The sequence below is a fragment of the Podarcis bocagei genome (genome assembly GCF_964188305.1).
Source record: "Podarcis bocagei genome assembly, chromosome: 13".
Classification (NCBI taxonomy): domain Eukaryota; kingdom Metazoa; phylum Chordata; class Lepidosauria; order Squamata; family Lacertidae; genus Podarcis; species Podarcis bocagei.
In genome coordinates, this window is record NC_138138.1 from 57,305,815 (window position 1) to 57,446,416 (window position 140,602).

The 140,602-nt window shown below is 50.2% G+C and overlaps 2 protein-coding genes, 2 long non-coding RNA genes and 4 pseudogenes across 13 annotated transcripts; 4 read left to right on the forward strand and 4 right to left on the reverse strand.

Moving 5' to 3' along the window:
- Nucleotides 1–7,156: 7,156 nt before the first annotated feature.
- LOC308572042 (E3 ubiquitin-protein ligase TRIM56 pseudogene) lies at nucleotides 7,157–56,506 on the forward strand (annotated as a pseudogene). 2 transcript variants are annotated; one of them, XR_014013407.1, is made up of 3 exons: nucleotides 7,157–7,297; nucleotides 8,748–12,482; nucleotides 55,712–56,506. The product of XR_014013407.1 is annotated as an E3 ubiquitin-protein ligase TRIM56 pseudogene (transcript). The 2 variants fall into 2 exon arrangements; XR_014013408.1 differs by lacking the exon at nucleotides 55,712–56,506 and having other exon boundaries at nucleotides 8,748–12,742.
- LOC308572039 (E3 ubiquitin-protein ligase TRIM56 pseudogene) lies at nucleotides 19,178–23,342 on the reverse strand (annotated as a pseudogene). The gene is made up of 2 exons (XR_014013409.1): nucleotides 23,216–23,342; nucleotides 19,178–21,780 (listed from the first exon to the last, which is right to left on the reverse strand). The product of XR_014013409.1 is annotated as an E3 ubiquitin-protein ligase TRIM56 pseudogene (transcript).
- On the forward strand, nucleotides 50,588–56,506 carry LOC308572040 (E3 ubiquitin-protein ligase TRIM56 pseudogene; annotated as a pseudogene). 3 transcript variants are annotated; one of them, XR_014013413.1, is made up of 3 exons: nucleotides 50,588–50,680; nucleotides 52,093–55,183; nucleotides 55,236–56,506. The product of XR_014013413.1 is annotated as an E3 ubiquitin-protein ligase TRIM56 pseudogene (transcript). The 3 variants fall into 3 exon arrangements; XR_014013412.1 differs by having other exon boundaries at nucleotides 52,093–56,506; XR_014013414.1 differs by having other exon boundaries at nucleotides 50,604–50,680; nucleotides 52,108–56,506.
- Nucleotides 56,507–63,326: 6,820 nt separating this feature from the next.
- Nucleotides 63,327–67,219, reverse strand: LOC308572043 (E3 ubiquitin-protein ligase TRIM56 pseudogene; annotated as a pseudogene). Its single transcript, XR_014013415.1, has 2 exons — nucleotides 67,091–67,219; nucleotides 63,327–65,670 (listed from the first exon to the last, which is right to left on the reverse strand). The product of XR_014013415.1 is annotated as an E3 ubiquitin-protein ligase TRIM56 pseudogene (transcript).
- Nucleotides 67,220–73,187: 5,968 nt separating this feature from the next.
- Nucleotides 73,188–78,594, reverse strand: LOC308572044 (E3 ubiquitin-protein ligase TRIM56-like; the record flags this gene model as incomplete). Of its 2 annotated transcripts, XM_081167853.1 has the most annotated exons (3): nucleotides 78,456–78,594; nucleotides 74,945–76,950; nucleotides 73,188–73,406 (listed from the first exon to the last, which is right to left on the reverse strand). In XM_081167853.1, exons 2-3 carry the CDS (start codon nucleotides 76,917–76,919, stop codon nucleotides 73,393–73,395), a joined length of 1,989 nt encoding a protein of 662 aa, XP_081023979.1. In that variant the 5' UTR covers nucleotides 76,920–76,950; nucleotides 78,456–78,594. The 2 variants fall into 2 exon arrangements, with proteins under 2 accessions (XP_081023979.1, XP_081023978.1); XM_081167852.1 differs by lacking the exon at nucleotides 73,188–73,406 and having other exon boundaries at nucleotides 74,715–76,950.
- A 10,458-nt stretch (nucleotides 78,595–89,052) lies between these two features.
- On the reverse strand, nucleotides 89,053–122,881 carry LOC308572652 (uncharacterized protein). The gene is made up of 18 exons (XM_081168911.1): nucleotides 122,616–122,881; nucleotides 108,483–108,608; nucleotides 99,408–99,526; nucleotides 98,531–98,589; nucleotides 98,184–98,314; nucleotides 97,351–97,410; nucleotides 96,974–97,151; nucleotides 96,616–96,824; nucleotides 95,950–96,075; nucleotides 95,017–95,135; nucleotides 94,443–94,501; nucleotides 94,102–94,232; nucleotides 92,803–92,859; nucleotides 92,302–92,479; nucleotides 91,768–91,941; nucleotides 91,484–91,605; nucleotides 90,706–90,803; nucleotides 89,053–90,100 (listed from the first exon to the last, which is right to left on the reverse strand). The coding sequence occupies exons 1-18, from the start codon at nucleotides 122,647–122,649 to the stop codon at nucleotides 90,065–90,067; spliced, it is 2,016 nt and encodes a 671-aa protein (XP_081025037.1). The 5' UTR covers nucleotides 122,650–122,881; the 3' UTR covers nucleotides 89,053–90,064.
- LOC308572682 lies at nucleotides 91,871–131,444 on the forward strand. 2 transcript variants are annotated; one of them, XR_014001834.1, is made up of 2 exons: nucleotides 91,871–91,983; nucleotides 129,359–131,444. It is a non-coding gene; the product is annotated as an uncharacterized lncRNA (long non-coding RNA). The 2 variants fall into 2 exon arrangements; XR_014001835.1 differs by lacking the exon at nucleotides 91,871–91,983 and adding an exon at nucleotides 127,976–128,535.
- Nucleotides 117,929–118,459, forward strand: LOC308571583. The gene is made up of 2 exons (XR_014001537.1): nucleotides 117,929–117,997; nucleotides 118,262–118,459. It is a non-coding gene; the product is annotated as an uncharacterized lncRNA (long non-coding RNA).
- Nucleotides 131,445–140,602: the final 9,158 nt, after the last annotated feature.

Below are 140,602 nucleotides of genomic sequence, written 5' to 3' on the forward strand. Positions count from 1 at the left end.
ATCATAGAATCATAGAGTTGGAAGAGACCACAAGGGCCATCGAGTCCAACCCCCTGCCAAGCAGGAAACACCCTCAGAGCACTCCTGACATATGGTTGTCAAGCCTCTGCTTAAAGACCTCCAAAGTAGGAGACTCCACCACACTCCTTGGCAGCAAATTCCACTGTCGAACAGCTCTTACTGTCAGGAAGTTCTTCCTAATGTTTAGGTGGAATCTTCTTTCTTGTAGTTTGGATCCATTGCTCCGTGTCCGCTTCTCTGGAGCAGCAGAAAACAACCTTTCTCCCTCCTCTATGTGACATCCTTTTATATATTTGAACATGGCTATCATATCACCCCTTAACCTCCTCTTCTCCAGGCTAAACATGCCCAGCTCCCTTAGCCGTTCCTCATAAGGCATCGTTTCCAGGCCTTTGACCATTTTGGTTGCCCTCCTCTGGACACGTTCCAGTTTGTCAGTGTCCTTCTTGAATTGTGGTGCCCAGAACTGGACACAGTACTCCAGGTGTGGTCTGACCAGAGCAGAATACAGTGGCACTATTACTTCCCTTGATCTAGATGCTATACTCCTATTGATGCAGCCCAGAATTGCATTGGCTTTTTTAGCTGCCGCGTCACACTGTTGGCTCATGTCAAGTTTGTGGTCAACCAAGACTCCTAGATCCTTTTCACATGTACTGCTCTCAAGCCAGGTGTCACCCATCTTGTATTTGTGCCTCTCATTTTTTTTGCCCAAGTGCAATACTTTACATTTCTCCCTGTTAAAATTCATTTTGTTTGTTTTTGCCCAGTTCTCTAATCTGTCAAGGTCGTTTTGAAGTGTGATCCTGTCCTCTGGGGTGTTAGCCACCCCTCCCAGTTTGGTGTCATCTGCAAATTTGATCAGGATGCCCTTGAGTCCATCATCCAAGTCGTTGATAAAGATGTTAAATAAGACCGGGCCCAAGACAGAACCCTGTGGCACCCCACTAGTCACTCTTCTCCAGGATGAAGAGGAACCATTGATGAGCACCCTTTGGGTTCGGTCAGTCAGCCAGTTACAAATCCACTGAGTGGTAGCAGAGTCAAGACCGCATTTTACCAGCTTCTTTACAAGAATATCATGGGGCACCTTGTCAAATGCCTTGCTGAAATCAAGGTAGGCTATATCCACTGAGTTCCCTTCATCTACCAGGCTTGTAATTCTGTCAAAAAACGAGATCAGGTTAGTCTGACATGACTTATTTTTCAGAAATCCATGCTGACTATTGGTGATCACAGCATTCCTTTCTAGGTGCTCACAGACTGTTTGCTTAATGATCTGCTCCAGAATCTTCCCTGCTATTGATGTCAGACTGACTGGGCGGTAATTATTTGGGTCCTCTCTTTTCCCCTTTTTGAAAATAGGGACAACATTTGCCCTCCTCCAGTCTGCCGGGACTTCGCCTGTTCTCCAGGATTTCTCGAAGATGACTGCCAGTGGTTCTGAGATCACAGTGGTTCTGAGGATATCATTCACTATTGGTGCCTCCTCCGTGAGAGGTCCGGGGGGGGGGGGCAGCACCAGAACAGGCCTTTTCGGCAATCTCCATTTGTGGAATGCTTTGTGTTTTTGTTTTTATGTTGTGATTTTAGGTTGTGAACTTCCCTGAGATCTACAGGTGTAGGGTTCGTATACTACTACTACTACTACTACTACTACTACTACTAATACTACTGTGGTACCTCGGGTTAAGTACTTAATTCATTCTGGAGGTCCGTTCTTAACCTGAAACTGTTCTTAACCTGAAGGACCACTTTAGCTAATGGGGCCTCCTGCTGCTGCCAGAGCACGATTTCTGTTCTCATCCTAAAGCAAAGTTCTTACCCCGAGGTATTATTTCTGCGTTAGCAGAGTCTGTAACCTGCAGCGTATGTAACCCGAGGTACCACTGTACTACTAATAGTTGATTTGCAATTTAAATACGGTGCCCAGAGAAAAATTTATAACTCCACTTCTGGTTCTTGGATTGATCCTTCCAGGAAATGATAGTTGACCTCTTAGCCGATAAATACCTAAAAATTACACATCAGGCAGCCAGATTTGCTTTGGCAGCTAAGAAGATTTGCTCCAGTTAGGTTAATGCATTGTGATTTTAATTTTGACACCAAATTATAGACTTCCAGCATCCTGTCCTCACAGTGGCCAGACAGGTGAAACTTTCCTGTTTCCACCTATTGGTATTCAGAAGCATCGCTGCCTCCAACTTATTATTATTACTCCAAATCTGGAGGCAGAGCAAAGCCGTCCTGTCTAGTGTTAACGGAGAAATCTGAGGGCTCCCTTGGACAAAAAACAAGGACCCCAGCCAGGAATCCCAGAGCAAAACAGCAGCCAGTAGGCTTGGTCTTGATTGAAGACTGTCGCCACAGGACTCCCACCTGCCACCAGGTGGAACAAGATGGAAGCCCCGAACAAAAGAGAACCCAAACTTTTATTAGCTGCTGATCCCCATGTTACCCCCCCCAAAACTATAACAACAACAACAACAACAACAATTTATTTATACCATGCCCATCTGGCTGGGTTTCCCTAGCCACTCAGGGCGGCTTCCAACAAAGATTAAAAATACATTAAAATGTCACATATTAAAAACTTCCATGAACAGGGCTGCCTTCAGATGTCTTCTAAATGTTAGGTGGTTATTTGCTGGCACACGCGCTAAACCCTGTCTGTGGTGCCTACCCCTTTTCCCAAATGATAACACAAGAGACCAGAGTATGGGTTCAAATTGGTCACAACTTTATTGAGCTTCAGAAGTGGGAAACTTGGCACAGGCCTTGGCAGGTAACCCTCTCAGCCCGCCTGGCTGAGGATATGCAAGCAGATGAGGTCCAGTGAGAGGGGACTGCAAAGCGCAAACTTACACAGCATGCCCTTCCACTGACCTTGTCCAGGGAGTTTGACCTACATGCCGCCTCTCTAGGATCAGGGACTCCCGGTTTGCCCTTTAACGGGCCCTGCACGTGCTGCCGCATGGGGAGGGAGCATGAATGCATCCCCCCCCCAACTTGATGTTAGACTAAAGGCTACCTTGCCAAGGCCTAGAACCGCCACTTGAGGCCCTAAGGGGCCTCGCCGCCAAGTCCCACAACTGAGGACCAATCAAACCCCGCAATCTATCCGGTCCCCAAGGGCTCGTCGCAAGTCGTGGAGCCAGACGTCATTGCCCAGTGGGGTCAGGTGCACCCCGTCCCCCCAGAAGAGGTCAACTCTATCTGATGTGATGGTGGGATGTGGGATAGAGAACCCACAAATTTGGCGAATGGTGTTGCGCATGGTCCTGTTAATTTTGCTCACCGCATAATGGAGGCGAGAGGGATTGGAAGCCCCCCTGCAGTGAAGACGGGGTAGGAGATTGGACCAGCTGATGGTCATTAATGGGTACAAGGCATGCAGGCTTTTTAGATCTGCCCTTGCAGCAAGGATAAGGGCAATGCCTTTTTGCTCCACTAGATCGTTCTCCCCTGCATGCATAATCAAGACCCTTGGAGGGCCACGGGCCGCGGTTGCACTACGCAGCATGGGCATCAAGCTCCGCCAACGCATGCCGCGCTGAGCCATTCAATAAATGTGTATAAAGGTTATGGCCACGATTTTGAGACCGTGCATAATCTGCCACCCAATGGACAATGCTGTGGCCTATCACCTAGATCTTCATGGTGGGCAAACCTGTAAGACAATTAAACTGCAAGTGATAAGGAGGAGGAGCCGGGACAAATGTAGCTTTTGTAGGCTGCCGAACGCCAGGGCCCCAGTGTCTTGATGTGTGCGGGGTCCCAACCCTGTATCGCCACTGAAGTGGCAGCCCCGATACGGAAGGAGTGCCCGGAATATTCCTGGGGACTAACAGCACAAGCAGATAAGGCTTTGCGTAAAACCGCTGTGAATTGTGATCGCGTCAACAGGCGCGTGTTTGAGTGAATGAAGAAAGGGCCCTTGCACTGGGGCCGAACAATGAAGAAGCGGCGTGTGTCGCGATATGGGCAGGGAACCGTCTGTTCCGTCGAGGGCAGCGCAAGCGTGACCCCTTTCCACAATTGGTCAGTTTTGGAGGACCAAATCTTGACATTCAACGTATCTGCAGAGAACTTGATGTCGTTGTCTGCCAACCCTGATTGCAGGGGCCCAGCCAAACACTCCCCAATGCGCATGGCACCAAAAAAGGCTAGGGAGAATGCTGCCCGAAAGAGACAAGTTTCAAAATTTGACGAGCAGATCTCTGGTAGTTTTTTTCCAAATTAGATAAAGTATATCTATGGTGATAGGCTTCCTGCCATCCTGACGTGGGGGAATGACATGCTGCCACCCAGCCAGCAACTTCTTGACATGGAAGCTGTCACAGGGGTCTGGCCAGTGACGGAATTTACAAAAGAAAGAAATAGCCGCCTTGTAAAGCATTAAAGTTTTTATGGCAAGGCCCTTGTGCTTTAGGAACACCAAGAACTGAAGCACCTCCTCCTCGGATGCGTGACATGTTGCAGAGCCACGAAAGTGCCCAAAGGCATCCCAGGCCCTGGAATAAGAACGTCCAGTGGAGGGTGCTATTGCTGCCAATACTCCCTGGTTTACTTCTCGCTTCCAATCTCCCACAGATCGTCTGGGAAGGCGTCCGGGGACTGGGCTGCTTCTGGTGCCAGTTCGCGGAAACGCTCCATCTGGAAACGAGACAGGGCATCAGCGATGTTATTGATAAGGCCAGGTATGAAGCGGGCAGTGAAAGAAATATTGTGCCGCAGGCACTCCAGCACAAAGAGGCGCAGGGCCCTTATGACCCTCTGGGACTTTGCTGACTGCCTAGCTATAACTCTTACCACCGCTTGATTGTTGGACCAGAAACAGACCCTGGAATTCGAGAAGAGGGTTCCCCAGATGCAAATGGCAACTAGAATAGGAAAGAACTCCAGAAAGGTTAAAGCCCGAGTAATGCCTGCTGTGTGCCAAGAAGATGGCCATGGCTGGGCACACCAATGTCTACTGAAGAACACGCCAAAGCCAAAGCGGCCAGAAGCACCAGAATGAACCTGGAATTCCACCCCAGGGTTAAGGCTCTTCTGCCAAAATGAAACCCCATTATAATCCTGCAGGAATGGAAGCCAAACCCTCAGATCGCCCTTTATCTGCTTTGTCACCCTGATGTGATGGTGGGGGGCTACCCACCCCCGGCCATGAGCCGAGCCAGATGGGCACAAAAGGCACGGCCTGGCACCACTACTCTACATGCAAAATTAAGATAACCCAATAGGGATTGCACCTGGCAAAGGGTGGTCTTTTGAACCCCAAGCATTGCCTCCAGAAACACTTTCAAGGATTCCAGCTTGGTCTGTGGGAGGCGCGATGACTGCCGAATTGTGTCCAATTCATTAACCAAGTAGGAAAGGATAGTCGAAGGGCCCTCGGTCTTGTCAGCAGCCAGAGGTATGCCAAAGTCAGCTGCAAGGCACATCAATGTAGTTAGGGATAGAGCGCAGTCAGGGGAGTCTGGGGCTGCCATAATAAGAAAGTCATCTAAATAATTGGTCATGAAAGGGGAACCAGATGTGGATTTGAAGGCCCATGCAATGAATGTGCTGAAGGTTTCAAAGGCCACGCAGGCCACAGAGCAGCCCATGGGCATAGCCTTGTCTAAATACCAGCTATCCCTGAATTTAAGTCCTAGAAACCAAAAATCTTCAGGATGAACCGGGAGCAGCCGGAAGGCTGAGTCAATGTCGCATTTTGCCATTGATCCTGGAAGGAAGAACAGCAAAAGAGGCCTGAGCCAAGGGGTCATCCTCTTTTCTCTTGGCCTTAGGCCCACCCCCAGCCAGAGATCTGATGGTCAAATTTTGAAATCTTTCAGGCAGCATTCTCCCTAGCCTTTTTTGGTGCCATGCACATTGGGGAGTGTTTGGCTGGGCCCCTGCAATCAGGGTTGGCAGACACCGAAATCAAGTTCTCTGGGCATATGTAGAATGTCAAGATTCGGTCCTCAAAAACTGACCAATTGCGGAAAGGGGTCACGATCGCGCTGTCCCCAACGGAACAGGTGGGCCCCTGCCCATATCGCGACACGCGCCACGCGCCACTTTGTCAGGATCCAGCCACAGTGCAAGGGCCCTTTCTTCATTCATTCAAACACGCGCCCGTTGACACGATCACAATTCACAGCGGTCTTACACAAAGCCTTATCGGCTTGTGGTGTTAGTCCACAGGAATATTCCGGGCACTGCTTCCATATCGGGGCTGCCACTTCAGTGGCAATACAGGGTTGGGACCCCGCACACATCAAGACATTGGGGCGCTGGCGTTCAGCAGCCTACAAAAGGTTACCTGCCAAGGCCTGTGCCAAGTTTCCCATTTCTGAAATTCAATAAAGTTGTGGCCAATTTGAACCCATACTCTGGTCTCTTGTCTTATAATTTGGGAAAAGGGGTAGGCACCATAGACAGGGTTTAGCGCGTGTGCCCGCAAACAACTACCTAACATTTAGAAGGCATCTGAAGGCAGCCCTATTCAGGGAAGTTTTTAATGTGTGACATTTTAATGTATTTTTCATCTTTGTTGGAAGCCGCCCAGAGTGGCTGGGGAAACCCAGCCTGATGGGCGGGGTACAAATAATATATTATTATTATTATTATTATTATTATTATTATTATTATTATTATTATTATTATTATTGTCAGGGGGTAACATGGGGATTAGCAGCTAATGAAAGTTTGGGTTCCCTTTTGTATGGGGCTTCCATCTTGTTCCTCCTGGTGGCAGGTGGGAGTCCTGTCCCGACAGTCTTCAATCAAGACCAAGCCGACTGGCTGCTGTTTTGCTCTGGGATTCCTGGCTGGGGTCCTTGTTTTTTCCCCAAGGGAGCCCTCAGAGTTCTCCTTTAACAGAATTGCCACCCCCGAGCCCCCCCGCCATCCCGTTGTCGCAACCTTCCAGTCCCGTGGCACCTTGCGCAGAGGTGCCCAAACGTTTTTTCAAAGAAAGCCAGATTTCATGAAGTGCACATGCGTGAGGGCCGACCAAAGCTTTCTATACGATTTTACCCCAATGTTGTTGAACTCTTTGTTGATTCAAGTTGAGCTTTTTTGGGGGGGGTTACCCCAGTAAATAAACTAGGCGCCAGATTAAACCTTTGGACTTTGAACATACCTGCCCTTGCGGAATCCTCCGCCCCCTGTGAGCGTCAAATTCGCTTTCACTTCCGCGCGGTGACACTTCCAGCCCCACATCTCGGGGGCGACCTCCCGGGGGAGGGCAAGCGGAGAGCACCCCCAGCCCAGCTGCTGCTCCGAGGTAGGGGCTCCTTCGCGGGCAGGCGGGCAAGCTGCCAGCCAGTCGGGAGTCGCCCCCCAGATATGGGGTTCGGGGGCAAACTTTCACATGGAGACTTTCGGAGGGTTAGGGTACGCCGGGGTGGGTCGGGGGGCGGTCCTTCTCTCCCTGGATCCCGGGGAAGGGGAGGTCACGCTGGTCGCAAGGGCCTCGATGAGAGCTGGGCAAGGGTGCCCCTGCCGGTGCCAGGAGTCTCCTGGGAACCCAGAAGTCCTGCCCCCTAACCCCCACTCCCGTTGGACGTGTTGTAAAAACCAGGGGTCACCTGTGAGGCTCAACCCACGGAGAGTGGCGCTTTCAACCCCGTGTGTGGGTTTTCCCCGTGTTTGTGGCTGTGCGCTCCTGTACGCGCCTTCCTACCTAGCGCACTTACGGACGTGCGCTTATTGTACAGAGCCTCGGCTTCCTTACATCAGGCGCAAGGGCTCCTTCTCCTGCCTCCCGGGGACACCCCGATCCAGGGAGCCTCCTCTCACCCCAGCCTCCTAGCGGGAGGAAAGGGGGGAGCCCCAGCAGGGCTCTCCAGGTGTTGCTGGACTCCCGCTCCCTCCCTGGAGAACACTGGCCTTGCAGGGAATTGAAAAGTCCAGCCATATCTGGTTTTTGCAGAACTTTTGTCCCGAGAGGACTGTGCAAAGTCAGGGAGGAGGGAGGGTGTCCTTGACTCCGAGCCACAATACAGACTCCGCTGTGCCTTAGTGAACGGTCATTCACTAAGACGTGATCCAGATCCAGAAACCCAGTAGAAACTGCTCCTACTGTCAGAAAGTTATTCCTGATGTTTACGCTGCAATTTCATTTCTTGTAACTGAACTCAGGCTTGCTTCATTTCCCATGTGGCAGCCCTTGAGATCTTTGAAGATAGCTACCATCTCTCCTCTCAGTCTCCTCTTTTCCATGTCCCTCAACCGCTTCTCATCAGGCTTGGTTTCCAGACCTTTGATCATCTTGGCAGCCCTTCTCTGCATACCTTCCAGCTTGTCAATACAGTTGTACCTCGGGTTACAGACGCTTCAGGTTACGCACTCCGCTAACCCAGAAATAGCACCTTGGGTTAAGAACTTTGCTTCAGGATGAGAACAGAAATTGTGCTCTCGTGGCACAGCAGCAGTGGGAGGCCCCATTAGCTAAAGTGGTGCTTCAGGTTAAGAACAGACCTCCAGAACGATTTAAGTATTTAACCCGAGGTACCACTGTATCCTCCTTAAATTGTGCTGCCCTGGACTTCTGATGATGCCGCCTAAAATCACATTAGTCTTTTTTTTGCTGCTGCATCACAGCGTTGACTCATATTGTGGTTTACTAAAACCCCTGGATCCTTTTCACAGTGCGCTCTCTCTCTCTCTCTCTCTCTCTCTCTCTCTCTCTCTCCCTCCCTCCCTCCCTCCCTCCCTCTCCCTCTCCCTTCAAGGCAACCTCCCTGCAGCAGGGACCACCCCACCATGGCTGCCAAGGCCCCGTCCCTCTCCGAAGCCCTCACCAGCGGCTTCCTGACCTGCACCATCTGCCTGGAGCGCCTCCGCCGCCCCAAGATCCTGCCCTGCCTGCACAGCTACTGCCAGGAGTGCCTGCGGAAGTTGGCAGGAGGCCGGAAGGAGCTTCAGTGCCCCGAGTGCCGTGAGCGGGTGGCCCTCCCAGAGGGGGGCGTGGGTGCTCTCCGGACCAACTTCTTCATCAACGGCCTGCTGGACCTTGTCCACCCCACGGGGGAGGCAGAGCTCACCTGCAGCCTCTGCCCGCTCATCGGCCAGGAGACCAGCCGGCCGGCCGTCTCCCGCTGCCTGGACTGCGCCGACGACATGTGCCGGGACTGCGCCCGCGGGCACCGCTGCTCCCGCCTCACCCACCTCCACCGCGTGGTGGCCATGGAGGACTACCTCTCCGGGGAGCACGACGAGGAGATCCGGCAGCGCCAGGCGCTGCAGTGCAAGGAGCACACAGGCGAGGAGCTGCGCTTCTTCTGCACGCCTTGTGCCGTCGTCCTCTGCCGGGAGTGCCGGCTGGGGGCCCACCTCCAGCACCCTTGCCTGCCCCTGGCTGAGGCGGCCCAGGCCCGCCGGCCGGTCATCGTGGAGCTCCTGGCTGGGGTGGAGGAGACGGTGCAGGTCATCCGGGCGGGGAGGGCCAGCCTGGAGAGGGAGGCTGCGCAGCTGCAGGGGCGCGAGGCTAGCATCCGGGATGCGGTGGAGCAGGCGTGCTCGCGGGCGGTGCAGCGGCTGCTGGCGCAGCAGGAGGAGGTCCTGGCCCAGCTGGTGGACTACGTGAAGGAGCGGCAGAAGGCCTGCCAGGCCCTCTGCTCCGATCTGGAGTTCCAAGAGCAGGTGGCCTCCAGCACCGTGGCCTTTGCCCAGAAGGTGCTGAGTCTGGGGAGGGAGGTGGAGATCGTCTCCCTGGAGCAGGTCATCTGTGAGCGTCTCAGGCATCTGCAGGGCTTCTCCTGGGAGCCGCTGGCCACCCGCCTGCCCTGCCTGGAGGTCAACGCTGAGATTGAGGGCAGCAGCCCCCGCCTGTTCCACCTGGAGTTCCGGGAGGAGAGCCCCACTGGAGTGCCGGAGGGCCCCAAGGAGGAGGCCACAAAAGGGGCCAAGAAGAAGACCCACCTGCCCTGCCTGGAGGTCAACGCTGAGATCCCCACTGGAGTGCCGGAGGGCCCCAAGGAGGAGGCCACAAATGGGGCCAAGAAGAAGACCCACCTGCCAGAGGGCCCCCAGGAGGCGGCCACAAAAGGGGCAAAGAAAGAGACCCACCTGCTCTGCTTGGAGGTCAACGCTGAGATCCCCACTGGAGTGCCGGAGGGCCACAAGGAGGAGGCCACAAAAGGGGCCAAGAAGAAGAGGAGGAAGCAACAGCAGCAAGTGCCGCCTGCCAAGGAGGGATTCCACATGACCACCCTCATCCTCAGGGGCTGCCAGCAAGCCGTAGCCCCTGTGCCTCCTCCCAAGGTCCCACGAACCCCCTTTCTGACACCCAAGCCGTCCTTCTCGTGTAGCTTCTGCGTCAAGATCCCCAGCGACCAGAAGTGCCCCCTGGTCACAGGGCTCTGCCCCTTTGGCTCTGGAGAGCTTCTTGTGGCCGACAATCAAAACCAGAATCTGAAGCGCTTCTCCCTGCAGGGGGAGTTCAAGGGCACTGTCCCTGTCCCCAGTGGCGTGGCCCCGGTCAGCTTGGCCACCGTGGGCAGCAAGGTGGCCTTCACGGCCGGCTCCTGCCTCTACCTCCTGAATGGTGAGGGTGACCTGGTGTGGCAGAAGGCCCTGGGGCAGGGGCAGGCCAGCCATGCCGTGGTGGGGCTGGGGGGAGACCGTATGGCAGTGTGTGTGGCTGGGCAGTTGGAGGTGTACGACCTGGAGGGGCAGCTGCTGGAGAAGATTGTGCCTGAGGACAGTGCAGAGAGGTGCCTCGTCTTCCTGGCCAACCACAAGGACGGCTTTGTAGGCTCCGACTGGTACCACCGCAGCGTGGTCCTGTTCACCAGGACGGGGCAGCTGGTGGCCGAGTGCTCTGAGGAGCAGCTGGGCGAGTGCCAGCCGGGGGGCGTTTGTGCCGATGCCACGGGCATCATTTACGTGGTCTTGCGGCAGCTGAACAAGGTGGTGGCCTTCTCCCCCAGTGGGAAGAAGTTGGGGGCGTTCCTCACTGCCAAGAACAGCATCGACCGACCGCGGGTGGCCACAGTGCCTAGGAAGCGGCTCTTTGCCGTGGCTCTGAGCAATGGCACCATCCACATCTTCCGGATCAGGTATCAGGGCAAGTGAGACCGAGAAAGGGCAAGGGAGGGGGGTTAAAAGCTGTATGTCCCAGAGTTAAGGACCCAAGGCAGACTGGAGTGCCCAAGGTGAGCAATGGTGTGTGTAGGAGAGTAAAAGCAGCAGTTCCTCCCGCCTGCCCTCCTGTCTGGATTGGGTCGGCTCCCAGAGTTGTGCTTTACTTACCTGGGGTTGTTGTTCCCAAGGGCGGCCACCAGAGGGCAATGTGGAAATGATAGAACCTGGCATAGATCGTCTAACTGCCAAAGTTTACGTTCCTTTTGTTCTCTCGGGTAAATCAGGGCACGACAAAGTCCAGAGGATGTGAGGGACGATAATGTTGCTTTTTTTCACCAAATATCGAAAAGGCTGCAACGGCAAGCAGCAGCAAAGACCTGCATACTCTTATATTTAGACCAGCTTGCGGTCAGGATGCTCGTAAATGGGACGGTTTGTTTGTATACCAAAAAATTGCCCTTTTCCCTTATGGGGTATCCAAGAGCCCATACAGAGTCCTTACGTAGGTTCCCTATTGGTAGGAGAAGATAACAGAGGCCAAGCAGAGAATATTGAGAAGCAAAGCAGCTAGTAAGCTTGATCTTTATTGATCTGTTGCAACAGGGTGTTCCGCTCACACGCAGGAAAGGAGGAGGAACCCAGAACAATGGCGTGCAAGGCCTTATATAGACTTTTGAAATTGCCACCCTGTAGATCAAGACCACCCCCAGAAACACCATTCATACATCACAGAAGGGGTGTAGCTCAAGACCACCAGCCCCAGACACATCATACCTACATCACAGAAAGGGCGGTCTACAACAGAAATCTGAGTGCGTTGTTTACCTCCTGTCTGCCAGGTTACCTGCTAATGCTCACTTGATTGGATACCCTGGGGAGCCTGGCCAATCTTTTGTAATGATAAATACTTAGTTCCTTAGCCAGGTCACAGGCTCACACCCTATTCATATCTTAAGTGTGCCCTTGAGAAAGGATTTGTGAGGAAAGAAACAATGGGGAGGTTTCCCACTTTGACCTTGCAGAGAAATCATTTGCTCAGTTTGGGAATCAAAATGGTTTCAGGTCGGTCTTCCTGTGCTGATCTATGTACGTGCTTGGTTGGTACACTTATGAACATTTAACATATACCTAAGACCTCAAAGTTCCTATCACAATACTTCAACAGGTATAGAACTTGTTTACTTGTTTAGTCAGGATGTGGCTTTATCTCTTGAGTCAATGTGTGAAAGCATAGAAGTAAAGGTAAAGGGACCCCTGACCATTAGGTCCAGTCGTGGCCGACTCTGGGGTTGCAGCGCTCATCTCGCTTTATTGGTGGTTTAACCCTCAGCGCCACCCGTGTCCCCAAAAGCATAGAAAGCATGGTCCAAATAAGGAGAAAGGTAAACAGGAGGGGTGGTCCTCGAAATCAGAGTGATGGGAGATGTCGACAAAGGCGGGATTTTAGTAGGGAAATTAGGTGGTCATGATGGGCTGTAAACCTTGCAGTACCCAGCCAGTGGGGAGACGAGGGAGGGAACCTGCGCTTCAGGTATAGGGAATATAAGCTTATGCTTTGTCAATTTTGGGTGTGCCTGCTTTGGACACCCGCTCTTGCAAGGACGTATTGTATTCAATAAACTCCCTGCTTTTTCACCAATTTTATCAGATTAAGGGATTAAGGGTTTTAGGAGCCACTTTTTAAAAACTTCTGACAGAGGAGGACCCCTCTGACAAGATGGTGGGCACCATAACCTTTCCAAAGTGCCTTTTCTGCTCTCAGGAGGAAACTCAGGTCTTGGCCAGGTGTTTTGCAAAAGGGTGGCAGAATCCATTACGCAGGAGGGCTCTCGGATTTGGTCTGCTGGTGTGGCCAGCTTCCAGCTGCTAAATGAGGCATAACACAACACAACAGAGTGTGTGTAATTGGAGCACGCATCTGAGAGTGTGGGGCAGGATATTAAGCCTGAACGTTATATTCATTTGCACCCCAAGGAGACCATCACTGAGTGGGGATCCCATCTGTGCCTTCCGGAACAATCTGACAGAAGAACATTATTTGTAAACTCTGTTGTGATCACCATCCCTCTCTCATTTTTCTATAAATATCATTCAATAATAAAACAAATGTGTATATTTGCATCTTTGCAAGAGAGGATAATTGTATATGAGCTGAAATAAGGAGTCTGGATAAAAAAACTTCCTGCAGTTCTGATATTTTTGTCCTGGGATGCTTTCAGGTGGGAACTTAATATGTAAAAGGGCCACAGAAACATCCTGTATGAGAAGCATAAACTCCACAGCGAACAGTTGCCTGGGGAAACCCCCCCCCCCATTTTTGAACATGCAGAAACTCCACTGGGAGCAGCCAGAGAGTCTGGGAGCAGGAGCTCAACTGTTCAGAAATGGGGCAGAATCTCTCCATACAGCATATTGGAAACAACAATGAGCGGATATTTGTTTCATTCATTTGGCACCCCAAAGCAATTTACAATATATTATAACAACTAAATGAATTGCAAATATGGAAACTCTTCTTATATATATGAGAACAACTTCAAACAACAATGCCTAAAATCAGTCGGATTCCAATGCTGATACTGGCTGGAATAAGATTGCAGAATCATTGGAAAGGACCCTGCGAGTCATCTGACAAACCCCCAGCAGTTTCATTTCCTTCTCACCTTTGATGATTTCAGTTCCACCTCTGTGGAACACTCACACGGACCATGCATGTGTTTTTGTGTGTATTCTCACACACATAAATATATACATATGTGCAATTCGGGATCTCTCTCTATGCAGGTGGTGATGATGGCAGAATCCTAGAATCGTAGATTTGGAGAGGACCCCAAAGGCCACCCAGCCCAGGCCCCTGCAATGCAGGAATCGTAGCCAGGATCCTGGAGGAGACTGCGGCCCCTGAAAGAAATATTCTGCTGCAACACAAGTGGGAGTCTTTAAGCCCCGCTCCCAGGAGACTCTGGGCTGCTGTTGCTTTGATACAGCCTGAGGAGAAGGCTTTTGACGCTCCTAGTGTTGCAGGAATTTATGTATAGGTTGGGGGGGTTGCCCCTCCAGCAGATACCATGCACATGCAGCCCACTTCCAAAATCAGCACAATCACTTTTGTGACTTGTGATTTGTCCCCACAAAACACTTCATCACAGTTTCTTCCTATCTATTCAAAGGGCCTCTGCTGCACAATACCAAATGTAAGAATTCACTGATCAATGGATCTCTGTACTGGCTCACTGGGAAAACTTCAGATATTCATCTAGACCTGTGAGCTCAGCTCCTCAGAAGCTCCTCTGCCTGAGTGATAATTCCTGGCATCCTGATACCTGAGAGCCAGACAGGTAGCCATTCCACAAATAACAAATTCAGATGAAGACAAAAGGGTGGGATTAACTTGGCTGGGAAACAGGGAAATGTAAAGATCTCTTTTGTTACACTCGATGGGTGTTTGGTGGAGGCCAAGGGGAACCATGGGGCAGGGTCCAGGATGCTCAGATTACGGCCACCAGACCCCCCCCCTTTCATGATATAACCGTGTTGTATGAGTGATGTATTAGTACATTTCCGAGCACAATTCAAAGTGTTGGTGTTGACCTTATAGCCATAAATGGCTTTGGCCCGGTATACCTGAAGGAGCGTCTCCACCCCCATCGTTCTGCCAGGATTCTGAGGTCCAGCGCTGAGGGCCTTCTGGTGGTTCCCTCATTGCGAGAAGCAAAGCTATAGGGAACCAGGCAGAGGGCCTTCTCAGTAGTGGCACCTGCCCTGTGGAACGCCCTCCCAGCAGATGTCAAAGAGATAATATCTGTCCTCCCTTCCCCACAGGTGGGCGGGGTTTGCGGCACCGAGTGGGGCTCACCTGGGTGGGTGCCACCCACCTGCTTAAGCTGGCCTTTGACCCACCCTTGGCTAGTGAGGAAAATGGATGGCCCGCTGGGGGTGGGCCTAAGGCCAAGAGAAAAGAGGATGACCCCTTGGCTCAGGCCTCTTTTGCTGTTCTTCCTTCCAGGATCAATGGCAAAATGCGACATTGACTCAGCCTTCCGCCTGCTCCTGGTTCATCCTGAAGATTTTTGGCTTCTAGGACTCAAATTCAGGGATAGCTGGTATTTTGACAAGGCTATGCCCATGTGTTGCTCTGTGGCCTGCGTGGCCTTTGAAACCTTCAGCACATTCATTGCATGGGCCTTCAAATCCACATCTGGTTCCCCTTTCATAACCCATTACTTAGATGACTTTCTTATTATGGCAGCCCCAGACTCCCCTGACTGCGCTCTATCCCTAGCTACATTGATGTGCCTTGCAACTGACTTTGGCATACCTCTGGCTACTGACAAGACCGAGGGCCCTTCGACTATCCTTTCCTACTTGGGTATTGAATTGGACACAATTCGGCAGTCATCGCGCCTCCCACAGACCAAGCTGGAATCATTGAAATTGTTTCTGGAGGCAATGCTTGGGGTTCAAAAGACCACCCTTTGCCAGGTGCAATCCCTATTGGTCATCATAATTTTGCATGTAGAGTAGTGGCGCCAGGCCGTGCCTTTTGTGCCCGTCTGGCTCGGCTCATGGCCGGGGGGGTAGCCCCCCACCATCACATCAGGGTGACAAAGCAGATAAAGGGCGATCTGAGGGTTTGGCTTCCATTCCTGCAGGATTATAACGGGGTTTCATTTTGGCAGAAGAGCCTTAACCCTGGGGTGGAATTCCAGGTTCATTCTGGTGCTTCTGGCCTCTGTGGATTTTGCGTGTTCTTCAGTGGACATTGGTGTGCCCAGCCATGGCCATCTTCTTGGCACACAGCAGGCATTACTCGGGATTTAACCTTTCTGGAGTTCTTTCCTATTCTAGTTGCCATTTGCATCTGGGGAACACTCTTCTCGAATTCCAGGGTCTGTTTCTGGTCCGACAATCAAGCGGTGGTAAGTTATAGCTAGGCAGTCAGCAAATTCCCAGAGGGTCATAAGGGTCCTGCGCCTCTTTGTGCTGGAGTGCCTGCAGCACAATATTTCTTTCACTGCCCGCTTCATACCTGGCCTTATCAATAACATCGCTGATGCCCTGTCTCGTTTCCAGATGGAGCGTTTCCATGCGATGGCACCATAGAATCATAGAATCATAGAGTTGGAAGAGACCACAAGGGCCATCGAGTCCAACCCCCTGACAAGCAGGAAACACCATCAGAGCACTCCTGACATATGGTTGTCAAGCCTCTGCTTAAAGACCTCCAAAGAAGGAGACTCCACCACACTCCTGGGCAGCAAATTCCACTGTCGAACAGCTCTTACTGTCAGGAAGTTCTTCCTAATGTTTAGGTGGAATCTTCTTTCTTGTAGTTTGGATCCATTGCTCCGTGTCCGCTTCTCTGGAGCAGCAGAAAACAACCTTTCTCCCTCCTCTATGTGACATCCTTTTATATATTTGAACATGGCTATCATATCACCCCTTAACCTCCTCTTCTCCAGGCTAAACATGCCCAGCTCCCTTAGCCGTTCCTCATAAGGCATCGTTTCCAGGCCTTTGACCATTTTGGTTGCCCTCCTCTGGACACGTTCCAGTTTGTCAGTGTCCTTCTTGAATTGTGGTGCCCAGAACTGGACACAGTACTCCAGGTGAGGTCTGACCAGAGCAGAATACAGTGGCACTATTACTTCCCTTGATCTAGATGCTATACTCCTATTGATGCATCCCAGAATTGCATTGGCTTTTTTAGCTGCCGCGTCACACTGTTGGCTCATGTCAAGTTTCTGGTCAACCAAGACTCCTAGATCCTTTTCACATGTACTGCTCTCAAGCCAGGTGTCACCCACCTTGTTTTTGTGCCTCTCATTTTTTTTGTAAAGTGCAATACTTTACATTTCTCCCTGTTAAAATTCACCAGAAGCAGCCCAGTCTGCCAAAAAGAAAAGAGGCTGACCCCAGGATATCTGCTGCGGGTTTAACCACCCCCCCAACCTATACATATATTCCTGCAACAATTCCAGCCAGTATCAGCATTGGAATCAGACTGATTTTAGACATTGTTGTTTGAAACTGTTCTCTCATATACATACATATACATATATATATATATATGTATATATATATGAAGAGCTTCCATATTTGCAATTCTTTTAGTTGTTGTAATATATTGTAAATTGCTTTGGGTTGCCAAATGAATGAAACAAATATCTGCTCATTGTTGTTTCCAATATGCTGTATGGAGAGATTCCGCCCCATTTCTGAGCAGTTGAGCTCCTGCTCCCAGACTCTCTGGCTGCTCCCAGTGGAGTTTCTGCATGTTCAAAAATGGGGGGGGGGGGTTCCCAGGCAACTGTTTGCTGTGGAGTTTATGCTTCTCATACAGGATGTTTCTGTGGCCCATTTACATACTAAGTTCTCATCTGAAAGCAGTATAGGGATAGAGCGCAGTCAGGGGAGTCTGGGGTCGCCATAATAAGAAAGTCATCTAAGTAATGGGTCATGAAAGGGGAACCAGATGTGGATTTGAAGGCCCATGCAATGAATGTGCTGAAGGTTTCAAAGGCCGCGCAGGCCACAGAGCAGGTAAGCCCCACTCGGTGCCACAAACTCCGCCCACCTGTGGGGAAGAGAGGACAGATATTATCTCTTTGACATCTGCTGGGAGGGCGTTCCACAGGCCAGGTGCCACTACTGAGAAGGCCCTCTGCCTGGTTCCCTATAGCTTTGCTTCTCGCAATGAGGGAACCACCAGAAGGCCCTCAGCGCTGGACTTCAGAGTCCTAGCAGAGCGATGGGGGTGGAGACGTTCCTTCAGGTATACCGGGCCAAGGCCATTTATGGCTATAAGGTCAACACCAACACTTTGAATTGTGCTCGGAAATGTACTAATACATCACTCATACAACACGGTTATAACGTGAAAGGGGAGGTCTGGTGGCAGGAATCTGAGCATCCTGGACCCTGCCCCATGGTTCTCCTTGCCCTCCACAAAACACCCATCAAGTGGAACAAGAGAGATCTTTACATTTCCCTGTTTCCCAGCCAAGTCAATTCCACCCTTTTGTCTTCATCTGGGTTTGTTATTTCTGGAATGGCTACCTGTCTGGCTCTCAGGTATCAGGAGGCCAGGGATTATCACTCAGGCAGAGTGGTTGCTGAGGAGCTGAGCTCACCTATCTATATGAATTTCTGAAGTTTTCCCTGTGAACCAGTACATAGATCCATTTGTCAGTGAATTCTTACATTTGGTATCGTGCAGCAAAGGCCCTTTGAATAGATAGAAGGAAACTGTGACGAAGTGTTTTGTGGGGACAAATCACAAAAGCCACAAAAGTAATTGTGCTGATTTTGGTAGTGGGCTGCATGTGCATGGTATCTGCTGGAGGGGCAACCCCCCCAACCTATACATAAATTCCTGCAACACTAGGAGCCGTCAACAGCCTTCTCCTCAGGCTGTATCAAAGCAACAGCAGCCCAGAGTCTCCTGGGGGCAGCTTAAAGACTCCCACTTGTGTTGGGGCAGAATATTTCTTTTAGGGGCCGCAGTCTCCTCCAGGATCCTGGCTACGATTCCTGCATTGCAGGGGCCTGGGCTGGGTGGCCCTGGGGGTCCTCTCCAAATCTACGATTCTAGGATTCTGCCATCATCACCACCTGCATAGAGAGAGATCCCGAATTGCACGTATGTTTATGCGTGTGAGAATACACACAAAAACACATGCATGGTCCATGTGGGTGTTCCACAGAGGTGGAATTGAAATCATCAAAGGTCAGAAGGAAATGAAACTGCTGGGGGTTTGTCAGATGACTCGCAGGGTCCTTTCCAATGATTCTGCAATCTTATTCCAGCCAGTATCAGCATTGGAATCCGACTGATTTTAGGCATTGTTGTTTGAAGCTGTTCTCATATATATAAGAAGAGTTTCCATATTTGCAATTCTTTTAGTTGTTATAATATATTGTAAATCAGTTTGTTCAAAAATGGGGGGGGGGGTTTCCCAGGCAGCTGTTTGCTGTGGAGTTTATGCTTCTCATACAGGATGTTTCTGTGGCCCTTTTACATATTAAGTTCCCATCTGAAAGCATCCCAGGACAAAAATATCAGAACTGCAGGAAGTTTTTTATCCAGACTCTTTATTTCAGCTCATATACAATTGTCCTCTCTTGCAAAGATGCAAATATACATGTTTGTTTTATTATTGAATGATATTTATAGGGGGGGGAGAGGAATGGTGATCACAAAAGAGATACAAAGTAAAGCCATGCTTTTACTCTTCTACACACACCATTGCTCACCTTGGGCACTCCAGTCTGCCTTGGGTCATTAACTCTGGGACATACAGCTTTTAACCCCCCTCCCTTGCCCTTCCTCTGGCTCACTTGCCCTGATACCTGATCCGGAAGATGTGGACAGTGCCGTTGCTCAGAGCCACGGCAAAGCGTCCCTCCCTAGCTACCGTGACCACTCGCGGTCGGTCGATGCTGTTCTCGGCAGTGAGGAACGCCCCCAACTTCTTCCCACTGGGGGAGAAGGCCACCACCTCGTTCAGCTCCCGCAAGACCACGTAAATGATGCCCATGATGTCAGCACAAACGGCCCCCGGCTGGCACTCGCCCAGCTGCTCCTCAGAGCACTCGGCCACCAGCTGCCCCGTCCTGGTGAACAGGACCACGCTGCGGTGGTACCAGTCCGAGCCTACAAAGCCGTCCTTGTGGTTGGCCAGGAAGACAAGGCACCTCTCTGCACTGTCCTCAGGCACAATCTTCTCCAGCAGTCGCCCCTCCAGGTCGTACACCTCCAACTGCCCAGCCACACACACTGCCATACGGTCTCCCCCCAGCCCCACCACGGCATGGCTGGCCTGCCCCCGCCCCAGGGCCTTCTGCCACACCAGGTCACCCTCACCATTCAGGAGGTAGAGGCAGGAGCCGGCCGTGAAGGCCACCTTGCTGCCCACAACGGCCACGCTGACCGGGGCCACGCCACTGGGGACAGGGACAGTGCCCTTGAACTCCCCCTGCAGGGAGAAGCGCTTCAGATTCTGGTTTTGCTTGTCGGCCACAAGAAGCTCTCCAGAGCCAAAGGGGCAGAGCCCTGTGACCAGGGGGCACTTCTGGTCGCTGGGGATCTTGACGCAGAAGCTACACGAGAAGGACGGCTTGGGTGTCAGAAAGGGGGTTCGTGGGACCTTGGGAGGAGGCACAGGGGCTACGGCTTGCTGGCAGCCCCTGAGGATGAGGGTGGTCATGTGGAATCCCTCCTTGGCAGGCAGCACTTGCTGCTGTTGCTTCCTCCTCTTCTTCTTGGCCCCTTTTGTGGCCTCCTCCTTGTGGCCCTCCGGCACTCCAGTGGGGATCTCAGCGTTGACCTCCAAGCAGAGCAGGTGGGTCTCTTTCTTTGCCCCTTTTGTGGCCGCCTCCTGGGGGCCCTCTGGCAGGTGGGTCTTCTTCTTGGCCCCATTTGTGGCCTCCTCCTGGGGGCCCTCCCGCACTCCAGTGAGGATCTCAGCGTTGACCTCCAGGCAGGGCAGGTGGGTCTCTTTCTTTGCCCCTTTTGTGGCCTCCTCCTTGGGGCCCTCCGGCACTCCAGTGGGGCTCTCCTCTCGGAACTCCAGGTGGAACAGGCGGGGGCCGCTGCCCTCGATCTCAGCGTTGACCTCCAGGCAGGGCAGGCGGGTGGCCAGCGGCTCCCAGGAGAAGCCCTGCAGATGCCTGAGACGCTCACAGATGACCTGCTCCAGGGAGACGATCTCCACCTCCCTCCCCAGACTCAGCACCTTCTGGGCAAAGGCCACGGTGCTGGAGGCCACCTGCTCTTGGAACTCCAGATCGGAGCAGAGGGCCTGGCAGGCCTTCTGCCGCTCCCTCACGTAGTTCGCCAGCTGGGCCAGGACCTCCTCCTGCTGCGCCAGCAGCCGCTGCACTGCCCGCGAGCACGCCTGCTCCACCGCATCCCGGATGCTAGCCTCGCGCGCCTGCAGCCGCGCAGCCTCCCTCTCCAGGCTGGCCCTCCCCGCCCGGATGACCTGCACCGTCTCCTCCACCCCGGCCAGGAGCTCCACGATGACCGGCCGGCGGGCCTGGGCCGCCTCAGCCAGGGGCAGGCAAGGGTGCTGGAGGTGGGCCCCCAGCCGGCACTCCCGGCAGAGGACGACGGCACAAGGCGTGCAGAAGAAGCGCAGCTCCTCGCCCGTGTGCTCCTTGCACTGCAGCGCCTGGCGCTTCCGGATCTCCTCGTCGTGCTCCCCAGAGAGGTAGTCCTCCATGGCCACCACGCGGTGGAGGTGGGTGAGGCGAGAGCAGCGGTGCCCGCTGGCGCAGTCCCGGCACATGTCGTCGGCGCAGTCCAGGCAGCGGGAGACGGCCGGCCGGCCAGCCTCCTGGCCAATGAGCGGGCAGAGGCTGCAGGTGAGCTCTGCCTCCCCTGTGGGGTGGACCAGGTCCAGCAGGCCGTTGATAAAGAAGTTGGTCCGGAGAGCACCCACGCCCCCCTCTGGGAGGGCCACCCGCTCACGGCACTCGGGGCACTGAAGCTCCTTCCGGCCTCCTGCCAACTTCCGCAGGCACTCCTGGCAGTAGCTGTGCAGGCAGGGCAGGATCTTGGGGCGGCGAAGGCGCTCCAGGCAGATGGTGCAGGTCAGGAAGCCGCTGGTGAGGGCTTCGGAGAGGGACGGGGCCTTGGCAGCCATGGTGGGGTGGTCCCTGCTGCAGGGAGGTTGCCTTGAAGGGAGAGAGAGAGAGAGAGAGAGAGAGAGAGAGAGAGAGAGAGAGAGAGAGAGAGCACTGTGAAAAGGATCCGGGGGCTTTAGTAAACCACAATATGAGTCAACGCTGTGATGCAGCAGCAAAAAAAGACGAATGTGATTCTAGGCGGCATCATCAGAAGTCCAGGGCAGCACAATTTAAGGAGGATACAGTGGTACCTCGGGTTAAGTACTTAATTCGTTCTGGAGGTCCGTTCTTAACCTGAAACTGTTCTTAACCTGAAGCACCACTTTAGCTAATGGGGCCTCCCACTGCAGCTGTGCCACCAGAGCACAATTTCTGTTCTCATCCTGAAGCAAAGTTCTTAACCCAAGGTGCTATTTCTGGGTTAGCGGAGTGCGTAACCTGAAGCGTCTGTAACCCGAGGTACAACTGTATTGACAAGTTGGAAGGTATGCAGAGAAGGGCTGCCAAGATGATCAAAGGCCTAGAAACCAAGCCTGATGAGAAGCGGTTGAGGGACCTGGTATGTTTAGCCGGGAAAAGAGGAGACTGAGAGGAGATATGGTAGCCATCTTCAAAGATCTCAAGGGCTGCCACATGGGAAATGAAGCAAGCCTGAGTTCAGTTACAAGAAAGGACATTGCAGCGTAAACACCGGGAAGAACTTTCTGACAGTAGGAGCAGTTTGACAGTGGAGCGGATCACCATTCCCTAAGGCACAGCGGAGTCTGTATTGTGGCTCGGAGCCAAGGACACCCTCCCTCCTCCCTGACTTTGCCCAGTCCTCTCGGGCCAAAAGTTCTGCAAACACCAGATATGGCTGGACTTTTGAATTCCCTGCAAGGCCAGTGTTCTCCAGGGAGGGAGCGGGAGTCCAGCAACACCTGGAGAGCCCTGCTGGGGCTCCCCCCTTTCCTCCCGCTAGGATTCTGGGGTGAGGGGGCTCCCCGGATCGGGGTGTCCCCGGGAGGCAGGAGGAGGAGCCCTTGCGCCTGATGTAAGGAAACCGAGGCTCTGTACAAGAAGCGCACGTCCGTAAGTGCGCTAGGTAGGAAGGCGCGTACAGGAGCGCACAGCCACAAACACGGGGAAACCCACACACGGGGTTGAAAGCGCCACTCTCCGTGGGTTGAGCCTCACAGGTGACCCCTGGTTTTTACAACACGTCCAACGGGAGTGGAGGTTAGGGGGCAGGACTCCTGGGTTCCCAGGAGACTCCTGGCCCCGGCAGGGGCGCCCTTGCCCAGCTCTCATCGAGGCCCTTGCGACCAGCGTGACCTCCCCTTCTCCGGGATCCAGGGAGAGAAGGACCGCCCCCCGACCCACCCCGGCCGCCCCTAAGCCTCCGAAGGTCTCCGCGCCAAAGGACGCCGCCCGAACCCCATATCTGGGGGGCGACTCCCGACTGGCTGGCAGCTTGTCCGCCCACCCGCGAAGGAGCCCCTACCTCGGAGCGGCAGCTGGGCTGGGGGTCCTCTCCGCTTGCCCTTCCCCCGGAGCTCGCCCCCGAGATGTGGGGCGGGGAGCGTCACTGCACGAAAGCGAAAGCGAATCTGGTGCTAGGTTCGGTTCCCAGGGGGCGGAGGATTCCCGCAAGGGCAGGTATGGTCACAGTCCAAAGGTTTAATACGGCGCCTAGTTTATTTACTGGGGTGAAACCCCGCCTAAAAGCTCAACAACTTGAATCAACAAAAAAGTTCAACAACATTGGGGTAAAACCGTAAAGAAAGCTTTGGTCGGCCCTCACGCATGTTCACTTCATCAAATCTGGCTCTCTTTGAAAAAACGTTTGGGCACCCCTGCGCAAGCCGCAGCGGGGCTAGGAGGTTGCGACAAGGGGGTCGCGGGGGGCTCCGAGCTGGTTCCGCAATGGAAGGTCTCGGCTCTCCTCGCTCCCTTTGAGCCTCGCAGCCCGTCTCCTCTTGGGGCATCCAAGCTGGACCACCCCGCCCGAGGAGTTATCTAAGTTATCTCCTTCCAGTGAGCACTCAGGGCTGATTTCCTTCAGAATGGAGAGGTTTGGTCTTCTTGCAGTCCATGGGACTCTCAAGAGTCTCCTCCAGCACCAGAATTCAAAAGCATTCATTCTTCGGCGATCAGCCTTCTTTATGGTCCAGCTCTCACTTCCATACATCACTACTGGGAAAACCAGAGCTTGAACTATACGGACCTTTGTTGGCAAGGTGATGTCTCTGCTTTTTTTTAATATATGTTGAAAGCTTAAATAAAAAGGCATTTTAGCCACAATATTTTTTGGGGTGGTGGAGTGGAAATGAAGACTTAAAACAATGCTCAAGGCGGCTAACCGTATGGGGAGGCAGTTACCATTTTTTTTTTAAATGTACACCAACATTCTTATTTGCCCCTGCCTGTATATAAATATATATGTGCAAAGCATAAATAAAAAGGCATTTTAGCAGCAATATTTTTTGGGGTGGGGGAGTGGGAATGACGACTTAAGGGGAGCGCAGAGAGAAGAAAGGCGGTGGTCCATCTGCAGCAGCGTAACTGGACGCCCTCATCTGCCCCTGCTGCAATAAAAACTCGTCTCATGTATCAGTGTCTTCAGCCCCAGAAGATGCTGCAACCTTCCAACAGTTTGGCTTCAACCCCAAATCAGCTTCCCACATCTGCAAAAGCAGGCATGAAATAAAATGGGGGGGGGAATAAACCACAGGCATGTGATTGTGTGGAAAGTAGCAACTGGAACTATGTATAGCATAGGCATAATGATTAAACAAGACATGGTTACAAGGCAAGGTAGCCTGTTATATCAAGGGAATGGCAATACAGTGGTACCTTGGGTTACATACGCTTCAGGTTACGGACTCTGCTATCCCATGTTAAGAAATTTGCTTCAGGATGAGAACAGAAATCGTGCAGCGGCGGAGCAGCGGCAGTGGGAGACCCTGTTAGCTAAAGTGGTGCTTCAGATTAAGAACAGTTTCAGGTTAAGAACAGACCTCTAGAACAAATTAAGTTCTTAACCCAAGGTATCACGGTAAAAGTATCCAAATGCCCAAAGCCAGATTTGTTCATAGGTTGAAGGGGGGGGTCCTCGACTGTGTTCCTTCTTGCTTACAAATGAATAAATAATAATAATAATAATAATAATAATAATAATAATAATAATAATAATTTTTATTTATACCCCGCCCTCCCCAGCTGAAGCTGGGCTCAGGGCGGCTAACAACAATCAAAATAATCCAACATTCTAAAAACCTTTCATTATAAAAATTAATTAAAATCAAATTGATGGCAACCATTAAGCAAAATTCTATGCAGATTGCCAGAGGAGGGGGTCAGGCTGCGCCCTGACCAAAGGGCTGGTGGAACAGCTCTGTCTTGCAGGCCCTGCGGAAAGATGTCAAGTCCCGCAGGACCCTAGTCTCTTGTAACAGAGCGTTCCACCAGATTGGAGCCGTGGCCGAGAAAGCCCTGGCTCTAGTTAAGGCCAGCCTAACCTCTGTGGCCTGGGACCTTCAGGATGTTTTTATTTGCAGACCGTAGGTTCCTCTGTGGGGCGGTCCCGTAGGTACGAGGGTCCTAGGCCGTATAGGGCTTTAAAGGTTAAAACCAGCACCTTAAACCTGATCCTGTACTCCACCGGGAGCCAGTGCAGCTGGTATAGTACCGGATGAATGTGATCTCGCAGCGAAGACCTCGTAAGGAGTCTCGCCGCAGCATTCTGCACCCGCTGGAGTTTCTGGGTCAGTCTCAAGGGCAGCCCCACGTAGAGCGAGTTACAATAATCCAGTCTGGAGGTGACCGTCACGTGGATCACAATGGCTAGGTCAGGGCGAGAGAGGTAAGGAGCCAACTGCTTAGCCTGGCGGAGATGAAAAAATGCCGCCTTTGTTATAGCTGTAATCTGTGCCTCCATAGAGAGGGAGGTATCGAAGATTACACCCAAACTCTTAACGGACAATGCTGGCACTAATTGCACCCCCGCAAGAGATGGGAGTTGCCCCCTCAATCCCATATTGTCCCGTCCCAGCCAGAGGACCTCTGTCTTCGAAGGATTTAACTTCAACCATCTCCCGCGTAACCTTCCAGCCACAGCTTCCAGACATCTGGTCAGTGTGTCTGGGGTCGAGTCAGGATGGCCATCCATCAACAGATAGAGTTGGGTGTCATCAGCATACTGATGGGCAGCCCAGCCCAAAACTCCGGACAAGCTGGGTGAGGGGGCACATAAAGATGTTAAAAAGCATCGGGGAGAGAATCGCACCCTGAGGCACTCCACACACCAAGGAGTGGCGCGATGACAATACCCCCCCAAGCGCCACCCTCTGTCCCCGACCAGAGAGAAATGAGTGCAGCCATTGAAGGACTGTGCCCTGGATCCCCACGTCGGCAAGGCGGTGGTCCATGAGTTCATGATCGACCATGTCAAAGGCTGCTGACAGGTCTAGAAGAATCAGCAGCCCCGACCCGCCTCGATCCAGCTGCCTGCGGAGATCATCTGTTAGGGCGACCAGAGCCGTCTCGGTCCCATGACCAGCGTGGAAGCCGGACTGGAATGGATCCAGAGTCAATGTTTCATCCAGAAACCTACCAAGCTGTTCAGCAACCGCTCTCTCAATCACCTTACCCAGGAATGGAAGATTCGAAACCGGGCGGTAATTGGATAGATCTAAGGGATCTAATGATGTTTTATTTAAGAGCGGGCGCACCACTGCCTCCTTCAGTTCCCCTGGGAATACAATAACCTATTAAACATTAAACGCTTCCCTAAATAGGGCTGCTTTCAGATGTCTTCTAAAAGTTTGGCAGTTATTTATCTCTTTGGCATCTGGTGGGAGGGTGTTCCACAGAGCAGGTGCCACTACTGAGAAGGCCCTCTGCCTGGTTCCCTGTAGCTTTGCTTCTCACAATGAGGGAACCGCCAGAAGGCCCTCGGCGCTGGACCTCAGTGTCCGAGCAGAACGATGTGGGTGGAGAAGCTCCTTCAGGTATACTGGGCCATTTAGGGCTTTAAAGGTCAACACCAACACTTTGAATTGTGCTTGGAAACGTTCTAATACATCACTCATACATCACGGTTACATCATGAAAGGGAGGTCTGGTGGCCGTAATCTGAGCATCCTGGACCCTGCCCCATGATTCTCCTTGCCCTCCACCAAACACCCATCAAGTGTAACAAAAGAGATATTTACATTTCCCTGTTTCCCAGCCAAGTTCATCCCACCCTTTTGTCTTCATCTGGGTTTGTTATTTCTGGAATGGCTACCTGTCTGACAGTCAGGTATCAGGAGGCCAGGGATTATCCCGCAGGCAGAGGGGCTGCTGAGGAGCTGAGCTCACAGGTCTAGATGAATTTCTGAAGTTTTCCCTGTGAGCCAGTACACAGATCATTGATCACTGAATTCTTACATTTGGTATTGTGCAGCAGAGGCCCTTTGAATAGATAGGAAGAAACTGTGATGAAGTGTTTTGTGGGGTAAATCACAAAAGTCACAAAAGTTATTGTGCTGATTTTGGTAGTGGGCTGCATGTGCAGGATATCTGCTGGAGGGGCAACCCCCCCCAACCTATACATAAATTCCTGCAACACTAGGAGCGTCAAAAGCCTTCTCCTCAGGCTGTATCAAAGCAACAGCAGCCCAGAGTCTCCTGGGGGCGGCTTAAAGACTCCCATGTGTGTTGCAGCAGAATATTTCTTTCAGGGGCCGCAGTCTCCTCCAGGATCCTGGCTACGATTCCTGCATTGCAGGGGCCTGGGCTGGGTGGCCCCGGGGGTCCTCTCCAAATCTATGATTCTAGGATTCTGCCATCACCACCACCTGCATAGAGAGAGATCCCGAATTGCACGTATGTTTATGCGTGTGAGAATACACACAAAAACACATGCATGGTCTGTGTGGGTGTTCCACAGAGGTGGAATTGAAATCATCAAAGGTCAGAAGGAAATGAAACTGCTGGGGGTTTGCCAGATGACTCGCAGGGTCCTTTCCAATGATTCTACAATCTTTATTCTGTTAAAGGAGAAATCTGAGGGCTCCCTTGGACAAAAAACAAGGACCCCAGCCGGGAATCCCAGAGCAAAACAGCAGCCAGTCGGCTTGGTCTTGATTGAAGACTGTCGCCACAGGACTCCCACCTGCCACCAGGTGGAACAAGAGGGAAGCCCCGAACAAAAGAGAACCCAAACTTTTATTAGCTGCTCATCCCCATGTTACAACCCCCACAAACTACATCATGGTTACATCACAGTTACATCATGAAAGGGGGGGTCTGGTGGCAGGAATCTGAGCATCCTGGACCCTGCCCCATGGTTCCCCTTGCCCTCCACCAAACACCCATCAAGTGGAACAAAAGAGATCTTTACATTTCCCTGTTTCCCAGCCAAGTTCATCCCACCCTTTTGTCTTCATCTGGGTTTGTTATTTCTGGAATGGCTACCTGTCTGGCACCCAGGTATCAGGAGGCCAGGGATTAGCCCTCAGGCAGAGGGGCTGCTGAGAAGCTGAGCTCACAGGTCTAGACGAGTTTCTGAAGTTTTCCCTCTGAGCCAGTACATAGAGACATTTATCACTGAATTCTTACATTTGGTATCGTGCAGCAAAGGCCCTTTGAATAGACAGAAAGAAACTGTGATGAAGTGTTTTGTGGGGACAAGTCACAAAAGTGATTGTGCTGATTTTGATAGTGCATGATATCTGCTGGAGGGGCAACCCCCACCCCAACCTATACATGAAGTCCTGCAACAATTCCAGCCGGTATCAGCATTGGAATCAGACTGATTTTAGACATTGTTGTTTTAAGCTGTTCTCATATATATATAAGAAGAGCTTCCATATTTGCAATTCATTTAGTTGTTATAATATATTGTAAATCGCTTTGGGGTGCCAAATGAATGAATGAAACAAATATCTGCTCATTGTTGTTTCCAATATGCTGTACGGAGAGATTCCGCCCCATTTCTGAACAGTTGAGCTCCTGCTCCCAGACTCTTTGGCTGCTCCCGGTGGAGTTTCTGCATGTTCAAAAATGGGGGGGGGGTGTTTCCGATGCAGCTGTTTGCTGTGGAGTTTGTGCTTCTCATACAGGATGTTTCTGTGGCCCTTTTACATATTAAGTTCCCACCTGAAAGCATCCCAGGACAAAATCTCAGAACTGCAGGAAGTTTTTTATCCAGACTCTTTTATTTCAGCTCATATACAATTGTCCTCTCTTGCAAAGATGCAAATATACACGTTTGTTTTATTATTGAATGATATTTATAGAAAAAGAGAGGTGGATGATGATCACAACAGAGTTACAAATCATGTTCTTCTGTCAGATTGGTCCGGAAGGCACAGATGGGATCCCCACTCAGTGATGGTCTCAAATGAATATAACGTTCAGGCTTAATATCGTGCCCCACACTCTCAGATTCGCGCTCCAATTACACACACTCTGTTGTGTTGTGTTATGCCCCATTTAGCAGCTGGAAGGTGGCCACACCAGCAGGCCAAATCCGAGAGCCCTTCTGCGTAATGGATTCTGCCACCCTTTTGCAAAACACCTGGCCAAGACCCGAGTTTCCTCCTGAGAGCAGAAAAGGCACTTTGGAAATGTAGCAGGAACCCCCCCCACCCCAATCATTCTGTTTGTACAAACTTCACACACACTCACACTCACACACTACATACGCCACATTTCTCTTATGAATTCATAGAAAATCAACCATACATCGGATTTGCACTGTTCCATTTTTATTTTAATATCAAAGGAGGGTGGCTTGGTTTCTGGTCAGCCATAATCTCTTCAGCATACCAGCACATCCACAGGAGCCCTGCCCAGTTGCTATGTCAACCCTGATAATCCCAGACAGAAGACAATCAAAAATCACAAAGAACAGTGGATTCACCACAGGCTGAAACAAAGGACAATGATCAGATTTTCCCTCTGGGGGCAGGAAACTGCAAACTCCCCATTGTCACCTGGAAAGTACTCATGGGGAGGGGGAAAGGAGGAACCAGCCAGGTGACAGGACACTCAGGTTACCACCACAACTCCTCCCTCAACCCCTCCTTTCTGTAATGTATGCATGATGTCAACCCTTTCTGTAATGTATGCATGATGTCAACCCCTTCTGTAATGTATGCATGATGTCAACCCCTCCTTTCTGTAATGTATGCATGATGTTTCTGGGGGTGGGCTTGACCTAGAGGAGGGGAATTTCAAAAGTTTTTATAAGGTCTTGCAGCCCATTGTTCTGGGTCTTTCCTCTCTCTTGCTAGTGAGGGAAACACCCTGTTGCAACAGATCAATAAAGGCCAAGCCTACAGGCTGCTGTTTTGCTCCAAGTTATCCTGGTTGGTGTCTTTACTTTTTGTCCAAGAGAGCCCTCAGATTTTTCCGTTAACAGTTGGCGACCGCGACTCAGGGACACTTGGTTCTCCTGTAAAGGTGAGAGGGGAGATAGAAGGGATCGGGCGCCACTGGGCAACCTTAGCCCAGGGATCCTTCTTCCTCTCCCTGCCTCCTCTTTGCGGGCGGTAATCAATCGTCACCAAAAGCTCAACCAGGGGAGCAAAGGCGAGGTCAAGCCGGCTAAAAAGAAAAGGATCCTGGGATTTGCGGGGGACATCTTCGAACGTGAGTATGGTTTGAAGTAAATGCATTGGGAGGGGGGTGGAAAAGTAACGACCCCACGACAGCCAGACTTTCCTTCTCTCATTTCTGGCGTAGCCCCTCGGAGTCGGCCGGGTGCGCTCTAACTTTACCCTTTTCTAACCCGATTCTCCCCTTCGGAAAGTGGCCAGGGAGATCGCGGAACTTTACTGTGTGGCGCATACCTCTCGGAGTCGTCTGGGTACGCCAAAACCTTTCTCTTTCTCTCCCCTCAATTTCTTACACGGTGTGTGGCCGGGGAAATTGTGGTACCTTTTGCTGTTTTCCGATGTTCCCCCCCGGGGTCGTCCAGGAACATCTTAATCTCTCTATCTCTTTTCTCCCCCGTTTTCCGTCTTGGAATTGAGTCCGGGAAAGCGTGGCTCTTTTACTGTTTCTCTGACATCCCTCTCTCGGAGTCGTCCAGAGGAGTCTTTCAAGTATTCTCTTACTCTCCACCTACCCTAACTCTGCAAATGAAGCTGCCCCTCCTGCCTGGCGACCTTTGTTAGGGATGACCCGGGTATGTGAGAACGCAAGGTCGTTTGCTCCCCTTTCAAAACTTTGTTTTCTCGGACCCCCAATCTGGCACTGCACAGCGCAGGCGTCCAGTAGGGAGCCCAAACTTAGTCTCAAAGGCTAGGCAGGAGGCTGTTGTGGAGGGTAGAAGGGGCGGTTCACGAAGTGGGGCCCCACACTAGGGTTAGTCTTGTAAACAGCGCTGAGGTAAAGGAAGTCCGGGCTGAGAGACCCGTGGTTTGAGTTTCCAGGCTGAGAGACCCGTGGTTTTGTTTCAGGTTCAGGTTTGAGATTTTCAGAAATTAATTCGTGGTTTATAGATAAGTAGGAATTGTGTTAGTCAAGGGTACTTTGAGTACTGAAAGGATTTTTTTTCTGTTCACCCTTTCTTTCCCATTGCCTTTCCTCCCTTGTGTGTGTGTTTCCACTCTTTCTGTCTTTAGCGTACTTTGTTAACGAAAAAAAATAAAATAAAGCCCAATAATAACATATGAGAGAATGGGAGCTCACTAAACACCCTAGCTGGACTCCTCCTGGCAACAAAGCTTCCATGAAGCCTTTTTGCCCCAGAGAGGATTCTAATATGCCCCTCCAGCTTGTCATCTCCAATTAGAGAAAAAATAGAAGTAAAATAAAGGGGCAAAAATGGTCAAGTTTGTGTTGTTAAACTGTAGCCTAGAGCTGGAACGTGGAACTGTAAACTTAATGGTGCACAGAAGGCAGTAGATATAATAACAGCCCATGTTCTAAAATGCACAGTTTTAAATTGCAAGCTTGCTTCAAAAATCTTAAATCTAAGGAAGCCATGTTGCGCCTTATCAATCTTAAAACAAAACAAAATGGAGAATGGAGTGTGCAATTGTTTGTTATTTGAGAGAGGCTCTAAAAGAGAGTTTCCCTCCCAAGTGGTGAAATCCTGTATACGTGCTACTTGTGTTCTGAAAGGGGGATTACCCCACCTCTTTCTTCTAGTTTTAAGTGAGGAGGGTGATTCTAAGTCTAATGGCAAATGATGTTTGTTGTAACTTTTGAGTTTGTGAGAAGGAGAAGTTAACCTAATGTTTCTGCTGCAAAAGCCTAGTTGAGCACAACTGCTCTCTCAAGCTAAAATGCAGTGTATGTATTTCATTAAGCGTATGCCTATAAAAGTATGGTGTTCATTCTAAGAAAAAATATTTGAGTCCAGTTTTAACTTCGATTTGATTGGACAGAAGAGTTATTGTAAGGCTCCTGATACCAGTCTCTATAAGACTTCATGGCCTCTTTTGTTAGAAAATGCCCCCCCCTCCCCCTTGTTTTTTCACTCTGCCTCTTTCAGTTGTTTTCTCCCTTCTTACTTCTGTGCTAGGTAAATTTACTCCCGAGTAAGCTTCCTTTAAAGGAAACTGCAAAGAGGGGAGGGGGCAACACTTGTGTATTCCCTTTAAAAAAAAATCAAATCTAGGGCTGCTTTAACTGTGCTTTATAAGAGATCCTCTCAGGAGTATAGATGTTTCCTTTCCCAGCTGTAAATCTGTACTTAAATGTGTATGCCTCTTTGGTAGTACAAATCTTGCTGCGAAATCTTGCTGTGAACCCTATATTTTGGAGGGTTGGACTAGATGACCCCAGGGTCCCTTTCAACTCTCCCAATTTGTGGCTGTGTGGAAGACCATGTGTCTGCAAGCATTGGAGGGTAATTCTTAAATTCTGGTGTGGTAATGGAGTTGAAATTCAGCCTAGCTTTGCTCTTTAGTTTTAAAAGGTGAGAGGTGAAGCCCAACTGGTAATATCAAGCATTTGAGTGATTACAGTGTTTGCAAATGGTAAGGCTGAAATGGCTGAGAATGTTAAAAAATAAAAAAAAAACCTATGAATTCTAACCCTGGTCATTTTTACTCATAAATAAGAGAGCGGTTGATTGTTCCGCGAATGGCCAGAGGGATATTAGCCCTTTCCTGTACATAAAGGAAGCAGTCTCAGTTTGCTTGGGCTGAAATTGCTAGCTTTGGTGAATACTTAAATTGCTGAGTTTCTCTTTTTGGTTTAAAATCAAACCCTGTTTTCAAAATCTACTCCTTACCCTTCCCTTCCCTTATTCAAATGGTAATTTAGCCAAAGGATGCAACATTTTCAATAGTATAAAAGGTTTGCTGAGACATGAACTCTGCACATGCACAGAGGCTAGATCAGCTAAAGAAGAGAGAGAGAGGAAGGGGGAAACTGTAAGGGGGGAGAGGAGGTTTCTTCCAAATGTAAAAGAAAACTCGGAACCATTGAGGAACCATTGAGGGAAATCACCCTTAATCTGTCTTTGCTCCAGGGGCTACTTAAGACAAAAGGCTAAACAAAACAAAACAAAGCAACAACTAGCCCATCAAAAGTCAAGAGCTTTCCAAGTTCCAAATCTTAACATGCCAAATTCTTTTCACAGGTAAATATCAAAGCATTCCCCCCTCAATGGGAATTTTAGGAACAGCATTTCCTGACAGGCTTCTCACATGAAATAATTTTCCCTTTTAACAGGATATGTGAACCCCGATAACAAAGTGTTTGTCCCTTTTTCCTCCCACAGCAACTTTCTTTCTGTTCTGTGAAACAAGTCTGAATCCCTGACTTCCATCTCTTTATGGCTTTGACACTTTTTTTAAAGTTACAAATAATCTGTTTTCATTTATTTAATCTGTTTCTCCATGATGTCTATGAAGTTAATCGAAGCACAACCAAACATTGTTTGGTGAATGGTATTTGTTTACCTTTTTGCCTGAGCATTTCTTATTAATTCTGTCATTTTGGCTAGTGCAAGGTACCTGCACAACTTTAAATTGCCATTCATTTTTCTTGGTATTAACTCATTTCCCGTATTAACATTACAGTTGATGTTGTCACATCAAGAAACACTATTTTATTTTCATTTGGGATGTTAGAATGCCAAAACAGATGTTTTAGCATTTATTTATTTGGTTCCTCATAGGTCATTTTGTGTGTGTGTGTTTTACTTTGGGGACATGTTCATCACATGTTGAAAGTCAGTTTCATGAAGTTCTTTTATCAAATAGCACATGGTGAATTTAAAGTTTTTTCCCCATGGTTATCCCATTTTTTTCAGTCTAGTAGTAATCTGCGTGGTTTTGATAATATATTTAATAATAATTCTTTTCTAAATCTGTTGTCTTTGTGTCAAGTTTGTTTCCATCTGACTGGTAATCTAATTTTTTGCTTTCTTTTGCATTTCGTAACCTTTGTATTTTTTACAGTTCTCTTTCTCTCCAAAGTGAAGGAAAGCAAACGAACTTGGCAGATAATAACAGTAGTTATAGGAAAATGTAATAATAATATTGGAATGAATGAAACGCTTAATTCGCTAAGATTTTTATTATTTGCAGCTTCCAACAGAAACCGAAGGACATCCTTTTTGCCTTTTGCCCCCTCCCTTTTCTAACTGTCTTTAAGCCCCAAAACCCTGCCCCTTACAGGATATCACCTATACAGATGTGCAATGATGAAAGCAGCAACAACCCCTCAACTCAGTTCTTCCGTCATCACAAGACACCAGAGTTTTCAAGTGCCCACAGCTATCTCTTTCAAAGGATATAGACTGCCAGGGGAGTGGGCCTGACGAAGGGGGGTGGAGTTGACTTGCAAGGACATCTTTTCACTTGAACCTCAAGCCTCTGTGTTCCAGGATTCAAAAGATACATGCGTAAAAGATCACAATTGTGTCAAGATATGCAACTGATATTTAATTAGTTTGTTTTGTATTAAGTGTTATTATGTAGGAATGTTGAAATGTGTCTGACAGTGTGTTATTTCCACAAGGGGGGGTATTTTTGTGTGTAATTTTTATGTTTAATGTCTTATTGCTTGCATACCAATTCTCATGCATTTTATACTTTCTGATAGCTCACACTATTGTGTAGTCCAATGTTTAGATAACCACATTTCATTGTCCCACCTGGCACTCTGCCAACTTTCCCTATCCATTTTAAAATGTGCAAAAACTTGCTTTACCAAGGAGAAGCTTATAAGATACATGAAGGTGCACATGCTTTGGTTTAGCAGGAATGATCCCTTATAGAGTTAAATTGACTTATTTGGACAAAGTGCCCTTTTAAGAACGGTTTTTCCTTTACAGACTGGTTTGAAAGGTTGAGAACCATGGGCACATAAATTCAAATTGGACTCAGTTTGAATTGGGCAAGTGTATCCAGGCTGCAATTAGCTTTTTGGTCCTTAAAGTGCAAGTGATCAACTTCCAAGGACTGTGAGACCAGAGCCTGTAATAAATCCCATGGATTTTGGCCAAGGCAAAGACATTTCTCTCAGGACGTGTCCGAAACCTGTGCCAGCTGTGGTGGGTACCAGGCTACATGATAAATATGAAAGCCCTAAGTGGATTCACCAGGGATTACCACTACTGCGACACCATGCCGATGTGAGACCACAGAAGAGCTACCTTGACACCTGAGAACACACAAATGGCGGGGGGGAAGCAAACTGCACTTTTCAGTCATTAGTGGACCTTCCTGCCTAAATGTAAAGCATAGATCACTATTGAGAAAATATTTCTTCCAAGGTGCTAGAATACCACAAGTAACTGAGCAGTGCACTGTTACACCATTGGACACACACATCTGGGACGGAGAATACCAGGTTATTATTTACCACCTTAAATTGTGCGGAGAAAAGGATTGCAAAGTAGCCACCTTTGCAATCTTATCTCCGAAGGGGGGAACTGTAGCAGGAACCCCCCCACCCCAATCATTCTGTTTGCACAAACTTCACACACACTCACACTCACACACTACATATGCCACATTTCTGTTATAAATTCATAGAAAATCAACCATACATCGGATTTGCACTGTTCCATTTTTTACTCCATGTGACAAAGACTATCAAAGGATCAAAGGGGGGTGCTTGGTTTCTGGTCAGCCATAATCTCTTCAGCATACCAGCACATCCACAGGAACCCTGCCCAGTTGCTATGTCAACCCTGATAATCCCAGACAGAAGACAATCAAAAATCACAAAGAACAGTGGATTCACCACAGGCTGAAACAAAGGACAATGATCAGATCTTCCCTCTGGGGGCAGGAAACTGCAAACTCCCCTTTGTCTCCTGGAAGTGACTCATGGGGAGGGGGAAAGGAGGAACCAGCCGGGTGACAGGACACTCAGGTTACCACCACAACTCCTCCCTCAACCCCTCCTTTCTGTAATGTATGCATGATGTCAACCCTTTCTGTAACGTATGCATGATGTCAACCCCTCCTTTCTGAAATGTATGCATGATGTTTCTGGGGGTGGGCTTGACCTAGAGGAGGGGAATTTCAAAAGTTTTTATAAGGTCTTGCAGCCCATTGTTCTGGGTCTTTTCTCTCTCTTGCTAGTGAGGGAAACACCCTGTTGCAACAGATCAATAAAGGCCAAGCCTACAGGCTGCTGTTTTGCTCCAAGTTATCCTGGTTGGTGTCTTTACTTTTTGTCCAAGAGAGCCCTCAGATTTTTCCGTTAACAGGAGGAAGCCAGAGCCCAGCACCCTCTGGATGGGATCCACCCAATTCCTCGCCAGGGGCTGGTTCATGCAGGGCAGTTTCACAGGGGGCCCATCCTGGCTATGAGTCCCGGGCTGTTATTAGCTTTCTTAAGCTGGGCAATCAAAAAAACTCAACATCAAAAAAAGGAAGATCATGGCCACTGGTCCCATCACCTCCTGACAAATAGAAGGGGAAGAAATGGAGGCAGTGAGAGATTTTACTTTCTTGGGCTCCATGATCACTGCAGATGGTGACAGCAGTCACGAAATTAAAAGACGCCTGCTCCTTGGGAGAAAAGCAATGACAAACCTAGACAGCATCTTAAAAAGCAGAGACATCACCTTGCCAACAAAGGTCCGTATAGTTAAAGCCATGGTTTCCCCAGTAGTGATGTATGGAAGTGAGAGCTGGACCATCAAGAAGGCTGATGGCCGAAGAATGGATGCTTTTGAATTCTGGTGCTGGAGGAGACTCTTGAGAGTCCCATGGACTGCAAGAAGATCAAACCTCTCCATTCTGAAGGAAATCAGCCCTGAGTGCTCACTGGAAGGACAGATCCTGAAGCTGAGGCTCCAAGACTTTGGCCACCTCATGAGCAGAGAAGACTCCCTGGAAAAGACCCTGGTGTTGGGAAAGATGGAGGGCGCAAGGAGAAGGGGACGACAGAGGATGAGATGGTGGGACAGTGTTCTCGAAGCTACCAGCATGAGTTTGACCAAACTGCGGGAGGCAGTGGAAGACAGGAGAGCCTGGCGTGCTCTGGTCTATGGGGTCACGAAGAGGCGGACACGACTAAACAACTCAACAACAAATCTGGGCAATGCATCTGGCTGGCCACTGTGAAGAGTGGGTGCTGGCCTCAATGGGCCCCTTTTCTTGGGCCCTGGCCCTCTCCCCAGCTCCCCTCCCCTCAATAGGGCCCATCAATCACACACACGCCCCCCCACGCCCCCAGCTCCAGGTTCTCCATAGTTGAGTCACCCCCAGCTGCCGTGGAGCCGCCGGGTTCGGTGCAGCCCAGAATTCCTCGCTGGCTTTATCTGCCGCCGGAGCCTTCCTCCGTCCTTCCTGTCCCTGTCGCTCCATCTCCGAAAAGGCCTTTGGGTTTCCTCTCTTTCTCCAGATGCTTCCTGAGGGGGCGTCTCATCCTCATCCCAGACGCTTGGAAAGCCCCGAGGGGGAGCCCAAGGAATGACTGGGCTTTCTGGGAAGGTGGGTGTCAGGATGGAAGAACATAGAGAGAGACAGAGAGAGGAGGAGCTGTGATGGTTCCTTTGGTGGTTGGTGCATTGCGGGGGCTGGACTAGATGCTCCTCGTGGCCCCCTCCAAGATTCTGTGAAGAGCCTGCGGGATCAGGCCCACTGAGTCCAACACCCCCTTCTTACCAGGTGAGAAGCACACAAGCCCGAGAGACCTCTGCTCTCCTGTGCTTTTCAGCAACTGGGGTTCAGAAGCATCGCTGCCCCTGACAGTGGAGACAGAGCAAAAGCCATCGATAGCTCTCCCCTCCTCCATGGAATTCCAAGTTGGTGGCCATCCTGTGGGAGGGAGTTCCACAGTTTAACTCTGTGCTGCATAAAGAAGGACTTAGGCAGAGGGAGGGGGGCAGTGGACGCCCCTTGCCATAGCCTGTCCTGTACCCCCTGAGCTGGTCAGCTGCTCCCAGAGATGTTCTGCTTCATCCTCCGCATCTGAACTGCTCCCTGTCACAGGTTCTTCCTGCTCACTAAACCCTGTTGCCCCTTCAGCATCCATCATCACCTCCTCCCCGCAATCTTCTCCCTCTGGCCTCAGGGTCCCACCACCAATCCCAGGGCTCTGAGCCTTCCTCCTCTGGGGTTTCCCTTGGGGGGGCCCCACCGCTCCCCTTCCTCCAGCCAGTCCAAGACACCATGCAAGATATCATCCGAAACTCTAGGGTCTTCTCCAGGCTTCCAGCATCTTTGAAGTGTTGCTGGAGGTGGCTGCCAATTCCTCCTCCGGCTTTTCTCCCCAGCGATGAATCAGGAAGAACCCACTCACCCCACTCGGGGCTCAGCCCCTGCCCCAGGGGGAAGGGGCGCCTGCCCTCTCCCTCCCAGACACAGACTCATCCCCACAGCCCCGGAGGCTTAGAGGTCTGGGTGAGAGTTCTGGGCGGGAGGCTGGGCTGTGAGCTATGAGCCCCTGCAGAGAAGAGATGTGGGCGCGGCTGGCCGGCAGACAGACGCGGTGAGCTTGGCCACATGGAGAGACATGTGCCCGCTTGCTCCCTGCGCCACGGAGGAATGCCAGCCCTGTGTGTGTGTGTGTGTGTGTGTGTGTGTGTGTGTGTGTGTGTGCATGTGCGCGCACGGAGACTTTCTTTAGCTCCCCCTCCCCACTGCACACACGTGCACACAAGCGGTTACCACGCAGCCACGACTCTGGTTTCTGTGGGCTGTCGGTTTTGGAAACTATTCCCCGGGCAAAGTTTTCCTTCGGATGACAGAGGAACCGAGTCCCAGCTTAGCACAAGGAGTTCAACGTGACAGATGGGGGGGCGGGGGGGGGCGGGAGGCACGCCCAGGATCCCTGCCGGGTCCCACACAAGTCTCAGAGCAGCAGCCAAGCTGAGTCACTGCTGTCTCTGGTCTTGGAAGAAGGCGCAGAGCCGGCTCTTGAGGAATCCGAAGATCGCGGAGAGGCGCGCAGGGGCGGGGGGAGCTCTCTGAGTGACAGGGCAGGAGTTCTCTCACCAGCACCAAAACGCTTCGACGGCCAAAGTGTGTATAGGGGGGAGGTCTGCCAGGATCCTACCACCTGATAAAGAAAAAAATCTGGGGTGCGGATTTACTCCGCTGCCCAGCTCCTTGGGGCGCCCCTCTCTCTGGTCAGCAAAGGAAGGAGTCTCCAGCCAAGTTGAAGAAGCAAACAGCGGTCCGTAGACCTGATCTTTATTTGTTGCAGCAAGGTTCAAACACACAAAGAGTGGCGAACCCCCCCAATTCTCGGGCTGCGTGAACTTTTAAGACCTCTCCCTATTTCCCATAATACGTTTTCCAGCAGCATCCCCATACAAATATGTCACAAAGTAATAATAATGATAATAATAATAATAATAATAATAATAATAATAATAATAATAATAATAATAATTTTTTATTTATACCCCGCCTTTCCCGGTTCAAAAACCGGGCTCAGGGCGGCTAACAACAAATTTAAAACAATTATAAAAGCAGCATAAAATACGGTATAAAAACATGGATAAGTAGGAGTGTTTTCGCATTTAGAAACATGAGCCTGTCACCCATCCCTTCCAACAGCCCCAGTTCCCGACACCTTTTAACTACCCTCTTCCCCAAAGAACAATAAAAAGTATTTACACATCCCTCCGGCTGCGGGGCTCTCCTGCGCTTCTCCTTCGAAAGCACGAGGATTCAATCCCCTATCCCGATGGATGTCTGTCTGGGGTATGTGCTGCCCTTGATCGCCTCCTGCCTTGTGGAGGGGGAAGGAGTATGTGACCTTGTGGTTAAGGGATTATGGATTCCCCTCTTCCAGAGGAGTCATTAGCCGCTGGAAGCAAGGAAATCCGTCAAACCGTTGAATTTTGGCGATTATTTGATTCTATTTTGGAACCAGCACCATTCATGGTATCTGCTTACAGTATTGCTACAATTTCATAGACTGCTTATCTGAGCCTTTTTGCTGAGGTGCGTTTATGGTGCTTGCGTAAACGGTCATTTGTCCTGGCCTTAGTTCGAGGCTGTGGTGGGGACTTGGGGTTTGGGGGAAATTGTTTAACTGCCCCCCCCCAATTCCTGGTTTTAACACACCAGTGGCTCTCTGGGGTTGGCGTGAGAGATACACGCTGTAGATTGAAACATTTGCAACAGGTAGGAAAAGCCGGCCCCATATATTTGGGTAACTGAAGCACAGCTAGATGCATCTTATCTCTGCATACTATTCCCTGGGCACCACATTGGGCAAAGATTCCTGCAGCAGGGGGGCTGGACTAGATGACCCTGGGGACCCCTCCCAACTCTACAATTCTATGATTTCCCAGATCCAAAGGGTTTCCCCACCCTCTGCTCCTCTTCTCTAGCTAATGAACAAGGGGCCCAATCCACCAGGGCAAACCTCATAAGATCGTAGAGTTGGGAACGGTTCCCAGCGGTCATCTAGCCTGACCCTCCACAAGTCTGCCAGGGTGATGCAACAGCAACTCCTGCTACAGGCCCACACTCTCCTTTCACACCCCTCTGCTGTTGCCAGAGGATGCCAGCCCCCCCCCCAAAAAAAATAACAGAATCTTTGGCTGGAGCTCTAAGTGGGCGCATTGTGTGTTTATGAATCCTTCAGAACTTTTGTAATCTGCCTGAGTGTTCAGACAAGCAGTCGCCACAGCAGATTCACCTGCAGGCCTGTTCAGACCCCCCCTTTCCTTCCCCATTGCAGGGGGTTGGGTTAGATGACCCTCAGGGTTCCCTTCCAACTCTGCAATTATAGGATTCTGTGGTTCCGTGGCCTGGAGACACAAATGTGGGGCTTCTCGCATGTGTGGGCGCCTGTTCTTGCACGGTATGCTGTACTTTGCTGTATTTTCATGAAAGTGTGGCCTACGAATGTTGAATAAATATACCCAACTCAGCCTCCTCCTGCAGAGCAACGTCCCACCCTCCCCACAGAGGCTGCTGCTGATGCATCATGCGCCACCTTCGCCCCATCGCCCACGGATCCAGCCGTGTGGCTGCATGTCTGAACCGGCCTTCAGCCAGCCTCGTCCCTGGGCCTCCGCAGCGCAACCTTGCAGGGCTCCTCTTTGGGGAAAGAAGTTGCAGGCCGGCACCCCCCACCCAAGAATGTGGCCCAGCGGCACAGCTGGCGACTTCTGTGACTGTTGTGACAAGAGGAATGCGAGAGGGGCGAGCCCAGAGGTTTCCTCATGTCACTGGGCTTCCGAGGGAGCCTCCTCCCCTCTCGCTTTCGGGCCGTCCTTTGGCATGTAGGAATTCAAGGTTATGCAACAGGAGTTGCGTAACTTGCGGTCGGCTGACTGTGCGCACCCCTGCTTGCGCGTGTGTGTCATGGAAAGAGGCTAGATGCAGCTGGGGCAGCCTGCTTTGGTTTCAGGAGATCTTGCTGATTAAGAGGATTAAAAAGGAAAGGTTTCACCGTCTTGAGTTCAAGTTCAGAGCTTGGAGGAGAAGAATCGAAGGAGGGCCACACCGAGCAGAAACCGCCAAGTTCACTGGCATCGGCTCTGCCACCCTGGCTGGGCGGAGGGCCATGAGCAGGGCAGAAAGGGCAGTGCCCCACCCCAGCAACTGGCATTTGGAGGTAGACTGCCTCTGAATAGGGAGGTTTCGCTTAGCTAGCGTGTCTTGTAGCTCAGTCCTCCTCTTCAAGCCTGCCCAGTCCAGCCAACCAGATGTTCTCCAGATGTTGGGCCGGTGGGCTTTCTGCTGGAACTCCATGGGCTCATCTTAGAGCTGAGTTGGGTCTCCCCTTGATAGCAGCCAGACTTGATTTAGCTCATCTCAGATACTAAATGCCTTTGAGGACCATATTTTCACCAAGCTCTGCTGGTTGGAGCAGCTACGGGCAGGAGGCTGGTGCCCCAAAGTGTCAGACTCTCCAAAATGAGAAATATTTATCTCTGAGTTTGCATGATCTTAGAAACTGGATCTTTGACCACGAAGCCGGCCAAGGCAGGGCCATCCTTTATCGCTGCCCATTGTTCTGTTTGGTACCCTCAAATTAAGGACATCCATTCAGGGCCTCACTGCCTTGAGATGCCGACTTTTCCACAGTTACGCAGGGCCTTGGTTGAACTTGGATTTCAATAGGTGCTCAGAGGGGAGAAATCTTGGAGTAGCACACATGGAACAGAAATGCACTTATGTAGTCGGGGTGAGGATATCATTCACTATTGGTGCCTCCTCCGTAAGAGGTCCAGAGCGGGGCAGCACCAGAACAGGCCTTTTCGGCAATCTCCATTTGTGGAATACTTTGTGTTTTTGTTTTTATGTTGTGATTTTAGGTTGTGAACTTCCCTGAGATCTACAGGTGTAGGGTTCGTATACTACTACTACTACTACTACTACTACTACTACTACTACTACTAATACAGTGGTACCTCGGGTTAAGTACTTCATAGAATCATAGAAACATAGAATCATAGAGTTGGAAGAGACCACAAGGGCCATCGAGTCCAACCCCCTGCCAAGCAGGAAACACCATCAGAGCACTCCTGACATATGGTTGTCAAGCCTCTGCTTAAAGACCTCCAAAGTAGGAGACTCCACCACACTCCTTGGCAGCAAATTCCACTGTCGAACAGCTCTTACTGTCAGGAAGTTCTTCCTAATGTTTAGGTGGAATCTTCTTTCTTGTAGTTTGGATCCATTGCTCCGTGTCCGCTTCTCTGGAGCAGCAGAAAACAACCTTTCTCCCTCCTCTATGTGACATCCTTTTATATATTTGAACATGGCTATCATATCCCCCCTTAACCTCCTCTTCTCCAGGCTAAACATGCCCAGCTCCCTTAGCCGTTCCTCATAAGGCATCGTTTCCAGGCCTTTGACCATTTTGGTTGCCCTCCTCTGGACACGTTCCAGTTTGTCAGTGTCCTTCTTGAACTGTGGTGCCCAGAACTGGACACAGTACTCCAGGTGAGGTCTGACCAGAGCAGAATACAGTGGCACTATTACTTCCCTTGATCTAGATGCTATACTCCTATTGATGAGGCCCAGTATTGCATTGGCTTTTTTAGCTGCCGCGTCACACTGTTGGCTCATGTCAAGTTTGTGGTCAACCAAGACTCCTAGATCCTTTTCACAGGATACTTAATTCATTCTGGAGGTCCGTTCTTAACCTGAAACTGTTCTTAACCTGAAGCACCACTTTAGCTAATGGGGCCTTCTGCTGCTGCCAGAGCACGATTTCTGTTCTCATCCTAAAGCAAAGTTCTTACCCCGAGGTATTATTTCTGGGTTAGCGGAGTCTGTAACCTGAAGCGTATGTAACCCGAGGTACCACTGTACTACTAATAGTTGATTTGCAATTTAAATACGGTGCCCAGAGAAAAATTTATAACTCCACTTCTGGTTCTTGGATTGATCCTTCCAGGAACTGATAGTTGACCTCTTAGCCGATAAATACATAAAAATTACACACCAGGCAGCCAGATTTGCTCTGGCAGCTAAGAAGATTTGCTCCAGTTAGGTTAATGCATTGTGATTTTAATTTTGACACCAAATTATAGACTTCCAGCATCCTGTCCTCACAGTGGCCAATCAGATGAAGCTTTCCTGTTTCCACCTATTGGTATTCAGAAGCATCGCTGCCTCCAACTTATTATTATTACTCCAACTTTGGAGGCAGAGCAAAACCATCCTGTCTAGTGTTAATGGAGAAATGTGAGGGCTCCCTTGGACAAAAAACAAGGACACCAGCCAGGAATCCCAGAGCAAAACAGCAGCCAGGAGGCTTGGTCTTGATTGAAGACTGTCGCCACAGGACTCCCACCTGCCACCAGGTGGAACAAGATGGAAGCCCCCAACAAAAGAGAACCCAAACTTTGATTAGCTGCTAATCCCCATGCTACCCCCCCAAAACAACAACAACAACAACAACAACAACAACAACAACAACAACAACAACAACAACAATAACAATTTATTTGTACCCTGCCCATCTGGCTGGGTTTCCCCAGCCACTCTGGGCAGCTTCCAACAAAGATGAAAAATACATTAAAATGTCACACATGAAAAACTTCCCTGAACAGGGCTGCCTTCAGATGTTAGGTGGTTATTTGCGGGCACACGCACTAAACCCTGTCTGTGGCAATGCCTTTTTGCTCCACTAGATCGTTCTCCCTTGCATGTATAATCAAGACCCTTGGAGGGCCATTGGTCGCTGCGGCACTACGCAGCATGGGCATCAAGCTCTGCCAACGCATGCCCTGCTGGGCCAACCAATAAAAGCGTACCTTGGGGTGGATGTTAAGGTTATGGCCACGATTTTGAGACTGTGCATAATCCGCTGCCCAATGGACTATGCTGTGGCCTGTCACCCAGGTCTTCATGGTGGGCAAACCTGTAAGACAATTAAATTGCAAGTGATAAGGAGGAGGAGCCGGGACGAATGTAGCTTTTGTAGGCTGCCGAACGCCACCGCCCCAGTGTCTTGATGTGTGCGGGATCCCAACCCTCCATCGCCGCTGTATCATTCCCTGATATGGAACGTGTGCCCGTAATATTCCTGGGGACTAACACCACAAGCAGATAAGGCTTTGCGTAAAACCACTGTGAATTGTGATCGAGTCAACAGGCGCGTGTTTGAGTGAATGAAGAAAGGGCCCTTGGACTGGGGCTGGACCCTGAAGAAGCGGCGTGTGTCACGATATGGGCAGGGAACCGCCTGTTCCGTCGAGGGCAGCGCAAGCGTGACCCCTTTCCGCAATTGGTCAGTTTTTGAGGACCGAATCTTGACATTCAACGTATGCCCAGAGAACTTGATGTCGTTGTCTGCCAACCCTGATTGCAGGGGCCCAGCCAAACACTCCCCAATGCACATGGCACCCAAAAAGGCTAGGGAGAATGCTGTCCGATAGAGACAAGTTTCAAAATTTGACCAGCAGATCTCTGGTAGTTTTTTCCAAATTAGATTAAGTTTATCTATGGTGATAGGCTTCCTGCTATCCTGATGTGGGGGAATGACATGCCGCCACCCAGCCAGTAACTTCTTGACATGGAAGCTGTCACAGGGGTCTGGCCAATGACGGACTTTACAAAAGAAAGAAATAGCTGCCCTGTAAAGCATTAAAGTTTTTATGGCAAGGCCCTTGCACTTTAGGAGCACCAAGAACTGAAGCACCTCCTCCTCGGATGTGCGACATGTTGCAGAGCCACAAAAGCGCCCAAAGGCATCCCAGGCCCTGGAATAAGAACGTCTAGTGGAGGGTGGTATTGCTGCCAATACTCCCTGGTTTACTTCTCGCTTCCAATCTCCCACAGATCGTTTGGGAAGGTGTCCGGGGACTGGGCTGCTTCTGGTGCCATCGCGCGGAAACGCTCCATCTGGAAACGAGACAGGGCATCAGCGATGTTATTGATAAGGCCAGGTATGAAGCGGGCAGTGAAAGAAATATTGTGCTGCAGGCACTCCAGCACAAACAGGCGCAGGACCCTTATGACCCTCTGGGACTTTGCTGACTGCCTAGCTATAACTTACCACCACTTGATTGTCGGACCAGAAACAGACCCTGCAATTCGAGAAGAGGGTTCCCCAGATGCAAATGGCAACTAGAATAGGAAAGAACTCCAGAAAGGTTAAATCCCGAGTAATGCCTGCTGTGTGCCAAGAAGATGGCCATGGCTGGGCACACCAATGTCCACTGAAGAACACGCCAAAGCCACAGAGGCCAGAAGCACCAGAATGAACCTGGAATTCCACCCCAGGGTTAAGGCTCTTCTGCCAAAATGAAACCCCGTTATAATCCTGCAGGAATGGAAGCCAAACCCTCAGATCGCCCTTTATCTGCTTTGTCACCCTGATGTGATGGTGGGGGGCTACCCCCCCGGCCATGAGCCGAGCCAGATGGGCACAAAAGGCACGGCCTGGCACCACTACTCTACATGCAAAATAAAGATGACCCAATAGGGATTGCACCTGGCAAAGGGTGGTCTTTTGAACCCCAAGCATTGCCTCCAGAAACACTTTCAAGGATTCCAGCTTGGTCTGTGGGAGGCGCGACGACTGCCGAATTGTGTCCAATTCAATACCCAAGTAGGAAAGGATAGTCGAAGGGCCCTCGGTCTTGTCAGTAGCCAGAGGTATGCCAAAGTCAGCTGCAAGGCGCATGAATGTAGTTAGGGAGAGAGTGCAGTCAGGGGAGTCTGGGGTCGCCATAATGAGAAAGTCATCTAAGTAATGGGTGATGAAAGGGGAACCAGATGTGGTTTTGAAGGCCCATGCAATGAATGTGCTGAAGGTTTCAAAGGCCGCGCAGGCCACAGAGCAGCCCATGGGCATAGCCTTGTCAAAATACCAGCTATCCCTGAATTTGAGTCCTAGAAGCCAAAATTCTTCAGGATGAACCGGGAGCAGGCGGAAGGCTGACTCAATGTCACATTTTGCCATTGATCCTGGAAGGAAGAACAGCAAAAGAGGCTTGAGCCGAGGGGTCATCCTCTTTTCTCTTGGCCTTAGGCCCACCCCCGGCCAGAGGTCTGATGGGCAAATTTGGAAATCTTTCGGGCAGCATTCTCCCTAGCAGACACCGAAATCAAGTTCTCTGGGCATATGTTGAATGTCAAGATTCGGTCCTCAAAAACTGACCAATTGCGGAAAGGGGTCACGATTGCGCTGTCCCCAACGGAACAGGTGGGCCCCTGCCCATATCGCGACACACGCCACTTTGTCAGGATCCAGCCACAGTGCAATGGCCCTTTCTTCATTCACTCAAACACGCGCCTGTTGACTCAATCACAATTCACAGCGGTTTTACGCAAAGCCTTATCTGCTTGTGGTGTTAGTCCACAGGGATATTCTGGGCACTGCTTCCATATCGGGGCTGCCAATTCAGTGGCAATACAGGGTTGGGACCCCACACACATCAAGACATTGGGGCGCTGGCGTTCAGCAGCCTACAAAAGGTTACCTGCCAAGGCCTGTGCCAAGTTTCCCATTTCTGAAATTCAATAAAGTTGTGGCCAATTTGAACCCATACTCTGGTCTCTTGTCTTATAATTTGGGAAAAGGGGTAGGCACCATAGACAGGGTTTAGCGCGTGTGCCCGCAAACAACTACCTAACATTTAGAAGGCATCTGAAGGCAGCCCTGTTCAGGGAAGTTTTTAATGTGTGACATTTTAATGTATTTTTCATCTTTGTTGGAAGCTGCCCAGAATGGCTGTTGAAACCCAGCCTGATGGGCGGGTTACAAATAATAATATTTTATTATTATTATTATTATTATTATTATTATTATTATTATTATTATTGTCAGGGGGTAACATGGGGATTAGCAGCTAATGAAAGTTTGGGTTCCCTTTTGTATGGGGCTTCCACCTTGTTCCACCTGGTGGCAGGTGGGAGTCCTGTCACGACAGTCTTCAATCAAGACCAAGCCGACTGGCGGCTGTTTTGCTCTGGGATTCCTGGCTGGGGTCCTTGTTTTTTGTCCAAGGGAGCCCTCAGATTTCTCCTTTAACAGAATTGCCACCCCCGAGCCCCCCCGCCATCCCGTTGTCGCAACCTTCCAGTCCCGTGGCACCTTGCGCAGAGGTGCCCAAACGTTTTTTCAAAGAAAGCCAGATTTCATGAAGTGCACATGCGTGAGGGCCGACCAAAGCTTTCTATACGATTTTACCCCAATGTTGTTGAACTCTTTGTTGATTCAAGTTGAGCTTTTTTGGGGGGGGTTACCCCAGTAAATAAACTAGGCGCCAGATTAAACCTTTGGACTTTGAACATACCTGCCCTTGCGGAATCCTCCGCCCCCTGTGAGCGTCAAATTCGCTTTCACTTCCGCGCGGTGACACTTCCAGCCCCACATCTCGGGGGCGACCTCCCAGGGGAGGGCAAACAGAGAGGACCCCCAGCCCAGCTGCTGCTCCGAGGTAGGGGCTCCTTCGCGGGCAGGCGGGCAAGCTGCCAGCCAGTCAGTAGTCGCCCCCCAGATATGGGGTTCGGGGGTGAACTTTGGCATGGAGACCTTAGGAGGGTTAGGGTCCGCCGGGGTGGGTCGGGGGGCGGTCCTTTGCTCCCTGGATCCCGGGGAAGGGGAGGTCATGCTGGTCGCAAGGGCCTCGATGAGAGCTGGGCAAGGGTCCCCTGCCGGTGCCAGGAGTCTCCTGGGGACCCAGATGTCCTGCCCCCTAACCCCCACTCCCATTGGACGTGTTGTAAAAACCAGGGGTCGCCTGTGAGGCTCAACCCACGGAGAGTGGGTTTCCCCGTGTTTGTGGCTGTGCGCTCCTGTGCGCGCCTTCCTACCTAGCGCACTTATGGACGTGCGCTTATTGTACAGAGCCTCGATTTCCTTACATCAGGTGCAAGGGCTCCTCCTCCTGCCTCCCGGGGACACCTCGATCCGGGGAGCCCCCTCTCACGTCAGGCTCCTAGCGGGAGGAAAGGGGGGAGCCCCAGCAGGGCTCTCCAGGTGTTGCTGGACTCCCGCTCCCTCCCTGGAGAACACCGGCCTTGCAGGGAATTCAAACGTCCAGCCATATCTGGTGTTTGCAGAACTTTTGTCCCAAGAGGACTGGACAAAGTCAGGGAGGAGGGAGGCTGTCCTTGGCTCCGAGCCACAATATAGACTCTGCTGTGCCTTAGGGAATGGTGACCCGCTCCACTGTCAAACTGCTCCTACTGTCAGAAAGTTCTTCCTGATGTTTACGCTGCAATGTCCTTTCTTGTAACTGAACTCCTTTGTAACTGAACTCAGGCTTGCTTCATTTCCCATGTGGGAGCCCTGGAGATGTTTGAAGATAGCTACCATATCTCCTCTCAGTCTCCTCTTTTCCATGTCCCTCAACCGCTTCTCATCAGGCGGGGTATAAATAAAAATTATTATTATTATTATTATTATTATTATTATTATTATTATTATTATTATTTATTCATTTGTAAGCAAGAAGGAACACAGTCGAGGACCCCCCCCCCTTCAACCTATGAACAAATCTGGCTTTGGGCATTTGGATACTTTTACCGTGATACCTTGGGTTAAGAACTTAATTTGTTCTAGAGGTCTGTTCTTAACCTGAAACTGTTCTTAATCTGAAGCACCACTTTAGCTAACAGGGTCTCCCACTGCCGCTGCTCCGCCGCTGCACGATTTCTGTTCTCATCCTGAAGCAAATTTCTTAACATGGGATAGCAGAGTCCGTAACCTGAAGCGTATGTAACCCAAGGTACCACTGTATTGCCATTCCCTTGATATAACAGGCTACCTTGCCTTGTAACCATGTCTTGTTTAATCATTATGCCTATGCTATACATAGTTCCAGTTGCTACTTTCCACACAATCACATGCCTGTGGTTTATTTCCCCCCCCCCATTTTATTTCATGCCTGCTTTTGCAGATGTGGGAAGCTGATTTTGGGCACCCATCTGTCTCGGGAGACAATGGAGGAGTGCGCCTTCAGGGGTGAAGCCAAACTGTTGGAAGGTTGCAGCATCTGCTGGGGCTGTAGACACTGATACATGAGACGAGTTTTTATTGCAGCAGGGGCAGATGAGGGCGTCCAGTTACGCTGCTGCAGATGGACCACCGCCTTTCTTCTCTCTGAGCTCCCCTTAAGTCGTCATTTCCACTCCCCCACCCCCAAAAATATTGCTGCTACAATGCCTTTTTATTTATGCTTTGCACATATATATTTATATACAGGCAGGGGCAAATAAGACTGTTGGTGTACATTAAAAAAAAATTGGTAACTGCCTCCCCATACGTTAGACGTCTTGAGCATTGTTTTAAGTCTTCATTTCCACTCCACCACCCCAAAAAATATTGTGGCTAAAATGTCTTTTTATTTAAGCTGTGCACATATATATATATAAAGCAGAGACATCACCTTGCCAACAAAGGTCCGTATAGTGAAAGCTCTGGTTTTCCCAGTAGGGATGTATGGAAGTGAGAGCTGGACCCTAAAGAAGGCTGATGGCCGAAGAATGGATGCTTTTGAACTTTGGTGCTGGAGGAGACTCTGGAGAGTCCCATGGACTGCAAGAAGATCAAACCTCTCCATTCTGAAGGAAATCAGCCCTGAGTGCTCACTGGAAGGAGATAACTTAGATAACTCCTCAGGGGGTGGTCCAGCTTGGATGCCCCAAGAGGAGACGGGTTGCGAGGCTCAAAGGGAGCGAGGAGAGCCGAGACCTTCCATTGCGGAACCAGCTCGGAGCCCCCCGCGACCCCCTTGTCGCAACCTCCCAGCCCCGCTGCGGCTTGCGCAGGGGTGCCCAAACTTTTCTCAAAGAGAGCCAGATTTGATGAAGTGAACATGCGTGAGGGCCGACCACAGCTTTCTTTACGGTTTTACCCCAATGTTGTTGAACTTTTTTGTTGATTCAAGTTGTTGAGCTTTTAGGCGGGGTTTTACCCCAGTAAATAAACTAGGCGCCGTATTAAACCTTTGGACTTTTAACATACCTGCCCTTGCGGAATCCTCCGCCCCCTGGGAACCAAACCTAGCATCAGATTCGCTTTCGCTTTCGTGCAGTGACGCTCCCCGCCCCACATCTCGGGGGCGAGCTCCGGGGGAAGGGCAAGCGGGGAGGACCCCCAGCCCAGCTGCCGCTCCGAGGTAGGGGCTCCTTCGCGGGTGGGCGGACAAGCTGCCAGCCAGCCGGGAGTCGCCCCCCAGATATGGGGTTCGGGCGGCGGCCTTTGGCGCGGAGACCTTCGGAGGGTTAGGGGCGGCCGGGGTGGGTCGGGGGGCGGTCCTTCTCTCCCTGGATCCCGGGGAAGGGGAGGTCACGCTGGTCGCAAGGGCCTCGATGAGAGCTGGGCAAGGGCGCCCCCGCCGGGGCCAGGAGTCTCCTGGGGACCCAGAAGTCCTGCCCCCTAACCCCCACTCCCGTTGGACGTGTTGTAAAAACCAGGGGTCGCCTGTGCAGCTCAACCCACGGAGAGTAGCGCTTTCAACCCCGTGTGTGGGTTTCCCCGTGTTTGTGGCTGTGCGCTCCTGTGCGCGCCTTCCTACCTAGCGCACTTACGGACGTGCGCTTCTTGTACAGAGCCTTGGTTTCCTTACATCAGGCGCAAGGGCTCCTCCTCCTGCCTCCCGGGGACACCCCGATCCGGGGAGCCCCCTGTCACCCCAGCCTCCTAGCGGGAGGAAAGGGGGGAGCCCCAGCAGGGCTCTCCAGGTGTTGCTGGACTCCCGCTCCCTCCCTGGAGAACACTGGCCTTGCAGGGAATTGAAAAGTCCAGCCATATCTGGTTTTTGCAGAACTTTTGTCCCGAGAGGACTGGGGAAAGTCAGGGAGGAGGAGGCTGTCCTTGGCTCCGAGCCACAATATAGACTCTGCTGTGCCTTAGGGAATGGTGATCCGCTCCACTGTCAAACTGCTCCTACTGTCAGAAAGTTCTTCCCGATGTTTACGCTGCAATGTCCTTTCTTGTAACTGAACTCAGGCTTGCTTCATTTCCCATGTGGCAGCCCTGGAGATCTTTGAAGATAGCTACCACATCTCCTCTCAGTCTCCTCTTTTCCATGTCCCTCAACCGCTTCTCATCAGGCTTGGTTTCTAGACCTTTGATCATCTTGGTAGCCCTTCACTGCATACCTTCCAGCTTGTCAATACAGATGTACCTCGGGTTACAGACGCTTCAGGTTACGCACTCCGCTAACCCAGAAATAGCACCTTGGGTTAAGAACTTTGCTTCTTGTGCTCTGGTGGCACAGCAGCAGTGGGAGGCCCCATTAGCGAAAGTGGTACTTCAGGTTAAGAACAGTTTAAGGTTAAGAACAGACCTCCAGAACGATTTAAGTATTTAACCCGAGGTACCACTGTATCCTCCTTAAATTGTGCTGCCCTGGACTTCTGATGATGCCGCCTAAAATCACATTTGTCTTTTTTTGCTGCTGCATCACAGCGTTGACTCATATTGTGGTTTACTAAAACCCCTGGATCCTTTTCACAGTGCGCTCTCTCTCTCTCTCTCTCTCTCTCTCTCTCTCTCTCTCTCTCTCTCTCTCTCTCTCCCTTCAAGGCAACCTCCCTGCAGCAGGGACCACCCCACCATGGCGGCCAAGGCCCCGTCCCTCTCCGAAGCCCTCACCAGCGGCTTCCTGACCTGCACCATCTGCCTGGAGCGCCTTCGCCGCCCCAAGATCCTGCCCTGCCTGCACAGCTACTGCCAGGAGTGCCTGCGGAAGTTGGCAGGAGGCCGGAAGGAGCTTCAGTGCCCCGAGTGCCGTGAGCGGGTGGCCCTCCCAGAGGGGGGCGTGGGTGCTCTCCGGACCAACTTCTTCATCAACGGCCTGCTGGACCTGGTCCACCCCACGGGGGAGGCAGAGCTCACCTGCAGCCTCTGCCCGCTCATCGGCCAGGAGGCTGGCCGGCCGGCCGTCTCCCGCTGCCTGGACTGTGCTGACGACATGTGCCGGGACTGCGCCAGCGGGCACCGCTGCTCCCGCCTCACCCACCTCCACCGCGTGGTGGCCATGGAGGACTACCTCTCCGGGGAGCACGACGAGGAGATCCGGAAGCGCCAGGCGCTGCAGTGCAAGGAGCACACCGGCGAGGAGCTGCGCTTCTTCTGCACGCCTTGCGCCGTCGTCCTCTGCCGGGAGTGCCGGCTGGGGGCCCACCTCCAGCACCCTTGCCTGCCCCTGGCTGAGGCGGCCCAGGCCCGCCGGCCGGTCATCGTGGAGCTCCTGGCCGGGGTGGAGGAGACGGTGCAGGTCATCCGGGCGGGGAGGGCCAGCCTGGAGAGGGAGGCTGCGCAGCTGCAGGGGCGCGAGGCTAGCATCCGGGATGCGGTGGAGCAAGCGTGCTCGCGGGCGGTGCAGCGGCTGCTGGCGCAGCAGGAGGAGGTCCTGGCCCAGCTGGCGGACTACGTGAGGGAGCGGCAGAAGGCCTGCCAGGCCCTCTGCTCCGATCTGGAGTTCCAAGAGCAGGTGGCCTCCAGCACCGTGGCCTTTGCCCAGAAGGTGCTGAGTCTGGGGAGGGAGGTGGAGATCGTCTCCCTGGAGCAGGTCATCTGTGAGCGTCTCAGGCATCTGCAGGGCTTCTCCTGGGAGCCGCTGGCCACCCGCCTGCCCTGCCTGGAGGTCAACGCTGAGATTGAGGGCAGCAGCCCCCGCCTGTTCCACCTGGAGTTCCGAGAGGAGAGCCCCACTGGAGTGCCGGAGGGCCCCAAGGAGGAGGCCACAAAAGGGGCCAAGAAGAAGACCCACCTGCCCTGCCTGGAGGTCAACGCTGAGATCCCCACTGGAGTGCCGGAGGGCCCCAAGGAGGAGGCCACAAATGGGGCCAAGAAGAAGACCCACCTGCCAGAGGGCCCCCAGGAGGCGGCCACAAAAGGGGCAAAGAAAGAGACCCACCTGCTCTGCTTGGAGGTCAACGCTGAGATCCCCACTGGAGTGCCGGAGGGCCACAAGGAGGCAGCCACAAAAGGGGCCAAGAAGAAGAGGAGGAAGCAACAGCAGCAAGTGCTGCCTGCCAAGGAGGGATTCCACATGACCACCCTCATCCTCAGGGGCTGCCAGCAAGCCGTAGCCCCTGTGCCTCCTCCCAAGGTCCCACGAACCCCCTTTCTGACACCCAAGCCGTCCTTCTCGTGTAGCTTCTGCGTCAAGATCCCCAGCGACCAGAAGTGCCCCCTGGTCACAGGGCTCTGCCCCTTTGGCTCTGGAGAGCTTCTTGTGGCCGACAAGCAAAACCAGAATCTGAAGCGCTTCTCCCTGCAGGGGGAGTTCAAGGGCACTGTCCCTGTCCCCAGTGGCGTGGCCCCGGTCAGCGTGGCCGTTGTGGGCAGCAAGGTGGCCTTCACGGCCGGCTCCTGCCTCTACCTCCTGAATGGTGAGGGTGACCTGGTGTGGCAGAAGGCCCTGGGGCGGGGGCAGGCCAGCCATGCCGTGGTGGGGCTGGGGGGAGACCGTATGGCAGTGTGTGTGGCTGGGCAGTTGGAGGTGTACGACCTGGAGGGGCAGCTGCTGGAGAAGATTGTGCCTGAGGACAGTGCAGAGAGGTGCCTTGTCTTCCTGGCCAACCACAAGGACGGCTTTGTAGGCTCGGACTGGTACCACCGCAGCGTGGTCCTGTTCACCAGGACGGGGCAGCTGGTGGCCGAGTGCTCTGAGGAGCAGCTGGGCGAGTGCCAGCCGGGGGGCGTTTGTGCCGACGCCACGGGCATCATTTACGTGGTCTTGCGGGAGCTGAACAAGGTGGTGGCCTTCTCTCCCAGTGGGAAGAAGTTGGGGGCGTTCCTCACTGTCAAGAACAGCATCGACCGACCGCGGGTGGCCACAGTGCCTAGGAAGCGGCTCTTTGCCGTGGCTCTGAGCAATGGCACCATCCACATCTTCCGGATCAGGTATCAGGGCAAGTGAGACAGAGAAAGGGCAAGGGAGGGGGGTTAAAAGCTGTATGTCCCAGAGTTAAGGACCCAAGGCAGACTGGAGTGCCCAAGGTGAGCAATGGTGTGTGTAGAAGAGTAAAAGCAGCAGTTCCTCCCGCCTGCCCTCCTGTCTGGATTGGGTCGGCTCCCAGAGTTGTGCTTTACTTACCTGGGGTTGTTGTTCCCAAGGGCGGCCACCAGAGGGCAATGTGGAAATGATAGAACCTGGCAAAGATCGTCTAACTGCCAAAGTTTATATTCCTTTTGTCCTCTCGGGAAAATCAGGGGCACGACAAAGTCCAGAGGATGTGAGGGACGATAATGTTGCTTTTTTTCACCAAATATCAAAAAGGCTGCAACGGCAGGCAGCAGCAAAGACCTGCATACTCTTATATTTAGACCAGCTTGCGGTCAGGATGCTCGTAAATGGGACGGTTTGTTTGTATACCAAAAAATTGCCCTTTTCCCTTATGGGGTATCCAAGAGCCCATACAGAGTCCTTACGTAGGTTCCCTATTGGTAGGAGAAGATAACAGAGGCCAACCAGAGAATATTGAGAAGCAAAGCAGCTAGTAAGCTTGATCTTTATTGATCTGTTGCAACAGGGTGTTCCGCTCACACGCAGGAAAGGAGGAGGAACCCAGAACAATGGCGTGCAAGGCCTTATATAGACTTTTGAAATTGCCACCCTGTAGATCAAGACCACCCCCAGAAACACCATTCATACATCACAGAAGGGGTGTAGCTCAAGACCACCACCCCAGACACATCATACCTACGTCACAGGAAAGGTGGTCTACAGCAGAAATCTGAGTGCCTTGTTTACCTCCTGTCTGCCAGGTTACCTATTTAATGGTCACTTGATTGGATACCCTGGGGAGCCTGGCCAATCTTTTGTAATGATAAATACTTAGTTCCCAAGCCAGGTCACAGGCTCACACCCTATTCATATCTTAAGTGTGCCCTTAAGACAGGATTTGTGAGGAAAGAAACAATGGGGAAGTTTCCCACTTTGACCTTGCAGAGAAATCATTTGCTCAGTTTGGGAATCAAAATGGTTTCAGGTCGGTCTTCCTGTGCTGATCTATGTATGTGCTTGGTTGGTACACTTATGAACATTTAACATATACCCAAGACCTCAAAATTCCTATCACAATACTTCAACAGGTATAGAACTTGTTTACACCTGTTAGTGGTCAGGATGTGGCTTTGTCTCTTGAGTCAATGTGTGAAAACCATAGAAAGCATGGACCAAATAAGGAGAAAGGTAAACAGGAGGGGTGGTCCTCGAAATCAGAGTGATGGGAGATGTCGACAAAAGCGGGGATTTTAGTAGGGAAATTAGGCGGTCGTGATGGGCTGTAAACCTTGCAGTACCCAGCCAGTGGGGAGACGAGGGAGGGAACCTGCGCTTCAGATATAGGGAATATAAGCTTATGCTTTGTCAATTTTCGGTGTGCCTGCTTTGGACACCCGCTCTTGCAAGGACATATTGTATTCAACAAACTCTCTGCTTTTTCACCAATTTTATTCAGATTATGGGATTAAGGGTCTTAGGAGCCACTTTTTAAAAACTTCTGACAGAGGAGGACCCCTCTGACAAGATGGTGGGCACCATAACCTTTCCAAAGTGCCTTTTCTGCTCTCAGGAGGAAACTCGGGTCTTGGCCAGGTGTTTTGCAAAAGGGTGGCAGAATCCATTACGCAGGAGGGCTCTCGGATTTGGTCTGCTGGTGTGGCCACCTTCCAGCTGCTAAATGGGGCATAACACAACACAACAGAGTGTGTGTAATTGGAGCGCGAATCTGACAGTGTGGGGCAGGATATTAAGCCTGAACGTTATATTCATTTGCACCCCAAGGAGACCATCACTGAGTGGGGATCCCGTCTGTGCCTTCCGGAACAATCTGACAGAAGAACATGATTTGTAACTCTGCTGTGGTCACCATCCCTCTCTCATTTTTCTATAAATATCATTCAATAATAAAACAAACATGTATATTTGCATCTTTGCAAGAGAGGACAATTGTATATGAACTGAAATAAAGAGTCTGGATAAAAACTTCCTGCAGTTCTGATATTTTTGTCCTGGGATGCTTTCAGGTGGGAACTTAATATGTAAAAGGGCCACAGAAACATCCTGTATGAGAAGCATAAACTGCACAGCAAACAGCTGACTGGGAACCCCCCCCCCCATTTTTGAACATGCAGAAACTCCACTGGGAGCAGCCAGAGAGTCTGGGAGCAGGAGCTCACCTGTTCAGAAATGGGGCAGAATCTCACCATACAGCATATTGGAAACAACAATGAGCAGATATTTGTTTCATTCATTTGGCACCCCAAAGCAATTTACAATATATTATAACAACTAAATGAATTGCAAATATGGAAACTCTTCTTATATATATGAGAACAGCTTCAAACACCAATGCCTAAAATCAGTCGGATTCCAGTGCTGATACTGGCTGGAATAAAGATTGTATAATCATTGGAAAGGACCCTGAGAGTCATCTGGCAAACCCCCAGCAGTTTCATTTCCTTCTGACCTTTGATGACTTCAATCCATCTCTATGGAACACCCACACGGACCATGCATGTGTTTTTGTGTGTATTCTCACACACATAAATATATACATATGTGCAATTTGGGATCTCTCTCTATGCAGATGGTGATGATGGCAGAATCCTAGAATCGTAGATTTGGAGAGGACCCCAAAGGCCACCCAGCCCAGGCCCCTGCAATGCAGGAATCGTAGCCAGGATCCTGGAGGAGACTGCGGCCCCTGAAAGAAATATTCTGCTGCAACACAAGTGGGAGTCTTTAAGCCCCACTCCCAGGAGACTCTGGGCTGCTGTTGCTTTGATACAGCCTGAGGAGAAGGCTTTTGACGCTCCTAGTGTTGCAGGAATTTATGTATAGGTTGAGGGGGTTGCCCCTCCAGCAGATACCATGCACATGCAGCCCACTACCAAAATCAGCACAATCACTTTTGTGACTTGTGATTTGTCCCCACAAAACACTTCATCACAGTTTCTTCCTATCTGTTCAAAGGGCCTCTGCTGCACGATACCAAATGTAAGAATTCACTGATCAATGTATCTCTGTACTGGCTCACTGGGAAAACTTCAGAAATTCATCTAGACCTGTGAGCTCAGCTCCTCAGCAGCTCCTCTGCCTGAGTGATAATTCCTGGCATCCTGATACCTGAGTGCCAGACAGGTAGCCATTCCACAAATAACAAATTCAGATGAAGACAAAAGGGTGGGATTAACTTGGCTGGGAAACAGGGAAATGTAAAGATCTCTTTTGTTACACTCGATGGGTGTTTGGTGGAGGCCAAGGGGAACCATGGGGCAGGGTCCAGGATGCTCAGATTCCTGCCACCAGACCTCCCCTTTCACGTTATAACCGTGTTGTATGAGTGATGTATTAGTACATTTCCGAGCACAATTCAAAGTGCTGGTGTTGACCTTTAAAGCCATAAATGGCCATGGCCCGGTATACCTGAAGGAACATCTCCACCCCCATCGTTCTGCCAGGATTCTGAGGTCCAGCGCTGAGGGCCTTCTGGTGGTTCCCTCATTGCGAGAAGCAAAGCTATAGGGAACCAGGCAGAGGGCCTTCTCAGTAGTGGCACCTGCCCTGTGGAACGCCCTCCCAGCAGATGTCAAAGAGATAATATCTGTCCTCCCTTCCCCACAGGTGGGCGGGGTTTGTGGCACCGAGTGGGGCTCACCTGGGTGGGTGCCACCCACCTGCTTAAGCTGGCCTTTGACCCACCCTTGGCTAGTGAGGAAAATGGACGGCCGGCCGGGGGTGGGCCTAAGGCCAAGAGAAAAGAGGCTGACCCCTCGGATCAAACCTCTTTTGCTGTTCTTCCTTCCAGGATCAATGGCAAATTGCGACATTGTCTCAGCCTTCCGCCTGCTCCCGGTTCATCCTGAAGTTTTTTGTTTTCTAGGACTCAAATTCAGGGATAGCTGGTATTCTGACAAGGCTATGCCCATGGGTTGCTCTGTGGCCTGCGCGGCCTTTGAAACCTTCAGCACATTCATTGCATGGGCCTTCAAATCCACATCTGGTTTCCCCTTTCGTCATCCATTACTTAGATGACTTTCTTATTATTGCGGCCACAGACTCCCCTGACTGTGCTCTATCCCAGTGTTTCCCAACCGGTGTTCCGCGGCACACTAGTGTGCCGCCGAACATTGCCTTGTGTTCCGTGGGAGGGAGACGGGCGAGTCGGGCGGCGAGAGGCGGGGCGGCGGCGGCGGGGCTCCCGCACGCACCTTTCTGCGCCGCCGCGTCCCGCCTGAGCAGCAACAGGAGGAGGAGGAGGGAGGCCAGCGCCGGCCGGGTCCCCCGGGGGAGCGGGCGCTCCGGGCTGCTCACCATACCCCGCGTCTCGGGCGCAGCAGCCGGCAGTCCGAATGCATCCCGAGCCGCGCTGCTCTCGCCTTGCCTCCTTCTTCGCGCCTCCTCCCGGCTCGCGCGCCGTCCCTGCGCGGATCCGTCCAGCCTCCGGCCGCCGCCGCCGCCCCCTCCTGTTCCTCTCCTTCCCCCACCCACCAACCCGCACGGCGCGCTCCCACCGCCCCCGATGGGCGCAACCACTTCCGGGTCCGCTGCAGCCGCCCCTTCCCCGGCTCCGGCAGCCGAAAGTCCCCCAGCGGAGCCCGTCTGGCCGCTCCCCCCGCTCCCTGCCCACCTCCCGGAGTTGAGGCGCCCTCTTTCGTTGCTTCGCGGGGAGGGAAAAAACTTTAACTTTTGTGCGTCCCTCCCGGCGTGACGCTGCGCGCTGACGTCACGGGGCGGGGCTTTAATGGTGGTGTGCCGCGAGATTTTTTTCCGGTAAACAGGTGTGCCGTTGCCCAAAAACGTTTGGGAAACACTGCTCTATCCCTAGCTACATTCATGCGCCTTGCAACTGACTTTGGCATACCTCTGGCTGCTGACAAGACCGAGGGCCCTTCGACTCTCCTTTCCTACTTGGTTATTGAATTGAACACAATTCGGCAGTCATCGCGCCTCCCACAGACCAAGCTGGAATCCTTGAAAGTGTTTCTGGAGGCAATGCTTGGGGTTCAAAAGACCACCCTTTGCCAGGTGCAATCCCTATTGGTCATCTTAATTTTGCATGTAGAGTAGTGGTGCCAGGCCGTGCCTTTTGTGCCCGTCTGGCTCGGCTGATGGCCGGGGGGGTAGCCCCCCACCATCACATCAGGGTGACAAAGCAGATAAAGGGCGATCTGAGGGTTTGGCTTCCATTCCTGCAGGATTATAACGGGGTTTCATTTTGGCAGAAGAGCCTTAACCCTGGGGTGGAATTCCAGGTTCATTCTGGTGCTTCTGGCCTCTGTGGCTTTGGCGTCTTCTTCAGTGGACATTGGTGTGCCCAGCCATGGCCATCTTCTTGGCACACAGCAGGCATTACTCGGGATTTAACCTTTCTGGAGTTCTTTCCTATTCTAGTTGCCATTTGCATCTGGGGAACCCTCTTCTCGAATTCCAGGGTCTGTTTCTGGTCCGACAATCAAGTGGTGGTAAGTTATAGCTAGGCAGTCAGCAAAGTCCCAGAGGGTCATAAGGGTCCTGCGCCTGTTTGTGCTGGAGTGCCTGCGGGACAATATTTCTTTCACTGCCCGCTTCATACCTGGCCTTATCAATAACTTCGCTGATGCCCTGTCTTATTTCCAGATGGAGCGTTTCCATGCGATGGCACCATAGAATCATAGAATCATAGAGTTGGAAGAGACCCCAAGGGCCATCGAGTCCAACCCCCTGACAAGCAGGAAACACCATCAGAGCACTCCTGACATATGGTTGTCAAGCCTCTGCTTAAAGACCTCCAAAGGAGGAGACTCCACCACACTCCTTGGCAGCAAATTCCACTGTCGAACAGCTCTTACTGTCAGGAAGTTCTTCCTCATGTTTAGGTGGAATCTTCTTTCTTGTAGTTTGGATCCATTGCTCCATGTCCGCTTCTCTGGAGCAGCAGAAAACAACCTTTCTCCCTCCTCTATGTGACATCCTTTTATATATTTGAACATGGCTATCATATCACCCCTTAACCTCCTCTTCTCCAGGCTAAACATGCCCAGCTCCCTTAGCCGTTCCTCATAAGGCATCGTTTCCAGGCCTTTGACCATTTTGGTTACCCTCCTCTGGACACGTTCCAGTTGGTCAGTGTCCTTCTTGAATTGTGGTGCCCAGAACTGGACACAGTACTCCAGGTGAGGTCTGACCAGAGCAGAATACAGTGGCACTATTACTTCCCTTGATCTAGATGCTATACTCCTATTGATGCATCCCAGAATTGCATTGGCTTTTTTAGCTGCCACGTCACACTGTTGGCTCATGTCAAGTTTGTGGTCAACCAAGACTCCTAGATCCTTTTCACATGTACTGCTCTCAAGCCAGGTGTCACCCACCTTGTATTTGTGCCTCTCATTTTTTTTGTAAAGTGCAATACTTTACATTTCTCCCTGTTAAAATTCACCAGAAGCAGCCCAGTCTGCCAAAAAGAAAAGAGGCTGACCCCAGGATATCTGCTGCGGGTTTAACCACCCCCCCAACCTATACATATATTCCTGCAACAATTCCAGCCAGTATCAGCATTGGAATCAGACTGATTTTAGACATTGTTGTTTGAAACTGTTCTCTCATATACATACATACATATATATATATATATATATATATATATATATATATATATATATGAAGAGCTTCCATATTTGCAATTCTTTTAGTTGTTATAATATATTGTAAATTGCTTTGGGGTGCCAAATGAATGAAACAAATATCTGCTCATTGTTGTTTCCAATATGCTCTATGGAGAGATTCCGCCCCATTTCTGAACAGTTGAGCTCCTGCTCCCAGACTCTCTGGCTGCTCCCAGTGGAGTTTCTGCATGTTCAAAAATGGGGGGGGTGTTTCCCAGGCAGCTGTTTGCTGTGGAGTTTATGCTTCTCATACAGGATGTTTCTGTGGCCCATTTACATACTAAGTTCCCATCTGAAAGCAGTATAGGGATAGAGCGCAGTCAGGGGAGTCTGGGGTCGCCATAATAAGAAAGTCATCTAAGTAATGGGTCATGAAAGGGGAACCAGATGTGGATTTGAAGGCCCATGCAATGAATGTGCTGAAGGTTTCAAAGGCCACGCAGGCCACAGAGCAGGTAAGCCCCACTCGGTGCCACAAACCCCGCCCACCTGTGGGGAAGGGAGGACAGATATTATCTCTTTGACATCTGCTGGGAGGGCGTTCCACAGGGCAGGTGCCACTACTGAGAAGGCCCTCTGCCTGGTTCCCTATAGCTTTGTTTCTCGCAATGAGGGAACCACCAGAAGGCCCTCAGCGCTGGACCCCAGAGTCCTGGCAGAGCGATGGGGGTGGAGACGTTCCTTCAGGTATACCGGGCCATGGCCATTTATGGCTATAAGGTCAACACCAACACTTTGAATTGTGCTCGGAAATGTACTAATACATCACTCATACAACACGGTTATAACGTGAAAGGGGAGGTCTGGTGGCAGGAATCTGAGCATCCTGCCCCATGGTTCCCCTTGGCCTCCACCAAACACCCATCGAGTGTAACAAAAGAGATCTTTACATTTCTCTGTTTCCCAGCCCAGTTCATCACACCCTTTTGTCTTCATCTGGGTTTGTTTTTTCTGGAATGGCTACCTGTCTGGCTCTCAGGTATCAGGATGCCAGGAATTATCACTCAGGCAGAGTGGTTGCTGAGGAGCTGAGCTCACCTATCTATATGAATTTCTGAAGTTTTCCCTGTGAACCAGTACATAGATCCATTTGTCAGTGAATTCTTACATTTGGTATCGTGCAGCAAAGGCCCTTTGAATAGATAGAAAGAAACTGTGACAAAGTGTTTTGTGGTGACAAATCACAAAAGCCACAAAAGTGATTGTGCTGATTTTGGTAGTGGGCTGCATGTGCATGGTATCTGCTGGAGGGGCAACCCCCCCCAACCTATACATAAATTCCTGCAACACTAGGAGCATCAAAAGCCTTCTCCTCAGGCTGTATCAAAGCAACAGCAGCCCAGAGTCTCCTGGGAGTGGGGCTTAAAGACTCCCACTTGTGTTGCAGCAGAATATTTCTTTCAGGGGCCGCAGTCTCCTCCAGGATCCTGGCTACGATTCCTGCATTGCAGGGGCCTGGGCTGGGTGGCCTTTGGGGTCCTCTCCAAATCTACGATTCTAGGATTCTGCCATCATCACCACCTGCATAGAGAGAGATCCCGAATTGCACATATGTATATATTTATGTGTGTGAGAATACACACAAAAACACATGCATGGTCCGTGTGGGTGTTCCATAGAGATGGATTGAAGTCATCAAAGGTCAGAAGGAAATGAAACTGCTGGGGGTTTGCCAGATGACTCGCAGGGTCCTTTCCAATGATTCTGCAATCTTATTCCAGCCAGTATCAGCATTGGAATCCGACTGATTTTAGGCATTGTTGTTTGAAGCTGTTCTCATATATATATTTGCAATTCTTTTAGTTTTTATAATATATTGTAAATCAGTTTGTTCAAAAATGGGGGGGGGGTTTCCCAGGCCGCTGTTTGCTGTGGAGTTTATGCTTCTCATACAGGATGTTTCTGTGGCCCTTTTACATATTAAGTTCCCATCTGAAAGCATCCCAGGACAAAAATATCAGAACTGCAGGAAGTTTTTTATCCAGACTCTTTATTTCAGCTCATATACAATTGTCCTCTCTTGCAAAGATGCATATATACATGTTTGTTGAATGATATTTATAGGGGGGGGAGAGGAATGGTGATCACAAAAGAGATACAAAGTAAAGCCATGCTTTTAGTCTCCTACACACACCATTGCTCACCCTGTGTGACCATGGGCACTCCAATCTGCCTTGGGTCATTAACTCTGGGACATACAGCTTTTAACCACCCTCCCTTGCCCTTCGTCTGGCTCACTTGCCCTGATACCTGATCCGGAAGATGTGGACAGTGCCGTTGCTCAGAGCCACGACAAAGCGTCCCTCCCTAGCTACCGTGACCACCCGCGGTCGGTCGATGCTGTTCTCGGCAGTGAGGAACGCCCCCAACTTCTTCCCACTGGGGGAGAATGCCACCACCTCATTCAGCTCCCGCAAGACCACGTAAATGATGCCCATGATGTCAGCACAAACGGCCCCCGGCTGGCACTCGCCCAGCTGCTCCTCAGAGCACTCGGCCACCAGCTGCCCCGTCCTGGTGAACAGGACCACGCTGCGGTGGTACCAGTCCGAGCCTACAAAGCCGTCCTTGTGGTTGGCCAGGAAGACAAGGCACCTCTCTGCACTGTCCTCAGGCACAATCTTCTCCAGCAGCCGCCCCTCCAGGTCGTACACCTCCAACTGCCCAGCCACACACACTGCCATACGGTCTCCCCCCAGTGCTGCCACTGCATGGTTGGCCTGCCCCCGCCCCAGGGCCTTCTGCCACACCAGGTCACCCTTACCATTCAGGAGGTAGAGGCAGGAGCCGGCCGTGAAGGCCACCTTGCTGCCCACAACGGCCACGCTGACCGGGGCCACGCCACTGGGGACAGGGACAGTGCCCTTGAACTCCCCCTTCAGGGAGAAGCGCTTCAGATTCTGGTTTTGATTGTCGGCCACAAGAAGCTCTCCAGAGCCAAAGGGGCAGAGCCCCGTGACCAGGGGGCACTTCTGGTCGCTGGGGATCTTGACGCAGAAGCTACACGAGAAGAGAGGCTTGGGTGTCAGAAAGGGGGTTCCTGGGACCTTGGGAGGAGGCACAGGGGCTATGGCTTGCTGGCAGCCCCTGAGGATGAGGGTGGTCATGTGGAATCCCTCCTTGGCAGGTGGCACTTGCTGCTGTTGCTTCCTCCTCTTCTTCTTGGCCCCATTTGTGGCCTCCTCCTTGGGGCCCTCTGGCAGGTGGGTCTTCTTCTTGGCCCCATTTGTGGCCTCCTCCTTGGGGCCCTCTGGCAGGTGGGTCTTGTTCTTGGCCCCTTTTGTGGCCTCTTCCTTGGGGCCCTCTGGCAGGTGGGTCTTCTTCTTGGCCCCATTTGTGGCCTCCTCCTGGGGGCCCTCCGGCACTCCAGTGGGGCTCTCCTCCCGGAACTCCAGGTGGAACAGGCGGGGGCCGCTGCCCTCGATCTCAGCGTTGACCTCCAGGCAGGGCAGGCGGGTGGCCAGCGGCTCCCAGGAGAAGCCCTGCAGATGCCTGAGACGCTCACAGATGACCTGCTCCAGGGAGACGATCTCCACCTCCCTCCCCAGACTCAGCACCTTCTGGGCAAAGGCCGCGGTGCTGGAGGCCACCTGCTCTTGGAACTCCAGATCGGAGCAGAGGGCCTGGCAGGCCTTCTGCCGCTCCCTCACGTAGTCCGCCAGCTGGGCCAGGACCTTCTCCTGCTGCGCCAGCAGCCGCTGCACCGCCCGCGAGCACGCCTGCTCCACCGCATCCCGGATGCTAGCCTCGCGCCCCTGCAGCTGCGCAGCCTCCCTCTCCAGGCTGGCCCTCCCCGCCCGGATGACCTGCACCGTCTCCTCCACCCCGGCCAGGAGCTCCACGATGACCGGCCGGCGGGCCTGGGCCGCCTCAGCCAGGGGCAGGCAAGGGTGCTGGAGGTGGGCCCCCAGCCGGCACTCCCGGCAGAGGACGACGGCACAAGGCGTGCAGAAGAAGCGCAGCTCCTCGCCGGTGTGCTCCTTGCACTGCAGCGCCTGGCGCTGCCGGATCTCCTCGTTGTGCTCCCCGGAGAGGTAGTCCTCCATGGCCACCACGCGGTGGAGGTGGGTGAGGCGGGAGCAGCGGTGCCCGCGGGCGCAGTCCCGGCACATGTCGTCAGCGCAGTCCAGGCAGCGGGAGACGGCCGGCCGGCTGGTCTCCTGGCCAATGAGCGGGCAGAGGCTGCAGGTGAGCTCTGCCTCCCCCGTGGGGTGGACCAGGTCCAGCAGGCCGTTGATGAAGAAGTTGGTCCGGAGAGCACCCACGCCCCCCTCTGGGAGGGCCACCCGCTCACGGCACCCGGGGCACTGCAGCTCCTTCCGGCCTCCTGCCAACTTCCGCAGGCACTCCTGGCAGTAGCTGTGCAGGCAGGGCAGGATCTTGGGGCGGCGGAGGCGCTCCAGGCAGATGGTGCAGGTCAGGAAGCCGCTGGTGAGGGCTTCGGAGAGGGACGGGGCCTTGGCCGCCATGGCGGGGTGGTCCCTGCTGCAGGGAGGTTGCCTTGAAGGGAGAGAGAGAGAGAGAGAGAGAGAGAGAGAGAGAGAGAGAGAGAGAGCGCGCACTGTGAAAAGGATCCAGGGGTTTTAGTAAACCACAATATGAGTCAACACTGTGATGCAGCAGCAAAAAAAGACGAATGTGATTCTAGGCGGCATCATCAGAAGTCCAGGGCAGCACAATTTAAGGAGGATACAGTGGTACCTCGGGTTAAATACTTAATTCGTTCCGGAGGTCTGTTCTTAACCTGAAACTGTTCTTAACCTGAAGCACCACTTTAGCTAATGGGGCCTCCCGCTGCTGCTGTGCCACCAGAGCACAATTTCTGTTCTCATCCTGAAGCAAAGTTCTTAACCCAAGGTGCTATTTCTGGGTTAGCGGAGTGCGTAACCTGAAGCGTCTGTAACCCGAGGTACATCTGTATTGACAAGCTGGAAGGTATGCAGTGAAGGGCTACCAAGATGATCAAAGGTCTAGAAACCAAGCCTGATGAGAAGCGGTTGAGGGACATGGAAAAGAGGAGACTGAGCGGAGATGTGGTAGCCATCTTCAAACATCTCCAGGGCTGCCACATGGGAAATGAAGTAAGCCTGAGTTCAGTTACAAGAAAGGACATTGCAGCGTAAACATCAGGAAGAACTTTCTGACAGTAGGAGCAGTTTGACAGTGGAGCGGATCACCATTCCCTAAGGCACAGCAGAGTCTATATTGTGGCTCAGAGCCAAGGACAGCCTCCCTCCTCCCTGACTTTGTCCAGTCCTCTCGGGACAAAAGTTCTGCAAACACCAGATATGGCTGGACTTTTGAATTCCCTGCAAGGCCAGTGTTCTCCAGGGAAGGAGCGGGAGTCCAGCAACACCTGGAGAGCCCTGCTGGGGCTCCCCCCTTTCCTCCCGCTAGGAGGCTGGGGTGACAGGGGGCTCCCCGGATCGGGGTGCCCCGGGAGGCAGGAGAAGGAGCCCTTGCGCCTGATGTAAGGAAACCAAGGCTCTGTACAAGAAGCGCACGTCCGTAAGTGCGCTAGGTAGGAAGGCGCGCACAGGAGCGCACAGCCACAAACACGGGGAAACCCACACACGGGGTTGAAAGCGCTACTCTCCGTGGGTTGAGCCTCACAGGCGACCCCTGGTTTTTACAACACGTCCAACGGGAGTGGGGGTTAGGGGGCAGGACTTCTGGGTCCCCAGGAGACTCCTGGCCCCGGCGGGGGCGCCCTTGCCCAGCTCTCATCGAGGCCCTTGCGACCAGCGTGACCTCCCCTTCCCCGGGATCCAGGGAGAGAAGGACCGCCCCCCCGACGCACCCCGGCCGCCCCTAACCCTCCGAAGGTCTCCGCGCCAAAGGTCGCCGCCCGAACCCCCTATCTGGGGGGCGACTCCCGACTGGCTGGCAGCTTGCCGCCCACCCGCGAAGGAGCCCCTACCTCGGAGCGGCAGCTGGGCTGGGGGTCCTCCCCGCTTACCCTTCCCCCGGAGGTCGCCCCCGAGATGTGGGGCTGGAAGTGTCACCGCGCGGAAGCGAAAGCGAATTTGAAGCTCACAGGGGGCGGAGGATTCCCGCAAGGGCAGGTATGGTCACAGTCCAAAGGTTTAATACGGCGCCTAGTTTATTTACTGCGGTAAAACCTCGCCTAAAAGCTCAACAACTTGAATCAACAAAAAAGTTCAACAACATTGGGGTAAAACCGTAAAGAAAGCTTTGGTCGGCCCTCACGCATGTTCACTTCATCAAATCTGGCTCTCTTTGAAAAAACGTTTGGGCACCTCTGCGCAAGGCGCCGCGGGGCTGGGAGGTTGCGACAAGGGGGTCGCGGGGGGCTCCGAGCTGGTTCCGCAATGGAAGGTCTCGGCTCTCCTCGCTCCCTTTGAGCCTCGCAGCCCGTCTCCTCTTGGGGCATCCAAGCTGGACCACCCCGCCCGAGGAGTTATCTAAGTTATCTCCTTCCAGTGAGCACTCAGGGCTGATTTCCTTAAGAATGGAGAGGTTTGGTCTTCTTGCAGTCCATGGGACTCTCAAGAGTCTCCTCCAGCACCAGAATTCAAAAGCATCCATTCTTCGGCGATCAGCCTTCTTTATGGTCCAGCTCTCACTTCCATACATCCCTACTGGGAAAACCAGAGCTTTCACTATACGGACCTTTGTTGGCAAGGTGATGTCTCTGCTTTTTATATATATATATGTGCACAGCTTAAATAAAAAGACATTTTAGCCACAATATTTTTTGGGGTGGTGGAGTGGAAATGAAGACTTAAAACAATGCTCAAGACGTCTAACCGTATGGGGAGGCAGTTACCAATTATTATTTTTGTAATGTACACCAACAGTCGTATTTGCCCCTGCCTGTATATAAATATATATGCGCAAAGCATAAATAAAAAGGCATTTTAGCAGCAATATTTTTGGGGGTGGGGGAGTGGAAATGACGACTTAAGGGGAGCCCAGAGAGAAGAAAGGCGGTGGTCCATCTGCAGCAGCGTAACTGGACGCCCTCATCTGCCCCTGCTGCAATAAAAACTCATCTCATGTATCAGTGTCTACAGCCCCAGCAGATGCTGCAACCTTCCAACAGTTTGGCTTCAACCCCAAATCAGCTTCCCACATCTGCAAAAGCAGGCATGAAATAAAATGGGGGGGGGATAAACCACAGGCATGTGATTGTGTGGAAAGTAGCAACTGGAACTATGTATAGCATAGGCATAATGATTAAACAAGACATGGTTACAAGGCAAGGTAGCCTGTTATATCAAGGGAATGGCAATACAGTGGTACCTTGGGTTACATACGCTTCAGGTTACGGACTCTGCTATCCCATGTTAAGAAATTTGCTTCAGGATGAGAACAGAAATCGTGCAGCGGCGGAGCAGCGGCAGTGGGAGACCCTGTTAGCTAAAGTGGTGCTTCAGATTAAGAACAGTTTCAGGTTAAGAACAGACCTCTAGAACAAATTAAGTTCTTAACCCAAGGTATCACGGTAAAAGTATCCAAATGCCCAAAGCCAGATTTGTTCATAGGTTGAAGGGGGGGGGTGTCCTCGACTGTGTTCCTTCTTGCTTACAAATGAATAAATAATAATAATAATAATAATAATAATAATAATAATAATAATAATAATAATTTTTATTTATACCCCGCCCTCCCCAGCTGAAGCTGGGCTCAGGGCGGCTAACAACAATCAAAATAATCCAACATTCTAAAAACCTTTCATTATAAAAATTAATTAAAATCAAATTGATGGCAACCATTAAGCAAAATTCTATGCAGATTGCCAGAGGAGGGGGTCAGGCTGCGCCCTGACCAAAGGCCTGGTGGAACAGCTCTATCTTGCAGGCCCTGCGGAAAGATGTCAAGTCCCGCAGGGCCCTAGTCTCTTGGGACAGAGCGTTCCACCAGGTTGGAGCCGCAGCCGAGAAAGCCCTGGCTCTAGTTAAGGCCAGCCTAACCTCTGTGGCCTGGGACCTTCAGGATGTTTTTATTTGCAGACCGTAGGTTCCTCTGTGGGGCGGTCCCGTAGGTACGAGGGTCCTAGGCCGTATAGGGCTTTAAAGGTTAAAACCAGCACCTTAAACCTGATCCTGTACTCCACCGGGAGCCAGTGCAGCTGGTATAGTACCGGATGAATGTGATCTCGCAGCGAAGACCTCGTAAGGAGTCTCGCCGCAGCATTCTGCACCCGCTGGAGTTTCTGGGTCAGTCTCAAGGGCAGCCCCACGTAGAGCGAGTTACAATAATCCAGTCTGGAGGTGACCGTCACGTGGATCACAATGGCTAGGTCAGGGCGAGAGAGGTAAGGAGCCAACTGCTTAGCCTGGCGGAGATGAAAAAATGCCGCCTTTGTTATAGCTGTAATCTGTGCCTCCATAGAGAGGGAGGTATCGAAGATTACACCCAAACTCTTAACGGACAATGCTGGCACTAATTGCACCCCCGCAAGAGATGGGAGTTGCCCCCTCGATCCCATATCGTCCCGCCCCAGCCAGAGGACCTCTGTCTTCGAAGGATTTAACTTCAACCGGCTCCCACGTAACCATCCAGCCACAGCTTCCAGACATCTGGTCAGTGTATCTGGGGTCGAGTCAGGATGGCCATCCATCAACAGATAGAGTTGGGTGTCATCAGCATACTGATGGGCAGCCCAGCCCAAAACTCCGGACAAGCTGGGTGAGGGGGCACATAAAGATGTTAAAAAGCATCGGGGAGAGAATTGCACCCTGAGGCACTCCACACACCAAGGAGTGGTGCGATGACAATACCCCCCCAAGCGCCACCCTCTGTCCCCGACCAGAGAGAAATGAGTGCAGCCATTGAAGGACTGTGCCCTGGATCCCCACGTCGGCAAGGCGGTGGTCCATGAGTTCATGATCGACCATGTCAAAGGCTGCTGACAGGTCTAGAAGAATCAGCAGCCCCGACCCGCCTCGATCCAGCTGCCTGCGGAGATCATCTGTTAGGGCGACCAGAGCCGTCTCGGTCCCATGACCAGCGTGGAAGCCGGACTGGAATGGATCCAGAGTCAATGTTTCATCCAGAAACCTACCAAGCTGTTCAGCAACCGCTCTCTCAATCACCTTACCCAGGAATGGAAGATTCGAAACCGGGCGGTAATTGGATAGATCTAAGGGATCTAATGATGTTTTCTTTAAGAGCGGGCGCACCACTGCCTCCTTCAGTTCCCCTGGGAATACAATAACCTATTAAACATTAAACGCTTCCCTAAATAGGGCTGCTTTCAGATGTCTTCTAAAAGTTTGGCAGTTATTTATCTCTTTGGCATCTGGTGGGAGGGTGTTCCACAGAGCAGGTGCCACTACTGAGAAGGCCCTCTGCCTGGTTCCCTGTAGCTTTGCTTCTCACAATGAGGGAACCGCCAGAAGGCCCTCGGCGCTGGACCTCAGTGTCCGAGCAGAACGATGTGGGTGGAGAAGCTCCTTCAGGTATACTGGGCCATTTAGGGCTTTAAAGGTCAACACCAACACTTTGAATTGTGCTTGGAAACGTTCTAATACATCACTCATACATCACGGTTACATCATGAAAGGGAGGTCTGGTGGCCGTAATCTGAGCATCCTGGACCCTGCCCCATGATTCTCCTTGCCCTCCACCAAACACCCATCAAGTGTAACAAAAGAGATATTTACATTTCCCTGTTTCCCAGCCAAGTTCATCCCACCCTTTTGTCTTCATCTGGGTTTGTTATTTCTGGAATGGCTACCTGTCTGACAGTCAGGTATCAGGAGGCCAGGGATGATCACTCAGGCAGAGGGGCTGCTGAGGAGCTGAGCTCACAGGTCTAGATGAATTTCTGAAGTTTTCCCTGTGAGCCAGTACACAGATCCATTGATCACTGAATTCTTACATTTGGTATTGTGCAGCAGAGGCCCTTTGAATAGATAGGAAGAAACTGTGATGAAGTGTTTTGTGGGGTAAATCACAAAAGTCACAAAAGTTATTGTGCTGATTTTGGTAGTGGGCTGCATGTGCAGGATATCTGCTGGAGGGGCAACCCCCCCAACCTATACATAAATTCCTGCAACACTAGGAGCGTCAAAAGCCTTCTCCTCAGGCTGTATCAAAGCAACAGCAGCCCAGAGTCTCCTGGGAGCGGCTTAAAGACTCCCATGTGTGTTGCAGCAGAATATTTCTTTCAGGGGCCGCAGTCTCCTCCAGGATCCTGGCTACGATTCCTGCATTGCAGGGGCCTGGGCTGGGTGGCCCCGGGGGTCCTCTCCAAATCTATGATTCTAGGATTCTGCCATCACCACCACCTGCATAGAGAGAGATCCCGAATTGCACGTATGTTTATGCGTGTGAGAATACACACAAAAACACATGCATGGTCTGTGTGGGTGTTCCACAGAGGTGGAATTGAAATCATCAAAGGTCAGAAGGAAATGAAACTGCTGGGGGTTTGCCAGATGACTCGCAGGGTCCTTTCCAATGATTCTACAATCTTTATTCTGTTAAAGGAGAAATCTGAGGGCTCCCTTGGACAAAAAACAAGGACCCCAGCCGGGAATACCAGAGCAAAACAGCAGCCAGTCGGCTTGGTCTTGATTGAAGACTGTCGCCACAGGACTCCCACCTGCCACCAGGTGGAACAAGAGGGAAGCCCCGAACAAAAGAGAACCCAAACTTTTATTAGCTGCTCATCCCCATGTTACAACCCCCACAAACTACATCATGGTTACATCACAGTTACATCATGAAAGGGGGGGTCTGGTGGCCGTAATCTGAGCATCCTGGACCCTGCCCCATGGTTCCCCTTGCCCTCCACCAAACACCCATCAAGTGTAACAAAAGAGATATTTACATTTCCCTGTTTCCCAGCCAAGTTCATCCCACCCTTTTGTCTTCATCTGGGTTTGTTCTTTCTGGAATGGCTACCTGTCTGGCACTCAGGTATCAGGATGCCAGGAATTATCACTCAGGCAGAGGGGCTGCTGAGCAGCTGAGCTCACAGGTCTAGACGGTTTCTGAAGTTTTCCCATTGAGCCAGTACAGAGATACATTGATCAGTGAATTCTTACATTTGGTATTGTGCAGCAGAGGCCCTTTGAATAGATAGGAAGAAACTGTGATGAAGTGTTTTGTGGGGACAAATCACAAGTCACAAAAGTGATTGTGCTGATTTTGGTAGTGGGCTGCATGTGCATGGTATCTGCTGGAGGGGCAACCCCCTCAACCTATACATAAATTCCTGCAACACTAGGAGCGTCAAAAGCCTTCTCCTCAGGCTGTATCAAAGCAACAGCAGCCCAGAGTCTCCTGGGAGTGGGGCTTAAAGACTCCCACTTGTGTTGCAGCAGAATATTTCTTTCAGGGGCCGCAGTCTCCTCCAGGATCCTGGCTACGATTCCTGCATTGCAGGGGCCTGGGCTGGGTGGCCTTTGGGGTCCTCTCCAAATCTACGATTCTAGGATTCTGCCATCATCACCACCTGCATAGAGAGAGATCCCAAATTGCACATATGTATATATTTATGTGTGTGAGAATACACACAAAAACACATGCATGGTCCGTGTGGGTGTTCCATAGAGATGGATTGAAGTCATCAAAGGTCAGAAGGAAATGAAACTGCTGGGGGTTTGCCAGATGACTCGCAGGGTCCTTTCCAATGATTCTGCAATCTTATTCCAGCCAGTATCAGCATTGGAATCCGACTGATTTTAGGCATTGTTGTTTGAAGCTGTTCTCATATATATAAGAAGAGTTTCCATATTTGCAATTCATTTAGTTGTTATAATATATTGTAAATTGCTTTGGGGTGCCAAATGAATGAAACAAATATCCGCTCATTGTTGTTTCCAATATGCTGTCTGGAGAGATTCCGCCCCATTTCTGAACAGTTGAGCTCCTGCTCCCAGACTCTCTGGCTGCTCCCAGTGGAGTTTCTGCATGTTCAAAAATGGGGGGGGGGTTCCCAGGCAGCTGTTTGCTGTGGAGTTTATGCTTCTCATACAGGATGTTTCTGTGGCCCTTTTACATATTAAGTTCCCACCTGAAAGCATCCCAGGACAAAAATATCAGAACTGCAGGAAGTTTTTTATCCAGACTCTTTTATTTCAGTTCATATACAATTGTCCTCTCTTGCAAAGATGCAAATATACACGTTTGTTTTATTATTAAATGATATTTATAGGGAAAAGAGAGAGGAATGGTGATCACAGCAGAGATACAAATCATGTTCTTCTGTCAGATTGTTCCGGAAGGCACAGACGGGATCCCCACTCAGTGATGGTCTCCTTGGGGTGCAAGTGAATATAACGTTCAGGCTTAATATCGTGCCCCACACTCTCAGATTCGCGCTCCAATTACACACACTCTGTTGTGTTGTGTTATGCCTCATTTAGCTGCTGGAAGCTGGCCACACCAGCAGGCCAAATCCGAGAGCCCTCCTGCGTAATGGATTCTGCCACCCTTTTGCAAAACACCTGGCCAAGACCCGAGTTTCCTCCTGAGAGCAGAAAAGGCACTTTGGAAAGGTTATGGTGCCCACCATCTTGTCAGAAGTTTTTAAAAAGTGGCTCCTAAGACCCTTAATCCCTTAATCTGAATAAAACTAGTGAAAAAGCAGGGAGTTTATTGAATACAATACGTCCTTGCAAGAGCGGGTGTCCAAAGCAGGCACACCCAAAATTGACAAAGCATAAGCTTATATTCCCTATACCTGAAGCGCAGGTTCCCTCCCTCGTCTCCCCACTGGCTGGGTACTGCAAGGTTTACAGCCCATCATGACCACCTAATTTCCCTACTAATTTCCCACCTTTGTCGACATCTCCCATCACTCTGATTTCGAGGACCACCCCTCCTGTTTACCTTTCTCCTTATTTGGACCATGCTTTCTATGCTTTTGGGGACACGGGTGGCGCTGTGGGTTAAACCACCAATAAAGCGAGATGAGCGCCGCAACCCCAGAGCCGGCCACGACTGGACCTAATGGTCAGGGGTCCCTTTACCTTTACTTCTATGCTTTCACACATTGACTCAAGAGACAAAGCCACATCCTGACTAAACAAGTAAACAAGTTCTATACCTGAAGTATACAAAAAACCGTATTCCAGCCGCAAGCCGTCCCATTTACGGGCATCCTGACCGCAAGCTGGTCTAAATCTAAGTGTAAGCAGGTCTCTGCTGCTGCCTGCCGATATCTAGCTGTTGCCGATATCTAGCTGTATTTTTGGTGAAAGAAGCAGCATTATCATTCCTCACATCCTCTGGACATTTTCATGCCCTGATTTACGCGGGAGAACAAAAGGAACATAAATTTTGGCAGTTAGGCGATCTATGCCAGCTTCTATCATTTCCACATTGCCCTCTGGTGGCCGCCCTTGGGAACAACAACCCCAGGTAAGTAAAGCACAACTCTGGGAGCCGACCCAATCCAGACAGGAGGGCAGGCGGAAGGAACTGCTGCTTTTACTCTCCTACACACACCATTGCTCACCTTGTGCGACCATGGCACACCAGTCTGCCTTGGGTCATTAACTCTGGGACATACAGCTTTCAACACACACACACAGAGACCCTGCCCTTCCTCTGTTTCACATGCCCTAATACCTGATCCGGAAGATGTGGACGGTGCCGTTGCTCAGAGCCACGACAAAGCGCCCCTCCCTAGCCACCGTGACCACTCGCGGTCGGTCGATGCTGTTCTCAGCAGTGAGGAACGCCCCCAACTCCTTCCCCCTGGGGGAGAAGGCCACCACCTTGTTCAGCTCCCTCAAGACCACGTAGATGATGCCCGTGGCATCGGCACAAACGGCCCCCGGCTGGCACTCACCCAGCTGCTCCTCAGAGCACTCGGCCACCAGCTGCCCCGTCCTGGTGAACAGGACCACGCTGCGGCGGTACCAGTCCGAGCCCACAAAGCCGTCCTTGTGGTTGGCCAGGAAGACGAGGCATCTCTCCCCACTTCCCTCGGGCACAATCTTCTCCAGCAGCCGCCCCTCCAGGTCGTACACCTCCAACTGCCCAGCCACACACACTGCCATACGGTCTCCCCCCAGACCCACCACGGCATGGCTGGCCTGCCCCCTTCGCAGGGCCTTCTGCCACACCAGGCCACCTTCACCGTTCAGGAGGTAGAGGCAGGAGCCGGCCGTGAAGGCCACCTTGCTGCCCATGGTGGCCACGCTGACCGGGGCCACGCCACTGGGGACAGGGACAGTGCCCTTGAACTCCCCTTGCAGGGAGAAGCGCTTCAGATTCTGGTTTTGATTGTCGGCCACCAGCAGCTCTCCAGAGCCAAAGGGGCAGAGCCCCGTGACCTGAGGACGCTTCTTGTCACTGGGGGTCTTGACCCAGAAGCTACACGAGAAGAGAGGCTTGGGTGTCAGAAGGGGGGCTTCCGGGGCCTTGGGAGGAGGCACAGTCGTCTGGGATCCCTCCTTGGCAGGCGGCACTTGCTGCTGTTGCTTCTTCCTCTTTTTCTTTGCCCCTTTTGTGGCGGCCTCTTGGGGGCCCTCCGGCACTCCAGTGGGGATCTCAGCGTTGACCTCCAGGCAGGGCAGGTGGGTCTTCTTCTTGGCCCCATTTGTGGCCTCCTCCTTGGGGCCCTCCGGCACTCCAGTGGGGATCTCAGTGTTGACCTGCAGGCAGGGCAGGTGGGTCTTCTTCTGGGCCCCATTTGTGGCCTCCTCCTGGGGGCCCTCCGGCACTCCAGTGGGGCTCTCCTCTCGGAACTCCAGGCGGAACAGCCCGCTGCCCTCGATCTCAGCGTTGACCTCCAGGCAGGGCAGGCGGGTGGCCAGCGGCTCCCAGGAGAAGCCCTGCAGATGCCTGAGACGCTCACAGATGACCTGCTCCAGGGAGACGATCTCCACCTCCCTCCCCAGACTCAGCACCTTCTGGGCAAAGGCCGCGGTGCTGGAGGCCACCTGCTCTTGGAACTCCAGATCGGAGCAGAGGGCCTGGCAGGCCTTCTGCCGCTCCCTCACGTAGTCCGCCAGCTGGGCCAGGACCTCCTCCTGCTGCGCCAGCAGCCGCTGCACCGCCCGCGAGCACGCCTGCTCCACCGCATCCCGGATGCTAGCCTCGCGCCCCTGCAGCCGCGCAGCCTCCCTCTCCAGGCTGGCCCTCCCCGCCCGGATGACCTGCACCGTCTCCTCCACCCCGGCCAGGAGCTCCACGATGACCGGCCGGCGGGCCTGGGCCGCCTCCGCCAGGGGCAGGCAAGGGTGCTGGAGGTGCGCCCCCAGCCGGCACTCCCGGCAGAGGACGACGGCGCAAGGCGTGCAGAAGAAGCGCAGCTCCTCGCCCGTGTGCTCCTTGCACTGCAGCGCCTGGCGCTTCCGGATCTCCTCGTCGTGCTCCCCGGAGAGGTAGTCCTCCATGGCCACCACGCGGTGGAGGTGGGTGAGGCGGGAGCAGCGGTGCCCGCGGGCGCAGTCCCGGCACATGTCGTCAGCGCAGTCCAGGCAGCGGGAGACGGCCGGCTGGCTGGTCTCCTGGCCGATGAGCGGGCAGAGGCTGCAGGTGAGCTCTGCCTCCCCCGTGGGGTGGACCAGGTCCAGCAGGCCGTTGATGAAGAAGTTGGTCCGGAGAGCACCCACGCCCCCCTCTGGGAGGGCCACCCGCTCACGGCACTCGGGGCACTGCAGCTCCTTCCGGCCTCCTGCCAACTTCCGCAGGCACTCCTGGCAGTAGCTGTGCAGGCAGGGCAGGATCTTGGGGCGGCGGAGGCGCTCCAGGCAGATGGTGCAGGTCAGGAAGCCGCTGGTGAGGGCTTCGGAGAGGGACGGGGCCTTGGCCGCCATGGTGGGGTGGTCCCTGCTGCAGGGAGGTTGCCTTGAACGGAGAGAGAGAGAGAGAGAGAGAGAGAGAGAGAGAGAGACAGAGAGAGCACTGTGAAAAGGATCCAGGGGTTTTTAGTAAACCACAATATGAGTCAACGCTGTGATGCAGCAGCAAAAAAAGACGAATGTGATTTTAGGCGGCATCATCAGAAGTCCAGGGCAGCACAATTTAAGGAGGATACAGTGAGTGGTACCTCGGGTTAAATACTTAAATCGTTCTGGAGGGCGGTTCTTAACCTGAAACTGTTCTTAACCTGAAGCACCACTTTAGCTAATGGGGCCTCCCACTGCTGCTGTGCCACCAGAGCACAATTTCTGTTCTCATCCTGAAGCAAAGTTCTTAACCCAAGGTGCTATTTCTGGGTTAGCGGAGTGCGTAACCTGAAGCGTCTGTAACCCGAGGTACAACTGTATTGACGAGCTGGAAGGTATGCTGAGAAGGGCTGCCAAGATGATCAAAGGTCTAGAAACCAAGCCTGATGAGAAGCGGTTGAGGGACATGGAAAAGAGGAGACTGAGAGGAGAGATGGTAGCTATCTTCAAACATCTCAAGGGCTGCCACATGGGAAATGAAGCAAGCCTGAGTTCAGTTGCAAAGGAGTTCAGTTACAAGAAAGGACATTGCAGCGTCAACATCAGGAAGAACTTTCTGACAGTAGGAGCAGTTTCTACTGGGTTTCTGGATCTGGATCACGTCTTAGTGAATCACCGTTCACTAAGGCACAGCAGAGTCTGTATTGTGGCTCGGAGCCAAGGACAGCCTCCTCCTCCCTGACTTTGTCCAGTCCTCTCGGGACAAAAGTTCTGCAAACACCAGATATGGCTGGACTTTTCAATTCCCTGCAAGGCCAGTGTTCTCCAGGGAGGGAGCGGGAGTCCAGCAACACCTGGAGAGCCCTGCTGGGGCTCCCCCCTTTCCTCCCGCTAGGAGCCTGGGGTGAGAGGGGGCTGCCTGGATCGGGGTGTCCCCGGGAGGCAGGAGAAGGAGCCCTTGCGCCTGATGTAAGGAAACCGAGGCTCTGTACAAGAAGCGCATGTCCGTAAGTGCGCTAGGTAGGAAGGCGCGCACAGGAGCGCACAGCCACAAACACGGGGAAACCCACACACGGGGTTGAAAGCGCTACTCTCCGTGGGTTGAGCTGCACAGGCGACCCCCGGTTTTTACAACACGTCCAGAAGCTATGGGTGCGAGTCAGAAGTGGGGGGGGCGGCTCTTTCCAACGGGAGTGGGGGTTAGGGGGCAGGACTTCTGGGTCCCCAGGAGACTCCTGGCACCGGCAGGGGCGCCCTTGCCCAGCTCTCATCGAGGCCCTTGCGACCAGCATGACCTCCCCTTCCCCGGGATCCAGGGAGAGAAGGACCGCCCCCCGACCCACCCCGGCCGCCCCTAACCCTCCGAAGGTCTCCGGGCCAAAGGCCGCCGCCCGAACCCCATATCTGGGGGGCGACTCCCGACTGGCTGGCAGCTTGTCCGCCCGCCCGCGAAGGAGCCCCTACCTCGGAGCGGCAGCTGGGCTGGGGGTCCTCCCCGCTTGCCCTTCCCCCGGAGCTCGCCCCCGAGATGTGGGGCGGGGAGCGTCACTGCACGAAAGCGAAAGCGAATCTGACGCCTGGCCCGGCCCCCAGGGGGCGGAGGATTCCCGCAAGGCGAGGCGTCGCGGGGCTGGGAGGTTGCGACAAGGGGGTGGCGGGGGGCTCGGGGCTGGTTCCGCTGGGGCGCAACGAAGGGCTGGAGAGGGGGCGTCCGGCCCGCCCGCTCCCCTCGTCTCTCCTCGCTCCCTTTGAGCCTCGCAGCCCGTCTTCTCTTGGGGCATCCAGGCTGGACCACCCCCCCGAGGAGTTAGCGCAAGCGGGTCTTGGCAAAGTGTGCCCTCCTGGGGCCGCCCCGCTTCCCGCCCCCCCCCCCGTCGGAGAGCTCCCTGTTTCCTTCGTGGACGCAAGAACCGAGGACAGCAGCTGGGTCAGGCCAAAAGAGGGACCCGTCCAGCTGTGATTCATGCATTGCAGGGGTTGGACTAGATGACCCCGGGTTCCCTTTTGACTCCCCTAAGGTCCCTGCAGGGACGCGGGTGGCGCAGTGGGTTAAACCACAGAGCCCAGGGCTTGCCGATCACAAGGTCGGCGGTTTGAATCCCCGTGACGGGGTGAGCTCCCGTTGCTCAGTCCCTGCTCCTGCCAACCTAGCAGCTCGAAAGCACATCAAAGTGCAAGTAGATAAATAGGTACCACTCCAGTGGGAAGGTAAACGGCGTTTCCGTGCGCTGCTCTGGTTCGCCAGAAGCGGCTTAGTCATGCTGGCCACATGACCCGGAAGCTGAACGCCGGCTCCCTCGGCCAGTAAAGCGAGATGAGCACTGAAACCCCAGAGTCGGTCACGACTGGACCTAATGGTCAGGGGTCCCTTTACCTTTACCTTAAGGTCCCCTGCACAGCCTAGTCCTTTACTCAGCAGCTCCGAAGAACAGCACCAAAGAATAAAACGCAAAGTTTTATTTCTTGCAGGAGCAGGAAAGGTTACAGCAAGCGACCAAGAAAGCAGTCGGAGGCTGAACCCCGATCTTTGTTGTACACCGTTTTTATAGTCATCGTATCGTTTAGACACACCAGCTAACCACCCGGGATACAGTCCTACCACCAGCTTTAACTGCAAAGGCGGATGTTTGCACGCTTCAGCTAACCTGGGCGTTTCCTCTTTCTTCCCCTTTGTGTATGCTGTGCCCTTGCATGCTCACAAAACTTCCCTTTACACACCCCTTTGTGGTTTGCTCTTTCTCTGTCCCCTTTTCAGCCTGCGTTTCAGCACAATTATTGTGAGAATAGCATGTGACCATGGTGTCGGCCAGCAACAAGATGGCATTAGTCTTGCTGAAGCTCGAACGAAGGTGAGAGGGAGCTGGTCTTGCTTAGGTTACAACAATTCTATGGTTCTTGTCCAGTGCGTGACCATGTGCCAAGCTAGAGCACCACCTTGGAGGCCTAATTCTGACCTGCACGCAGGGATGTTTCAGGCAATATGGCTGGGCTCTTTACTTCAGCACAGCAGCACATTTTTCTGGTGGGCACCATTTTAGCATCATCATTTTATTTGCATGCGCCTTCCCACAGTTAAAACAAAGCTCAAGGCGGCTTGCCATATGGGGAGGCAGTTACCAATTAAAAAAAAAAAAGGGCACCAACAGTCTTATTTGCCCCTGCAAGTTTATAAATATATATATGTTGTTTAGTCATTTAGTTGTGTCCGCCTCTTCGTGACCCCCTGGACCAGAGCACGCCAGGCACTCTGGTCTTCCACTGCCTCCCACAGTTTGCTCAAACTCATGGTAGCTTCGAGAACACTGTCCCACCATCTCGTCCTCCGCCGTTCCCTTCTCCTTGTGCTCTCCATCTTTCCCAACATCAGGGTCTTTCCCAGGGAGTCTTCTCTTCTCATGAGGTGGCCAAAGTATTGGAGCCTCAGCTTCAGAATCTGTCCTTCCAGTGAGCACACAGGGCTGATTTCCTTAAGAATGGATCGGTTTGATCTTCTTGCAGCCCATGGGACTCTCAAGAGTCTCCTCCAGCACCAGAATTCAAAAGCATCAATTCTTCGGTGATCAGCCTTCTTTATGGCCCAGCTCTCACTTCCATACATCGCTACTGGAAAAACCGTTGGTTGAACTATACAGACCTTTGTTGGCAAGGTGGTGTCTCTGCTTTTTTTTTAATATATGTGCAAAGCTTAAATAAAAAGGCATTTTAGCAGCAATATTTTAGGGGTGGGGGGGTGGGAATGACAACTTAAGGGGAGCGCAGAGAGAAGAAATGCTGTGGTCCATCTGCAGCAGCGTAACTGGACGCCCTCATCTGCCCCTGCTGCAATAAAAACTCGTCTCATGTATCAGTGTCTACAGCCCCAGAAGATGCTGCAACCTTCCAACAGTTTGGCTTCACCCCTGAAGGCGCACTCCTCCATTGTCTCCCGAGACAGATGGGTGCCCAAAATCAGCTTCCCACATCTGCAAAAGCAGGCATGAAATAAAATGGGGGGGGGGAGAATAAACCACAGGCATGTGATTGTGTGGAAAGTAGCGACTGGAACTATGTATAGCATAGGCATAATGATTAAACAAGACATGGTTACAAGGCAAGGTAGCCTGTTATACCAAGGGAATGGCAATACAGTGGTACCTTGGGTTACATACGCTTCAGGTTACGGACTCTGCTATCCCAGGTTAAGAAATTTGCTTCAGGATAAGAACAGAATTCGTGCAGCGGCGGAGCAGCGGCAGTGGGAGACCCCGTTAGCTAAAGTGGTGCTTCAGGTTAAGAACAGTTTCAGGTTAAGAACAGACCTCTAGAACAAATTAAGTTCTTAACCCGAGGTACCACGGTAAAAGTATCCAAATGCCCAAAGCCAGATTTGTTCATAGGTTGAAGGGGGTTGGTCCTCGACTGTGTTCCTTCTTGCTTACAAATGGGAAGGGAAAAAAGACCAAACAGGTATTAAATCATCCCCTTTGGAGCTTTGGCCCCTAAGGACTCTCAGCTGATTAGTTCGTTCCCCCTGTGTAGCAGTTCTATGTTCTTTGAGCTGAAATTTCCACATATCCGTAAAACAATGGCCTGCAGGGTGAATAGATGTCGTGGAGCATTTTGCAAACTGGAAAGGCTGCCTGAGCAATATCCAGCAGAGGATATATCTTGCCTGCAGCCAGTTCCACTTGTTTAATAATTTCAGGAGGAGCAACTTCCGGGTTATTCTGCTCCAGGAGAAAGAGACGGGAGCATCGCGGTGGCCACTTAACATGTTTGTTTTTGCAGGGGGAGGTTTCGTGGCCCAGGGGCCACTTCATCATGTGTGAGATAATGCAGCAGTGACAAGAGAGGCTCCTGGCCTTCACCCTTTGGGATTGGGACCCTCCATCCCCACTTGAAAATGCAAGGAGCACCCACAGGCCTCCCCTCCCTTGCCGCACGCCCAGGCAGTGCACACAGCCAGGCCGGCAGAGCTGGAAATGTCCACACCCAAACATTCAGAGCACCACTCCTGCCTTGCAAGAGAACTGTCACCTTCGAAGGCGGAAGTGAAACCCAGAGAGGGAACCTGCAAGCCTCAAAGTATACCAAGCATGCCACACTGGGCAAGGCAGAGGGAAAGGCATTCTAGGTATGCTCAGAGGCATTCTCTGCTGCTGCATCACCTGCCCTAAGGCTGAAATCTGGAGCTGAAGCACGGCCTGGAGGAGAGCATATTCCTGGTGTGCTGTGTGGGCTCAGAGGTGCATCGTTCTTCACCACACGGCCACAAACTCCACATAGCTGAGTCCAGGTGCTGGGGCTCAGCCACGGCTTTTCACTCTTCTCCCTGTTTAAACTCTCTATTTACAGTGGTCCCTTGGTTCTCAAACGCCTTGGGACTCAAACAACTTGGAAACCAAACACTGCAAACCCGGAAGTAAGTGTTCCAATTTGTGAGCTTTTTCCGGAAGCCGAACATGCTCCATTTTGAATGTTGCGCTGAGGTCTTTTCCGCTATTTATTTTGTGTTTTTGTGGCTCTCTTTTTTTATGACTATGTGGAACCCAGTTCAGATACTGATTGATTGTGTGACTGCAGTACATTGTTTATTGCTTTCATTTTATTTTTATTTTTTTATAAATTTTTTTATTAGTTTTACAGAATTTTTTTAAAACAATACAAACATATAAAAAGACATACAAACACGTATAGTTTCATATCCTTTTTTCCATAAACCTTGTTTCTCAGACTCCCCCATACCTCCCCTTTCTGCATCCCAATGTCCAAAAGTTTTTAGCAACTCTAAATATTTCTGTCAAGCCTCTGTCCTCTTAATCTTTCCTTCAGTCTAATCTTATATCGCTGTAACCCTTTCTTACTCAAAACCTCGACATTCTAACATTCATCAAGTTTATAATAGTCCTTAAGATAGATTTTAAATTTCTTCCATTCTTCTTCCGCCGTCTCCTTTCCCTGATCGCGGATTCTGCCAGTCATCTCAGCCAATGTCATGTAGTCCATCACTTTCATCTGCCATTCTTCCAAGGTGGGTAGATCTTGTGTCTTCCAATACTTTACGATAAGTATTCTTGCTGCTGAGAATTCCTGTGGATCCATGCTTTGTAACCACGTTTTTGCACCATTGCAGCCCCAGGCAACAGTGGGTGCGTGATTTTTCTGGTGCAGGCTGTAGCCGTAGACCTGCTATGTGATCTGATGGTGAATTTGGGGTGACCCAATGCAAAGATCCTGAGAATCCCTGTGGATCCATGCTTTGTAACCACATTTTTGCACCATTGCAGCCCCAGGCAACAGTGGGTGCGTGATTTTTTTGGTGCAGGCTGTAGCCATGGACATGCTATGTGATCTGATGGTGAATTTGGGGTGACCCAATGCCAAGATCCTGAGGATCCATATGGATCTATGCTTTGTAACCACATTTTAAGTGGGGAGCGAAGGAAAAACAAAGAAGGGACATGAGAGGGGTGTGCAGAGAAGCAGCTGGCTAAGAATGCAGGAGAGGGATTTAACGGGAGGGAGGAAAGGAAGGCAAAAGTTTCCCCCCACCCAAGCACCCAAGCCAGCCAGCTCTCTCTCTCTCTCTCTCTCTCTCCCACCTGCATGTTTTCAGCAGCACCGGAGCACAGAGAGGAAGGAACGACACTCTGCTTTCCCCTCTGCTTGCCTGGAGGGGAGGGGCTTTCCCTGCTCTTTGTTCCGTTTCAGCAAACACAGCAACGAAACAGAGGAGGGTGGGCAGTAAGACCCTGAGGCAGAATGCAGGAAAGCAGCCGCTTCCTCTTTTCAGGTTTCCCTTCTCCGTGAAGCGCGATTTGATTTTTGCCTGATTTTTCGGCTCCAGGGACCACACATTCGCTCAATAACACACACAGACATTTCCCCTTCCTTTTTAGGAGAAAAAAATCTGCGTGTTATAGAGGGGAAAATACGGTATTTACCATCTCTTTGTGAACACTCTTCCTGGCCCTTAAGATCTATCTAAAGATTAACAAACTACCGTATTTTTCGCTCTATAAGACGGACCAGACCACAAGACGCACCTAGTTTTTGGAGGAGGAAAACAAGAAAAAAAATATTCTGAATCTCAGAAGCCAGAACAGCAAGAGGGATCGCTGCGCAGTGAAAGCAGCAATCCCTCTTGCTGTTCTGGCTTCTGGGATAGCTGCGCAGCCTGCATTCGCTCCAAAAGACGCACACACATTTCCCCTTACTTTTTAGGAGGGAAAAGTGAGTCTTATAGAGCAAAAAATACGGTACATCAAAGAAGCTACCTACTATCTGTCATGGCTCTGGATGCCTGATGAAGCAACTGGCAGCTGGGCTGTGTACGTGACTTGTCAAGCAGAGAGAAATGCAGAGGCTTGTGGGATTGGATCAGAAATGATTGTCCATGAATGGGGCCCAGTCAACGCCATGCTTCCATCGCGGACACAACGGCTTGATGCATGTTTTATAATTCCTCATAGTAATCCCACCTGATCCCCACACTCTGGATATTTGCACTCCTACATCAACTGGACACCTTCCTCTTCCCCAGCTGCAATAAAACATGTCTCCCGCATCAGTCTCCCTAGCCACAGATATCGGTGCTGCAACCTTCCGGCAGTTTGACTTCACCCCTTGAAGGCAGAGGAGCCGACTCCCAGGGGTGCTCTGCTCCTCACAAGACAGACAGATGCCAACCAATTATTATATGTGGGCCACCTTTTGCTCCTGGGGTGGGGAGGCTATGTATGGGGAAAGTAAAAGAAATGGTAAAGAAAGCCCTGTTCCCCACAGATCACTTTTCAAGGCATCGGATCATTTTTCAAGGCCACCTGGATAAAGGTAGGCTGAGAGAGAAAGACAGGAAGACATAATCACAGAATCACACAAAGCCCTGACTAGGCAAGTCAGTTGCTCAATGGCATCACCTGGTGGTTCTTTGCTCTCCCTGGAAAGTCACACAATGTTTAACTGTTTTTTAAAAAATTACCATTCCCTTCCCCTTAAGTTCTTTTTGGCCAATTCTTAAAAATTGATTTCCCATTATTTGTAACCATTTTTCACCAAATGAATACAAATGGATTGGCAGAGGGCCTTCTCGGTAGTGGCGCCCTTCCCTTCCACCAGACCTTAAGGAGATGAGCAATTATATAACATTTAGGAAACGTCTGAAGGCAGCCCTGTATAGGGAAACTTTTTAAGGTTCAATGTTTTACTATGTTTTTATATATGCTGGAAGCCGCCCAGAGTGGTTGGGGCAACCCAGTCAGGAGGGCGGGGTACAAATTATTATTATTATTATTATTATTATTATTATTATTATTATTATTATTATTATTATTTTACTGATTTAAAAGCTGACTTCCCACCCCTCAGACGTTCCCTCTGTTTTCCTTCCCTCTTCGCTGCTCTCAGTACAATAACTTTTCCAACTTTGGTTTCGAAATCCACTCATCCTTTCTCCCCGTGCAATTACCAATTTATGCCACGGCTTTTGTACATTATTATACCCCGTCCTCAAAACAATTGAGCAAGAGTAAACCTAAGGAGCGCCAGGACTGGAAGCTGAGGAAACCTTCATCTATTTCAGCATTTCGACTTTTGTATCTTCCGAAGAGCACTTGAGAATCTCTCTCAGTTTTACTGCTTTCTCCTTTGTAAGCTGCTTCCAGGGTTCCTGTTATTTTTTGCAATCCAGCGGCGTGTGGGTAGAAATGAATAAAAGGAAGGGGTTGTTCCTGAGGAGATGCTTTTCCTCCCCAGAAATGAGACCCTTTTTCTCCTCAGAAGAGGCCGGGATGTGAGGAGACGGAGCAGAGGCCAAGGAGGAGCAGCAGGCCTCCCCAGTGGCGTAGCGTGGGGGGTGCAGGGGGGCCGGCCACACCGGGCGCAACATCTGGGGGTTTGGGGGCGCAAATCCATGGGTTAGGGGGCGCAAATTACTTGCCTTGCCCCGGGTGCTGACAACCCACGCTACGCCACTGGGCCTCCCTCCTCCCTCCGCCTGAGGCCTTTTCCCGCCTTTTTCTTCCCCTCAGAAAGGGCCAGAAGAGCGGCCCCTCCCCCTCTCTCCTCAGGCAATGGAGGCCACCATCCCTGGCTCCCTCAGGAGGAGTTTCTTTTTTTTTTTTTAAGATATTTATTACAATTTTTAAAAACACCAAACATACAAAATACCATCACCATATTACAAACAGAGAAAAAAAAGTAAAGTTATAGAATAAAGAAAGAATAGAAAAAAGAAAATACAGATAAAATAAAGATTTTTCACAGATCATACTTTCATAGTCTTTAGACTTCCTCACATCCCCCTTCCCTGCGTTCTCAATCATGTAATTATATGCAGCAATTTGTTACCTTACTTCCATTCTTATTATATAATTCTCAAATATTATGTTCCAACTTTTAAATGGTTTTATCATAAGTTAAACCACTTGGCTTGGACATAATATTACTTCAAATTTCATCATTTCCTTAAACATCACTTATTCTCATATGTCTTACAATAAAGTTACTGCTGCCATGTTCCTTTCCATCGTGCATTCTCCTAACATTCATACAGTTTATAATGTTTTTGTAAATAGTCTTTGAATTTTTTCCAGTCCTCTTCCACCGTCTCTTCTCCCAGGTCCCAAACTCTGCCATCCCTCAGGAGGAGTTTCTTTCCTTCATGGGGATCCCAAAGCTTCTTTCTGGTCCTCTTCCTCAGGGGCAGCTTATTTATTTCCTAACATTTCTATGCTCTTGATTGTGTTTGTGTGTGTGTGTGGCAGTTTGGGAACAAGGAGGTTAGGCCCTCATATCCATATGTCAACTTACAGATTTGAAAACAAGGGATCAGCAGCCAAAATAAGGGATCAACAACTACTTTGATAAAATACATATTTTGTTGCATGCAAATGGCTTTAGATACCTATGAGGTCCATCAATTACCATATAGCATATATTCAACACAATAAAAGCAACAATTTGTTGTTGACAAAGGACAGCTGGACCTAGAAAGGGCCCCGTTCCCTTCAGGAGCTTATTTAAGAGACATCATCAAGAAGGGACATGGCGCTGGGATAAGGGACTGTCCCGCCAAATAAGGGACGCTTGGCAGCTATGCTCATCTCCGGAGGCCTCCCAAACAGCCACAGTTTGAAATCCATTAATTCATGTACTGGATTTTTCCATGTATAAGATGCCCCCTACGTTTGGGGACCCCAAATTTAGAAAATGGGCATATGCACTATCCGTGTATAAGACGCCCCCAGATTTTGAACCTTATTTCAAAGCAAAAAAAACCCCTAATTTTATACACGGAAAAGTACGGTAATTCCCTCAGGTGCCCATGAGGAGTTTTAGGGGGTCCCTGGCCAGAGGATGCCTTGGGGTTCCCCTCCGGACTCAAACAGAAAGATCAGGGGCTGCTTCTGGTTTCCCTCAGCTTGGAAAACATCACATTTGCCTCTCTCTTCCCTCAGTTTCCCAGTTCATTGGCCGAAGGAGCCCCTTAGAGTTCAATTTTCTGTGCCATCTCATGTAACCAGAGTTGGAAGGGACCCCCGAAGGTCATCCAGCCCAACCCCTGCAATGCAGGAATCTCAGATGAAGCAGCCATGACAGGTGGCCATCCGTATGTGTTACTGGGCTGTGGCTTGTAGGCGCGGGGAGATACGACCTGCTTTTTCCTGCCTACATCTTGGCAGTTTGCTGTTAAATAAATGCAGCTTTAAATGTACAGTACTGTATAATAAAAATTTGTTCATTTTGTTCTTTGGCAGAGAGCTCCCCTGGAAAGTCCCGAAGATGATTTTAATAGGATGGAGGAGGTCTTGCTAAATGGAGAGGAACGCCAGACCCCCACCCCCACCTGTGAGCTTTCTGGTAGTCCACTATCATATATTTCATTTCGTAAAAGATTACGAAATATTTTGCTCGGATCCTGCCTGAGGGTTTACCAATAGAGGCATCCTGTTGGCCACTGTGAGAAGAGCTTGCTGGGTCCTTCTTATGTTCTGATGGAGCCTCCAGGTCCAGGGGCAGTCTATCTAGATTGCTAAGTTATTTGGGGTGTTTGGCCACTTGGAGGGCAGGAGGCTGGGCTGGATGGCCCCCCCCCCTTTGCCCCGATCCAATAATAATAAATAATAAATACATTTTATTTATACCCCGCCCTCCCCAGCCAAGACCGGGCTCAGGGCGGCTAACAACCAATAATAAAACAAATTGATTGAAATACAACTTTAAAAACAAGATTAAAATACAACATTAAAACATTAAAATGCAGCCTCATCATAGGAGGAGAAAGGAAAAAAGAAAGGGGGGAGGGAATCAAGTTGATTCCAAGCCAAAGGCCAGGCGGAACAACTCTGTCTTACACGCCCTGCGGAAAGAAATCAGATCCTGCAGGGCCCTGGTCTCATGAGGCAGAGCGTTCCACCAGGCCGGAGCCAGTGTTGAAAAGGCCCTGGCTCTGGTTGAAGCCAATCTAACCTCCTTAGGGCCTGGGACCTCTAGGGTGTTGCTATTTATGGACCTTGAGGCTCTCCGTGGGGCGGTGCCGTAGGTACGGGGGTCCTAGGCCGTGAAGGGCTTTAAAGGTCAAAACCAGCACCTTGCACCTGACCCTGTCCTCCACCGGGAGCCAATGCAACTGGTAGAGCACTGGGTGAATATGCTCCCATGGCAGAGACCCCGTGAGGAGCCTTCTGCACCTGCTGGAGTTTCTGGGACAGCTTCAAGGGCAGCCCCACATAGAGCGAATTACAGTAGTCAAGGCCGGAGGTGACCGTCGCATGGATCACTGTGGCCAGGTCGGGGCGGGAAAGGGAAGGGACCAACTGCTTGATGCGGCGAAGGTGGAAAAAGGTCGCCTTGGCTGTTGTTGTAACCTGTGCCTCCATGGAAAGGGAGGCGTCAAGGATTACACCCAAACTCTTAACGGAAGGCAATGGCACTAATTGGGCCCCCGCAAGAGAAGGGAGTTGATCCAGCAGGCCCTTCTTATGTGGGGTGGAGGGAGACCATTGTCCAGGGGGAACAACTCTTCCCCCACCATCCTTTTTCCCCCAAGCCCCATTGATTGACACCACAAAAGAAGGAGGAGGACGCTTTCCTCAGTTGCTTTATTCTCTCTCTCCCACCCCAACCAATCATTCACAATGTTGACCGCTTCATCATCCATCCTCCTCCTCCTCCTCTTCCTATATCATTTCTCTGGCAACTGACCGGTCGCTGTGCTTCCTTCCATATTGCACTGAAAATCTGATCAAGTAAAAGGCTGGATGGGAGAAGGGGGATGCGAGTGACCAAAGAGTTCCCTGTGGGCAGACCATGGCTGTGGGGCCAGAGCGACCCAGGGGAAGGAAAAACGGGGTGCAGTTTCCTGTCGCTTGCGCCCAGGGTGCATTGCTGTGGGTTCAGATGCATAGCATTGTGGGGAATCAGTGTTGCTACAGGTGTACCTGGGACTGATCTGGAAGGGGGGGGAGCACAGCCAGTCTGTAGAGAGGGGCAAACAGAACCACAAAGTTGGACGGGACCACAAGGGTCATCTAGCCGAACCCTCTGCAATGCAGGAATCTTTTGCCCAACGTGGGGCTCAAAGCCCTGGCCCAGAGATTCAGAGTCTCATGCTCTACCGACTGAGCTGGAGATCAGGTTGTGGGCTGGTGCGGAAAGGGAGAAAGGGATTTCTCCAAAAGTGCTAGCTGTGGCCCCTGACCTGCAGAGACGACGCGAGGCCCTTGCAAGGCAGCCTCCTCTTGCACCAGATGGCCATGGCATCCAGGCAGTGGTCAAAGGCTCCTCGCTGAGGGATGTGCTCCTGCAAGTTCTGCCTCTGTGGGCAACGCGAGTCCTCGGGGGCAGAAGCCCAAATACCCCCATGGGGCCCTCTTCCTCCTCCACGTCCTCCTATCAATGTCACCAAGGGGAGGCGCTGGTGTTCAAGGGGGTGGCAGCACCCCAGTCCTAAAGTGCAAGAAGAAGGCAGCACTGCAGCCCCCCTGCAGGTCACTGCAGCTCCACTGCCTCTTCCTGGATCTGGGCCCCTGGGGACACATCCTGTGCAAATCCAGCGTGCAGCGTCCTTCCTGTGGCCCCGTTTCCAGGCTTCTTCATGGCCGCTTCAACTGGGGCCGAGCGATCCGTCTCTGCAGCCGCAGTACGCAGGGAGAGAAGGAGAAAGCAGAAGGGTGAGGCAGGGTCAGTGCAAACGACAAGCACTGTTTGGGAACAGCCGTGCTCTGGATCAGAGCTAAGTCCACCTGCAGCAGCATCCGGATTCCAGCCAGATGCCCAGAAGAAAAGCCCTGAGCAGCTGGCATCCAACGGTAGACTGCTTCTGACCCTGGAGGCCACATTTCACTACCCAAAGTAGTGACAGATATTTGCAGTGCCAGGAATTTGGCTAACCCACCTGTGCCTCTAAGCCAGCGGCCTCCACCACCTCTTGTGGCAGGGAGTTCCATACACTGATTTTGCCACCACTGTGAAGGCAGACTTCCTGTCTTCTATTCTATTTCGTTTTGTGGAATGACTCTATATCACAAGATGCATACCTCTCGCACCCCATTTCCCCACGCCACCCAGAAACCTATCCTGTGCCCACCGGAACCCCCTGCCTGTTGCTTCTCCCCCTAATCTGAAAGGCACACAATCTTGTTATGTGTCCTTGCTTGGAACAGGCCTTGCAGCCCCCAGATTGTTCTGGCTGTGCTTTCTTGCACCCCACCCCAAGCACCCTCTTTCCTTGTACCGGCAGGGACGTGTCCACTTTGTCCAGGCGGGGCTGGAAGGAGCCCTGGTCTGCGGTGGAGCTGTCTTGCTCGCTGCTCATGCTGCTGTAAGGGTCTTCTGGTCAAAGGGCAAAGGAGGGGGAGGGAGCATGTCAGTCATTTTTAAAGATTTGGTGCCCTCTTTCAAAAGGGCTTCCTCTTGCCCCTCTCCAGCCTCTCCACTTGCCCACCCAGACCTCTTCCAAGAAGGGAGGGATCCACAGAGCCAGCTAGAACCTGCTTTATTTTTACAAAATGCATCTTCTAAGCTCTGGCAAGCAAAGTGGTCTTCCCTGGTGTGATAATGCAGCCCATAATCAGGGCTGACACTCATCCTCCCCCTCAGGTGCCTAGCGCTCCCTCCCCAGAGCACAGAGTACATGAGAACCCCCACATCTCATTTATTTATTTCTATTTCCTTCTCCTGGATCAGGGCAGGGTGGGGTGGCAGGGCATGGAAAGCCCTTCCGCCTGATTGCAGTTTGGGGACGTGGCTGTGTTTGACCTCCCCTCTTGCTCTCTCCTCCCCTTTCTTATTTCCTTATTTCTGCATGTGGGGTGGAATGTTTCTGTGCAACTTGAACCCCTCCTGCAACCCCAGACCACCTGTAATCCAATTAACATGGTGCTTCCTTCCAGGGCAAGGCAAGGCGCATCCTCCGGGATGGAGTCTGGCAGCTGCCATGGAAATCCGGGCTTAACACCACCACCACCACCACCAAGACCTCCCCTTCCCGACCTAGGCCTTCTGCCACATACCACCTGCTGCAGCGCTGCTGCTTTCCATTGCTGGGGCACTCGGATCGAGGCCTTCAGGACGGGCCACCCACTCGGGCTCATTTTCGTACCACCTCTCTTCATCGGGAGGCAAATGCGTCAGCCTGGAAGTGGGAGACCAACAGAGGCCATCAGGGCAAAGGCCTCTCCTTCAGCCCATTTCAAGGACAGCTTCCAGAGTCAGCGCCAGTTAAAACAGCAGAGACTGACCGGGACGCGGAGCTGACCGAGCTGACCGGACTTTGAGTGCCCAGCCCTCCTCCTACCTGTGTCCTTTCTCCCTCGGGCAACAGCGCCTCCAGCAGAGAAGCACGACCAAGGCCAGGATGATCAGCAGCAACACCGCCAGGCCCAGGGCCACCCCCACGGCCACCCCCACCTTGCTGATGCCCTGCTCACAGCGCCGGCCCACGAACCAGTAGGAGTCCGACTGCTCACAGCTGTGGGAGGAAAGGCAGCGTCAAAAACCGGCAAGGAGGCAGGTAATGGGGCCCGGGATGCCTGGGTTCTTTACGGGGTGGGGAGCAGGGGGTGTTTCTGATGCTGCAATTCGGGGGGGGGGGGACTGAGTGGCATCCAGGGCCCTAATCCAAGGCAGGAGCGGTGGTGACTGGTGCCCACGGGGAATTGCAGCAAAAGACAACATGCGCATGAATGACACTGTTTTCTTAAAAATGACATTTAAATGGTTCCTACTAGCACATCTGGTAGGAACAGCCTATGGGCATGATTTCGTCCCCCTGTGCCACAGGCTCAGATCCTTTCCCACCACCCACTTCACCCCCTGGCATGCTACTCACTAGCAACTGGGCCCCTCAGGGGTGACATAGCAGTTTCCGTTCACACAGCTGAAGGGGTCAGGGTGCCAAATGCTGCAGTTAGAGACACACTGGAGGTTGCCACTGATGTTTCGTGCCACGTAAAATTGCTGGATGTTTTTTGCCACCACAGAGGTATTCTTGCATTCCGCTGACAGATCTGGAAAGGGAAAGGAAGGACTCATTGGGCGCCCTTGTTCCTTATCCTACTTTCTTCCCCACCAACTATGATGGCGACTGATGGCCCTAGGATTAGCCTCTGTGCATCTCATATGTGACTGCACATGCAGAATCCTGGCAACATCTGTACCATCCAGCGGTGCCACAAGGTGTACGGGGGTTCATAGCATTTGTTTGCATGTGGTGGCCATGTTTTCTTCCTCATACGGCTCCACCGCCCCCATCCAGACAGCCCACTGCAACTCTTCAACATCAGGAGTGTGTTAAGCACACAGTGACCCCCTCTCACACCCCAGTCCTCACCTTCAGGGCTCAGGGGCACTTCTGTCACATAACGCTCTCCAGTAAACCAAAGTGAATCTGAAGGAGAGGGGGAAAGTAAAGGTGAGGCTTATGTAAGGGAGAAATCATGGGGAGGGGGAGCATCCAAGGGGAGGGACCTCTTCCCCCACCCACCAGCCATGTCCTGAGGGAAACAACTCTGCTCGGCCATGTGTCCAGCCAGCAACCTGACACTCATCTCAGTGTGGGCAAGGGTGAAGTAGTTGGGGCTGGTTGATGTTACAGGGGCAGCTGCTGGTAACAGAGAGATGGGTCCATAGGCGCCGACTCTATGGGGCCTGAGGGGGCCTGAGCCCCCTCAAAAATTCGTTTGGGGGGGCTCAGCCCCCCCAATAATCTCGGGCGCCCCTCCAGCAGAGCGCCACCGCCGCCCCTCCCCCAGCCCAAAATGCACAGGGTCGGGCTGCATGCCTCCTGCCCTCCCTCCCGAGCAAAAGCTCCACCCAATTTCCTTCGGAGCTGATTAATAGGCGCAGCACGCTCTCCCCTATTCGCTCACGAGGAGGCGGTGCCACTTTATCTGCATATTCATGAGCTTATTTATTATTCATGAGCTTTCGCGGGCTCCCCCAATATTTTTTATAAGTCGGCGCCCCTGGATGGGTCTGAAGCCTCACCTCACAGCATGGATGGATAACACCAGGTTGCCTCTGATCAGGCATAAATAAATTGATCTGTTCCATATGGCAGTGAAATGGGAAGACTAGGGAGACATTGACTGGCTCCCTTTTGGAAAAGGTTCCTCACCATACAGGACAAACCCGGTAGGTGGCCTCAGATATGGCGTAGATGAAGTACATTCTATTCTGGATGCCTGTTTTCCTCTGGGTGATTTCAAAGGGGTAGCTCTGTCCCTAGTAAAACAGCATATGGTAATTGTTTGGTTCAGGAGATTGGGGGTGGGCTTGGACTCAGTGGAGCCACTCAACATATGCAGAGAGGTGGCTCACCGGCCATCTCACAGCCTGTTTTTGGGTTACCGCGTTGGGAGCCCCATCTGATACATGTTGACTCAGAGGTACATGCACTTGTGATGCTGGTGCAATTTACTCCCAACTAAGGAGGGACAGGATCACAACCCTTGGATGACTTCTGCTTCCTCATGACAGCCGATCTGAAGACATTTAATAAGAAGCCTTTCCTCCTACTCCATTAGATGGATGGGAATGTAGCATAAAAGTTTGCAACATTCATGCCATCTTTTGGCTCCATCAGCTGCCAGCCAGACCTTCCCACAAGAAGTGGCAGGTGCCTCCTCACCGTTGCCATTGGAAGTGGAATTTTTTTCCAGGGTCTGTTTGAGGTCCTTCACGGATTCATTGTAGGAAGCATTGAAGTCTGAGAAGTGAAGCTGCAGGAGCACCTCGTGGTCCACGATAATACTACCATTGCTGAGAAGAGGCAGCAGGAAGGAAGAGGGAGAAATCACTTAGCCACAACGCCAAAGGTGCCCCCAGCCAGCCTGATGTGAGGTGAATGATGGTAGTGGGGGCTGTTGCTTAAAGGGGTATGGCCACTCACAGCAGGGGGGCCAGGCATGGCCCCAAGCAGCACCCTCCCTCCCATATTTGGTCCCCAGCTGTATTTCTTCTGCGACTCACCTCAGCCGAATCACCTTTACACCCGTGTACCCAGGAATGTCCGCATAGAAGATGTTCATCTGCAAAGAGAGAGAGGTCTCATCTCAGCTGCATAGACAGCAACAGTCGGAAGCACCAATCAATAGCAGGGTCTGCACAGAGGCAGCAGAGCAGCTGTTGTCTGCAAGCATCACCAGCCCTCTGTATCTACTCAGACAGAGCGTGGCTTTGAGGTGTGTGTGTGGAGTTGGAAGGGACTTGAGGGTCATTTGGTCTAATCCCTGTCATAGAGGCATTTCCACAGCAGCAGAAAAAAGAAAAAAATTCTGTGTAGGGTATGAACCATCAGATCTAAGCTACATATTGCATATACTCATCTGATAGCTACATTTCCACATCTGGATATTTAGGTGTTCCAAAGGAAGGAAATCTGACTGTTTCAAGATGTGCTAAGTGGACAAATCTCTGTTAATGAAGTTTACCACAAAGGAATGGCACGTTAACGGGACCCAGACTCAAAAGTAGCAATAGGTCTGCCTGAAAGTGATCATTTTCCTGAGTGGGCGTCCTCTATGCACTCCCAGCCACCCCTCACCTGTTGCTCAAAGATCTTCACGAATGAATTGAAAGCAGACGAGTTGTAAATCGCCATCTCTGGGCTGAACTTCCAATTCTTCACTGTTACAGAGACATTGATTGTGGCCACAACAGTCACTGTGATCAGAAAGCACAGGAGTCATTAAACATGAAGGTACAGCTACAGTTTCAGATGTGAGGATAAGCACTTCAGGTGTCCATTGAGTCACAAGAGAATTGCAGTGATCATGGAAACAACCCCCCACCCCACCCCTCACAAGCTAGAGCCTCTGGCCCTAACTGTTCCCCTATGAAAAATTTCACTGCATGATACTGAGTCGTCCAACAACACAAAACAAAGTCTAGAGCAGGGGTCTGCAACCCATGGCTCCGGAGCCGCATGTGGCTCTTTTACACCTTTGCCGCGGCTCCGGGGCAGATACTAGTGCGGGGAGGAGGCGCATTGTGCGCCCCGACACTCCCCACTGTGGCGGGCGCTGTACTGGCTGTGACGTCGCATGGGGGCAGTGCGTGAGTTAGTCACGCACCATCCCGATGTCACCTTCCCGCCCGCCCGCTACATTGTAAGGGGCATGTATGCTAGTCACTGCATTGAAAGGGAGCATGTACGCTGGTCACTGTTTTGAAGGGGAGTGAAGAACACACACACACACAAAAAGGTAACTTGTTAATTTAACGTTTATTTCTATGAGGAGTAATTCTGAGGGATCAAACAAAGAAATAATAAAAAAGTGACAAAAAAGTTATTTTTATAATGACGAGTTCTGCGGCTCCCAGTTTTTTTTTCTTCGGAAACGGGTCCAAGTGGCTCTTTTTGTCTTAAAGGTTGCAGACCCCTGGTCTAGAGCCTCAGAGCCATAGATACTGCCCACTCTTTTCAAAGGGAAAACTTGTGAGCAGGAAGTTTTGTACTAAAAATGCTCAGACTTACCCACTTGGACTTCATTCTCTGCCTCTTCGCAACGTCGCCCAGTATAGGGAGATGGGCAGTGACAACGACCCCCGACAAGCACTCCTCCATTAAGGCACTTAAGAGGGACAGCTGTGGTGGAAGGAGCTGAGCAAGAGGAAGAGAACAGAACATTAACAATATTCAAGTACAAGTTTACAAAGGAGCCCTCATATATGACGATGATGTTGATGATCCAACCATTTATATGCTGTATCGCTTAATGGTATTATTTCTAAGAAGTGTCCCGTGAGGGTTCAAGAGCGATACAAATGATCAATTAGATTTCATCAGAAAATCAAAAAGTGTTGCTTAAACTGCTTGCTGAAAACAACAAAGCCTTCACTGGTGCCTAAAGTTCACTAAAGAAGAGGTGTCAGCCAAGATGGAGTTCTACAAAATTGGGCCACAATTCTGAACACGCAGCTCCTGGGGGAGGGGTGAGCTGTGTGCCTGAGTCATGGGGGACCACTTAGAGCCACTCCTACAAAGACGGGAGTGATCTAACAACGCATCAAGCGGTGTTGAAGAAATCCTGGACTCGCGTTAAGGCACCGAAACGTATGCACAGCACATGTAAACTGTTAAGCCCTGGAATACTGTGCTGGGAGAGAAACATCATTTCCATATGGATATATAGATACCTACCAGAGGAGCTTGTAATCTGTGAATGAGTCGATGTGTGTCCACGAGTAGTGGTGGAAGGGGAAGATGTCTTTGTGGTGGTTATTTTCGTACCAGTATAAGCAGAAGGTGTTGTAGTTGCATTAGCAGAAGGTGTTGAAGTTGCATAAGTAGATGGTGTTGTTTTCAAATTTGTAGAAATGGATGTTTCACTTGTTGTGCTTGGCATCTCCCTAGAACGGATAGGAAACAAATTGTATTGGACTGTTTTATAAAATTGCATATAACTATTCACCACTGATAGTGCTCATTGGACCCGCCTAGGGGGAAGAGTTGACCCCACGTCTCCACTCCCTCCTTCACCCCCTGGCATGCTACTCACCGGCATTTGGGCCCCTCAGAGGTGATGTGGCACTTTCCACTCACACAGTGGAATGGGTGGGGGTTCCAAGCACTGCAATTAGAGACACAATGAAGTGTGTTGTTGATGACCTGCGCCACATAATATGGCTGGAGGTTTTGTGCCACCACTGAGGCATTCTTGCATTCGTCCGACAGATCTGGGAATGGAAAAGGGGGGAGTAGGGTCAGCAAAGGAAGAACGCAAATGTCTCACAACATCTTATGCATGGAACTAGGAGAACAAAAGAGGAGCTTGGCTGCTGGATCATCATCATTATATATATATATATATAGATATACACACACACACACATATATATCCCACACACTAATCCCCTCCCACACGCCAGTCCTCACCTTTAGGACTCAGGGGCACTGCAGTCACACGAGATGCTCCTTCAGTAAAGCAGAGCTGATCTAAAGCAGAGGAAGAAGCAAAGGTGAGGCTTCTGAAAGGAAGAAATCACGGGGGGGGGGCATCCATGGGGAGGGACCTCTTCTTCTACTCCCGCCCCCACTTGTCATGACTCCCTGCCACCAAGGTTGAAGGAAGCACACCTCTTCTGACAGGAAGCAACCGGATATCCATATCTAGGTGGGCATGGGGAAATCAACTGGGGTTGGCTGATGTTTCAGCACAGCTGCTGGGGTATCAGAGAAGGGTTTGCACCCCCACTTCGCAGCATGGATAGATAACACTAGGTGGCCTCAGATACGGCCTAACTGAGGCGCATTCTATTCTTGATTCCTGTTTTTCTCTGGAGTGAAATTGGCATGCTGGGAAGACCTTGATTTCATTCCATTTTGGACAATAAGCTTTCATACAATTTCGTCTTGCTCAATCTCAAAGGGATGCCTCTGTTCCTAGTAAAACAACGTAATTGTTTTGAACCAGGGGAGTCGGGGTGATTTGGACTCAGTGGAGCTGCTCAGGTTCTGCAGAGAGGTGGATCACCGGCCGCCTCACAGCCTCCCTTTGGGCTCCCAGTGTGACTGACAACCCCGGGCTTAACTCCTGGCTGCCACCTTGGGAGCCCCATCCTATGCATGTTGACTCAGAAGTACATGCACTTGTGATGCTGGTGCAATTTGCTCCCAAATAAGGAGGAACAGAATCACAACCCTTGGATGACTTCTGCTTCCTCATGCCAGCCAGACCTTTCCATGAGAAGTGGCAGGCGCCCCCTCACCTGTGTCATTGGAAGTGCAATTCTTTTGCAAGGTCTGTGTGAGGTTCTTCATGGAAGCATTGTAAGAAGCATTGAAGTCTGAGAAGTGAAGCTGCAGGAGCACCTCGTGGTCCACGATAACACTACCATTGCTGAGAAGAGGCAGGAGGAAAGAAGAGAGAGAAATCACTTAGCCACAACCCTAAAGGTGCCCTCAGCCAGCCTGATGTGAGGTGAATGATGATAGTGGGGGCTGTCGCTTAAAGGGGTGTGGCCACTCACAGCAGGAGGCCCAGGAAATTGCGTGGCACCAAGCAGCACCCTCCCTCCCATACTTGGCCCCCAGCTGTATCTCTTCTGTGACTCACCTCAGCCGAATCACCTTTACACCCGTGTACCCAGGAATGTCCGCATAGAAGATGTTCATCTGCAAAGAGAGAGAGGTCTCATAGACAGCAACAGTCGGAAGCACCAATCAATAGCAGGGTCTGCACATTGGCAACAAAACAGCTGCGGTCTGCAAGCATCACCAGGCCACCCCCCCCCCAATATCAGACAAGGCTTGTCCTTGAGGTGCAGGTCAGCAGTTCTAGAATCATAGTACTGTAGAGTTGGGCTTTTTCCATGGCAGCAGAAACAAAAACAAAAATTCTACATGTACAAGGTACTGTTGATTGATCTGAGAAATACTAAACCCCCCATCCCAGCAGATTCTGGGTCCCTCCTGCCTGCTGAGTAGGACCTCTCTATCCTGCTGTGCTCCCTTAACTCCTCCACCCTTCCAACACACCTTTGGGGTATCTCCTGTGCTGGGCATGGCTAGTCGGTGGCCCTCCCCCACTTATTCTTGGACTCCAGTTCCCAGCAGGCAGCCTGGCCAAAGGCATGGGATGATTATAAAGGCTGGAAGAGGACCTTTGACACTTTAACATTGGTCTTTCAAAAGTGACAACTAGGAAGACGGTTCCTGATGTGTGTATTAAGGTTTGAACCATCAGCTCTGAGCTACAAATTACAGAAATAGCTTTCTATACTCATCTGATGGCTCCATTTCCACATCTGGATATCTAGGTGTTCCAAACGATGGAAATCTGACTGTGTTTCCAGTCTAGATCTAAATGAACTTCACCAATGAGGAATGGAGTATGAATGGGGCCTGGACTCAGAAGTCGCCATAGGGTTTGGGTTTGGGTGTGGGTATTTTGGGGTGTGCTATCTCTCTGTGTGCTCCCAGCCACCCCTCACCTGTTCCTCAAAGATCTTCACGAATGTCTTGAAGACAGAAGAGCTGGAATTCATCATCTCTGGGCTGAACTTCCGATTCTTCACTGTTACAGAGACATTGATTGTGGCCACAACAGTCACTGTGATCAGAAAGCACAGGAGTCATTAAACATGAAGGTACAGCCACAGTTTCAGATGTGAGGATAAGCACTTCAGGTGTCTATTGAGTCACAGGAGAATTGCAGAGATCATGGAAACAACATGAATCACCTATGGATCCACACCAAGTGTGCAGAGAAAGGGCGCTGGTACAGGGTGTGAAATACACTGGAATGTGCGCGTATCAGCTCAGTGTAGTCTACTCTTGCTGACAGGAACTCTCCAGGTCCTGAGGCAAGTGACATTCTGGTCCAGCTGCTGCTGCTGCTGCTCCTGCTGCTATCAGAAGCTTTTTAAACGGAAGGTGTCAGGGTGATGCCACAGAACTAACACACCACTTTGAATCAAGCAAGTTGGCCATCTTTCCTTGCAAACCAGTTGAGGGCTCATCCACATTTCCATTTGCCTCTGCACTTTCCTGGGGAAAGTGTTTTATGCTGAATAGGAAGAAATGGCAATTGGTTTTTCCACAAAGAGCAGGTTTCCCAGGGGGAAACAGTGTAGCAAAGGCAGAACTGCTCAGACCTAGTAAGCATGCCTAGTAAGCACAGGACAAGCAGACATCCGGAGGTGGCACCATCGGTAATGGCGGACTCCCTCTGATCCGGAGGGACCAGCTCTGCGGGAATCGGGTCTGTTCTGCTGCGGCGAAGCGGGGACCCTCGAAAAAATAACAGGCGGGTGAAGCCTGTGACCATGGGACTCAGCGGGCACCTTTTGCGCCCCCCCCAACTTGCAAAGGAGCCCGATTACGGGTTCCGGAGCGGGGAAGCGGCTCGGTGCTGTGAGTCAATTGCTTCTTCCGTGGAGCGAAGCCGCACAGCCGTTACCGGAGAGCGCTGCCTTTTTCGGGTGACAATTTGGCTACAAAACAACTATCCGTGAGTAGGCTAATTTGGAAAACAAAGGATTAAAGAAGTAATTTGATACCGAAGCAGAGAGGCATAAACAGGAAGTCTGCCTTCCGTTCTTTGTAAATAGAGTAAAGCAATGAACTTGTAAGCGAAAACCTTGAAAGACGTAAATGCTGTACTGTGAAGGCGCTGTTGGTGAAAGTACTCTTTGACAGCTAACTCTGCAAGTGAGATACAAGTGAGATACAATATTTCTGGCTGGCTTCTCCTGGTCTTAAAGTAACTGGAAAACAACTGAAATTGAAACTGTCGTCTTTTTTGTGAATTGGGGGATTAAAAGAAAAAAGGTTAATTATTTTAAGGCAACAACTTTTGACTGCTACTGTGTCCCCCTAGAGGAAGTTTGAAATTGTTACAATAACAGCTGGGCCAGGGGAAGTTTCCACTTCAAAACAAATTCTGATCGTGGGGTTGACCTTGGGCCTTATTTAGAGTGTTATGGCAGATGGAAAGGAGAAAATAGATTTGCTTCAGGAAAAAACGACAAGGTCTGGTAGATCATTTCGCCCAGATGTTGGGCTGCAGCAAAGAGCATCAACATCTGGTCCTCCTGGATTACCAACAGGAGCTGCATTGGTACAATCTAAACCCAAAGGAATGGCATCCGAAGATGTTTTGGCTCAGGCATTAGGTAAAATTAATGAATCTTTGGAAAGAATAAGTAAACAAGTAGCTGAAGCATCAGGTAAAATTGATCAAAATACCACAAGTATTAACAATTTGGGACAGAAGGTAAATACTAATACAGAATCTATTGAGAAATTACTACAGGAATCTACCTCGACCCGAAAGATAGCTGAAGAAGCAAAGGAAATAGCAACTGCTGTAAAAGAGAAGATACCACCAATACATAAACAACTTGAAGACCACAGGTCAATATTGTCTATGATTGAATTGAAGGAGAAGCAAACGAATTTGAGGATCAGGGCCATACCCGAAATTGAAAAAGACAATCTTACTGACTTTCTTACGCAGGAATTTTCAGACTTTTGGAACCCAGATTTGGAGAAGGGAAACTTTAAGATAGTGAGTGCTTTTAGGCTTGGAAGAGGAGGGAAGTAGAACAGGGTGAGAGACTGTTTGATCACCCTCCGAACAAAAGAGGAGAGAGATAAAATCTTGAGTCTGCACTTCCAGAAGACTTTGGAAATACATCAGTCAAAAGTGGAGATATTTAAGGACATTCCAAAATATCTTCTGGACCTTAGATCCAATTATCGAGATTTGGTCGCCCTGTTGAGAAGCAACGGAATCATTTTTAGGTGGGAATTCCCCCAAGGCCTATCCTTCAGTTACAAAGGGAGAAAGATAAAAATAAGATCAGAGGACGACAAAGAAAGATTTTTGAGAGACCACGGAGAAGACCTGCAGAAAGAAGTTGGAGAAGAGTTAAGAGCACTAGAAAGAGGAGGAATTTTAGACATACCAAGACTACCTCCTGAATTAAAAGACTGCCTGGAGAAGGTGATACCACCGATAGAACAGGAACAGGCACTTGGTGCAGTTGGAGGAGAAGTAAAGTAACTACATCATGGCTCTGCAACTATTAAGCTGGAACTGTAATGGTCTGAACTCCCCTCAGAAAAGGAAAACTGTATTTCACTTATTAAAAAAGCAACAATTGGACTTGATTTGTTTACAGGAAACACATGTAACAAGGCTACACAGGAAAGTATTGATCAATAAAAGACTGGACCAGGAGTTTATTTCTTCGGACAAGGTTAAAAAAAGAGGGGTAGTGATTTATGCAAAGGAGAGACTATTACCGAAATTTATCTTCAAAGATGACTGTCAGGGAACTGACATCGGAGCCAGAGGCAGAGGGAAGGCTCTCAAGTGATGCTGGAGAGGGACCCAGCAGGGAGAGAGGCAGCTCAGCTGGGGAAGGAAATCAGCGCAACACCAGGGATAAAGGGGGGTAGATGGGGGAATCGGCGAGAGGGCTCCAGGACTCTTCACTGGACACCAGCGGGGAGAGCACGGGTCCTCCACTACCCACACCCTCCCTGCGCAGAAGACTTCTGCGCAGGGAGAGTAGGAGGAGACTTGGTGTCAAACAGCTTTTATGCTGGAAAAGGTTTAAGAAACGCCCACTGACGGATTCTGCTAGCGACTGAGGCAGCCACGAAGTGAAGGGCTGTCCAGACAGGAAAGGTTTAACAAGGCAACATAGCCAGGAGTGGCGGCAACTTACGCACGAGCAACCCATATTCATCACAATGACCAAGGAAGATATGTGGCAACTGAAATTCAAACACAAGAAGAAATTTTTGATAGTAGGAGTCTATGCACCAAATGAGGGAAAATCTGAATTCTTTAAAAAGTTGCATGAGACTTTGATGGACTATTTGGATTATAATGTGATTTTGATGGGAGACATGAACGGAGTGGTATCTACACATATGGACAAGGCACAAAGACAGGTAGTCACTAAAGATGGCAGACTACCAAAAACCTTTTTTGAGAAAACAGACAACTTGGACTTAGTTGATATATGGAGAACAAAGAATCCCTTGGCCAGAGAGGGAACCTTCTTCTCTGAAGCCAAATTGACATGGACAAGAATTGACCAAATATGGGTTACTTGCTCCGACCATAATGCTGTGAAGATGGAGATGAAACTAACACCAACTGGCTCCTTCAGATGGATGAATGATACAGTGGTGCCCCGCAAGACGAATGCCTCGCAAGACGGAAAACTCGCTAGACGAAAGAGTTTTCCGTTTTGGAGGTGCTTCGCAAAACGAATCTCCTATGGGCTTGCTTCGCAAGACGAAAATGTCTTGCGAGTTCCTGTGGGGGTTTTTACCTTTCCCCCCCTTTTCTAAGTCGCTAAGCCGCTTATCAGCTGATCCGATAAGCCGCTAAAAGCCGCTAATAGCGCTAATCCGCTAATCCGTCAATGGGCTTGCTTCGCAAGATGAAAAAACCGCTAGACGAAGAGAATCACAGAAAGGATTCTTTTCGTCTTGCGAGGCACCACTGTACCTTACTCAGAGATGAAGAAGTGATTAAGAAGGCCCAAAAAACCTTGAGAGATTATTTTGAGATAAGTATGAATACCAATGTGGAAAAAAGAGTAATCTGGGACGCAAGCAAAGCTGTTATGAGAGGGTTCTTGATACAACAGAACGTATTAAAGAAGAGAATCCAAAATGAGAAGAAGGATAAGATATTGGAGAAAATAAAAGAAAGTGAAAAGAAATTGAGAGCAAAACCAAAGTCGCAAGAGATTTTGAGAGAAATAAAGTTACACCAAGTACAATACATGAAAATGATGAATCAGGAGATAGAATGGAAAATCAAACAAATGAGACAAAAGACATTTGAGTTGGCTAATAAATGTGGGAAATTGTTGGCTTGGCAAATGAAAAAAAGACAAAAATTAAATACGGTTACTAACTTAGAAGTGGAAGGAAGGAACATACAGAACCCAGCTGAGATTAGAAACTGTTTCCAGAGGTACTTTAAACAATTATATACACAAGGGCCACAGAAAGAAATTGATTTAGATCGATTTTTGAAAACAAATGGATTACAAAAAATCTCCCAGGAAAATAAATTAATGCTGAACTATAAAATAACCGAACAGGAGATAGAAGGTGCCATTCAGAATATGCAACTAGGCAAATCTCCAGGACCGGATGGACTGACCTCTAAATATTACAGATCCTTAAAAGAATGGTTAGTACAACCTTTGAAGGAAGTCTGCAACGAAATACAGTGGTGCCTCGCAAGACGAAATTAATTCGTTCCGCAAGTCTCTTCGTCTTGCGGTTTTTTCGTCTTGCGATGCACGGTTTCCCATAGGAATGCATTGAAAATCAATTAATGCGTTCCTAGGGAAACCGCCTTCAGACCAGGCTGGGGGGGGGACAAGGGCTTTTCTTCCCACCCCCAGCATTTTAAAAAAACCCGGGAAAGCGGAGGACTTTTCCGCTGTCCGGGCGATCTTAAAATGCTGGCGGGCGGCATTTTAAAATCACCCCGGACAGCGGAGGACTTCTCCGCTGTCCGGGGCGATTTAAAAGCCCCTGGAAAGGCAGGCAGGGGGGGGACAAAGACTTTTGCCCCCCGCCAGCCTTCAGAAGAGGTCCTGGACCTCTTCTGAAGGCGGGCGGGGGGGGGCGAAAGTCTTTGCTCCCCCCGCCTGCCTTCAAAAGGTGTCCCCGCGGCGGCGGGAGGTGTCCCCTGCCCCCCGCCCGGCTTTGGAGCACCGGGAGAAGCGATCTCCCTGCAGCCCCTTGCTGCAAAAGACGTCCGGGGGAAGCGGGGAAGAAGCGCTTCGCTTCCCGCTTCCCCCGGACGTCTTTTGCAGCAAGGGGATGCAGGGAGATAGCGATCTCCCTGCAGCCCCTTGCTTCAAAACAGGTCTGGGGGAAGCGGGAAGCGAAGCGCTTCGCTTCCCGCTTCCCCCGGACGTCTTTTGCAGCAAGGGGATGCAGGGAGATCGCTATCTCCCCGCATCCCCTTGCTTCAAAACAGGTCCGGGGGAAGCGGGAAGCGAAGCGCTTCTTCCCCGCTTCCCCCGGACGTCTTTTGCAGCAAGGGGATGCAGGGAGATCGCTATCTCCCCGCAGCCCCTTGCTTCAAAAGAGAAGACCCGCTGTCCCCGGGGCAAGCTTCGTTTTGCGAAGCAAGCCCATAGGGAAATTCGTCTTGCGAGGCAACTCAAAAACGAAAAAACCTTTCGTTTTGCGAGTTTTTCGTCTCGCGAGGCGTTCGTCTTGCGGGGTACCACTGTAATGGGTGGGAAAAGGGCACTAGAGTCGTGGAAAGAAGCGTATATTACACTTACACCGAAAACAGAGACTGAAAAGACTCAGCTTAAGAACTACCACCCTATATCATTACTTAATGTGGATTACAAAATCTTTGTAGATATTTTGGCTAAAAGACGAAAAAAAGTGTTAATGGAAGAAATCCATAAAGACCAAGCAGGCTTTCTCCCGGGTAGACATTTGTCTGACAATGTGAGAAATATAATCAACATTTTAGAAAAATTACAAGTGAACATAAATACTAAGGCAGTTTTGATATTTGTGGATGTGGAGAAAGCCTTTGACAATATTTCTTGGAGTTTTATGAAGAAGAACCTACAGGAGATGGGGGTAGGCCAAGGCTTTGAAAACGGTATAAGTACAATTTATTCAGAACAAAAGCCCATACTAATTGTAAATAACGTGGTGACGGAAGAATTTAAGATAGAAAAAGGGACACAACAAGGTTGCCCAATCTCCCCATTGCTTTTTATATCGGTCCTGGAGGTTCTGCTGAATATGATTAGAAGGGACCAATTGGTTAAAGGTGTACAAGTCGGAGCTAAACAGTACAAATTGAGAGCATTTGCAGATGATTTAGTATTGACATTACAGGAGCCAGAATCTAGTACTAAAAGGGTTTTGGAACTGATTCAAGAATTTGGTCAGGCTGCAGGATTTAAACTGAATAAGTTAAAAACTAAGGTTTTAGAGAAAAATCTAACACTGATTGAGAGAGAGAGGTTTCAGAATGAGACAGGTTTAACAGTGGTTAAGAAAGTGAAATACCTGGGGATTAACATGACAGCAAAAAATGGGAACTTATTCAAAGACAATTACGAAAAATGTTGGGCTGAAGTGAAAAAAGATTTAGAAATTTGGTCAAATTTGAAGCTTTCACTGCTAGGCCGTATTGCTGCGATAAAAATGAATGTATTGCCTAGAATGTTGTTTCTGTTTCAAACTTTGCAAATTTTGGACAAAATGGACTGTTTCAAGAAGTGGCAGAGAGATATCTCTAGATTTGTCTGGCAGGGCAAGAAGCCTAGAATAAAATTTAAAATACTAACAGATGCAAAGGAAAGAGGTGGGTTTGCCCTGCCAGACCTTAAACTTTATTATGAATCAGCAGCTTTTGCTGGCTGAAGGAATGGCTGCTTCTTGAAAACACTGACATTTTGGATTTAGAAGGTTTTAACAATGTATTTGGATGGCATGCATATTTGTGGTACGACAAGGTCAAAGCACATAAAGCATTAAAAAACCATATTGTCAGGAAAGCATTGTTTAATGTCTGGATAAGATATAAGGACTTATTGGAAAATAAAACCCCAAGGTGGCTGTCACCGATGGAAGCGAAAGCTCAGAAAAAGCTCAATATGGAGGTCAGATGGCCGAAATATTGGGAAATTTTGGAACAAGAGGGAGATAGACTGAAATTGCAGAGTTTTGAGAAATTAAAAAACAAAGTGCGAGACTGGCTTCATTATTATCAGATAATGGAGGCATATAATTTGGACAAGAAAATTGGCTTCCAGGTGGAAAAATCAAAATTAGAAACAGAATTGCTAGAACCCAAAACTAAGATTTTGTCAAAGATGTATAACTTGCTGTTGAAATGGAATACACAGGATAAAACGGTGAAATCGGCTATGATTAAATGGGCACAAGATGTCGGACATAACATAATGATGGCTGACTGGGAACAGTTATGGACCACAGGTATGAAGTTTACGGCATGCAATGCCTTAAGAGAGAATATTATGAAAATGATATACAGGTGGTACATGACCCCAGTCAAGCTTGCAAAAATCTACCATTTGCCCGATAATAAATGTTGGAAATGTAAGGAAACTGAAGGTATATTCTTTCACCTTTGGTGGACGTGCCCAAAGATTAAGGCTTTCTGGGAAATGTTATATAATGAACTGAAAAAGGTATTTAAATATACCTTCCTGAAGAAACCAGAGGCCTTTCTCCTGGGCATAGTCGGCCAATTGGTGCCAAAGAAGGACAGAACTTTCTTTATGTATGCCACAACAGCAGCAAGAATACTTATTGCAAAGTATTGGAAGACACAAGATCTACCCACTCTGGAAGAATGGCAGATGAAATTGATGGATTATATGGAATTGGCGGAAATGACTGGCAGAATCCGGGACCAGGGAGAAGAATCGGTGAAAGAAGATTGGAAGAAATTTAAAGACTATTTACAGAAATATTGCAAAATTAATGAATGTTAGAATGATGTCAGAATGAAGTTAAGTGGTTTAAGCAGCAATGTTTTAAAGGTGTATGAAAAATGGATGATTAACAGGTGAGAACTCAAAGTTATATTACATTAAGTTAAAGGATTAAGATAAAAACAAAGAGGGAAAGAAATTGCTGAATTAATTAACTAACTGAACTGGAATGCAAAAAAGGGAGGTGTGAGGTCAGGGAGGTCAGGGAAGCAAGGATATGAATATATGATATGGAAAGATTGATGGTGTTTTTTAAAAAATGTTTTTTATCTTTTTTCTGTATTTTGTATTTTTCTTTTTTTCTTTTATTTTTCTTTTTGTGTTTTTTTCTAATCTTTTTATTTATGTACTTTTTTTCCTTTGAAAACTTAATAAATATCATTAAAAAAAAAAAGCACAAGACAAGCGGACGACCCCACAGACCCAGACTTCCTAGGCATGTGGACAAGCCTGAGTAGATTGTATATACACCTCCTAAAGATACAACCAGTTTTATACACGGTTGGTATCGAAGTCATCTGCATCCAGAAAAAGTAACGTTCTATATCAAACCATGTCCATGGGTGGCTGGAATTTTTCACTTCTTTCTCAGTATTCAGAGACACTTTCAGTCTCTTCATGGGCCAACTACCCTTCACAAGAGTGACAGTGCAAGCAAGTAGAGGTCAGAGGAGTCCCCAAATTGGTGCCCTTCAGGCCTTGATGGGCCAAAACTGCAAATCCTCCCAGGCCACTGGCCACGCTCACTGAGGCAGATGGGAGGACAGCCATGTCTGGAGCGCACAATGTTAGGGAAGGCTGGCTTGGGCACTCGTGTCTCAAGACTTCAACAGAGAAACACGCAGGTCATCAAAGAAGCAAGATTACTCCCAACAATGTGACACACACACTTTGAATCAGCAGGACCACAAATGTTGCCCACCTAGAAAATTGCTACACATATCCAGACATTCTTGAGCTTTGGTTTTCAAAGGAAGAACCAGAGGGCAGGAGCCTTGTACTATTAATGCTCAGACTTACCCACTTGGATTTCATTCTTTGCCTCTTCACATCGCTGCCCAGTATAGGGAGACGGGCAGTGACAAAGACCTTCGCCAAGCACTCCACCATTAAGGCACCCGAGAGGGACAACTGTGGTGGAAGAGGCTGAGCAAGAGGACAAGAACAGAACATTAACAATATTTAAGAACAAGCCGATAAAAGAGCCCTCATATCAGGATCCAACAATATATATGCTGTAAAGCGATGATTTCTAAGAAGTGTCCAGTGAGGGTTCAAGAGAAATACAAATGATAGAATCAATTAGATTTCATCAGAAAACCAAAAAGTGTTGCCTAAATTTCTTGCTGAAAACAGCAAAGCCTCTATGGGTGCGTGAAGTTCAGTCAGGAAGAAGTCTCAGCCAAGAGGGAGTTCCACAGAATTGGGCCACAATTCTGAATACACAGCTCATTGGAGGGTGACCTGTATCCCAGAGTCATGGGACACCAGAAAGAGCCACTGCCACAAAGACGGGAGTGATCTAACAGGAATATAACGAAACAAACAGTATTGAAGAAATCCTAGACTCAAGTTGTTAAAGGCCTTGTAAATTAATACAATAACTTTGGAGTTGGCCCAGTATGGGCAGCATATGTAAACTGTTAAGCACTGGAATACTGTACTGTGAGATAAACATCATTTCCATATGAATACACAGATACCTACCAGATGAAGTTGTAAGCTGTGAATTAGTCGGTGTGTGTACATGAGTAGTGGTGGAAGGGGAAGATGCCTTGCTGGTGGAAAATGGTGTTGACTGAGAAGACAGGTGCTTTGTGGATGGTTGTTCAGTTGTGGAAGAGCTAGCCACCACTGTGTACTCAGATGAGGTTACTTGTGGTGTAGTCTGCTTCAGGTGCTCAGTGGGTGTGACAGTGCTTGTTGATATGCTGGGTGCAGTTGTCTCAGTAGGCTCAGGACTGGGTATAGAAGGGGTGTTGGAGGGAGTAGGTGTTGTAGCCTCACTAGTTGTGATTGGAGATTCAGAAAACACCTCACTGGAGGAGGAAAAGAATGTTATCTGAGAAGACATCTCTGTTGTGGATGGTTGTTCAGTGGTGGAAGAATTAGAAACCACTGTATAGTAAGATGAAGTCCCTTGTGGTGTAGTCTGCTTCAGGTGTTCAGCGGGTGTGTTTGTTCTTGTGGATAGGCTGGGTGCAGTTGTCTCAGCAGGCTCAGGACTGGGTGTAGAAGCGGTCTTGGAGGGAATAGGTGTTGTAATCTCATTTGTTGTAACTGTAGTTTCAGTACTATGCTCCCTGGAGGAGGTAGTGAATGTGGACTGAGAAGACACCTCTGTTGTGGATGGTTGTTCAGTGGTGGAGGAACTAGACATCACTGTATACTCAGATGAGGTCCCGTGTGGTGTAGTCGGCTTCAGGTGTTCAGCGGGTGTGTTTATGCTTGTTGATAGGCTGGGTGCAGTTGTCTCAGCAGGCTCAGGACTGGGTGTAGAAGCGGTCTTGGAGGGAATAGGTGTTGTAATCTCATTTGTTGTAACTGTAGTTTCAGTACTATGCTCCCTGGAGGAGGTAGTGAATGTGGACTGAGAAGACACCTCTGTTGTGGATGGTTGTTCAGTGGTGGAGGAACTAGACATCACTGTATACTCAGATGAGGTCCCGTGTGGTGTAGTCGGCTTCAGGTGTTCAGCGGGTGTGTTTATGCTGGGTGCAGTTGTCTCAGTAGGCTCAGGACTGGGTGTAGAAGGAGTCTGGGAGAGAGTAGGTGTTGTAATCTCACTTGTTGTAACTGTGGTTTCAGTACTATGCTCCCCGGAGGAGGTAGTGAATGTGGACTGAGAAGACACCTCTGTTGTGGATGGTTGTTCAGTGGTGGAGGAACTAGGCATCACTGTGTACTCAGATGAGGTCCCTTGTGGTGTAGTCCGCTTCAGGTGTTCTGCGGGTGTGTTTATGCTTGTTGATATGCTGGGTGCAGTGGTCTCAGTAGGCTCAGGACTGGGTGTAGAAGCGGTCTTGGATGGGGTTGGTGTTGTAGTCTCACTAGTTGTTTCTGGAGCTTCAGTACTATGCTCCCTGGAGGAGGTAGTGAATGTGGACTGAGAAGACACCTCTGTTGTGGATGGTTGTTCAGTGGTGGAGGAACTAGGCATCACTGTGTACTCAGATGAGGTCCCTTGTGGTGTAGTCCGCTTCAGGTGTTCAGTGGGTGTGTTTATGCTTGTTGATATGCTGGGTGCAGTGGTCTCAGTAGGCTCAGGATTGGGTGTAGAAGCGGTCTGGGAGGGAGTAGGTGTTGTAATCTCACTTGTTGTAACTGTAGTTTCAGTACTATGCTCCCTGGAGGAGGTAGTGAATGTGGACTGAGAAGACACCTCTGTTGTGGATGGTTGTTCAGTGGTGGAAGAACTAGACTTCACTGTGTACTCAGATGAGGTCCCGTATGGTGTAGTCGGCTTCAGGTGTTCTGCGGGTGTGTTTATGCTTGTTGATAGGCTGGGTGCAGTGGTCTCAGTAGGCTCAGGACTCGGTGTAGAAGCGGTCTTCGAGGGAGTAGGTGTTGTAATCTCACTTGTTGTTTCTGGAGCTTCAGTACTATGCTCCCTGGAGGAGGTAGTGAATGTGGACTGAGAAGACACCTCTGTTGTGGATGGTTGTTCAGTGGTGGAGGAACTAGGCATCACTGTGTACTCAGATGAGGTCCCTTGTGGTGTAGTCCGCTTCAGGTGTTCAGCGGGTGTGTTTATGCTTGTTGATATGCTGGGTGCAGTGGTCTCAGTAGGCTCAGGATTGGGTGTAGAAGCCGTCTTGGAGGGAGTAGGTGTTGTAATCTCACTTGTTGTTTCTGGAGTTTCAGTACTATGCTCCCTGGAGGAGGTAGTGAATGTGGACTGAGAAGACACCTCTGTTGTGGATGGTTGTTCAGTGGTGGAAGAACTAGACTTCACTGTGTACTCAGATGAGGTCCCGTGTGGTGTAGTCGGCTTCAGGTGTTCAGCGGGTGTGTTTATGCTTGTTGATAGGCTGGGTGCAGTGGTCTCAGTAGGCTCAGGACTGGGTGTAGAAGCGGTCTTCGAGGGAGTAGGTGTTGTAATCTCACTTGTTGTAACTGTAGTTTCAGTACTATGCTCCCTGGAGGAGGTAGTGAATGTGGACTGAGAAGACACTTCTGTTGTGGATGGTTGTTCAGTGGTGGAAGAACTCGACTTCACTGTGTACTCAGATGAGGTCCCGTGTGGTGTAGTCAGCTTCAGGTGTTCAGCGGGTGTGTTTATGCTTGTTGATATGCTGGGTGCAGTGGTCTCAGTAGGCTCAGGACTGGGTGTAGAAGCGGTCTTGGAGGGAGTAGGTGTTGTAATCTCACTTGTTGTTTCTGGAGCTTCAGTACTATGCTCCCTGGAAGAGGTAGTGAATGTGGACTGAGAAGACACCTCTGTTGTGGATGGTTGTTCAGTGGTGGAGGAACTAGGCATCACTGTGTACTCAGATGAGGTCCCTTGTGGTGTAGTCCGCTTCAGGTGTTCAGCGGGTGTGTTTATGCTTGTTGATATTCTGGGTGCAGTGGTCTCAGTAGGCTCAGGACTGCGTGTAGAAGCGGTCTTGGAGGGAGTAGGTGTTGTAATCTCACTTGTTGTTTCTGGAGCTTCAGTACTATGCTCCCTGGAGGAGGTAGTGAATGTGGACTGAGAAGACACCTCTGTTGTGGATGGTTGTTCAGTGGTGGAAGAACTAGACATCACTGTGTACTCAGATGAGGTCCTGTGTGGTGTAGTCGGCTTCAGGTGGTCAGAGGGTGTGTTTATGCTTGTTGATAGGCTGGGTGCAGTTGTCTCAGTAGGCTCAGGACTCGGTGTAGAAGCGGTCTTGGATGGGGTTGGTGTTGTAGTCTCACTAGTTGTTACTGGAGCTTCAGTACTATGCTCCCTGGAGGAGGTAGTGAATGTGGACTGAGAAGACACTTCTGTTGTGGATGGTTGTTCAGTGGTGGAAGAACTAGACTTCACTGTGTACTCAGATGAGGTCCTGTGTGGTGTAGTCGGCTTCAGGTGTTCTGCGGGTGTGTTTGTTCTTGTGGACAGGCTGGGTGCAGTTGTCTCAGTAGGCTCAGGAATGGGTGTAGAAGGGGTCTTGGAGGGAGTAGGTGTTGTAATCTCACTTGTTGTAACTGTAGTTTCAGTACTATGCTCCCTGGAGGAGGTAGTGAATGTGGACTGAGAAGACACCTCTGTTGTGGATGGTTGTTCAGTGGTGGAAGAACTAGACATCACTGTGTACTCAGATGAGGTCCCGTGGGGTGTAGTCGGCTTCAGGTGTTCAGCGGGTGTGTTTATGCTTGTTGATAGGCTGGGTGCAGTGGTCTCAGTAGGCTCAGGACTGGGTGTAGAAGCGGTCTTCGAGGGAGTAGGTATTGTAATCTCACTTGTTGTAACTGTAGTTTCAGTACTATGCTCCCTCGAGGAGGTAGTGAATGTGGACTGAGAAGACACTTCTGTTGTGGATGGTTGTTCAGTGGTGGAAGAACTAGACTTCACTGTGTACTCAAATGAGGTCCCGTGTGGTGTAGTCGGCTTCAGGTGTTCTGCGGGTGTGTTTACGCTTGTTGATATGCTGGGTGCAGTTGTCTCAGAAGGCTCAGGACTGAGTGTAGAAGCGGTCTGGGAGGGAGTAGGTGTTGTAATCTCACTTGTTGTAACTGTAGTTTCAGTACTATGCTCCCTGGATGAGGTAGTGAATGTGGACTGAGAAGACACCTCTGTTGTGGATGGTTGTTCAGTGGTGGAGGAACTAAGCATCACTGTGTACTCAGATGAGGTCCCTTGTGGTGTAGTCGGCTTCAGGTGTTCAGCGGGTGTGGATAGGCTAGGTGCAGTTGTATCAGTAGGCTCAGGACTCGGTGTAGAAGCGGTCTTGGATGGGGTTGGTGTTGTAGTCTCACTAGTTGTTACTGGAGCTTCAGTACTATGCTCCCTGGAGGAGGTAGTGAATGTGGACTGAGAAGACACCTCTGTTGTGGATGGTTGTTCAGTTGTGGAGGAACTAGGCATCACTGTGTACTCAGATGAGGTCCCGTATGGTGTAGTCGGCTTCAGGTGTTCTGCGGGTGTGTTTATGCTTGTTGATAGGCTGGGTGCAGTGGTCTCAGTAGGCTCAGGACTGGGTGTAGAAGCGGTCTTGGAGGGAGTAGGTGTTGTAATCTCACTTGTTGTAACTGTAGTTTCAGTACTATGCTCCCTGGAGGAGGTAGTGAATGTGGACTGAGAAGACACCTCTGTTGTGGATGGTTGTTCAGTGGTGGAGGAACTAGGCATCACTGTGTACTCAGATGAGGTCCCTTGTGGTGTAGTCGACTTCAGGTGTTCAGCGGGTGTGTTTATGCTTGTTGATATGCTGGGTGCAGTGGTCTCAGTAGGCTCAGGACTGGGTGTAGAAGCGGTCTTCGAGGGAGTAGGTATTGTAATCTCACTTGTTGTAACTGTAGTTTCAGTACTATGCTCCCCGGAGGAGGTAGTGAATGTGGACTGAGAAGACACCTCTGTTGTGGATGGTTGTTCAGTGGTGGAGGAACTAGGCATCACTGTGTACTCAGATGAGGTCCCTTGTGGTGTAGTCCGCTTCAGGTGTTCTGCGGGTGTGTTTATGCTTGTTGATATGCTGGGTGCAGTGGTCTCAGTAGGCTCAGGACTGGGTGTAGAAGCGGTCTTGGATGGGGTTGGTGTTGTAGTCTCACTAGTTGTTTCTGGAGCTTCAGTACTATGCTCCCTGGAGGAGGTAGTGAATGTGGACTGAGAAGACACCTCTGTTGTGGATGGTTGTTCAGTGGTGGAGGAACTAGGCATCACTGTGTACTCAGATGAGGTCCCTTGTGGTGTAGTCCGCTTCAGGTGTTCAGCGGGTGTGTTTATGCTTGTTGATATGCTGGGTGCAGTGGTCTCAGTAGGCTCAGGATTGGGTGTAGAAGCCGTCTTGGAGGGAGTAGGTGTTGTAATCTCACTTGTTGTTTCTGGAGTTTCAGTACTATGCTCCCTGGAGGAGGTAGTGAATGTGGACTGAGAAGACACCTCTGTTGTGGATGGTTGTTCAGTGGTGGAAGAACTAGACTTCACTGTGTACTCAGATGAGGTCCCGTGTGGTGTAGTCGGCTTCAGGTGTTCAGCGGGTGTGTTTATGCTTGTTGATAGGCTGGGTGCAGTGGTCTCAGTAGGCTCAGGACTGGGTGTAGAAGCGGTCTTCGAGGGAGTAGGTGTTGTAATCTCACTTGTTGTAACTGTAGTTTCAGTACTATGCTCCCTGGAGGAGGTAGTGAATGTGGACTGAGAAGACACTTCTGTTGTGGATGGTTGTTCAGTGGTGGAAGAACTCGACTTCACTGTGTACTCAGATGAGGTCCCGTGTGGTGTAGTCAGCTTCAGGTGTTCAGCGGGTGTGTTTATGCTTGTTGATATGCTGGGTGCAGTGGTCTCAGTAGGCTCAGGACTGGGTGTAGAAGCGGTCTTGGAGGGAGTAGGTGTTGTAATCTCACTTGTTGTTTCTGGAGCTTCAGTACTATGCTCCCTGGAAGAGGTAGTGAATGTGGACTGAGAAGACACCTCTGTTGTGGATGGTTGTTCAGTGGTGGAGGAACTAGGCATCACTGTGTACTCAGATGAGGTCCCTTGTGGTGTAGTCCGCTTCAGGTGTTCAGCGGGTGTGTTTATGCTTGTTGATATTCTGGGTGCAGTGGTCTCAGTAGGCTCAGGACTGCGTGTAGAAGCGGTCTTGGAGGGAGTAGGTGTTGTAATCTCACTTGTTGTTTCTGGAGCTTCAGTACTATGCTCCCTGGAGGAGGTAGTGAATGTGGACTGAGAAGACACCTCTGTTGTGGATGGTTGTTCAGTGGTGGAAGAACTAGACATCACTGTGTACTCAGATGAGGTCCTGTGTGGTGTAGTCGGCTTCAGGTGGTCAGAGGGTGTGTTTATGCTTGTTGATAGGCTGGGTGCAGTTGTCTCAGTAGGCTCAGGACTCGGTGTAGAAGCGGTCTTGGATGGGGTTGGTGTTGTAGTCTCACTAGTTGTTACTGGAGCTTCAGTACTATGCTCCCTGGAGGAGGTAGTGAATGTGGACTGAGAAGACACTTCTGTTGTGGATGGTTGTTCAGTGGTGGAAGAACTAGACTTCACTGTGTACTCAGATGAGGTCCTGTGTGGTGTAGTCGGCTTCAGGTGTTCTGCGGGTGTGTTTGTTCTTGTGGACAGGCTGGGTGCAGTTGTCTCAGTAGGCTCAGGAATGGGTGTAGAAGGGGTCTTGGAGGGAGTAGGTGTTGTAATCTCACTTGTTGTAACTGTAGTTTCAGTACTATGCTCCCTGGAGGAGGTAGTGAATGTGGACTGAGAAGACACCTCTGTTGTGGATGGTTGTTCAGTGGTGGAAGAACTAGACTTCACTGTGTACTCAGATGAGGTCCCGTGGGGTGTAGTCGGCTTCAGGTGTTCAGCGGGTGTGTTTATGCTTGTTGATAGGCTGGGTGCAGTGGTCTCAGTAGGCTCAGGACTGGGTGTAGAAGCGGTCTTCGAGGGAGTAGGTATTGTAATCTCACTTGTTGTAACTGTAGTTTCAGTACTATGCTCCCTCGAGGAGGTAGTGAATGTGGACTGAGAAGACACTTCTGTTGTGGATGGTTGTTCAGTGGTGGAAGAACTAGACTTCACTGTGTACTCAAATGAGGTCCCGTGTGGTGTAGTCGGCTTCAGGTGTTCTGCGGGTGTGTTTACGCTTGTTGATATGCTGGGTGCAGTTGTCTCAGAAGGCTCAGGACTGAGTGTAGAAGCGGTCTGGGAGGGAGTAGGTGTTGTAATCTCACTTGTTGTAACTGTAGTTTCAGTACTATGCTCCCTGGATGAGGTAGTGAATGTGGACTGAGAAGACACCTCTGTTGTGGATGGTTGTTCAGTGGTGGAGGAACTAAGCATCACTGTGTACTCAGATGAGGTCCCTTGTGGTGTAGTCGGCTTCAGGTGTTCAGCGGGTGTGGATAGGCTAGGTGCAGTTGTATCAGTAGGCTCAGGACTCGGTGTAGAAGCGGTCTTGGATGGGGTTGGTGTTGTAGTCTCACTAGTTGTTACTGGAGCTTCAGTACTATGCTCCCTGGAGGAGGTAGTGAATGTGGACTGAGAAGACACCTCTGTTGTGGATGGTTGTTCAGTTGTGGAGGAACTAGGCATCACTGTGTACTCAGATGAGGTCCCGTATGGTGTAGTCGGCTTCAGGTGTTCTGCGGGTGTGTTTATGCTTGTTGATAGGCTGGGTGCAGTGGTCTCAGTAGGCTCAGGACTGGGTGTAGAAGCGGTCTTCGAGGGAGTAGGTGTTGTAATCTCACTTGTTGTAACTGTAGTTTCAGTACTATGCTCCCCGGAGGAGGTAGTGAATGTGGACTGAGAAGACACCTCTGTTGTGGATGGTTGTTCAGTGGTGGAGGAACTAGGCATCACTGTGTACTCAGATGAGGTCCCTTGTGGTGTAGTCCGCTTCAGGTGTTCTGCGGGTGTGTTTATGCTTGTTGATATGCTGGGTGCAGTGGTCTCAGTAGGCTCAGGACTGGGTGTAGAAGCGGTCTTGGATGGGGTTGGTGTTGTAGTCTCACTAGTTGTTTCTGGAGCTTCAGTACTATGCTCCCTGGAGGAGGTAGTGAATGTGGACTGAGAAGACACCTCTGTTGTGGATGGTTGTTCAGTGGTGGAGGAACTAGGCATCACTGTGTACTCAGATGAGGTCCCTTGTGGTGTAGTCCGCTTCAGGTGTTCAGCGGGTGTGTTTATGCTTGTTGATATGCTGGGTGCAGTGGTCTCAGTAGGCTCAGGATTGGGTGTAGAAGCCGTCTTGGAGGGAGTAGGTGTTGTAATCTCACTTGTTGTTTCTGGAGTTTCAGTACTATGCTCCCTGGAGGAGGTAGTGAATGTGGACTGAGAAGACACCTCTGTTGTGGATGGTTGTTCAGTGGTGGAAGAACTAGACTTCACTGTGTACTCAGATGAGGTCCCGTGTGGTGTAGTCGGCTTCAGGTGTTCAGCGGGTGTGTTTATGCTTGTTGATAGGCTGGGTGCAGTGGTCTCAGTAGGCTCAGGACTGGGTGTAGAAGCGGTCTTCGAGGGAGTAGGTGTTGTAATCTCACTTGTTGTAACTGTAGTTTCAGTACTATGCTCCCTGGAGGAGGTAGTGAATGTGGACTGAGAAGACACTTCTGTTGTGGATGGTTGTTCAGTGGTGGAAGAACTAGACTTCACTGTGTACTCAGATGAGGTCCCGTGTGGTGTAGTCGGCTTCAGGTGTTCAGCGGGTGTGGATAGGCTAGGTGCAGTAGTCTCAGTAGGCTCAGGACTGGGTGTAGAAGCGGTCTTGGAGGGAGTAGGTGTTGTAATCTCACTTGTTGTTTCTGGAGCTTCAGTACTATGCTCCCTGGAGGAGGTAGTGAATTTGGACTGAGAAGACACCTCTGTTGTGGATGGTTGTTCAGTGGTGGAAGAACTAGACATCACTGTGTACTCAGATGAGGTCCTGTGTGGTGTAGTCGGCTTCAGGTGTTCTGCGGGTGTGTTTATGCTTGTTGATAGGCTGGGTGCAGTGGTCTCAGTAGGCTCAGGACTGGGTGTAGAAGCGGTCTTCGAGGGAGTAGGTGTTGTAATCTCACTTGTTGTAACTGTAGTTTCAGTACTATGCTCCCCGGAGGAGGTAGTGAATGTGGACTGAGAAGACACCTCTGTTGTGGATGGTTGTTCAGTGGTGGAGGAACTAGGCATCACTGTGTACTCAGATGAGGTCCCTTGTGGTGTAGTCCGCTTCAGGTGTTCTGCGGGTGTGTTTATGCTTGTGGACAGGCTGGGTGCAGTTGTCTCAGTAGGCTCAGGAATGGGTGTAGAAGGGGTCTTGGAGGGAGTAGGTGTTGTAATCTCACTTGTTGTAACTGTAGTTTCAGTACTATGCTCCCTGGAGGAGGTAGTGAATGTGGACTGAGAAGACACCTCTGTTGTGGATGGTTGTTCAGTGGTGGAAGAACTAGACATCACTGTGTACTCAGATGAGGTCCCGTGGGGTGTAGTCGGCTTCAGGTGTTCAGCGGGTGTGTTTATGCTTGTTGATAGGCTGGGTGCAGTGGTCTCAGTAGGCTCAGGACTGGGTGTAGAAGCGGTCTTCGAGGGAGTAGGTGTTGTAATCTCACTTGTTGTTTCTGGAGTTTCAGTACTATGCTCCCTGGAGGAGGTAGTGAATGTGGACTGAGAAGACACCTCTGTTGTGGATGGTTGTTCAGTGGTGGAAGAACTAGACTTCACTGTGTACTCAGATGAGGTCCCGTGTGGTGTAGTCGGCTTCAGGTGTTCAGCGGGTGTGTTTACGCTTGTTGATAGGCTGGGTGCAGTGGTCTCAGTAGGCTCAGGACTGGGTGTAGAAGCGGTCTTCGAGGGAGTAGGTGTTGTAATCTCACTTGTTGTAACTGTAGTTTCAGTACTATGCTCCCCGGAGGAGGTAGTGAATGTGGACTGAGAAGACACTTCTGTTGTGGATGGTTGTTCAGTGGTGGAAGAACTAGACTTCACTGTGTACTCAGATGAGGTCCCGTGTGGTGTAGTCGGCTTCAGGTGTTCAGCGGGTGTGGATAGGCTAGGTGCAGTAGTCTCAGTAGGCTCAGGACTGGGTGTAGAAGCGGTCTTGGAGGGAGTAGGTGTTGTAATCTCACTTGTTGTTTCTGGAGCTTCAGTACTATGCTCCCTGGAGGAGGTAGTGAATTTGGACTGAGAAGACACCTCTGTTGTGGATGGTTGTTCAGTGGTGGAAGAACTAGACATCACTGTGTACTCAGATGAGGTCCCGTGTGGTGTAGTCGGCTTCAGGTGGTCAGAGGGTGTGTTTATGCTTGTTGATAGGCTGGGTGCAGTTGTCTCAGTAGGCTCAGGACTCGGTGTAGAAGCGGTCTTGGATGGGGTTGGTGTTGTAGTCTCACTAGTTGTTACTGGAGCTTCAGTACTATGCTCCCTGGAGGAAGTAGTGAATGTGGACTGAGAAGACACATCTGTTGTGGATGGTTGTTCAGTGGTGGAAGAACTAGACTTCACTGTGTACTCAGATGAGGTCCTGTGTGGTGTAGTCGGCTTCAGGTGTTCTGCGGGTGTGTTTGTTCTTGTGGACAGGCTGGGTGCAGTTGTCTCAGTAGGCTCAGGAATGGGTGTAGAAGGGGTCTTGGAGGGAGTAGGTGTTGTAATCTCACTTGTTGTAACTGTAGTTTCAGTACTATGCTCCCTGGAGGAGGTAGTGAATGTGGACTGAGAAGACACCTCTGTTGTGGATGGTTGTTCAGTGGTGGAAGAACTAGACATCACTGTGTACTCAGATGAGGTCCCGTGGGGTGTAGTCGGCTTCAGGTGTTCAGCGGGTGTGTTTATGCTTGTTGATAGGCTGGGTGCAGTGGTCTCAGTAGGCTCAGGACTGGGTGTAGAAGCGGTCTTCGAGGGAGTAGGTATTGTAATCTCACTTGTTGTAACTGTAGTTTCAGTACTATGCTCCCTCGAAAAGGTAGTGAATGTGGACTGAGAAGACACTTCTGTTGTGGATGGTTGTTCAGTGGTGGAAGAACTAGACTTCACTGTGTACTCAGATGAGGTCCCTTGTGGTGTAGTCGGCTTCAGGTGTTCAGCGGGTGTGGATAGGCTAGGTTCAGTGGTCTCAGTAGGCTCAGGACTGGGTGTAGAAGCGGTCTTGGAGGGAGTAGGTGTTGTAATCTCACTTGTTGTTTCTGGAGTTTCAGTACTATGCTCCCTGGAGGAGGTAGTGAATGTGGACTGAGAAGACACCTCTGTTGTGGATGGTTGTTCAGTGGTGGAAGAACTCGACTTCACTGTGTACTCAGATGAGGTCCCGTGTGGTGTAGTCGGCTTCAGGTGTTCATCGGGTGTGTTTATGCTTGTTGATATGCTGGGTGCAGTGGTCTCAGTAGGCTCAGGACTGGGTGTAGAAGCGGTCTTCGGGGGAGTAGGTGTTGTAATCTCACTTGTTGTAACTGTAGTTTCAGTACTATGCTCCCTGGAGGAGGTAGTGAATGTGGACTGAGAAGACACCTCTGTTGTGGATGGTTGTTCAGTGGTGGAGGAACTAGACATCACTGTGTACTCAGATGAGGTCCCTTGTGGTGTAGTCGGCTTCAGGTGTTCAGCGTGTGTGTTTATGCTTGTTGATAGGCTGGGTGCAGTGGTCTCAGTAGGCTCAGGACTGGGTGTAGAAGCCGTCTTGGAGGGAGTAGGTGTTGTAATCTCACTTGTTGTAGTTTCAGTACTATGCTCCCTGGAGGAGGTAGTGAATGTGGACTGAGAAGACACCTCTGTTGTGGATGGTTGTTCAGTGGTGGAAGAACTAGACTTCACTGTGTACTCAGATGAGGTCCCGTGTGGTGTAGTCGGCTTCAGGTGTTCAGCGGGTGTGGATAGGCTGGGTGCAGTGGTCTCAGTAGGCTCAGGACTGGGTGTAGAAGCCGTCTTGGAGGGAGTAGGTGTTGTAATCTCACTTGTTGTAGTTTCAGTACTATGCTCCCTGGAGGAGGTAGTGAATGTGGACTGAGAAGACACCTCTGTTGTGGATGGTTGTTCAGTGGTGGAAGAACTAGACTTCACTGTGTACTCAGATGAGGTCCCGTGTGGTGTAGTCGGCTTCAGGTGTTCAGCGGGTGTGGATAGGCTGGGTGCAGTGGTCTCAGTAGGCTCAGGACTGGGTGTAGAAGCCGTCTTGGAGGGAGTAGGTGTTGTAATCTCACTTGTTGTAACTCTCATTTCAGTACTATGCTCCCTGGAGGAGGTAGTGAGTGTGGACTGAGAAGACACCTCTGTTGTGGATGGTTGTTCAGTGGTGGAAGAACTAGACTTCACTGTTGGCTCAATTGAAGTCTCAATTGGTTTAGTATGCGAGAAATGGTCAGTCTGTATGTTGTTACTTGAGGATAGCGTGAGTGTAGTTGTTAGAGAAGGCTGATGAATGGATGTAAAAGGAGTCGTAGGTGAAGAACCCGTTGTCGTACTATTCGTTGTTTTTGGAGTTTCTGTCTTCAAGTCGCTGGAGGAGACTGACATGCTTGACTGTGAAAACTCCTTTGTGGATGGTTGCTCAATGGTGGAAGAACTAGGCACCAATGGGGACTCAGTTGAAGTATCTTTTGGTGTAGCATGCGAGAAATGGTCAGTGGGTGTGTTGGTAATTGAGGATAGGGTCGGTGTAGTTGTGTCAGAAGACTGATTACTGGATGTAAAAGTAGTCGCAGATGGAGAGCTAGTTGTCGTATTACTTGTGGTTGGAGTCAAGTGACTGGAGACTGAAACCACTGCCTCTGTGGATGTAAAAAAGTTCCATCAATTACTTCTCTTTGTAGATTAATTAATAAATGAATTGCCTAAATCAGTGTATCTAACATGCAGGCCTCAACACACTCCCCAGTAAGATATAGCCCCCAGCATAGTTTAAAACATAGAATCATGCAGCGGAATATAGGCTTCTATACCACTTCAGTATCTCATTTAGTTTGAGTAGTAGATAGGTAGCCGTGTTGGTCTGCCATAGTCAAAATAAAAAAATTCCTTCCAGTAGCACCTTAAAGACCAACTGAAGAAGTTCTTGGTATCTGAAGAAGTGTGCATGCACACGAAAGCTCATACCAAGAACTAACTTAGTTGGTCTTTAAGGTGCTACTGGAAGGAATTTTTTTATTTTCATTTAGTTTGCTTATAGCACTGCGCCATTTCTACCCCTTTTGTAATAAACAGACCACAGTAAGTTTAAAACAGCTTTCCTAGAAATACTTCAAAGGTCATCTTCACGCCTTCAGCCAAGGAGGAACAAGTAAACACAGGAAGAACATCTTGAGTTACACTATGTAGAAAAATGTTTATAAGGACGCAGTGTGAGCCTGGAGCACCAGGCCAGACCTCCATTTGTTCCTGAGCTCACATAGTAGACCGAGTGAAGAAAGAAGCTTCATATCCTCCTTCTCCGGAGGATGGGGCATGACCCAAACGAGTCTAAGGATACAATTCCGTGGTCGTATTAAATATTAGGTAGCCCAGGCTTGCTTGTTATATTTAACTGCAATTTCCCACAGTCTCAACAGTTGTGTTTGGAGTCTCTGTAGTGAGCTTACTGGAAGGGACAGACAATGTTGACTGAGAAGACATCTTATTTGTGGATGGCTGCTCACTGGTGGAAGAACTAGATGTCTCTGTGGGCTCATTTGAGGTCTCTTCTTGTGTACTATGCCTCAAGGGAGGGAGGCTGACCAGCAGCAGTCAAAGTTAGCCCAGTGCAGATCCTAGGAGCTTGGGACCAGAGCTTGGGACCAGACCTCTCAAACAGGGGTGTTTGCAAGGGCATTTAGCAGGGGAGTTTAAGGGGGAGGCCCAGAGTTCTGTCTCTTGATATGGAGGGCGAGGGAGCTGCTGCAGTAACCTGTTACACCTGTGCCATGTTTGCCATTCTGCCAGAGAACAAGCAACAGTACACTTGTAGCAAGTGCAAGCGGGTTGTCTTGCAGGATGAGAAGTTGCAGCAACTTGAGGCCTGCCCAGCCACACCTCAAGCGACAGGACAACATGCAGAGTTACTTGATAGATCTGAGTTGACTGAGATTGAGCACCAAGAGAGATGCAGTGTCCCCAAGTGGGAAAAGATTGTCCATTGCAAGAGTCTAACCCCTGGAGGAATGTGATGCACAGAAGTAGGACAGTCACAAACCACACTTGGTCTTAGAGTTGCAAAATCGCCTCTATGCTCTCACCTTGGACACTGATTCTGGGCCAGAGGAGCTAGGACAGCAGTTGCCAACCTCAGAAGACACGAAGGTGGCTGTGAAAGCTACAGTGTGCAGAACGATTATTGTCATCCCCCAGAGGAGAAAGAGACAGGAGGAGATGGATTTGAAGGAGTCTTTTTCCATTCTTAATCTAACCCCATCAGATCCAAGGCTACTGACCGTGGATGAGTATGCTAATGCCCTTGCTACCTTCCATGGAGATGACAGTAGAGAAAGGGATTTGCAGCCTAGAGATGACAAGCTGGGAGGAAGGAGTAGGAAGTACTCAAACCATAAGTTTCCGGCCTTTGTAACTTATCCTAGCAATTTCAAAATAAGCTCCAATAAACAAGAGGGGAAGACTCAAGAAGAACAGAAGCAGACTCCAGGACACTCCAAGCAGCCTTTGGAAGGCACAGCCCATAGGATGATTCCTGCTACTCCCTACAGAAGGAGGAGACAAGTTGTGAATGTTTAGTCTGGAAAAGAGGAGATTGGGAGCAGATATGATAGCCATCTTCAAATACCTAAAGCTCGTTTTCTGCTGCAGAGGGGAGGACCCAAATCAATGGATTAAAGTTACAAAAAACGAGATTACAACCAAACATTAGGAAGAACTATCTGTTGGTAAGAGCTCATCAGCTGTGGAACGGGCTCCATTGGGAGGTGTGGACTCCCCTTCTTCAGAGGCTTTTAAGCAGAGGTTGGATGGCCATCTGTCATGGACGCGTTCATTGTGATTCCTGCCTTGCAGACGGTTGGACTAAACGAGTCCCGGGGTCCCATCCAAGTCTCCAATTCTTTTATTATTTGACCCCTTTTGGATTACTGTGTACAGTTCTTATCACCTCAAATGTGATATGGTAGATTTGGAAAAGGTTCAGACAAAGGCAACTGAAACAGTAAAAGGGATGGAGTGAAAAGTCCCTGTGAAGAAAGGGACTTTTTAGTTTAGAAAAGTTGAGTAAGAGGCAACATAATAGAAGTTTGTACGAATCATGCGTGGCATGGAGAAATTGGACAGAGGAAAGTTTTTCTCCACCTCTCTTATGCTTGAACCTGGGGACATCAAAAGAAGCTGAATGTTGGAAGATTTAACACAGATAATTTTTTTATATTTCTATTTACACAGCACGGAGTTAAACTGTGGAACTCCCTCCCACAGGAGGCTGGGTTGGCCGCCCACTTGGATGGCTTTAAAAGAGGACAGGGCAAATTCATGAAGGAGAGGGTTATCAATGGCTACTAGCCAAGATGGCTTGGCTCTGCCTCCACATACAGAAGCACTAGCGCTTCTGAATCAAGGACACAAGTATGGGATGGAGGGTAGACCTGGCTTGGCGGCAGAACAGGTGAAAGGGATCAAGGTGTCTCATTGGCTTCTCACAAGCTAACTCTAAGCCAGCAATGTGAAGCAGCTGCGTAAAAAGCTAACACAATCAAAGGCGACATAAACAGGCACACACAATATCATAACAAGTCCAGACGGCAAGAAGCAATAGATCCACTCTATTCTATGCTTGTCAGGCTGTGTCTGGTTCTGGGTGCCACCTTTTAAGAAGGACAAAGTTGAAGGTGACCAGGATGGAAACAAAGACCATGGCTCAGTCGGTAGTGCATGAGAATCTTCACCTCAGGGTTGTGGGTTTGAGCCCCACGTTGGGCAAAGGATTCCTGCGTCGCAGGGGGTGGACTGGATGACCCTCAGGATCCCTTCCAACCCTATGAATTTATGATTCTACAGGGATTGACTGAAAGAACTGGTTAGGTTGGCCCCTGGCAAAGGGAAGGTGAAAGGGACTCATGGTGACAGCAGTCTCGTAATGCTTACAGGGGTGCCATGGAAAAGATGGCGCAGACTCATGTTTTCTGCCATTCCAGAAGAGCAGGACTAGTACCAGTGGGTGGAATTGGCAGGGAAATGGCAGGTTCTGGCTGAGCAAGAGCAGGAGCTTCCCAATGGCATGAGCTGCTTGGCAGGGGAATATCGAGTGCCTCAGGTGGTGATGGTGGGCTCCCAGTCACTGGAGGGATATCAAGCAAAGAAGGGGCTTGTCAGGGACAAGCGACAGCTGCAGGACACATGAATGGCAGGTCTCCCACTGTAGGGTTTCACTAGCTGACCTCCTAGATCTCTTCCAATCCTAAAATTCTGTTATTCCAACTGTCAAGCTAAAAGAAGCTATGGAGCTACTGTTTAAAGTCTGTCGGGGGAAACTGAACACTCTGGTCACATATCCTGTGGAGACCAAATGTGGAAATCGATGGGGGACTTCCGGGTTAGCGCGAACAGCAAATGGCGGATTCCCTCCAAGCTCCGGAGGGAATCGGCTCAGTGGAAGAGGGGTCCTGCCGCGGCGGCGACGCGGGGACCCTTAGAAACCACAGGCGCGGATGCCTGTGGACTTGGTGACTCGGCGGGCACCATTTGCGCCCCCTCCGACCTGCAAAGAAGCCTTTTTTTTTTCAAGGCTTCGGAGCGGGTGGCGGAGAGCGGCGTGGTGCTGTGAGTAGACCGCTTCTTCCATGGAGTGAAGCCACAAGCCATAGCTGGAGAGCACTGACTTCTTTCCTTGATTATTTGGACTCCAAAAGTGACAACCCGTGAGTAATACGGAATTTGGAATTAAAAACTTTCTTTGAATTCGGTACGACCGGGGGAAGTGCCAAAAGGAAGTCCGTCTGCCCCCCCTTGCAGACATCTTAAAGCAAGGATTAAAAAACTAAGATTGGGAGACTGTCTTTTTCTCTTCGGGATAAAATTCTTAATTTCACGACTTGGATCGATAAGTTTATTACTGGAGGATTAGAACTGATTGTTAGAAGGAAGTGTAACCCCCCCCCCCCGGATCCGGGAGCGACCCGTGAGGGAGCCTGTGAAGATATCTACAGAGTTTGACAGCTGTCAACTGAGCTGTCAAAGTCAGGAAATTCTGTTTCTGCTACTTGTGTCGGTTACTTTTGTTATATTGGACTGTAAGCTTTTAAAATTAGAGAGGCAATAACAACAAAATAACCTGATTGTTGGAGAAAGAATACTTAGTAACCAAAATCCCTCTAGAGGGGACTTGGGACATTACAATGGCTGCGGATGGAAAATTACAAGCAGAGCTGGACAGGGTGTTTGAGTTTCTGGGAAAATTGCAAGAGCAGAGTGATGTTATGTCTATGAATCTCATATCTTTGAGCTCTAAAATAAACACATCTGCTGAAGTAGTGGACTCGACTCAAGAAGAATCTACAGCTGGAAAGCAAGACATATGTGCTGTTTCAAAGGAATGTGAAGGAGGAGCAGAAAGGATGCAACTGAAAAAGAACAACCAGAGGCCTGTTAAGCTAGCACACAAAGAAGATAAAATTTGGAAGTCAGAAACTTGGCTTGAAATGGAGAGTGAAGATTGGGGATTTCTCCCTATGGGGAGTCCGGAAGACTTATGGATTACAAATTTGATCAAGGTAAAGACTGGAAAGTTTGGGACATTTGGGAAATTTGGGCTGAGAAAGAACAAAAAGCAGGATCCGGACTCTTTCCTTAAATATGGAGGACTGGTTGGAAAAAACACAGACCCTAGTGGGTCAAAGATGCTCCGAGATCTGATGTTCAACATAAAGGACTGTCAACAAAACCGGCTGAAAGGGACTGAGAGAGATTTAAGGGCCTCGGATGTGATAGATCCAGGCTGAGAACTGATAGATTGAAGGACAATTTTTGGGGATCGAAACCGGGGGAAGGGGGGGGGGAAGAACTTTAGAATCTAAAGGGTTATAATTATATGTTTTTTATTTGTTAAGATTTTTTGTAATTATTTTACTAATTGGGAATTTCGTGAAAGGGAAGGTGGATCGATCTTAGAAAAAGGGGTTAAGGTTGAGTATTAAAATGAAACTTAGAAGTTTGAAATTGGCTAATTAAGACGAATTAAGTAAAATATTAACAAGGGTTTAATTGGGGTATAAAGAACTTGCTGGGCTAAACTTTGGAATGGGAATGCAAGAAGGGGAGGTGGGGGAAGTCCAGGAAAGTGGTTAAGAAAATAAGGTTTTAAAATTATATGTGTTTTTTGTGTGTAGTGTTGACATGTATGTTTATGTTTTGTGTGTTTGTCTTAAAAAATGAGAAAATCCTAATAAAAATTTATTAAAAAAACCCAAAACCAAATGTGGAAATCGATGGCCTTGCCTGCCTGTTTCTGAGAATGTGCCTCCAGACCCAAGCGGCTCCTGGAGCTTTCGCTCTGCTTGATCTCTGTCTCTTGCCACCCTGGCCTCTTTCCAGAGGAAGTGCCAGATACAAATCCAATAATTAAAGACCTCGTTAAGAACAAGCACAGGCCCCGCTCCTTTCCCAGAGAAAACCCACTCTTTAGCTCTAAATCGGAACAGACAGCAATCCATGAAAAACCCGAATTCATACCATGCAACTGTCCCGTGTTAAGCGGGGCATCCCAGGCTGACAGGAGCCTCACTGGCTTCCAATTCCAGTCCTGGGTGTCTTGTTTTGGCTCCTGTGCTCTGGCCACACCAGAGAACGGGGCCAAAAAACAGAAGGAAAACTTCCTTGACCTGCACGTCTCCACTCGCGGCATATTTGTGGTGCTGGTGGAGGAGGCTGTGCAGGCGGGCACAGATTCTTCCAAGACGGAGGAGGAGGAGGCCCCAGGCAAAGGTACAAGGAGGGAGAGCGGGTGGGCAGCAGCGAGCAGGCAAGGGAGGGGTGGGCAGCAGCAAATTTCCATGTTATTATTGCCTTTACACCCTGTCTTTTCTTTAAGAAGCGCAAGGTGATGACCCCACACCTCCCTCCTCTCCTTTTGGCCTTACAGACACACTCTGACGCAGGGAACGTGGCTGGCCCAAGATCGCCCAGGGGGCTACAAGGCTGAGGGGGGTTTTGAATCCTGGTCTCTCCCAGGCCCTAGCCCAGCTTCCTGACCGCCTCCACCGCCACCGGCTGAGAGGTCCGGAGCCTTCAGCCTCCTGCAGCCGTTCTTTCTGCCTCAATGTCAGATATGTGGAGGATAAAACTAGGTGTGACTTGTGACAACACCCAACCTGGGTCCTGCCAGTTGCCTATAAAGGCGGGGGGAGGGGGGCATGGACGCTGCAACGTGAGTCTCCTGCCGCCCGTGTCTTTTATCACCTGAAACCACCTTTAAATAAACAAATAAAGTTCTTGTTCTTTCCTGTGGTTACTCCAGGACTTGAAGGCCCACCAGGTGGAAATTGGCATTTGCAGAACAGAAGGACAGTAGCTGTGGCTGGATGAACTCAGGTAGGGAGAACCTTAGTTTCCACCCACCCACTCTCACAGCACTGTCAGCCACCCCCACAAATTTGGCCCACAGGGACCTCCACCCCCCCACATTCAGGCAGAATTCAGGGCTTGCCCACACTTGCCCCATGCCTACAAAGCACGGGTCCGAGAGGTTTTCTGCTTCTTTCGTGTTTTCTAGGAACAAGTCTGAGCAGTTTTCCATTTCCTTCTCCTTACTGCTAAATCGGCACAAACGTCAATCTGAGGAAAACCCAATGGACATTTGTTCCAACTGAGCAGTAAAGAGCAAGTTTTCCCGGGTTGGGGGGGGTGGGAGTGGTGGGAAAAGCGGAAGTGCGGACGATCCCTCAGCTGTCCACCAGCAAGTCAAGTTTGCGTCTTTACAGTTCATTGATAGCTCCTGTGCAGAAAACCTTCTTCCCCAGCAGATGGGAATGTTTGCAAGAAGGAAAGTGGCAGGGAACAAATGTGACAAAACATTCTTTGAGGATTGGAAACCTTTTGTAGAATATCTAAAGAACTATTATAAATTGCATGGAAACATGGGCAGGATTTGAAATATGAGCAACAGTGGAAATACATTAAGGCTAATAATTTGGGATGTATAAATGGAGTGGTTATAAGTTAAAATATGCAGCATTAAAGGATGAACATCATGGAGGGAGGATGGGGCATCAACTGATAAATTAAACATATTGTTGATGGTAAACTTTTTAAAATGAAATAAACAATTATTTGTTTTTTAGAAAAAGGAAAAAGAAAGTGGCAGGAAAATGCCCTGGAAAGTCTGGGGTGATAACGCTTGTTTTATAATCCTTAGAAAGCCAACACCTTCTAATCTCCCTGCAAACAAATCAGGGGAAATGCTCCATAAACCCATCTGCAGAAAGCTGCCTGGAACCCAACCGGGGCCATCAAATGAAACTGAGGAGCGAGAGAAAGAAAAGAAAGTCCTTCACACAGCACATGGTTAAACCATGGGACTCCTTCCCACATGATGTAGTGACAGCCACGAAGGTGGGTGGCTTTGGAAGAGGGTTGGACAAATCATGGCTTTCCGTAGCTAGTAGTCATAATGGTCATGTATGAGGATGAGAGGCAGTCTGCCACAGGACGCTCATCATCAGTGGGGAGGAAATCATCTGGAGAGGGCTGCTGCTCTCCTGTCCTGGCTTGTGGGCTTCTCACTGGGCTATCTAGTCAGCCACTGTGGCGAATGGGATGCTGGACTAGAGAGAACTTTGGTCCGACCCAAGAGCAAACTGGCTCCCCTGACGTTCCTTGTCTGACTGAGTTTCTCTGTGAGGAGGGAATGGGACTCTGCACATGCTCCAGGGAAGTCTCTTTTTAAAATAATAATTTAGGTATTTCGTGGATGAGCGACAGCTTCTGGGCTTGGGCTGCCAGGAGCCTTGGCATGCGATGAGCCCTGGCAAGGGGGCTGGCGACTCTCCTGTGACTCCACCCCTTCCCCAGATGCACCCACCACACAGCTGGTTGCCCAAGCGGCAGAGTTCCCACCCCGCCACACCCTCCGCATCCCGAAGGCTCCTGCGTTCCCAAATACTTACCCTCTGTGGAGGAGGCCATGATCAGCCCCGTCCAGAGGCAGAGAGCAAAGAGGCTCACCCCCATTCTCCAGTCATTGGGTCTCATGGGTTGAGGCACCAGGGGCCGCTGGCAAAGGGGAGGGCAGGTGCCAGAGGGTTTTCCAGGCAGAGGTCAAGGAGCGCACCTTCCACCGATCAGCACCAAAGCTGGATTGAAGCTCAAAGCTCCAGAGAGAGATTTCTAGCGGGGAGGGGAGGAGGAGGAAGAGGAGGAGGAGGTGGCTGGCCACACCATCCCTCAAAATTCTTCTGATAAGGGCAGGGATGTGTCACCTTCAGGGAGAGGCGTCCAGCAGGAGTTGTCTCATGGAGGAAACACCCTGGGAAGTGGTGGGTCAGTTGGGCATGGGGGGGGATTTGACCCGCTGGCAAGGAAAGGGCACTGGTAAGGAGGGAGGGCAGTCCTTCTTGGCAGGTATGTTCCAAGTGTGGTGCTCAGCCCGCCCAGTGTAAATAGCGACTTTGACAAAGGACCTTGGGCAAATATTTGCAGCGGGGAAGCTGTGAGCCAGGCCGGCCCCTCCCTAGAGCAGGTAAGGAAGGGATTGAATGAGGGAAAGGCAAAAAGGGCAATGGCGAGACTGCGGGGGAGAAAAAGGGGGAGAGAGAGGGGGGGAGCTGATTTGGAAGGGACCCCAAGGGTCATCTAGGGCAACCCACAAATCTCAGCTGAAGCATCCCTGGTGAATGGCCAGCCAACCTCTGCTTAAAAACCTCCAGGGAAGGAGAGTCCACCATATTCCAGGGGAGTCCGTTCCGCTGTCCAACAGCATGGAATCATAGACTGGAAGGAATCCCAAGGGAGTCATCTAGGCAACCCCCCTGCGATGCAAGAATCACAGTTAAACATCCAGGGTGGTATTACCACCCCACACCCCAATATGGTGTAATGTGGAATGCACAAAATACTTCATAATACCTCCCCAGTATTTTTTTATACTTTTGATCAATTTTGACAACTCTCCGTGCTTTTTTTCAGGGGGTCCTCAAGGGTACGCAGCGCTGGCACCCCCTCTTCTTGTTGTTGTTAAAAAGTGTGGCACTGACTGGAGCAACTTCATGCTGAGTACCAGCACCCATTTTTCCAGGAAAAAAGGCACTGATAACCTTGATAATCTTTTTAACAAGTCTGTTGAATTTTGAGAACTTTTAAACATCCTTTAACATACTAAGGCTGTACCAGGGCCAAAGGGGGAGGGGTAGTTTCGGGGGAGAGTTTTGAGATGACATTTAGGTTTATGATAATCCTAACAACTGTAAATTTTACTTATAAAACAATAGAAATCATCATCATCATTATTTTGTAGCACACTGCTTGGGACAAGTGCTCCCCGCTCCACCCCGTGCAAGTTTACTTTGCAAGAAATATCTAACAATTTGCAAAAGGGCTGCTAAGGGTTTAAAATTCAAACTGTCCAAGGTGGCAAATATTACAGCAAAAGGGGTGTGTGGGTGGGTGTGGGTGGGTGTGAAGGACATATTCTAGAAGCTAAATGAAAATGACAAAGGAAGTCCTGAGTTGTGCTGATGTAATGGACAGAGAAATCCAGCAATGAATTTTGGGTGACCCACTTTGGCCTTCAGGAGGTTGAGGATATCTGGCCTTCCATCTCAGACCAGTCTGGTCCTCGCTGCAGCTCTGATGCTCCTCTGGTCTGCAAGACCTCCTGTGGCCTCCGTGTTCGCCTTCCACAATCACCGTGCAAGTGATGCTTCAGTATCTGCTCACAACTGGACTTGTGAGCATGAGCCAGTTCCAATGAGAGACCTTGCTGCTGAGTGCAGATCCAATGTTACTGTGGTTTGTCATCCTCCAAGGCGCCTAGGAAAGTCTCCCTAGGAAAGTTGCCCCATGGAAAGCTTGAGGAGAAAAATCTGAGCCCCAGAACCCACCACTTGGCCCTTGAAGTATGTGTTTCTGCATGAGAGAGAGACAGAGAGACTGCCTATCTCTGTACATGTTCTGTGAGAATGCTGTGGGTGGGTGGGTAAAACGTGGTTCCATGGGCTTACTTCTCTCTCCCTCTCTCTCCCCTCCAGAGGTTGTTCAACGGTGAGAATGTAGTTGGGTGAAGCATGAAAATAATGGTGCCCGTTGCCTGCATCTCGGCAGCGTCACAATCCTATCTGATTACATTTCTGTAGTCCTGGGAAAAGAGAACGAAAGAAGGCTGTGTGTGAGTCCAGACGTTGTTGTTGCAAATATGTGCCCTGTTAACGATGGAGGGAAAACAAGACTTGTGCGGGGGACAAATCTCTGGGGCACGACCCCGGGTGTCGGCTTGCCTTTGCGCCAGGAGCAAGCATGTGTTTATCTCCGCTGTATCGCTTTCTGATAAATCCAGATTGACGTCAGGCAGTGCCCATTTGGGCTCATTTGCCTGCCTTGAAGTGGGACGTGCTACCTGCCCAGGTGAAAGGGCTCTGAGCACCAACCATACCCAAGAAGCTGTTTATCTAAGAGGAGCAGCCACAGAACAAGGGCTATAAATAGCACCCCTTGGGTTTCTGCCTTGTCACTTGATTGCCTCTTAGTAATGCCCCAAATAGACACCTCCTGGCCAAGACTCCACCTAGGCCACCTCTCCTCCTCCTCCTCCTCCATCAGAGCAGCTCCACAACCTTCGCCCAACTTGGAGTTCGGGGGGGGGGCTCCAAACCTGTAGTCTTGAAAGCACAGAAACTGAAAGGTGGAGGTCAGATCAGTGGTGCTGGCAGGATGCCAGGACTTGGGGGCTTCTGCTGTCCCCGCTCCCTAGGAGTGTGGTGGCATTGGGGGGACAAGCACCTCCTTCCTCTTCAAGGGCAATGGATCCTGTTGAATATTGCAGTAGCATTGTGATTTCACTAAGGCATCTTTGTGTCACTTACGGTTTTTGTAATCGTTATTGTAACTTACAACGAAAAGTCTGCCCTGCGTCTCCTTTGCCATTCAGCTTCATAAGATGATCCCAGATGGGTTCTTGCGTTGTGAGAGAGGAAAGCTTCTCTCCCTCCCCTTTCTCGATGCCTTGCCTAATTCTGCATACCTCTGTCACATCTCCCCTTACTCATCTTTTCTCCCACAAAGCAAAAGAAAGCCCCTAGTGGTGTATCCTGTCTTTTCTGAACCTGTCCGAGCGCCAAAGCACTCCTTTCGGAGGCCTGGCAACCAGAACTGTACACAGTATTTCAAGTGCAGTTACACAATAGATTTGCATAAAGGCCTTATAATATTGACAGTTTCCCTTCCCTGGTGATCTTCCCGGCCATCCTCCACACACTGGTCTCATTTGCATGTAATGCTCAGGCAAACTATGAATTAGCGAGAATGAGCACGTGTGCTTGGGGGCACAGTGAGAAATATGCAGCTGCTTTATTATCAATTGATTAATCAGTTTATATCCTGCCTTTTCCCCTTACGGGACTCAGGGCGGTTTTGCTCTGCCCCAGCTCTTGCTGTGCAGCCGGGAGTTAAGACACAGCGCACTGAGCACACTGAGTCGAAGACCCAGCGCACTGAGTCGCAGAGAAGATCCAGCGGATTACTCCTGATTTATGGGCTGGTGCTTCCGTGGAGCTTACCCCTTAAACTTCGATTCACCATTGAGGCCTCAAGTTCATGCCACACAGTCTCTCTCTGAAGATTGAGTCAAAGAAGGCTGCAGACGGGTGATTGGGGTTTGCTTGTTTATTTCTCCACCAAATACATAGAAAGGTTGAGGTCCCTTTTTTACTATCACTGCCACTTAGGAGGATGCAGAGGGCAGGTGGAAATCTGAACACAGCACTATTGCGCAGTTCCTTCCTCCCCCAAGATAAGACTCTGAACAGGTTTTACTGGACTCCAAATTGTTTATTTAAGGCTATCTTGAGCAGTTATGGTCAGTTGCATGGAGTATGGTGAGGGGGGGCCTCTTTGCAAGGCCCGACCATGGAAACACCAGCCTTGGGTGTGGGGCGCACTGGAGGCCTGAAATGGCTTTGCACCAGTCCAATCCGAGGGCCTTTTGTGCCAAGTAGGAATGCCAGAATATCTGAGATTACGGGGAAACAGGAAAGCCCCTCCCCACCTCCACCTCCCTCTGTGCATGAGCAGAGACACCTCGCCCTGCCATGCTCACACTCTTCTGCTGGAGCCACTTTCCCCCCAGAGGAAAACCCAGCTGTGCTTCCTGTTCTTGTTATTATCACTGACAAGAGTTTAGCATCGGAATTTAGAAAGAAAGTTAATGTTTACAACAATCCCATATGGTAGGCTGGTGGAATTATCCCCAGACAGGGCGATTGAGGTTGGTAGGGGGCGTGGGGTGTCTCAGGACCCCTACTAAGTTTCTGGTGGGAGTGGGATTTGACCTGAAGGCTTGCAGACTCACCATGGCTCATGACCCAACAAGGCCCTTACATTTTGTGGGACAGACAGCCTGCTAAGCACTTCAGAGGATCCTACCCAGCCAGAGGAGATGGCTGGCATTTATTACTTCCCATCCTCGAGGTTGCGGGACCATAAACAAGTAATTGCGCTGAATAAATAAAGGAGGGTTGGGTGCCACAGCTGGGCAGGGAAAGGGTGGGGGCCACAAACTATCCGTATGCCAAACCCAAGTGGGGGTTATCCAGTCTCCTGAGGGTTCCTGAGCTCCCCGTCTTCTTTTTGCCAGCCATGCAAAGGGGTTCTCTGACACCGCTGCCCTCTGTGTGTGCCAGTTGCTAGGTGCTCAGAAGGAAAGGGTCCGATCCGGAGGTCACAGGATGACTCAGCTGCACCGTTAAGAAGCCAAAGTGCTGACGCCACTCACTTCAGTGCCACTCCCTGCCCAGGGAAAGACTGACTGCTGGCCTGGCCCTCCCTCTCTGTAAGCCACCCAGCCCCACCAAATTCCTTGAGAACCCAGGAGTCCTGGCTGGCACCCTGCCCTGTGAGGCCTGGGGCCCACTGCCAAGTCTACGCTGGCCACCCACATGACTAAATCACTTCACAGGAGGAGCCCTTCAGGGACCCAGTGTCCTCTTCCTGCTCCTCACTCCAAATGCTTCCTCCCATGGTGTCCACAAGGGCATCTCAAGATTCCTGTGATTGGTCTGGGCAGAAGCCTTCCCCTCTCTCTCCTCCTTTGTTATTAATAACCCCACCCCACTGGGTCTTTTATCAAATATTGGCCGAATTTGCTCCATTGCATCCAAGCAATTTCCCCTGCACATAGCCTCCTGCTATGCACCGAGTCTTTGTTCTTGCCACACCCTGAGCTGTGCTCAGCTCAAAAAGGGAAAGGTGCAGAAAACAGCAAGCAGCGTCCTACCGTGTCCAGTTCTGGGGACCCCAGTTTAAGAAGGATGTTGGCAAGCCTGAAATGGTGCTGACAAAGGTGACTCAGGGGATCAAGGTTCTGGAAACTAAGCCTTAGGAGGAACATTTGAGGAAGTTTGGGATGTGTTATGTTCTGAGTTGAATAGGATCCAAATTGCAGCAGTCTGATTGGTCCTAGAACAATAGGATCCAGAATGCAGCAGTCTGATTGGTCCGCAGGAGCCACCCAATCCAACTCCAGGTGGATGTGAATCCGCAACCTGATTGGCCTACAGGAGAATCCGGGAATTAGCCAATCATGTGGGGCCCATTGTGTAAATAATGTACCGGTATATAAAGCAGACATTTCTCGGAAACTTCCATTCCTCCTCACCACTATGAGCTGAATAAAGAGCATGAAATCCACACTCGACTCCAAGTATATTCCAGGATGCTTAGCCTGGAGGAGAGAAGATTGAGAGACCACAAGATAGCCATCTTCAAATATCTGAAGTGCCATCACAGGGAAGATGGGGGGAGCTTGCTTTCTGCTGCTCTGGAGGGGAGGACTCGGAGCAACGGATTGAAATGGCAAGGAAGGAGATTCTGACTAAACATTAGGAAGAACTTTCTGAGGAGCTGTTCAGCCGTGGAACTGGCAGCCTCAGGTGGTAGACTCTCTTTCGCTGGAGGGTTTTGAACGGAGTTTGGATGGGCATCTCTGGGGGATTTTTCAGCTGTGATTCCTGCATTGCAGGGGTCCAGGCTAGATGCCCCCTGGGATCCCTTATGATTCTATGATTCTAAGCCATATTATGGAAACCCCGGTGCCCCTTACAGTATATATAGTAACTGTACTTCACTGTTGGGTGAGAGGCAAGCTATGCATCTGCGCCATGTGATTTAACTTCTCAACAAAGCCACTCCTACTGCTGCCGAGCTAACATTCCCTATCCAGTAGTCGACATAGCTGTCAACTTTACCCTTCTCTTGCGAGGAATCCTATTCGGAATAAGGGAATTTCCCCTTAAAAAAAGGGAAATGTTGACAGCTATGGTAGTCGAAGGGACAACTGAAACCAGTGCTTGCGTGTCTCCATGCAGCCACGGGTCATCGTCTATCTTTGGTTTCTGACTCTTCAAAAAGAATGCATGCATTTTGAATGGGGAATGGGGGAATACATGTTCATTGTTGAGGACAGACAGTGTTTTCCCCAACCTTTCCACACAGGTCCAAGGTTTGTTTTTTTTTAAAAAAAGGAAAGGAACTAATAAAAGTCACTAGTTGAGGTATCAACTCAGAGTGCTCAGCCAAAGCCGTTCAGGTTTAGCCAGTGGCTTGCAGGCATTCGCTTCTTTGCTGGTGTCATAAATGGGTCCCGCAATAAGTCTGACTTTTGCTTTTGCTTAAAGCTTTCAGTTTATGGGTTGGTTTTTTCATTAGTGTGAGATCCCAAGCCTCATTGTACCAACCGGAAGAAACTTTTGTAATTGCAATTCTTTGTAATTGCAAGTGTTACAGCTACAATAAGGCAGGCCACAAGACAAAACGTTTGGGGCTGTTGTTCAAAGGGTTGACAAGTGATTTTTATCAGTTTCCTGAAAAACCTCTACCCAGAATAAGACAATTTTTGGGCACAGCCAGCACATGTGAAAAAATGTACTTCGCACCCCACACCATCTCCAACACATTGTAGAGAGTGTCTTATTTATCCTATGCAAGATGCCAACAATATTTGACTTTGGGGTTTTTTTTGCAATATATTTTTAAATTTAAATTTTCAGACATTATCATATCATATCAAATAATTATATTGTTTCATAAATTGACTTCCCTCCTCCACCTCCACAATGTTTTTACTCAAAACTTTTCTACTGCATTATATCTTTATCTATTACAAAACGTTTCTTTCTTTTCTGTTCTCTTATCATTTTTTCCTTCTGCTGCTTTTATCTTGAATCCTGCCTGTGATTTCATTTGACTATAGTATTTTTTAAAAAAATAGTCCACGAAGTAATTGAAAGAGGTAGTCTTCTTTCACACCCTTGCAGAATAGGATTTAAACAGGGGTTCAAAACTCCCTAGAGTTCTAGTAGCTTGCACTATAATAACTGGCAGCATGATAAAGTGTAATACCTGATGGAGCTGGAGACAGGCTAAACATGCTTGGCTCTCTCAGCCTCAATAAGGATTGGTCACCAGACCCTTGACCATCTCCTCTGCACACTGTCCAGCTTGTCAATATCCTTCTCGAACTAAGGTGCCCAGAAATGGACATGGGACTCCAGGTGGGGTCTGGCTAAGGCAGTACAGAGTGGAGCCTTTATTTCCCTTGATCTGGAGGAATGTTAGCTGAATGATGTGTCCTTGGCCACTGTACACCCAATAATAATAATAATAATAATAATAATAATAATAATAATAATAATAGTAATTTATTTATATCCCACCCATCTGGCTGGGTTTCCCCAGCCACTCTGGGCGGCTCCCAACAGAATTAAAAGCACAATAGAACATCAAACATTAAAAACTTCCCTAAACAGGGCTGCCTTCAGATGTCTTCTAAAAGTCAGATAGTTGTTTATTTCCTTGACATCTCATGGGAGGGCATTCTACCGAGAAGGCCACTACCAAGAAGGCCCACCGCCTGGTTCCCTGTAACTTGGCTTCTCGCATGGAGGTAACCGCCAGAAGGCCCTCGGAGCTGGACCTCAGTGTCCGGGATGAATGATGGGGGTGGAGACGCTCCTTCAGGTCTACTGGGCCGAAGCCATTGAGGGCTTTCAAGGTCAGCACCAACACTTTGAATTGTGCTCAGAAACGTACTGGGAGCCAAGGTAGGTCTTTCAGGACCGGGGTTATACGGTCATATTGGAAACCGGGATGCGTTTCTACTCAGGCAGGCAGCAACACCGCATGGCATGGTTGGGATATCGTAGCCATGCAGGTGTTGGAGACAAGACATTTCAATCGGTCTCTATACTGAGTGATTATCTGATGTCAAAGAGAACCAAACAAAGAGTTCTTCCTGGATTTATTTCAAGCTCCTCATTCCTATTTTTTTCCTGGAGCGGGACTTGTTGCACTGCAATTGGCAAGTGTTGCACTGCAATTGGCAAGAAAAAGGTGCAGCTTCCATCTATGTTCCATCAGCTGAAAGTCCTTACATTGAAAGGAGAACTTAGGGCTTGGCTTTTACGAGCTGCATCAGGAAACAAGTTCACCTGATGTCTGAAGGCTACATTCCTGGTGGATGAAATGCTCGATGCATCGCTCACACTGACGTGTAGAACACACTCCTTCCTGCTGTTGTGCTGTGATACTTGGAGGCATCCTCAGCAGGTGTTGTTTGCATTGGAACAACAATTATGGATTGTGTTTGATTCCCGACTGATCATTTCATTTCACTCATTTCATTTGCATGCTGCTTTTCCACACACACAAAATCATGCTCAAAGTGGCTTACAGCAAAGAAACAGGGGTGCATTTCAAACAAACGCTACAAAAGCCACTTCATAATAACATAGGAAAACAATAGCAAATATAGCAACATACCAAAAAAAAACCCAACCATTCCAGTATTAGAGATATAACAAGATTACCTGAACGCTATGCAGCAACCAAGAGCAACAATAACAAGGGAGCTTCACAGTTTCACCGTATTCCTGGAAACACTCCTTCCAGGATGTTGCTCACAGTCCCTCTCCTGCCACCACTTGCAAGGCTTCTGAGGGCAAAGGGTGGGGTAGCTGGAAACACCCCTCCCATGACAATATTCGCTGGTGGCGGACGTACCGCCTTTGCTGCTTGTAGTCTTGCTTGTTCATTGAACGGGCACATCATAAAGCGTACCTTAAGTCTTCAGTGTGCGTTTGTCATCAGCTTTCCTTGTTGCAGTTGGAGGACCTGTGGTGTTTTCCATCCACATGTGACAAAGAAATGTAAGGGCCTTGCATCACAGTACTTGCCAAGCTGCACTGAGGCAGGGCCTTGGGTCTGGCTCTTTCCCCCTGACCACATATCTGGTACAATGTGGGCAGGGGGGATGGATAGAGCAGGGATTCTGCTGCAATCGGCATGTCCTCCTCCTCCTCAACACCTGGAGGCGATTCTTGTGGTGAGGCCAGTTGCCATCAGTTTTCGGTACAGGAACACCAACATCTTTATGGCCGTTTTCATAAAGGAAACATGGTTAAGCAGCCATGGCACTTGTGTTTGTTAAAGGAGTCCTGGATCTCATAGGAAGCATACTGTTTCCTCCTCAATGTACGCACAAGGATTGCAGAACATCATGCCCAACAAACAAATGGATTTATGCTGCAGGCATGTCAATGCCCACCAAGGATAGGAAATGGATGCTAGGAGTGAAGCTGTTGTTCAGATCTAAAACTGAGTTTGAGAAGAGCAAGATTAGGAGTCTGGTACCAAACACTTCAAAACTCAATATGGTGGCTTAGCTGGACTCCCCATGGTTGGGATTACACTTCCAACCCAAAGGCAGCAAATACATAGGACCCTGATGGCAAGGGCACAATGAGTGGCAGACATCGCACAGATCCTGGTACCCAGTGGGGGACTTTCAAATTTAAGTGGACCCCTGTGTGTGTTAATCACACCCCCCCGCCTGTCTCCCACCTTCCATTCTGCATTACTGTTGTGTCACCCCCTCGGATTGGTGCCCAGTGCGGGCGAACCGGTCGTGCTCCTCTAAATCTGCCTTTGCTAGTAACCATATTGTGGTACTGAGTTACCATCTGGTGGATCAGTTCCAACTAGAAAGCAAAATCCAGACCATTTGTGCTTCTCTGGTGTTGCGAGGTGTCGTCTGAACCCACCCGCACACACACCAGCCCTGAGTGTCCCTCTGTGCGCTCTCCAGAGTTTCAGGTTCATCTACTGGAGCTCAAAGCTGCATCTGTCATGGCTGTGTGTACCTTCCCTTGGCTTTGTGCCCACAATAAGTTCCCAGACAAGTGCAATAAAGGAAGATTGGTTTACAACTTGAAATAAAAGTGATGGAGTACATGGCTGCTGGCTCAAACCGCAAAATTGCAATATAAGCTGGCAGCACATCACAAAGTACACACACGTCTGAGCAGGATCCCTACGTAACCGCCTCCAAAGCCAAAAGAGCAGGTACAGAGCCACTCGAAGGCATACCTTGCGCAGTTTCTGGTTGAAAGGACAT

Bases quoted from the DNA above. Each gene is read 5' to 3' on its own strand.
- LOC308572652 (XM_081168911.1), bottom strand. From the start codon at position 122,649: ATGTCTTCTCAGTCAACATTGTCTGTCCCTTCCA. The intron at 95,136-95,949 runs GTAAGTCTGAGC...TTCTGATCACAG, and splicing joins AGAGAATGAAGTCCAAGTGG to TGACTGTTGTGGCCACAATC. The intron at 90,804-91,483 runs GTATGTGGCAGA...CCCTTTGACCAG, and splicing joins CAGCAGCGCTGCAGCAGGTG to AAGACCCTTACAGCAGCATG.